At 58.4% G+C, this 138,772-nt stretch overlaps 4 protein-coding genes across 8 annotated transcripts in view; 3 read left to right on the top strand and 1 right to left on the bottom strand.

Moving 5' to 3' along the window:
• Window positions 1-48,068: 48,068 nt before the first annotated feature.
• CRLF2 (cytokine receptor like factor 2) lies at window positions 48,069-68,050 on the bottom strand. Its single transcript, XM_045856089.1, has 8 exons — window positions 67,887-68,050; window positions 59,264-59,366; window positions 57,289-57,449; window positions 56,012-56,145; window positions 53,850-54,012; window positions 52,693-52,798; window positions 51,378-51,462; window positions 48,069-49,320 (listed from the first exon to the last, which is right to left on the bottom strand). The coding sequence occupies exons 1-8, from the start codon at window positions 67,984-67,986 to the stop codon at window positions 49,039-49,041; spliced, it is 1,134 nt and encodes a 377-aa protein (XP_045712045.1). The 5' UTR covers window positions 67,987-68,050; the 3' UTR covers window positions 48,069-49,038.
• A 16,533-nt stretch (window positions 68,051-84,583) lies between these two features.
• On the top strand, window positions 84,584-104,390 carry CSF2RA (colony stimulating factor 2 receptor subunit alpha). 3 transcript variants are annotated; one of them, XM_045856003.1, is made up of 13 exons: window positions 84,584-84,763; window positions 85,056-85,296; window positions 90,725-90,820; window positions 91,178-91,320; window positions 92,341-92,464; window positions 94,687-94,816; window positions 94,915-95,087; window positions 98,144-98,277; window positions 98,754-98,783; window positions 99,722-99,857; window positions 101,752-101,848; window positions 102,691-102,748; window positions 103,593-104,390. In XM_045856003.1, exons 3-13 carry the CDS (start codon window positions 90,751-90,753, stop codon window positions 103,686-103,688), a joined length of 1,191 nt encoding a protein of 396 aa, XP_045711959.1. In that variant the 5' UTR covers window positions 84,584-84,763; window positions 85,056-85,296; window positions 90,725-90,750; the 3' UTR covers window positions 103,689-104,390. The 3 variants fall into 3 exon arrangements, with proteins under 3 accessions (XP_045711959.1, XP_045711960.1, XP_045711961.1); XM_045856004.1 differs by having other exon boundaries at window positions 84,967-85,296; XM_045856005.1 differs by lacking the exons at window positions 84,584-84,763; window positions 85,056-85,296 and adding an exon at window positions 86,772-87,024.
• A 3,237-nt stretch (window positions 104,391-107,627) lies between these two features.
• Window positions 107,628-130,374, top strand: LOC123830102 (granulocyte-macrophage colony-stimulating factor receptor subunit alpha-like). Of its 3 annotated transcripts, XM_045856113.1 has the most exons (13): window positions 107,628-107,879; window positions 109,910-110,190; window positions 111,207-111,302; window positions 112,993-113,135; window positions 118,802-118,928; window positions 119,064-119,193; window positions 119,713-119,897; window positions 123,685-123,818; window positions 125,544-125,567; window positions 126,969-127,104; window positions 128,293-128,398; window positions 129,705-129,786; window positions 130,124-130,374. In XM_045856113.1, the coding sequence occupies exons 3-13, from the start codon at window positions 111,227-111,229 to the stop codon at window positions 130,262-130,264; spliced, it is 1,284 nt and encodes a 427-aa protein (XP_045712069.1). In that variant the 5' UTR covers window positions 107,628-107,879; window positions 109,910-110,190; window positions 111,207-111,226; the 3' UTR covers window positions 130,265-130,374. The 3 variants fall into 3 exon arrangements, with proteins under 3 accessions (XP_045712069.1, XP_045712068.1, XP_045712070.1); XM_045856112.1 differs by lacking the exon at window positions 109,910-110,190; XM_045856114.1 differs by lacking the exons at window positions 109,910-110,190; window positions 111,207-111,302.
• Window positions 130,375-137,524: 7,150 nt separating this feature from the next.
• Window positions 137,525-138,772, top strand: part of IL3RA (interleukin 3 receptor subunit alpha) — a 19,674-nt gene continuing 18,426 nt past the window's right edge. The window contains exon 1 of the mRNA XM_045855982.1: window positions 137,525-137,658. The gene's annotated coding sequence lies outside the window, so the exon portion shown is untranslated. The remainder of the gene's footprint in view (window positions 137,659-138,772) is intronic.

Below are 138,772 nucleotides of genomic sequence, written 5' to 3'. Positions count from 1 at the left end.
CACTTTATTTTATTTTATTTCATTTCACTTCATTTTTATTATTTTATTTTTCATTACTTCATTTCACTTTATTTCATTTTTATTTTATTTTTATTACCTTATTTTACTTCATTTTATTTTTAATTATTTTATTTTTATTACTTTATTTTATTTTCTTTTAAAATTTTATTTCATTTTATTTTTATTATTTTTTATAACTTTATTTTATTTTATTTTTTAATTTCATTTTATTTTTATTACTTTATTTTTTATTACTTTATTTTATTTTATTTTTTAAATTTTATTTCACCTTATTTTTTTACTGTTTTAGTTTTTTTATTATTTTACTTTATTTTTTATTTTTTACTATTTTTTCCATGTCCCGGGCGGGCTCAAGGAGGCCACGGTGGCCTCTCGGAAAGTGTGGCCAGCTTCATCCACGGGGACTTGGAGGTTCAGTTCCTTCACCCCCGCCCCCAGCACCATTGCTGTGGCCTGCGCCCTTCAGCTCTGAAAGCAGGGCGGCAGGAGGGTCCTCCCTGCGAAATTGTGCTGCCATTCCGAGCGAGGGGCCGCCGCAGCGGGCAGCCGGCCGGCTGGGTCCACCACACGCACCCTCAGCGCAAACCCGTGGTGGGTGCGCGCGGGTTCGACTCCGCCGCGCCGCGCGCACGCACTTGCAGCCTCGTCAGGCAGCGCGGCGAGGTGCGGGCCTGAGCGCAGACAGAACGCCGCCGGGCCTCGTTTTGGCTCAATTAAGGGTCAGAGATGCAGGGGATTTTGCCTGGTTGGGGCGGGGGGTGCCCTTCCTCTAAGTGGACCAAAGGGACAAAGACACACAGGGCAGAAGGGCCGACCTCCCGATCCCCGGAGGTTGGGGCACCGCGTGGCTGCGCCCGGATAATCAGAAGGACGTTTGCAGGACGTTTGGCAAAAGCATCGCGTCTCTGGGCTGTCTTCTCCTCCCCTTCGGCTGCTGCTGTAGGCCAGCGGCCTCTGGCACACGCTCTGAGGCTGAAAGGGGACCAGCCCCCCGCCCCATCCCCAGGAAAAAAAAAAACAACACAAAAACCCTTGCGAGAGTCAGCATTTCTGCCACCAAATGCCCTTTGCCGAAAACGCTGATGTCTTGAAGTGTTTATACGCAAGGGCTAAGTGTGGGTTCCTGTTCGCCCGGCCCTGTGTGGTCTCTGGACTGAGCCCATAAAAATCCCGCCTCCCTGGGCGGGAGGCGGTGCGTTCCCTCTCCAAATCCCATGGCCGTCTTTCTCCGTGGGAGGGGAAGTATGCCACCCCGCCCCAAGTGCTCCCAACCCTGCCCCGAAATACTGGCCTGCGTGTGCGAGGAACTTAACCAGTGTCTTCTTTTTCCCTTTTCTTTTCTTTTTTCTTTTCTTTTCTTTTTCTTTTCTTTCTTTTCTTTTTTCTTTTCTTTTCTCTTCTCCTTTCTTCTCTTTTCTTTTTTCTTCTCTTTCTTTTCTTTTGCTTTTCCTTTCCTTTTCTTTTTTCTTTTCTTTTCATTTCTCTTTTCTTTCTTTTCCTTTCCTTTTCTCTTCTCTTCTTTTCTTTTCTCTTTCCCCTCCCTCCCTCCCTCCCTCCCTCCCTTCCTTCCTTTTTTCTTTCTCTTTCTCCTCCCTCCCTCCCTTCCTTCCTTTTTCTCTCTGTTCCTCTGTTTCTCTCTCTTTCCTTCCTTCTTCCTTCCCTTCTTCCTTCCTTCCTTCCTTCCTTGTCAATACGAGCATGAATGACTGCTTCACACTGCTCTCTCCTTCTATTAGATTCTGTGTCTCTTTACTGCAGACAGCCAGCATCTCAGCTGCTGCTTCCTCACCGGGGAGAAGGCAGCCCCTCCCATCGGGCACCACGCATGTGCTCGGAGTTCCCCTGCCGTTGCGGTTCAGGTGCCAGCGGCAACCTGAAGGGCGGTGTGGCCCACAGATGGACATCAGCACACAGACAAGGGCCAAGCACAGGAGGAAGAGCTCAGCCTTATTCTGAAGGGCTGATCAATGGCAGCCAGGAGGGAGAAAATGAGTGGGGCTCTGTAGGGTGGACAGGAGTTTGTTTGGCTCCCGTGAGAGGGAGGATGTGTCAAGAGAGAGCTGCACTGGTTGGCGGATGGCTGGAAGTGTGTGCGTGAGGGCCTTTCATGGGCTGAGGAGCTCAGGCTGCTGGCCAGAGGCCAGGTCCTGGGCAACGAGGAAGAGATTTTGGAAAGTCAGAAGCAAAAAGATTCATTTTCATTTGTGCTAGCCAAGGGGGTGTGCGCCGGAAGCTGGAGCTCCACCGATGAGGGTCGTGGGTTCCATGAGGCTGGAGTATGCATGTGTCCGCCGACATGCTGTATAACCTGAGGCTTAAATTTCAAATTCTTTATAATAGTCTAATCACAGGGGTTTTTATTGATTAATTAGAGAGAGAGAGTGAGAGAGAGAAGGAGAGATTGAACCACTTTTCTATGCATCCATTGGTTGATTCTTGTATGTGCCCTGACCAGGAATCGAACCCACCACCTTGGCACATCAGAACGATGCTCTAACCCACCGAACCACGCAGCTGGAGCCATATGGCTCGTCTTTCAGAACAGGGCCGCTGCGAACCTGTGGCCAGTCAGTTCCTGATGGGCAAATCGCAACGACGGTGGAACGCTCTTTTTTTGCACTGACTTCCTGGACAAAATGTAACAATAAGCAAAAATGAAATAACGGAGTGAGACCGCGGCCCGCTGTGGAGAAGGCCGCTGCAGCTTGGAGAAGCATTTTGGACGGGGTGCGGGGCATCGGTGCGTGGCCGCGCCGGCCACCCAGGGGTCCCCGCAGAGGAAGGCCAGCCTGCCCCGTGAAGGCGGCTGCGCTCTCGCCAGCGCGCTAGGTGGTTTCGCGAACCATCATGAAGTCATTTCCTCTCCTCCGCGCCTCTCCCGCCAAGGAAACTATGGCTTCATCCACAGGCGCTGTTCCAAGACGTTTACCTTCCTGGCGGAGGGCTTGTAAATGTTTTTATTTAATTGCCCTAAAGTGGGAGAGGTCTGTAAACGTGCGTTGGGAAAGATTCCGCGGAGTCGTGGGGCGGCCCGCGAGGGCGAGAGAGTGCAGGGTCTCTTGCTCCTGGCAGCTGAGGTCAGCCACCGCGCGGAGGGCTCCCCCACCCCCCCCCGCGCTCACGTTGGGGGCGTGGCTGCCGGCTCTAGGTGCCGGTGGGGGTTGTGCAGATGCCTCTCAGAACCCCCCCTATCTCGTGACACGGTTGGTTCTCCTAGTCCTCGAGTCCCTGGGTCAAGTCACAGACTTTGTCGTCAGCAGCCGGACGGAGGTCGCGTGAGCAAACTGCGTCGTGTGCATCCGAACTGCACAGGGAGACGCTCCGATGTGAACACGGATGGGGTGGCAATCCGCGCGCGTAGTGGGTTAGCACCTTCATCACCTCGCACACCGTGGCTGGATTCCCCGTTCACATCCAGGATGCGCACAGAACGTTCCTCGCAACAACGACAGGAGAATCATAAACAAACCAAGAAAACAAACTGACCTGGCTGGTGTGGCCCAGTGGATTGAGCTCGGGCTGCAAACCAAAGGGTGGCAGGTTTGATTCCCAGTCAGGGCACATGCCTGGGTTGCAGGCCAGGTCCCCAGTAGGGGGCGCTCCAGAGGCAACCACACACTGATATTTCTCTCCTTCTCTTTCTCCCTCCCTTCCCCTCTCTCTAAAAATAAGCAAATAAAATCTAAAAAGGAAAGAAAGAAAGAAAACGAACAAACTTGTAGATCTAGAAAACACAGCGTAGGTTCCCATATAGAAGTGGGGTTGGGGGCTGGGTGAGAATATTGAGGGGATTAAAAAGTACAAATTGCCAGTGATAAAACCAGTCGCGGGGAGGTAAAGCACAGCACTGGGAATAGAGTCAATAATCCCGTAATAACTAAGTACGGGCCAGGTGAGCCCTGGGCTTATGGGGGATCACTTTGTAAGGTGTAGAAATGTGTAACTGCTACGCCGTGCAGCTGAAACCAATATAATATTTTTATTGAATTTATTGGGGCGACATGCGTTCGCAAAACCATTGAAAGTAATATGATATCGAGTGTCGACTGTGATTTAAAAATGAAAATGAAAATGAAAAAAAATAAATAAAATAAAAGCCCTGGCTGGTAGGTAGCGCAGTGGGTTAGCATGTCGTCCCCATATGCCAAGGTTGAGGGTTCGATCCCCAGTCAGGGCACGGACAAGAATGAACCCATGATGCATCGGCCAGTGGAGGAACAAACTAATGTTTCTCTTTCTGTTTCTCCCATCCATCAATAAAAAAAAAGGCTTTAAAGAATAAACAAAATGGCCCTGGCTGGCGTAGCTCAGTGGATTGAGCGCGGGCTGCGAACCGAAGTGTCACAGGTTCAATTCCCAGTCAGGGCACATGCCTGGGTTGCAGGCCATGACTCCCAGCAACCTCACATGGATGTTTCTCTCTGTCTATCTCCTTCCCTTCCCTCCCTAAAAAATAAATAAATAAAATCTTTAAAAAATTTATCCAATTGTCTTATAAAAAAAAAGAATAAACAAAATGGAAAACATAATAATGAGGGTTCAATGTGGATTTTCATGGACACTTCCCCAAGGAGGACACACAGAGGGCCCAGAGACATCTGAAAGGATACTGAGCATCGCCAGCCACCAGAGAGACGCCAGTGAAAAACACAGTGAGGGACCACCTCACACCGGTCAGAACGGCCATCATCGACACGTCATCCACAAACAACAAGGGCTGGCGAGGACGTGGAGAAAGGGGGACCCTCGTGCACCGTCGGGGGCATTGCAGATGTCAGCAGCCCCTGGAGAAAGCAGTCCGGAGCTCAGCGTTAATTAAAACATCACAAATAGAGCTGCCCGATGCTCGGTGATTTCTTCATGTCTCTGATTTCTTCAGCACGCTGAGTCTCCGGCCTTCCTTCAGAAGTTGGGCTGAATGCATTTTATTCCTCCTGCGTGCAGGGGTCCCCCGGGGGGGGGCTATGTTCACGTCCTGTGAAAGCAAACCCCGGGAGGGCTGGGCGGCCGCGGGCTGGCTGAGTCGCGGCATCACCGGAACCGGCACCACGCTTACGGAGCAGGGTCCTCGGTTGCTGGTGGGGACCCTGAGGACATCTTTCTGCCCGTCGTAAATATTATGTCCCTGTAGACCCCTGCAGGCCACCGCCCCCCTGAACCCCCACTGCGCCGTGGGCTCCATGGGAAAGCAAGGCCACCCTGCCTCCAGCTGCCTGTGTCCCCACACCCTTGGGCCGCCTGCCCCCATCCTGGCTGGGATTCCTCTGAGTCAACCACACTGCCCAGCGGCGATTTTCAGGGGGAGACCTCAGTGGCCACAGAACCACAGAACCACTCAGTGGCCTCAGTGGGCTGTGGGTGGGCGGAGCGTGAGCCCGGTGCTTGGGCGTCAGGGAAACTGAGTCTGCCGGAGCAAGGCCGGTTTGGCCACACGCCCCCTGGAGTCTCCGGGACCGGCTGCTCCCCGAGCCTGCAGCCTGACGCTCGCCTGAGGGATCCGCGAGCTCCCCGCGGGCCCCAAATCTGGACAGACACCTCACCCTCTCGCTGCGACGCATGTGGCGGGGTTGGTGCCTCGGGCAGCCGCTGGTACATAGCGGCTGCGGCTCCCAAGCCCTGGCCGGCGGAGTAAGCCAGCCCCGCGTGTGCTGACATTCCGCACTCCGAGCAGATGTAACGGCCTGTTACCGCCGAGCAGGAGGAAGGCCCTACGAAAGCCGTCTCCGAGTGTGTTTGGGGCCCCCCCGCCCCCGTAAGAAAAGGGGTCGGTGGCGCGGGGCCATCTGGTCCTGATTACCGTGCTGCCTCTCCGAGCTCGGGGCTCCGCCAGAGCGCCTGCGTTTTATGATTCTGACATCCCAGCACCACGGAGCAGTCGGAGGGCTCCGAACCAAGAGGACAAGACAGGAGGGGCCGGCTTCCAAATCTCTGTGGTGCGGTTCGGTGCTGCGCACCTGGGCGCAGGTCCTCTTGTGGGGGGAGGGGCAAAGAGAGGCGGGACTGTGAGTGAACAGGGAGTCTGGCCAGGGCGACCTGGACCGTCCGGCGGGTCAGGGAATGAGGCCGAAGGGGAACCCCAAAAAGGGTGCGTCAGGCTTAGTTTTGGGGATCCAGGGAGCAGGACCGTGTAGGTGCTGCCTCCGTGAGTCTGCTCCCTGCCTGACGCCCAACCCATCCAGGACAATGCAGCCCGAGGGTTTTTTTTCTCCTGGGGGTGGGGGGGGGGAAGGGGGGTTGCACACTCACACGCAGAAGTAAATACAAAGGCAGCCCAGTCCCCCATCACTATGTCAGGATCGGTGACTGTACTTGTCTTTGTCCTGATTTAGCAAAATACGGATGCCAGAGACACCGGTCGAGGACCACCGGGGGGCGTGGCGGATGCTGAAGCCAGGACGCAGGTGCCCCCCACCACCCCTTTTGCCGACAGGCAGCCCCTCGTGGCCGCCACGGCCCAAATCTGTCAGTGACGGCGGGTCTCCTGGTCCACAGAAAAGGCCCCCACCAGCGCCCCTGTGAGAAAACCCCACTTAGTTCTGTTTCGTTCTCTCTCTGTATTTAAACAGCTACCGTTTTTATTTTTTTAATATTGTTTAAAGATTTTATTTATTTATTTTTAGAGAGAAGGGAAGGGAGGGAGAAAGAGAAGAAGAGAAATATCACTGTGTGGTTGCCTCTTGTGCGCCCCCTACTGGGGACCTGGCCTGCAACCCAGGCATGTGCCCTGACTGGGAATCGAACCGGTGACCCTTTGCTTTGCAAGCCCAGAGGTCAATCCACTGAGCCATACCAGCCAGGGCTGAATAGCTATTATTTTTAATCCTCACCTGAGAATCAGCTTATTGATTTCAGAGAGAGAGGAAGAGAGAAAGAGAGAGAGAGAGAAACACGAACCAGTTCCATGCACTCACAACTGTGAACCTACATTTGCCACATGCTGCGTGTGTATTTATATGTGTGTGCATTTATAATATATACAATAAATATACATTTAATACATGTCACAATCTCCCATAGTGTATACATCTCATGTAAATGTTACTTTACCTATTATTATATTATATATTTTCCTCTACATCTATAAGTAATACATATAATAATCTCCTACGTATATATGTGTAATGCAATTTTATTACATATATAATGGTGTGTACATATTATTTTATAAATGTGCATATTGAATAACTATAATATCCTTCTGATATCCTGGATGGTCCTCACTAACACATTCACAAGGGCCAAACGGTGGAAGCAACCTAAGTGCGCACGGATGGAAAAATGGATACACAGAATTGGGTGCTGGCACGCAGTGGAATAGTACGCAGCCAGGAACAGGAGCGAGGCTCTGACTCAGGCTGCAGCGTGGACGGACCTTGAACACAGGAGGCTCCCAGAGAGACGCCAGACACCCACGGTCCCGTGGTGTGGATTCCGTGTGTGGGAAGCGTCCAGAGCAGGCCCCTCCACAGGGACAGAGGTCAGTGCTTCTCAGGGGCTGGGGGAGGGGGAAGGAAGTGACCGTTCAACGAAAATCGTGTATAAATAGTGCTGGCCGTTGCCATGCATATCAAATGCGCCGCATGTCACAGAACCGTGCGCTTTTGCATGGCTCATCGTGTGCCAAACGTAGAAAATAAAAGTCGGACCCATGCGTGGGAGCCCACGGAGCAGGATGGGAGAAACCCAAAGCTCAGCCCACGCACGTCGGTTAGGGAAGCGTGGATTCCCCCGAATGGGTAGGGGCGCAAGGGTCCTTCTTTGCCCTCCGCCTCCCCTCCGCCATCGCTGTCCTCCCGCTGGGAGACCAGGGCGCGACGCTCAGCACCACAAAACATCCCTCCCACTAACCACCTCCCGTGGAGACGCCTGCCCCCCGACCCCCGTGGGCCTGCTCCCTGCAAATCTCTCCGCCGGCCGGTGCGTGGGGCACAGCGTCCTTACTGAACTCGGCGCGCTGCCGGCTGCGCGAGGCGAACGCAGCTTCACACTCGTGGTCCCTTGAACCAGGTCCCTTCTCTGCCTGGGGGTGGTGGTGGCGGGGGTGGGGGAGGGGGGGCAGTCCCCAGGGGGCCTCTGTCCCCTCAGATGTTTCGGGCTCCCGGCGGGACCCGCGATGACAGGGGCGGCGCCTGGTGGGAACACTCCGTCTTCCCCTTTTCTTTCCGGCGACGCGGGGCCTGTGAGGCGGCGCTGGCGCGGAGGAAATCGACGCTTTGAAGGCGCTGGCTCTCCCAGAAAAGAGTCTGGGAGACGCGATTCCCCATTGAAGTGAGAGTCCCTTTGAACAGCGCCCTCGGCGCGCGTGGGGTGTCGCGGAGCTCCGAGATCAAATGCGGGGCGCCGGGAAGGCCTCGGCTCCCAGGAGGAAGTCCCCGGCGGCAGACACCGCACGGAGCTCAGGCCCCGCCCTCCCCGAGCGCGCGGAGGGCGCCTTTGATGCGAGAGGTGTCTGCGCCTGAACTTGCGGCCTGGGGACCGGGGACCCGGGCTTTTGCGTCAGGGGCTGAGCTCAGTGGAAGTCTGTGTCCGGCTCTCTCTCGTCGCCACGGCTGCGGGTCCTCCTCCCCGCAGACCTGCGGGGTGCCTGTGGATTCTGAAAAACGGGGTCTCTTTTCTCTGGGGCTGTGCTGTCATAGGAATTACGCTCAGCGACAGGGACGTGCAAGTGGCTACGTTTCGGCCTGACAGCATCCTGGACAGAAGACACAGTGAGCCCTGGAGGGTGTGGCTCGGTGGATTGAGCACCGGCCTGCAAAGCAAAGGGTCGCAGGTTCGATGCCCAGTCAGGGCACATGTCTGGATTGCGGGTCAGGTCCCCAGTAGGGGGCGCACAAGAGGCAACTACACATGGATGTTTTCTCTCCCTGTTCCTTTCTCCCTCCCTGCCCCTCTCTCTAAAAATAAATAAATACAATCTTTAAGAAAATAAAGCAAACAGACTGATGTAAGTCATTCTGGACGCTCCATCCAGCTTTCTGGATCTGTTAGGTTTTATCTGGAGGCAGGGGTGTCGGGAGAGACTGTTGTTAATATTAAGTAAATACACGCGCAACGTTTCAGCTGCCAAATGGCTGGCGGCGGACTGGCTTTCTTTGGTAGGAACGTATCCCGTGTTGGGTCGGGGTTATTGCTGGTGGTGTTTCAGGTCCCTCAGAGGAAGCTGCGTGACTTGTGTCAGCTGCGTGGCGTGGGTCAGCGACCTGGGTCCCAGCGTGCGGCAGGGCACGACGCCACTTCGCCAACCACGTGTCTGTTCCTCTTGAAGAGCCTGGCGCGGAGACGGAGCTCCACGCTCAGCCTGCAGACCTCGCTCGCGTCCACCAGGGGGCGCCGAAATGGGCAGCCAACCGTGGCCGCTGAGGGTGCACAGGCCACCGGGGGGAGGGGACACAGGACAGGGTCTGTGTGCACGAACACCTGTTCTCCCGGTGTGTCTGCCCCCCGGGACGAACGCGCACAGCACGCCCCCCCGCAAAGCGCACGAATGAGGCCATGAGATGAGAAATCCCAGGGCAGGTTGGATTTCTTCCTAGGAGCCTCAAATTGGAGCTCTCGACATAAATCCTGCGCGGAAAAAGTCGTCCCAGAAATAAACGTCAAACGCATGCAGGTGGCCTCCACAGACAAAGCAGCTATACACGAGCGTTCTGGGCGATGTGGGGAAGATACAGTGTAGCCGCTCTGGAAAATAATATGGCGGCTCATTGACAAATCATCCACAGAATTACCATATGGTGTGGCATTCCCGATTCCGAGTCGATACCCCAAAGAATCGAAAGCAGGGTCTTGTCAAGATGCCCGTGTTCACTGCGGCATTATCCACCACAGCCACGAGGGGGAAGCAGCCCCAGCGCCCATCAGTGGAGCGAATGGAGTAGGAGGGTGTGATCCGGCGACACAGTGGAGTATTACGCAGCCATGAAAAGGGACGCAGCTCCCACACCAGCTGCAATGTGGACGGACTTTGGGGACATGAGGCTGAGTGAAATAAGCCAGTCACGAAAGGACAAGTACTGTGTGATTCCATGCGTAGGAGTGACTGAAAGTGATTATAAGTAAACTTATAAAAACAGAAAGTAGCGAGTAGGATCGAGGGCCTGGGAGACAGGGGGGTGGGAACTGTGTATTTCCTGGGGGCAGAGCTTCCGTTGAAGGTGACGAGCAAGTTCTGGGGAGGACCGTGGGGAGGGTCCCACAGCCCATGTGTGCATGTGCTTAACGCCACGACACAAGAAGCTTAAGAATGGGTAAGATGGCGAATGTCATGGCGTCGGGTTTTTTTTTTTTCAGGCAGAATTTGTGAAAGTGTCAAAAGTCTGATGCACGTGAAGGGTGTCTCAGAGGTCGTGACCCTTGGCCACCTCCGGGTGCCTGAACGCCGAGTCACAGTGAGAGACACGGCGATGAGGTGGGGCTTTGTCTGCTGGAGACTTTGTGGGGGGCAGCACCTGGCTCCCCCCACAAAGTTGAGTGCCTGTTCTCTGGTTTACACACTTTTTTGGTTGTTGTTGTTGTCTGCCCCCTGCCCTGGAATGTGAGTTTGAAGAGGGCAGAGTCCGGAGTCTCATTTCTGTGCCTGGGGAGCGCTGCAGACTCGGAAGGCGCCCGGTAAGTGTGTGTTGGAGGCACGCAGGGAGGGAAGTCTGTGTGGGTGGGCGGAGGGACGGAGGGATGGATGGGTGGATGGATGGTCGACAGATGCACAGACCGATGGACGGATGGGCAAATGGGCAGGTAGACAACTCAGTTCCTTGGCTTCTCCAGCTCCTGGAAGTTGCCTGCATCTCCTGACCTCTGGCCCCACCTGCATCTTGCAAGCCTGCCTCTCAGGGCCTCCTTTCTGCAGCCCTGCCCTGAGCCCCGTCACCCCCTCCCCTCCCCTCCCTCCAGATCTCACGCCCTCCCCCTACCACGCCCTCCATCGTCACGTTCAGGTCCCCCCCAGCTGACCAGGACCCTCCTCCCAACTCAAGAGCCTCCGGGTGAGCCCCTCTGCGACGCCCCGTTTGCCAGGCCAGGTGAGGGATTCGGTGGCTCTGGGGATTATGGTGTGGCTGTGTCTGGGGCCACGGGGTGCCTTGCAGGGTCCAGGTTCTTCTAATTCAAGCTTCTGAACGTGCGGTCCAGCAGGAGGGCACAGGGAGACCAATGGGGTCATTGTAGCCTTAGCCTACTGGGCTCTGTCTCACTGCTGCGGACCTACTGTGCGTCCCCCCAAAAGATTCCCGTGTCAAAACCCTGTCCCCCAAGGTGATGCTATCCAGAGGTGGGCCTTTGGAGTGGAGTTAGGGTTACGTGAGGTCACGAGAGTGGGGTCCCCATGGGGGATTCGTGTCCTTGTAAAACAAGACACGCCCACCTTCTCCCACGTGAGGGAGGACTCAGCGAGAAGGTGGCCGTCTCCCAGCCGGGAAGAGACACCTCCCAAGACCGTGCCTGAGTCTGACCTCGGACTTGCAGCGTCCGGAACTGTGACAAATACGTGCCTGCCGCCTCAGTCCCCAGCCCGGGGTGTGGGTTAGGTGACCGCAGCCCAAGCTCAGGAAGATGCCCTGTTGGCCCAAGAAAAACCAGCCACCGTTCCTCGAAGACGCCGGGGGAGTGAGTGAAGCTGGGGTCTGGCCAGCTCCGTTCCCGCCTCACCGTCCTCGACCCCCTTCCACATGTCAGGGTATGTGTTCAGAAGGTCATGAGCCCCCACCCCCATGGGATGGAACTCCGAGAGAGAGGACGGGGGTGACTCACGGGACACCGTCGGGTTCCTAATAAACAGCCTGTGTGCCTGCTCGCCGGTGCGGGCCTGCGGGACGCTGTCCCCTGATGCTCTGTCACCGGCGGGTTGGGACGATGGCCCCGTGCCCCGGACCACTCAGCATCGCCGCCGGGACACGCTGCTCTGCCAGCCTGGCGAGGGGACACGTCCTGCAGCGTGTCTTGGCTTTGCCGGCTGTGAGCTCCCCGGTCCCTTTGGGTTTCTGCAAAGGGAGAGCACTTTCCTAAGGCCGATCAATGCACAGGCCGGCGGGCCGTCCCCGCAGGGGCCGGGGGCCGAGGGGGGCCTCCGCGTCTGTCACAGGCTCGGTGAAGACAGCTTCTCCCCTCCCCCGGCCGGGCTAACAAGCCAGGAAGCCCAGCGTGACAAGGGCATGCTCCTGCACGGGAGGCCGCAGATTTCTTGTCTCTTGCGGGTGCGTCAAGACAAGACAAATTGACCTTCGTGTTGAAATGTCCCCTCCCGGTGGGTGCTCAGCCGGCATTTCCAACCTGGAGGACTTCTGTTTTTTTTTTGTTTGTTTGTTTTGTTTTTTTGTGGGTTGTTTTTTTTTTTTTAAGATGCCCCTGCCGTGGGAGACAAGGGCTTGCTTCCGTCGGAACGTGTAGACCTGGCTCCTCATTACTGTGCACTCTGGCTCATCTCACGGAGACAGGGCAGAAGGCGACTCGGTCCGGCGGCGCGGGGGTGGGGAACGGGGGGCCGGCGCCCCGTGGTGGGGAGCTTTGCCCGTGTCCTGCCTCCAACGCTGAGCTGGCCCTGCTGGCCAAGGCGGCGGGGGGGTGCGGGGATGCGAGGGGGGGTGTCCTCAGCGCTGGAGACCCGCACCCCAGCAGCTCGGGGAGCCGGGGCGGAGCGTCCCCCCCCCCCCCCCCCCCCCCCCCCCGCACACGCAGGCTGAGTCGGGCGGGCGGGCGGGCCCGGAGAAAGGCGCCTGCGACATCATTTTGTCACCCGCGCGGCGCGGAGGAGGCGCAGAGGGGCGTGCGCCTTCCTCGCAGCAGCCCTCGTAAGGGAAGGCGCGCGCGCGAATGGCAGCCTGTCATCCTCATCAGGCGCGAGGCGGCCGAGGCGCAGGCGGCTTCTTGAATGCTACCCGACCGTCAATTAAAATACAGGGAGGCTGACACGCGCCGAGAGCCGCATGATCAAAGGCGAAAATGCCCATACAGCGCCTGACATAAAAACAGTGTGTTTGGCGGCAGACTGACACAGTGTAACAGGTCAGATAATTATGAGGAAATCTATGATATATCTGTTGCGATTGCTTATCGTGTCCCCATTATCACAGCCATCAAAGACGGCGGCCGGGTCCCGTCTGCCGCATCCGCGCGCCGGTGACACCCGCGTGCGGATGATACAGATGGCTTCTCCCGAGCGACTGAATTAATTTGACATTAAATAGGTGCTACGCTTACCGGCTTGTTTAAATATATATTTTTTAATTGCACTGGGAATAGCTGAGAAGCGAGCGGGGGTCTCGTTAGCGATGCGGCTCCCCTCCTCCCCACCCCACCCCCACCCCCGCCTCCCCTTCCCACGGCAGGGCGCCCGCGCGGCGGCGTGCGCACCCTCTCCCGCGCACGGGGAGCTGTTTTATGCTGTGCATAGCAATTGCACACGGGCACCCACGCGCGTCGGGCTCTCGTCTGACGCTTTGCATGCTAATTACTCTGCGGGGAGACACCGTGCCCCGCCCTCCCCCGCCGACCCCAGCCCCCAGCGCGGGGGCACGCGTGTTAATTATGACGGGGAAGGCCACCTCCCGTCGCGCGCATTGATGTGTTTATTAGAGCTGAAGAAGGGATGCATGAGGGGCGCAGGCGTGTGGGTGGGTGGCTCGAGCTGCGGCGGCGGCGGCGGCGGCAGCGACGGGCGCGGGAACGCTGGCCCGGCCTCCGTGTTCCCTGCGCGGCTCGCCTGCTAATTGCTTCGGCGGCTTCTGCGTCCTGCGTGCCGGCTGCTCCCCGCAAAAAAAAAAAAAAAAAAAAAAAAGGCAACCAATGACAGCTTTTTACAGGAAACCCTAATAGATTTCAATTTATCGCATCGAGATGATTGCAATAATTACAGGAAACGAGGCGCATCGGCACCACCCTTCATCGCCGTCTGGGTCTCGTGCGCTCGCAGGGGCGCCGCGCCGCGCCGGGCGCGCGATGAGTGAGGGCTCCGTGTTCCAGGCGGGTGTGTGTGCAGGGTGGGGCCCCGCGTGTGGGCCTGAGTGTGTGTGTGTGTGTCTGCGTCTGCGTGTGCGTGAGCGCATCTGTGATTCCTGCTGAAAGGCGGCCAACCGCGCCCACCGGAGAAGGTTCGAATCAAAGCCAGAAATCAGGAATTTCTACCGCCCTCGGCCTGCTCATTTTTCTTTCTTGGGCTTCCCCTGCCCCAGCCCCGTGCGCGCCCCCCCGAGTGCCTTTCCGCCCACGACACGTCTTGCCCACACACACAGGCATCACACGTGCCTCCTTCGCTGGGCGGAGTGAGCATGGCGTCCTCCTTGTATTTCCATGTTAATGGGCTCCCCATTATCTCGGTGGCAGAGAGGGAGATGCTGCCTTCCTTCACCCCCTTAATCAGGCAGCTGCTGGCCGGGCCCCAGGGACAGGAAGGGCCGGGCTGGCTGCGATGCCCAGACAGGCGGCCTGACCTTCTTTGTCGCTCTGTGCCGCGCAGAATGTCGCATGTAGGCTGCCTCTGAAGTTCACGGCCGATTCGGATGTAGATGGGAGGTTTAGGCAGGCGAGTGCTTTCTGCTGCATTTGGTTTGGGGCAGCGAGACCAAACTGTTTTTTTAAAGATTTTATTTATTGATTTTTACAGAGGGAAGGGAGGGAGTTAGAGGGAGAGACAGAGAAACATCCATGTGCAGTTGCTGGGGGCCGTGGCCTGCAACCCAGGCATGTGCCCTGACTGGGAATCGAACCTGCGACACTTTGGTTCACAGCCTGCGCTCCATCCACTGAGCTACGCCAGCCAGGGCTTACACTTGCTTTTTGAAACTCCGGAGGGCACATGGGAAATGCATTCCCAGAGTTCCCGAGCGGGTGCCCAGGCAGAAGGGCAGGAGGCAACACCGTGCTCCGTGAATGAGCATTTGAATTCAACGCCTTCCAAGGTTGAGAGCTTCTGCCATCTGTAGCTTGTCAGAATGCTCGTACTTCCTTTGAAATCATAATTTTTTTTTCTTTCATTTCTTGGGCTCATAAGAATTTCACAGCTGTGAGCTTGAGGTAGCTGCCCACGGCTGGGTAGAGCATGACACTTACTGACCTGTGGAGCAAGAAAATTCTCTGAAAGGCGAGGAGTCTGCCCCACCACTCAGGGTTTTGTGTGTGTGTGGGGGGGGGGGTGGACACATTGTAAACAGTAAAATAGCAACTATTTCAGGTTTTCTGGGCCGTACCGTGTCTGAAGGAGGTACGCAACCCTGCCATCATTGCACAAAAGCCAGCAGAGATGATGCATAAGTGCATGAACATACCCGTGTCCCAATAAAACTTTATTCTAACAACAAGTCAGGGGCCAGGTTCAGCCCCAAAGGGCAGATGGCAGGTTACTGATTTTAGTGACTGAAGAGGAGGGAGTAAATGCAGTCATTCATTGGGTTGCCTGTTTCAGGGGCACTTGGCTGGTTCACATCTCATCCCAAATTTGTTTTGGGGAGGCACCCAGCTCCGCCAAAATAGGGCGCGGGCTTTCTGTTTGCTCGTGTCTTCATTAGCCAATGGGAACAAGCACTGTCATAATAAATTCACAAGTGAAACCGAAACCCGGAATTCTTCCTCTGCATCTTCTCAATACAGCACGCCAGCATGGCTCTGTGCACGGCTGGGAGGAAGATACAAGGCAAAACTTATTGGCCTTTTTTTTTTACTTCAATCAAAAGAAAGGGAAAAAATTAGCTTATTGGTTGTCTTGACTTGCAGTGAACCTTGAAGATGGAATGCCAGCGTCTTCTCGTATACTATGTTTCCCTGTGTACAATGCACACTTTTTTGCCCACATTTTGGAGGAAAAAATAAGGAGGCACATGATACATGGGTAGTACTAATTTCATATCTACATAAATGTTTTTTTCCTTCTTTTATTCATGCTTGTGCATTAAAAGTGTCTCTCTAGAAAGCAATAATGACCTCCATGTGCAAAATAATATGCTGGAATATCATTATCCCTTTCCTTCCTACATATAAATAAGAAATTGAATTAAACAATGAAAATGAAAGATTTTTTTTTCCTGAATGTTCGGGCCAAAAAACGTGGGTGAGCATTACACACGGCAAAATACGACATATTCTTCTTTCTCAGAGGATGTTCTTGCGTGAACCAGCAAGTGCTGTTGGTACGCGGCCCCGTGTGGCATCCTGCGGGGGGGGCGGTTCCTGTGAGTACTGGCAGGTCCTTCCTGTGCTGGTGTGAGGTGCTGATGAGCATGTGCTATTCCAGCCCAGCCACGGAAGGGCCGGCCTGCGGCGTGTGCCCACTCAGTGGCCTCCGTCAGTGGTGGCACCGTGGGGCATGCTGGTCTCCTGCCCACGCTGCCCTTGGGTGCCGCTCCACGGGCCCCCAGGGAGCCCTCACGTGGTTGAGACCCTGGAAGTGTTTTACCCGGAGAAGTTTCCCCAATGTCCACTCTGCAGGGGCTCCTGTCTGCAGTGGCCAGTCTGGGGACCAGCAGGCCTGCTGGGGCTGGACATCCCTGGGGACGGGCCTCACGGTCCCAGCAAGTGGCACCATTTCCCACCTGGGTGCTGGGAGGTGGGCTGGTGGAGCCGGTGGCTTTTTCTGGCTGCTGGCGGAAAGGGAAGTTGGGGGACTGGAGGGATCAGATGTCTGTGCACCCTGCATGGGTTGAACAGGGAGGAAGGACCCCAGGACAAGGGGGTGCATGACCTCGGGCAGTGGGGAGAGGCTCCCACTGAAAGCTGGCAAGGATGTGGGACTTCAGTTCTCCAAACACGGGCACTGGACTCTGGCAACAGATGAGCAAGCCTGGGAGAAGGTCTCTGGAGACCAAGGCTGAGGCCGCAAGCCACCCCGGACTCCTGACCGGCCGGACCTCTGAGTCCCCTGACCCCTGGACACAGACAGGGCAAGACAGTGTCTGCACAGAGCCCAGGGTGGCACGGCTGCTCATGGACACTCCAAGGAAACGGCCTCAGCTCTGGCTCTGGAATCGTAAAATTGAGCGTGCCCCTCCGTGAACTGCCCTAACTGGCTAATTACAGGGGCCCGGATTAGCAGGCCATAAAAGTAACAGGGCCCCATCTCTCCCTCTGTGGACTCAATCACTTGCTTGTCCCCATAAACTACATGTATATGGATTATTCCCATTAAAATGTTTCTCTGTGTTTACATAATGAAAGGTTGTAGAACTGCAGGGAAAACACCTCCAGGCCTTAGGACTGGCTTAAAATGAAGGGCATGCTATTGATTATAACCAGTGCTCCCCTCGTTTACAAGGGTTAAACTGCACCTAACAAAGAGCCATAAGTTCCACACTCCACCATGCTTGTGCCGATACCTTTTTCAAGGTCACACGGGCTTGGTGGGAAGAAAGAGGAATTAAACGGTGGCTGGTCTCGTTTTCATCCATGTGGTCCCTGCACGTGTGGAAATTGCACTGCGTCTGTTTCTTTATTAGCGAAGTGGGGGGAAGGCAGGACCGGCAGGCAAAGACGGAAGGGACTGCATCCGCCCACGCACCTGAAATACTCAGAAGGTGCCAACGCTTGCAAGATGCCCACGCAGGTCCGTTATTGCAACCTGATTTCACCACACTGTCTTAGACACGTTGCTCTCTCGGGGGGCTCAGGTGGGCGCCTGTCTGCACGGTGACGTTCTAGTCGTCCAACCACCTTTCTCTGTCTACCTTTGGCCTCTGTTCTAAAACAAAACGTGTGTCTACAGTTTGCCATCTCTGAGCTCCGCTCTTGTGCATCATGACAGGCACGTCACCATTTAATTAGCAGCAGTTTCTATTTTGTCTGAGTTTGGGGGACGGGGGGAGCTGCCAGGGTCATAAATTCACGGAGTGGCTTCAACTCATAGAGTTTTAGAGTCGACACAATGTGTCATCTACACGTTGAGATGGGAAACGGCTCTTGCAGGACTAATGTGTGTGTCTGATTGCACAAGAATATGCCATCGATTTAACAACAAACGTAATCTCAAATGCTACAGCCAGAGTGATGGTGGATTTAGGAGGCATGAGAGTTTTCAATGCCTGCAGGAGACGGTCGTGCACGGGGAAGCTGGGATTTAACCGGAGCAGGCAAGCACATAAATCCCAAGGAGCTGTGTTTTTTTTTTCCCATGTTGCCCTTTATCTGGCCATGAATGTGCAGCACAGAAATTCTCACCTCTCTTTTCCTAAGGGAGAAATAGGGGAAGACATGAGGTGGGCAGAAAGCAGAGGAGGTCGGGGTGCTTTTAGGGTCCCCTGGTGGGTCCAGGGGCCCCGCCAGCGCTTGTGTGGTTCATTCTGTTGAGAGAGAAGCAGAGACAAGACCCAGAACTTTCTTGGAGCTGGTCTGCTTCACCTCAACTTCTGTGAGTCTAACCTGAAAGAGTTGAGAGAACATGCTCAGTGTCAATGATATCTCAGTAAAGATGATTTTACAGTGAGTCCTCGGACACATACATATTCTCTGTCTCTGTCTCTGTCTCTCTCTCTCTCTCTCTCTGTCTCTGTCTCTGTCTCTCTCTCTCTCTCTTCCATTCTCTTATCAGTGCATCCATGTGCTTTTTGGAAAGGAGGAAGCCTACCCAGAAAGCTGCTACAATTCTTTGGAAACTGGAAATCTAGAAGTGGAGGGTCAGAGCTCCATCCAGCTCTGCCTGGGGCTCCTGGCATGTCCTGGGCCTGTCCCCAACCCTGTCCGCATCCCACCCTCCATGCCTGTGGAAGGAGAACCCAGCTGGTCTGCAGGTGTGCTCAGGGGTCGCCGGCTCCAGCGACAGTGCGGGGAGAATGTGTGTCTGCTTTCCGCTCAGGGGACTCGGAACATGTGTCTGCCTAATGAATGCTCAGCGGTCCGTGGCCGTGCATAAATGCCCGTGTTCTCCTGCACACTTGTGTGTCTGCCCATCACAGCGTGGCGCCCACCACAGGTGTCAGTGCCGACGTGCTGACGGACAGGTGTGTGCTCAGGTGCACACGGACTCCGGGTAGATGCAGGACGGGTGTGCACAGATGACAGAGGTGTGGGCGTAAGTGTAGCTGTACACACATGGACTTGTAGGTGCAGACACAGAGGTACAGACATAGATGGCAAATATAACTACAGAGAAAAGATAAAGATGGAGACATAGAAACAGGCCTAGAAAGGCAGAGATGATATATAGAGATTATACAGACACAGATGATTAGAGATAATACAGACACATGATTAGAGATTGTACAGACACAAATGGTTTAGAGGCAGACAGAGAGATAGATGACATAGACATATGCCCATAGATAATAAATAGATAATAGACATATAGGTGATCTATAGGTATGATATAAGCATCAATACAGGTATAGACACATAGATTGAAACATGGTAGATATAGACATGCATGTCACATGGATTTGATAAGCACACGGCACAGATCAATGGACACCAACGTGTACATGATACAGACAGACGCACAGGTGCAGAGGAGGTAGAGGTGACACAGATGTGGGAACAGACAGGTCGACAGATGACACAGGTAGGCAGCTCACAGAGCTATAGAGACACAGGGGACACACGTGTAGAGATACAGAGACACAGACGCACATGACAGTCATGCACACACGTGCAGAAGGCCCCGTGTTTGTGGACCAGAGGAGGGGTTCCCACCCAGCCGAGACCAGAAGAGTGCAGACAGCCCTACGGATGCCGGACCGGGCGGACACAGGCCCTTGCAAAGGAGGGAGCAGCTGGCCAGAGAGCCCGTGGAGGGTCGCTCAGCACCCCAGCGACCGGGGACCTGAACAGGACCCACGGGGACATTGAGAGCACGCTGGGCCGTACGCTGGGGGCCCAGGAGTGAGTCTGAGGAAGGGACCCTGCCCACTGGGCTGCCCTCAGGTAACCCACCTGCACAGACACGGAACCTGTTCCATCTTTGCATTTAATCTACATCCACGTAAACCTCCTGGGAACCCACGCCCGGCTGCCCCGGGGAAGGGCCGCTGTTCTGAAAACCACTGGTTCCCACCAAGACTCAGCGAGTGTGCTGCAGGCCAGGATGCGTCCACCCAGTCCAGGGGTCCCAGGGCTGTGCTCCCTCCACAGGCTCCAGGGTGGGGGGGCCTTCTCACGTCTTCCAGCTCTGGGGGGGCTCCAGGCGTCCCCCGGGCTGGTGGCCGCGTCCCTCCCACCTCTGCCTCCGTCTCCACGTGGCTTCTCCTCCGGGTCTGCATCTCCTCTTGTGTCCCTTCTCAGGACACTGACATGGACGCAGGGCCACCCTGACCCGGGACGACCCTCCTCTCAGATCCTCCACTCACCCCACCTGCAAAGACTCCTGTTCTGGGATTCTAGGAATTCGGACTTCCACATAGGAATTTAGGGGAGATGCAGCTCAGCCTGTGACAAACCCTTCGCCGGGGGGGACCCCAGGGGTGGACGGCCAATGAAGACCTTCCCAGCAGGCGGTCTCCAAGTGGCAAGCCGGACTCCTGTGCACATCCCTGCCTCTCCCAGTGGACCCCCGGACCCCCGTGAGAGCTAAGACTCCCCGGGAACTCCTTCCCGGCCCACAGAGCTGAGATCCCGTGAGAAGAGACACAGGATCTGTACCTGCTGACCCTTGGATTTCTGTTCCGTTCCCGCTCACGTTTGCAGGAGAATGAACTGGAGGCCCCAGAGGTTGCCCCGGGGAAGAGAGGGCCATCTGGGCCCCTGACGCCCACGCAGAGTTTCAGACAAATCCCTCGCTGGACGGCATTCTGCACCATCCCCCGCACGCCCCTTGCCTGGGTCTCTCCAAATGAAGTTGTCCCTCACATTCGCTCTTGCAGTTGCTTTGCACATGCAACCTTGAACTTGTGGAACGAATGAGTCACTTTGCATGGGTAGCCCTGAGTCTGACAATGCGGCAGCTCAGAATAAACGGGAGCTGTTTCCAAGCAGTGCCCCGCCGCCCCCCCGCCAAGAAGCCCCCAGAAAAGGCATCATTTTATTTAATCTACAGCCACGTAAACCTCCGGGGGACCCAGGCCTGGCTGGCGCGAGGGTCCCAGGCTGGGACTCCGAGAGCCTTTGGGGTCTGACCGCGCAGCTCTGGGAGGCAAGGACGTGACTGATGGATCTCGGCCACGCCCTGCGTCTCGAGGCGCAGAGACTGCCCGTTTCCCTTCTGCGAGCCCGCTCAAGGCCACACCCCTTGACGCCGGGGCCTGCACCCTCCGCAGGCTGGCGTCCCCGGGTGAGCCCCAGCCGTGTGCCCGGCGGGGAAGAAAGCACAGCAACCAGTCCCCTGTCCCGTGACCGTGCTGGCCCCGCAGGTGGGCGGTATCATTCCCTCTTCACCAAGGAGGACAGCCAGGGCTGTGGGGGCTGGGTGGGAGCTTGGCTGGGTCCCCTAGCTGGTGGTCGGGTGGTTGGGGGGGGGGGGCGGCACTGGGCTAGTTGGCCGGTGGCAGGTGTGACTGGTGCAGGTGATGCCTCGGCACGGCGCGGTCCAGGGTCCCCAGGCTTCTGAGGTTCCCAGGGGCAACCCTGAGCGGCCGGGTCATGGGCACCGGGAGGAGGAAATGCAAGGTCACCTGTCTGGCTTGGCGTCTCGTGGGCTGGAGTACTGTTCTGTGCACCAGAAGGTTTTGGGTTGCATCCTCCACCAGGGCGCCTGCCTAGGTCGTGGGTTCGATTCCCAGTTGCAGCGGGTGGGGGAGGTAACTGATTGATGTTTCTCTGTCCCCTTTCTCTCTATTCCCCCACCCCATTCCTCTCTGTCTCAAATCAATAAAGAAGCCACTCCTTGGCTGAGGATTAATCAACAACACTCACGTGTCACGGAGTAGCCACGCGGGGGGATCCCACGCCACCAGCAGCACCCTCAGGACCAGACCACAGCTGGTCCTCAGAGGAGATGCCTCCATCTTGCATCCCGTGCATGGGGTTGACAGCCTGCCCCCACCCCTGTGTGGGTGTCTGTGGGTGTCCCACGTGCATTCAAGGGCTCGGTTTAGAAAACAGAAATCTCAGTTTCTGGGTGTGGGAGACAAACTCGGCCCACGGGTGTCCGTGGAGGCAACGCCCACTGAAATATTCCCAGTGGGTCGCCCGCAAGGGCAGGCCAGGGGCTCCCCCGGGGGCGCAGCGGGTAGTGGGTGGCCCCCAGTGGGGATGCCCAGCTCGGGCAGGCGGATGTGCCCCACGACGGCATCCGCAGCAGCGACCCCAACAAAAGGGGCGTCTGGGTGCATCACGAGCCTCCCCAGGGGGTGCAGGGAAACGCACCCGGGTGCGTGTGTGCGTGTGTGCGCCGGCGACGACCAGCTGTTTTCTTCCCCCCTAACAAGAGGGAGGGTCGCTGCGAAAACTTCAATTAAGCCTTTAAAAAGGCCACCTGCCCGCCGGTGACTGGGGCGTCGTGTAAACAAACCCACGATCTTATCTGTGGTATTGTGTTACAAATTAAAATTAGATGAAGCCACCTACAAGCTACCTTTGGCTGCATTTTGCGTCTGTGTCTGTGTGTGTGGGGGCAGGGGGTGGGGGTGGGGGGGACGCGCCGTGCGCTGGGGCGCGCGCGCGCGCGCGGGCGGGGTGCATGTGATGAGCTCTCATTATGTCGGCCTGCGCATTACTTACCGCACCCGGCATAATCAAAGCCTGGGGGTACGTATTAATTATCCCTTTGAATAGTGATGAAATTTTAAAAAGCTCTGCTTTAGGCTGCCATCAGCAGCAGATGAAACAAAGACCCCGCACAGCTTGTGCGAGGGGGCGCCCATGTGTTCCTGCATCTGTTCGGGATATTTCAATTTGAGGCTCAGCAAGCTGGGGGCCGGGATGGGACCGGCTGTGGGAGAGGGGGGGGGACGGGGAGACGTGGAGACGGAGTGAAGTTGCGCGAGAACACACAACTCCCCTTGCGGGGTCCGCGAGCCGGGCTGCGGGGGCTGCGGGGGCTGTGGGGGCGGGGGTCCCCCTGGGGAAAGGCGCGGTGGCGTTCTGGACGCAGGACGCGCGCCGGCGACCAGCAGGGGGCGCAGCGCGAGGAGTGCCCCTGCGACACCCACGCCCCAAAGGGTATCCCTCCGCGTGCACCCCTCCCTGTGGCATCCCCCGCCCCCTCCCTGCTGCTTTTTGGGGGTGACTCTCTGAATTGGCGCGGGCTGGCTCAGCAGGAGAACGGGAATGCCATTTGGGGCGGGGAGTGGGGGAGCAAAAAAAGAAGGGTCCCCGTGCCTGGGATGGGTTGGCTGGCGAGGTGGGGGGGGTGCTTTTGGAAGGTGCGGGGAGGTGTTTTACAAAACTTGGTCCCAGGATGACGGTTGGGGCGATGCAGGCAGGCGCTGTGAAATCAGAACCGAAGGCCTAACCGGGAAGTTCAGTGGGTTAGAGCGTCGTGTCGTGCACCACAAGTTTGTGGGTTCGATTCCCGGTCAGGGACATGCCTGGGTTGCAGGTTCGATCCCCAGTCGAGGTGCATACAAGTGGCAACTGGTCCATCAATGCTTCTCTCTCATACCAATGTTTCTCTGCCCCCTCCCCCCAGCTCTCTCTAAAAATCAATAAATATATCCGAGGGTGAGGATTTAAAAAAAGGCAGAAGCGAAGCGCCTCCCTGTTTTGCATGAACCCTGGACACTCACAGATGACCCACTTTCTTTGAATGCCCTCTTTAAATAAGCGGGGGTGTCATGGGACACCCACAACCCGTCCCTTCCAGGGGTCTCCTAGAGATAAACACGGCACCCAAAGCCAGTCCCTGACACGACGGCGGCGTCCCCAAGCGGGTGACTGAAATACGACTTCAGGCCACGCACCTCATGACCACGGATGGGGTCATCACACAACCCCGAAAGGGGGTAAAAATCCAGAGCCAGCCCTGGCTGGCGTAGCTCAGTGGATGGAGCGCGGGCTGCGAACCAAAGTGTCGCAGGTTCGATTCCCAGTCAGGGCACATGCCTGGGTTGCAGGCCACGGCCCCCAGCAACCGCACATGGATGTTTCTCTCTCTCTCTCTCTCTTTCTCCCTCCCTTGCCTCTCATGGCTAGGTGGTGGGCTTAGTTCCGGCTTTACTGGGTGTTTGAGGCATCCGTACCGACCACCTGTTGTTGCTCTTGTCCTCCGAGCACCTCGGCCGCATCCCGCCGGCTGCCTTGGACCTGCCAGCCTGCCGTGGGTGTGAGTTCCACCTTCCCGGCTCAGCCGTAACCTCTGCCCGGGCGGTGACCATGTCCCAGTTGGCTCACGGAGCGGTCCTTCATCTCGCTCTGGGCTGGCGCCACCCACAGGGACGTCTCAGCATTATATGAATCTCGGTCTGTGGACAGGGGAGCCCGGCTGTGTGTTCTTCCGTGCACAGTGGACAGGAGACTCTCTCAGGTGCCCGCAGGTGAGGCACCAGGGACCGGTGGTGGACAGGTGACTCTCTCAGGTGTCCACAGGTAAGTACTCAGTGAGGCACCAGGGACAGGTGGTGGACAGGTGACTCTCTCAGGTGTCCACAGGTAAGTACTCAGTGAGGCACCAGGGACAGGTGGTGGACAGGTGACTCTCTCAGGTGCCCGCAGGTAAGTACTCAGTGAGGCACCATGGACAGGTGATGGACTGGACAGGACAGGTGACTCTCTCAGGTGTCCTGCAGGTGAGGCACCAGGGACAGGTGATGGACAGGTGACTCTCTCAGGTGTCCGCAGGTAAGTACTCAGTGAGGCACCAGGGACAGGTGGTGGACAGGTGACTCTCTCAGGTGCCCGCAGGTAAGTACTCAATGAGGCACCAGGGACAGGTGATGGACAGGTGACTGTCTCAGGTGTCCGCAGGTAAGTACTCAGTGAGGCACCAGGGACAGGTGGTGGACTGGACAGGACAGGTGAGTCTCTCAGGTGTCCTGCAGGTGAGGCACCAGGGACAGGTGATGGACAGGTGACTGTCTCAGGTGTCCACAGGTAAGTACTCAGTGAGGCACCAGGGACAGGTGGAACAGGGCTGTGCAAACAGATGCTGACCAAGGGGGACAGCTGAGTCCCACCTTGCCCCGGGACACCTGCGATAGACAGCAATTGTTCCAGGTAAGAATGCGGTGCAGGGGAAGGTCACCGTAATGCTGCCCACTGCCACCCACCCTCAGGGACTCAGGGCTCTCTGTCTACAAGGGTGACCCCAGAGGTGACCGCCGCCGCCGGGATCCCAGAGACAACGCAGCCCGCTCAAGCTAACCCCTGTCCCCTCAGCTGATGGAACGCCATCTCGCAGGACAACCCGGAACGGACCCAAGGGACCCCCGGGTCCCACCGCGGAGCCCACTCTGCACACGTGGGGAGCTTCCTGCATAGGAAAGTTTGCCCCTGGAAGTGAGACATTCAAAACGGGGGGCCCCCATGTTGGAGCACGGGGGGGGGGGCTTTGGTGTTCACTCAACGCAACCCTTCGCAGAAGCAACCGGGCAGCACTCTGGCCGCATCCCTGCCCGAATGGCCACGTCACCGCGTTCTCGCCGAGGGACCCCAAGACACAAAGACCTCCATTCTGCAAGATGGCGTCCCTGTGGGAGCCAGGACCCGCCCCGTCCCCCCAGCCCCCCGGATGCGGCTCTCGGCCCCTGCCCACGTTTGAACAGCCGCCCCGAGTCGCTCTGATGATGCCTTGAAGTGACCGGATTTATTTTTATACGCTGCCTTGATTTCCGTCTTTTCCATTTTCCTTCCCCGGCTCCGCGGGGTTGGGTTTTTCAGCCTGCAGCGAATTTTCACAGCCGAGTTCGGAGCGCCCTAAAAATAGGGCGCTCCCGCCAAAGTGCTGACACCGAGGATGTCCCCGAGGACTGCGCGCTCCGTGGAGCTATAATTAAAAGGACAGGCAGGTTCTCCGCCTTTGACTAACCTAAATAGCTATCAGGTTAGCTTAAAGTTTCTCCGCGCTCCGGGAGGCTGGGGGGGCTCGAGGCACTGGTTCCGTGCGCGCGCGCGCGCGGCGACCGGAACAGATCACCCCATTCCGACGACAGGTGACGAACGCGGCGGTGTCGGCAGCAGCGACGCCGATAAAATGTTCCCTCGAAGTGCGCTCCCGCCGGTCCAGGCACGGGGTTCGCGCCCCCGACAACCCGCGACCCTGTGCAGAGACGCAGCTGCGTCGCTCTTCCCCCGACTCCCCCCCACCCCCACCCCCACCCGCCCCAGGCTGGCCGCCTCGTTAGGGGCTGGGGGCGCGCGAGCTCTTAATCTCTAAATTGGATATTAGGTGGTAAAAACAAACACTGCCCCTCCTCCGTCTCTTTCCTACGCCTCTCTCAGCTAGTTCACGTTTCTGTCTGTTCCGGACGCAATCTGCGGCGCTGGCTTCTTGAGCGCGTCAGCACTGGCAGCATCTGGGATGGTTTTTCTTTTTCCTTCTTTTTTTTTTGCGTAATAACATTTTCTTCTCGGATTTCGTGGGATGCCTTGATAAAAGGTCTCCCGTTTTATAGGTTTGCTTTTATGACTTCCCTACGCGGCTGTCCTCAGTGGAATCCAAGTTCTTTTCTTTTCTTTTCTTTTTTTTTTTGCTTTGCTTTGCTTTTCCTTTCCCTCCTTTCCTTTCCTCTGCTTCTTCCTTTTCTTTCTTCCTCCCTCCCTCCCTCCCTCCCTTCCTTCCTTCTTTCCTTCCTTCCTCCCTTCTTTCTTTCTTTCTTTCTTTCTTTCTTTCTTTCTTTCTTTCTTTCTTTCTCTTTCTCCTTCCTGCCTTCCTTCCCTCCCTCCCTCCCTTCCTTCCTTTCTTTCTCTCTTTCTCTCTCTCTTTCCTTCCTTTTTTTCCTTCCTTCCTCCTCCCTCCATCCCTCCCTCCTTCCTTCCTTCCTTCTTTCTCTCCCCTTCCTTCCTTCCTTCCTTCCTTCCTTCCTCCCTTCCTTCCTTCCTTCTTTCCTTCCTCCCTCCTTCCCTCCCTCCTTCCTCCCTCCCTCCCTTCCTTCCTCCCTTCCTTCCTTCCTTCCTTCCTTCTTTCCTTCCTTCCTTCTTCTGCTTCTTCTTGCTTCTCTCTCAACTCCATTTCCCAGCACCCTGTCAGGAAAAAAGTGGTTTCCCAGCTGGTAAACCAGGTGTGGCTCGGTTGCTTGCTTCGTTCGGGTACCTACACCCAGAAGAAGATCTCTGGGGAATACTTGCTTCTGAGTATGCAGAGTAGGTGGACCCCAGATGGGGTGACGAGGGGGACCCCTGCGTGGAGCTACCTGGGAACGGTGGCATCAGCCCCCCAGCAGGTGACAAACAGGAGTGATGATAGCCTACATGAATGGCCAGCATCTGCAGGGACAAAACTGTCCATCCTCATCCTCACGACGAGATAATGACCGTCCACGTGAAGTTGGAGGGTGTGCATCTCTTCTCATACCTTTTCCTGGGTTTCAGAGGGGAGCCCCCCCTTCCCCTCTGAGGGGAATACAACTGGACGGCACCCCCGCAGAAGCTCAGCCCCGTGTCCCCCAAACTTCTCCATCGGTCCTCGTCCGGAACTGCGCCCCGCGGTGCTGCCCCTGAGCCCATCCTCCCGGCTCCTCGTGTAGCCGGATCGTGACCGTGGAAATTTGAGATGCTCCGCTGGGTTCCCAGCGCGCGCTGCTTTGGCACCCAGAGTCCCAGACGTTTGGGGACTTGGCGCTGCGACAGGTGTTGCGGCTTGGCGGGGAGTGGGGGGAGACGCCTTCAGTTCCCTTGCGGTGAAGAGACAGAAAGAAGGCTGGCATTGGGGCTCAGAGCTCAGGCCGGACACCTTGAACTTGCCTGGCAGGTCCCAGCCGGGCGGCGGGAGGAAGTTTGTGTGTTCGTCTGACGCCCTCTGCTGGGGACGCGAGGGCGTCTCTCGTCTCTCTCGTGACCCGGAGCCCGTGAAGGGGACGGCGGAGGAGGCCCACGGCGGCGCGGTGACGTCTGGGCACAGCCTGGCGGAGTGGACGCACCCAGGCTCCCGCCAACCCCGACGCCCGGGACCCGCGGAGGGCGCGGAGAGGAGGCGTGGGAGCTGCCGGTTGCGGGCGGTGCTGTGGGACTTCTTTCCATCCCTAAAGGCGCCAACGGACAGAGGAAGGTGTGCGTGTGTGGGCAGGGGGTGGGCTCGGGGGGTGCCTCCAGCGTGACGCCGCCGAGCCCCGAACCCGCTCGCCGCGGAGCGCTCACCCCCATTTTCCTGACTCTCCACACGCGGCGGGCGGGCGTCACGCCGCCTCCCTGGGCGGGGAAGACCGGAGCGAGCGAGCAGTCCACACGACACACAGTCGCCCTCGCTCACCTTTCACAGGTGAGAAGTGTCGCCGGGCACCTCCAGGCGAGGACAGAAGTGGCTCCTCCGGAGGCCCCGGCGTCGGGGGGGGGGGCGCTCTGTTTCCGAGTCTTGCCCAGCTGCTGCGCGCGCGCCCCTGCCCTCGGCGCCTGGTCCCCCTTCCCGCCCGACGCGAGCTCATCCTTCCGCGACGCCTGCTCCGCATCCTCACGTCCGCCCCTGGGACTCTGCTCCGCCCGCCTCCCTGTTAGGGACACTCCTGGGGCGACCCTCGGCTTCCTCCTGGGCCCTGCCCCACCTCGGGGTCCTTGACCTCACGACCTCGGCCAAGTCCCTTGTCCATCGGTAAGGTCAGCAGCACGGTGCTGCTTGGAAGCTGGTTGCTAAGAAATGCAACATTCGCCCCTGGCCGCAGAGCTCAGTTGGCTGGAGCCTCGACCTGTAAACTGAAGGGCCACGGGTTCGATCCTGGGCCAGGGCGTAGGCCTAGCTTGTGGGTTCGATTCCCAGTGGGAGGTAACCAATCGATGTTTGTGCCTCTCTCTCTCTCTCACTTCCCCCCTTCCTCTCTCTCTACAACCAATACAATTTATCCTCGGGTGAGGATTAAAATATAAAGAAACACAAGATTTTAGCCCTGGCTGGTGTAGCTCAGTGGATGGAGCGCAGGCTGCGAACCAAAGTGTCGCAGGTTCAATTCCCGGTCAGGGCACATGCCTGGGTTGCAGGCCACGGCCCCCAGCAACCGCACATGGATGTTCCTCTCTCTCTCTCTCTCCTGCCCTTCCCTCTCTAAAAATAAATAAATAAAATCTTTTTTAAAAAAGAAAGAAACACAAGATTTAAAGGAACGGTTGACCCTTTCCCTATCTTGCCTGAGAGATGCGGCAGGAAGTGTGCACTGCAAGCCCTACCTACCGTGGTCACCTAGGGCCAGTCCGAATGACGTGTGGAGGATGGAAAGGTGTCCCCCAGGGGCCTGGCGGCTGCACGCCCCCCTCTGCCCCGAGGAGCAAGGATCCGCCTGCCAAGTGTGTTCTGTGCTTCCTCAGTCCCCTGCACACGTCACCTCTTTGTCATTGCAAAGCCGCCGAAGGCCCCACCTCTCCGTTTTGTCCTTGACCGAGAATGTCCTCTGTCCCTGGTGTTGCCTCACGGCCTTGGAAATGTCCCTGCTGCCGCGGATCCCGTGGGCACACGGGTGCACGTGGGATCTTCTCCTGCGGATCTGCCTCTGCTAATGCTATCGTTAGCTCCGACAGAACGTAGAGGGAGTGTTTGGGAATTCCGGGAATGACGACGTGGGATCTCTGGGGCCATTATTCTGTCTCCACACAGGGATTTGCACGTGGGATCTCTGGGGCCATTATTCTGTCTCCACACAGGGATTTGCACGTGGGATCTCTGGGGCCATTATTCTGTCTCCACACAGGGATTTGCACGTGGGATCTCTGGGGCCATTATTCTGTCTCCACACAGGGATTTGCACGTGGGATCTCTGGGGCCATTATTCTGTCTCCACATAAGGATTAGGACATGGGATCTTTGGGGATGCACCTAAGAAGAGTCTCAACCAAGCGGCCGGAACAGGACACACCTGAGGGCACTGTCAAGGTCAGAAGAGGGTGACGATGGTCTGACAGGCTGAGCTGGTGCAGGGTCCCAGCTCCTCCCGGCTCCAAGGTCCCACTGCAGCCAGAAGTGTCTCCAGAATGTTCCAAGCTCTCTTGTTTGCCCTCATCAGCTGCCCCAGGCCTGCCACACTCTTCCAAGTTCGAGGCGTGAACTTCCCAAGAGGCCGGCGTGCCCAGGACGAGGCCAGCCTGCATGGGCCTGTGCATTGTCACCAACACGCTCTAGGACCTTCATGGGAGCTGCATCTTGCCAGGTGGAGGGGCAGGGGCCGCCCACAGGAGGCCCCGGCCACCCTCCCGCACCCCATAGGCTTTGCTCAGGGGACGGACGAGACCCACAGAGCACCTCCCCTGACCTGAGAGCTCCCCCACGCACGTGAGGTTGATGCTGGTGTGGCCAGGGCTGTGATGTTGTTGTGTGTGGTGGGGGGGGGCGGGGGGGAGCCTCTTTCCGCAGCAGGCGTACCCCAAGTCCTGTGGGGAGAGGCAGGGATGGTGAGACGGCAGGAAATCTCACCGGAATGCCAACCCGAATAACCTAACCGGGGAAAACAGGGAACGTTACTCCGCTGTGAGCACGGCGCCCCCCCGACCCCGTCCTCAGCCCCTGGGTGGGGCTCCTGCGAAAGGCCAGGCCGCGGTTGCTGACTTGGTCGATTTTATGGGGTTTCCGTCGGGTTTCTGTTCTGCGTGGGGGGTGGGCAGGTACATGCTCTGGTTTCATTTCCTTTTCTTCTGTGCGTTTGCAATGAAAACTCCAGAGTTTGCAAAAGCACGACGGAAAGGAACCGCACACAGCCCGTGCTGGAAACGGCTCTGGAGGAACGGCGTTTGTTTTTTTTTTGTTTTGTTTTTTTTCTGTGATATATCAAGTGTAAGTGATATCAACATGCAAGCAGAGCCGCAGGGCCCCCCGTCTTCCCTGCCAATGTGGGGGTGTCCCGAGTCCGGCACACAGGGCCGGCACACGCCAGAGGGCCCGCATGGCTGGGTGCTGGTTTTTCCTCCTGTGGTCTGACGGGCACTGATTTCGTCTGGACCGCTGGAAAGAAAGAGAAAATCGCCATTCGAGTCTCATGTTCTATAGCATGTGCTGGGCTTTGCATTTTAAAAGGCAATACAAATATCAGGTGTATCATGCAGGTCCACGGCTGGGCAGCGTCCCTGCCTCCGTACAGGACAAGGTGGTGTGTGCGTGGCACACCTGTACGCAGAAATGCACCCTCAGGCGGAGACTACCCCACTCCAGGTGGGGGCGGGCAGGACTCCTCTGCGGGCGGGGCACAAAAGCAGGTTGGGCTCAGCCGTTGACGACCTGCTCACAGGGAGGTACGGACCTGGCCCTGGTCAGGGGCACTTTGCAGGGAGGGACACTGGTTCTGTCATTTGGGGGTCTTTTTGGGGAGAGATAAATAGAAAGATAAATGGATGGATGGATGGATGGATGGATGGTTGGATAGATTAATGGGTGGATGGATGCATGGATAGGTAAATGGATGGTGGACAGATGGATGGGTAAGTAGATGAATACATGAGTGGATGCAGGCATGGGTGGGTGGATGGATGGGTGGATGGGTGGATGGATGGATGGATGGATGGGTGGGTGGATGGGTGGATGGATGGATACATGAATAGATGAATGGATAGATACATGAATGGATGGACGAATGCTGGATGGATGGATGGGTGGGTGGATGGATGGGTGGGTGGGTGGATGGATGGATGGATGGGTGGGTGGATGGGTGGATGGGTGGGTGGATGGATGGGTGGATGGATGGGTGGATGGATGGATGGATGGGTGGATGGATGGATGGATGGGTGGATGGATGGGTGGATGGATGGATGGATGGGTGGATGGGTGGATGGATGGGTGGATGGATGGATGGGTGGATGGGTGGATGGATGGATGGATGGGTGGATGGATGGGTGGATGGGTGGGTGGAGGGATGGGTGGGTGGATGGATGGATGGGTGGATGGGTGGATGGGTGGATGGATGGATGGATGGGTGGATGGATGGATGGATGGGTGGGTGGATGGATGGATGGATGGATGGATGGATGGGTGGATGGATGGATGGATGGATGGGTGGGTGGATGGGTGGATGGATGGGTGGATGGATGGATACATGAATAGAAGAATGGATAGATACATGAATGGTTGGATGGATGCTGGATGGATGGATGCATGGATGCACAGATGGATAGACTAATGGATAGACGAATAAATCAATGATGGGTAGATGGATGGGTGGATGGACGGATGGATGGTACAGACGGTAAAAACATAACAGATATATAATAGGTGAAGACATATATAGATGAAAAGTTTCACATGCGTACGTATGTCGATATATTATCTTAGGGCTCTTCCAACAAACAGAACCAATGAGAGATACTGAATCAGACAGACGTAAAACGTGATTTATTATAAAGACCGGCTCACCTAATCATGGAGGCTGAGGGGTCTCGTGGTCCGCCGCTCGACCCTGGGGAACACAGGAGGGCGAGTTCTAGTGCGGGTCCCAAGGCCTGAGACCCGGGAGCCGATGGCGCACGTCCGAGTTCAAGGCCAGGAGGAGAGCAGTGCCCCAGCTCAGACAGTGACTCAGATTCATCCAATGCTCCCTCCCGCCACCTTGGAACTCCAGTAAGGCCTTCCACGGACTACCCAAGGCCCCCCGCAGTGGGAGGGCGGTCTGCTGGACGCAGTGCACCCACTCAAATGCTGCTGTCGCCCACGTGCACCCTCCCAGGCAGGCCCAGAACCCCTGCTTCGTCAGGCGTGGGGCCGCCCCTTCCCCAGGTCACGGTGACACACAGAATTCACCAACACACACGTTCATACGTGTCTGTGCACTAAGCTTTCTAGTGTGGGTCTAGGGCCCTCTGGAGCATTCTCCCCCACACGCCCACCCTCTCCTTCTCCCTAGCGCCCCCCGGATTTAACCAGCAAACAGGTGGCCTGCCCACCTGCACTGCCTCCTTATGTCCACGGCGCTGACTGTCTTTGTAACTGTGGTGTCTGTTGGGAGGGCTGCCGACGCGCCCCACGGTGACAGCTGTGTCTTTGTTCTGTGCGCAGGGCACTGCCAAATACGTGACGGAGGACGCTGGCCGGATGCATGAGCCAGGCCTTCCATGCCCCGGGCGCCCCTTGGAAGGTGGCGGCCCCACTCTCGGGCGCCCTGCACCCCAGGCCGTAAACATTCCGTGCCCGCCTGGCTTTGCTTGGGGGCCTCGGTGATGGATGGACCCATCCCGCCCCTTCCCTCTTCCACCTATTAACCGGCATGTGCGCCTAATGGGACCCAGAGCCCGGCTGCATGGCGCGGACTGCTCCGGGCCGCCGGCATCTGCGTGCCCAGCCGGGCCTGATGAGGTGCTAATCGGTTGCAGTAGACACACAGCCCCCCCCAACCCGCCACCACGGTGGGGTAATATACGGCCCTTGTCGACGGCACTTTCATGTGCGGCTCCGGAGGAATGCCCGTGGCGTCCCCCCCGTGCCTGCCCCCCACACCCCTCCCCGCCTCCACCCCCTGCGCGGGGCCGCAGCCTTGGAAGGCCCGGGGCTGGTTTCCGGAACATCGTGCCCATCCGCACGGCCCACGCGCCCTGCCCGGCCGACGGAGGCCGCCTGGTCGTGCTAATGTTATCGTCCGCCAGGTGCTGGGTTTCTCCTCCTTTCTAACCCCCCAGGTCTGGGCGTGGAGACAGGCTATGTATGGAATCTCTCCACCGGGCCCGGGTGCTATTGTGTCACCGTCCCACACGGGACTTTCTCATCGTCCCAAACGGATGCGCGGTCCCCACGTAACACTGGGCCCCCGGCCCCTTGCCCACCGGGGGCTCCCTCCACCCACCCACCCCCATCTCTGTGAGTCTCTGTCCATCCCTCCTACGAGGGGGATGCCCCCGTGTTTGTCCTCCTGGCTCGGGCTTCTCTGGCTCAGCATCCTGTCCTCAAAATCCACCTCAAAGGCCCCCGGCGCACATGAGGGATGACCAACCCGTGCCCTGGGCAGCCCTGACAAATGGTCACAACTGGGTGGCTGACACGGGAATTTGTGATGCTCTCACGGTCCTGCAGACCAGGGATCTGAGGTCACCCAGGGGTCCCAGGGCCGGGCTCCCTCCACAGACTCCAGGGAGGGGCCTTCCTGCCTCTTCCAGCTCCAGGGGCTCCAGGCGTCCCCGGGCTGGTGGCCGCATCCCTCCCATCTCCACGTGGCTTCTCTTCCTTGTCTGTGTCTCCTGTCCCTTCTCAGGACACTGTCACTGGACACAGGGCCACCCGGACCCAGGACGACCACCTCCTCTGAGACCCTCCACTGAGTCTCACCTGAGGAGGCCCTGCTTTGCCAGACCAGGTCCAGTTGCAAGGATCCCGGTGGGCACAGATTTTGAGGGGACACTATGGGACCCACTTCACTCCCCGGGAAGCTCTATTAGCACCACGATGTGCCCACGACTCCCCACGACCCGGATCCCCCGATGCCCTGGTGCCTGGTGCCGATCGGAAGTGGAGAGACAGGACACTATTGATCTGTCCTCCACACATGACCCCCCCGGGGTCTGGGAAATGGCTCTGATTGGATTAGAAAGGCGTCCGCTGCACCCCGGAGACTTCGGGGCTGACGAGAAGTCTCACGGCTTCGGAAGACCTTGTCACTGTGACACTTGTTACTTGTCACTTGTTCGTGGGGGTCAGATCCGCAGGACGACAGCCTGGATCTACATGGCTGTGGGATGGCGTCCGGCTTGGGGACTGGATGGTGGGCGGTTCCACAGCCTTATTGTCCCCTCCTTTCCTGCTGAGCGCTGCACTGTCTCAGCAGGGGAAGCAGGAGGCATGGTGTGACCCCTCCCTGACCCCACCACCCCCTAGAAGGACCCCTCGGGCCGCCTCAGTGCTGACCCAGCCCAGAGACACCGCCTGCCCTCACGGCCACACGGAAGCCATCTGCTTTCGACGTAGCTGTAGCGTCCAAACCTTGTCTTTGCCGCACGTCCCATTCTGCGGGAGAAAATAAAATATGAGTTCCTCGGAGCGGGGGATGTCTCAGCACCCGTCCTTTGAAAAGGCGAAACGCAGCCACATTTTGTCAGGGGCCATGCGGTGCTTTGCGCAGAGCGGACGCCTCGGCCTGGGCGCGTGAGATTTTCTCCAAAAGCAGCCATTGTGTCGGCTGCTCTTGAGGGCGATTCTCCCAGGTTCCAGAACCTCGTTGGACCAGGAGGAAAGGGCACCGAGTTCGAATTCAAACGTTCAGGGTGATCGTGTGGCAATCCCTCCGTTTTTCTGAGCCCTTTCGATATTGAATATTCATGAGTTGGTTTTTTTTTTTGAAATTTCGGAATGTCACACAGATTTGGGATGTGCCCACTTTGGGGATGGACTTCACATGCTGCAGGAGGTCCCGAGAACGGGTGTGTCCTGAAGGGTGAATCAGACTTTACAGAGCTCCATGTGTCCAGAGGAAAACCCACGTCTCGGCTGATCCTCGGGGCTGAAGATGACCAGTTAGCTCCAAGACACACAACCGCTGAGTAGGGAGTCATTTTCATCCCAGGGCTGAGTCCCTCCACTCTTTGCCCTTCACCTTGGACTCACCCACACACGGTTCAAAGGCCATTGTCATTGGCTGTCGGGACACCCTGACCCAGGACGACCTCCCCCCAGATCCCTCCCTTCATGCCGTCTGCAAAGTCTGGTTTCCCGAGGAAGTCTGGTGCCCAGACTCTGGGTGGATGTATCTTCTGGGGCCACCATGTCTCCCACGACACTGACTTTGCTCTCCTGCGGCAGGGGGCCCTCCTGTGCTCCTCAGAACGTCCCCACCCTTTGGGGACAGATACCAACAAAGGCTCGGTCCAGGCAGGGATTGTGGCTTATACGCTGCTTCAAGTGTGGACGCGCCTGGTCCCACTCAGAGACCCCTGCAGACCCCCAGGCACCACAGCTGGTGACAACAGAGATGCACGTGGTCTGTGTGGGGGAAGGGTGCTACAGGTAGAGACCCAGAGCTTCCCGGACACCCACCTGGTCCCAATAGCCTATGACTGAGGGCAGGTGCCTGACAGACACACCTTGCCGAGATTTCTATTAGAACCCCAGAAATGCCCCCCCCATCCAGTTTTAAGCATCACCAGCCAATTCGAGACACTAGAAGTTTGTCCTTGGGGACCATTCGGGTCCAGGGCAGCCCAGATAACGAAGTAATAATTAAAACACAATAGCACAACGCAGCACTGCTGTCCTCAGGGGAGTGGGTTAAGCCTGCCGGGATGGCTGTTCGAGGCCAGCGCTGGCTGGGCGTTTCATCAAAGGTCACAATCTAAAAGTGCAAAGACGTTTCGTGGAAGCTATGAACCACGCAGCCTCGTGATGGCAAGGCGATTTTGCAGAGAAGACGACACAAAACTGTTACTAAAATTAGCAAGAGACACGGGGAACCCACACCCGTTACGGCAGGTACAGCGAGGGGGAGGGGTGTCGGGTTTCATTCATCGGCAAAGGTGTGGGCTGTCGGGCGTGGTGTCCGCCCGGCCTGTGCTGAGGAGGTGTGGCCACCACTAGACGGACGTGCGGCCGTGGTTTCTGTGCCATGGGCGCTGTGCCGTGGGGGTGTGAATGCTGAGTCATGGGATGCGAATGCTGAGTCACGATATTCCCTGCGCTGCCCTTTCCATCCTGTGACTGTTCCGTGATTGCCGGTCTGGGCTTCTCAGCCCCTTTTACCTGTCTCCCTCCCTCTTCACCTAAGGGACCATCACTCTGTTCTCTGTGTCTGTTCACACGTTGCAGCTTTATTTACAACAGCCAAGCTATTTCAACGGCCCAGTGCCCGAAGAGATGCGTCAGCAGGCAATCGGATAGAGAAGATGCAGTACACACACATCCCGGTGGAATATTACTCGGCCATGAAAAAGGAGGAGCCCGTCGCATTGGCAACGACATAGATGGAGCTACAGGGTCTTACACTCAGTGCAATGAGTCTGAGCGAGATAAACAGCGTGTGGTTTCACTGACTGGGGGCATCTAAACCAACACAGCAGCAACAGTACTCGTTTGACAGGATTTTTCACACTTTTTTCCTTCTTCGTGAGATGACGTCCCATGACCATGTCACCCTTCCCGGAAAATGCGTAACGCCTTCTGTGAGTTGGAGTGCCCTGTCCCCGTGACGACCCCGCTCATCCCTTCTGCGGGCCTTTACATCGGGTCCGAGGCCGGCCACCAACCCCGCGTTTGCAGGGCCCAAGGGTGGGAAGGGAGCCGGGGACCCGGCCGCGCTTTCCCCACACGGCCGCTCTTGCCTTTGAGCGCACTGCGGCCCCAATAGGAGGGGAGGTTTGGGCTGTGGGAACGCAGCAAGGGTAGACGCATGCGCGTCTGGGGCCTGTCCAATGGCCCGCCCTTGACCTTGGAGCGTCTCCTCCTGCCGGCAGCTGCCGGTGGGGGCGCTGTCTGCCCCCACTGGGGACGCCCGGGCTGAGCAGAGCCCCCGCCTTGCCTGCGACCGACCGACGGCGACCCGGGTGGCAGAGCTGAGGAGGGGTCCCCCCAGCCCCGTCCGAACTGTTTGCTGGGGCAGACGCCCCCTAAGAGGATGGCTCTTGTGCCGTGTCCCCACGCTGGCAGGCAGTAGCCACGTCACAGTGAAACTGGGGGCGACCCCGTCTGGCAGAAGAAAAGAGCCGTGGGGGCACTGGGGAGGCGTGGGCCACCCCAGGACCCCCCCGCGTGGTTTGGGGTCCCAGGCAGGGGCACCCCACTCTGAGCTGCCGTGAGCCTCTGGTCATGGATGTCCCCAGAAGGAGGCGATTTGGAGAAGCCGGGGAGATGCTGCCACCTAGTGGTCACTGGGAGCATGGCCGAGGGCACCCGTGGGCGGGAGAAGACATTGTCCCTGTGTGTCCTGAGCTGCGGAGTTAAAAACTAAAGGTGGTTCCGTTTTCAAAATAAGGGTAGGAACCCTGGCTGGCGTAGGTCAGTGGATTGAGCGCGGGCTGCGAACCAAAGAGTCGCAGGTTCGATTCCCAGTCAGGGCACATGCCTGGGTTGCAGGCCACGACCCCCAGCAACCGCACATGGATGTCTCTCTCTCTCTCTCTCTCTCTCTCTCCCTTCCCTCTCTAAAAATAAATAAATAAAATCTTAAAAAAAAATCTGGTCCTGGCTGGGTGGCTCAGTGGGTTGGAGCATCATCCCCATTCGCCAAGGTTGCCGGTTCGATCCCCGCTCAGGGCGCAGACAAAAATCAGTGGATGCGAGCATCCGTAAGCAGAACAACAAATCGACGTGTGTCTGTCTCCCTCCCTCCCTCTGTGTTGAAAATCAGTAAAAACACACCCTCGGGTCATGATGTGAAGAAACAGAGAGGACGGTCCCTTTCATGGGTGGGCCCCGGCATCAAAACATGGGATGTGTGGTTTCCGTGCCAGGCAGCAGGTCGGGATGGACGGGTCCACAGAGGCCGCTCGCCTGGGCAGGTGAGGAGGACGAGGGGCAGGTGCCCCCCGGGGCGGGCCCATGCAGGTGCGTTCAACTGGTGTCACTCCTTGTTTTCCGGGATGCACATGATTGCCAGTACTGGTGGAGCCCCAAAAGCACAGAGCAGGGGCGTGGCATTCAGGAGGGGGTGCCCCTCGTCCCAGAAGGCACGGGGGCCCCACAGGCAGGAAAGAGCGAGGGAGCGGGGATGGGGCCGGGAGTCTGGAGCTGAGCCGTGGGCTGGCTCCTGAGTTACCACACTGTCTTTAGTCATCTCACAAGTGCAAGTTCATGCCCTGGGGGACAACACCTGTCTGTCTCGCCCCCACCCCCACCCCCTGCCCACAGCACTGGGAATTTCCAGAAATTACTCTCTGGTTGTAGGAGTTGGTTTGTGTTTTTAGATTCCTCTGACAAGCGGAATCATCTGGTGTTTGCCTTTCTCCTTCTGACTGAGTTCACCGAGTATCATACCCTCTAGGTCCATCCATGAAGGGGGGGCCCAAAATGCCTCAGAATTTCTTGGTAACACATTGTGTATTTATTCTCTCATGTGTAAACTTCAGTCCCTTTTGGAGGACTCTCTATCAGATTCAATGCCCCTATGGAGACATTTTTTCCACTGCTCAAAACAGTTTTTGTTTGAACTTGTCCATGTTGATGCCCTTTAGTGCTTCTCTGGGTTTTTTTTTTTTCATTTCTACTACATCAGCAAAATGTTTTCCTTTAAGGGATTTTTTCATCTGGGGAAAGAAAAAACAGTCACTTGGGGTGAGATCAGAGTGAGATCGGAGTGAGAATAAGGAGGACGGGGCACAGGGGTCATGCCATTTGGGGTCAAAAACTGCTGAACCCTCAGCATGGTGTGGGCAGGCACACTCATAAATTTCCCATCATGAAATGGGGAAGCACCTTGAAAGAGCCTTGAAAGGAAATTCAGTGAAGCCGAACACCGCATCTCACAACAACACCAGCTGGCACACTGATACAGATGGGTTCCTAGAACACTCCCCCAGCGGGGGAAGCCTGTCTTCCAAGGGGACCATCCTCCAGAACGTAATTCCAGGTGCTTTGGGGTCCCCTTTCATTATGTATGTATCATGTATTATGGACTTATATAATGTATGTGTATTTCTATACATGTGTTCAGGTACGCAGAATAAAAGGTGTTTCTCAACCTTCCTAGGCTCCCTACCTGGGTCTGAGAATTTAAGTGACAGACTTGGAACAGCACGCAGATGGAGTTGCTGTGACTTCTCCACCACAGAGGGACCACTGGAGAAACAGTCAGACCTGAGTGTGTCTGTGTCTGGTTTGAGGAAAGGCAGACGGTCGAGGAAGAACATGCTTCTACGAATGTTGTCCATCTGTCTGTCTTTCCTTCTTTCCCCTCCGTTCCCCTTCTGTCTGTTCTTCTAAGGGCCATGGGAATCCTTCCTGAAATCATTGACCTGATGACCCCCATTCCCCTGCATGGATGATATATAAACTCTCACCTCTGTACTTTGGGGGCATTCATATTTCCCCCCCCCGTGATTCCCTTTAATATGAAAAACAACATTAAACTGTACTAACTGCATGGCCCTGTTATCCTACGTATCTGCCTGTTGTCAGCTCACACCTCAGACCCAGCTCTGGGACCCCCGAGGGTGGGGGGACTGCCCTGGGTGTCCCCCCTCCGCCTCACGCTGACCCAGACGGCGAATCTCCATAAACCAAAAAAGACGCATCCAAGTAAGACCTCTGCTCTGGAAATGACAAAATGGTCCTCAAAACCAATGAGCTGCCATTAACCAGAAAAAAACTCACACATTTTGCCTATTTAAAAATACACACCGAAAGCTGTACAATAAAGAAGAAACCTCCATGGAAAAGCTGTTTCTTTTTTTAAAATTTAATTTATTTATTTTTAGAGAGGGAAGGGAGGGAGGGAGAAAGAGAGAGAGAGAGAGAGAGAGAGAGAAACCTCCATGTGCGGTTGCTGGGGGCCGTGGCCTGCAACCCAGGCATGTGCCCTGACTGGGAATCGAACCTGCGACACTTTGGTTCGCAGCCCGTGCTCAATCCACTGAGCTATGCCAGCCAGGGAAAAGCTGTTTTTTTAATGATTTTTGAATGGATGTGAGAGAGTCATTTGTCATTGAATTGAAAATTGCCTGAGCAAATGCATGCTATCTTAGAAAAGCCATCACATTTCTAGGCTATGACATGCAGCTAAAACATTGATTACAAAAGCAAAAAAAGGCTGAGATAGCTCCATGAGCTCCATAGTGTCCCCTGAAAGTTAGGGGTGCGGGACGGGGGAGGGGGGGAAGCAGCAGCTGAGGAAAGAGTACACACAGCCGAGACTGCAATGTGGTTCCCCACGAAACCCCGAGAGACACCGGTGAAGTTCTGGTGAAACCGGCGGAGAGGAACCGATCGCCTCGCCGGATGTCAGCAACGTCCCCGCGAGAAGAAATGGAAACACAGGTGTGGGCAAGACGGCCGAAGGGACCGAAAACCGATAGTGACGGAGCCACGCAATTCAGAGCAAGCGGAAGGCGTGACTAAGACCCTTTATCTGGCCACAGCCGAACACACAATCCGTACTCAGACACCGCCTGTTTCTACGCACCAGCCAAAAAATAAAAAATGAAAATTAGGAAAAAAAAAACCAACCCACATGAAAGTGACGATCCTATTTGGGACAGCAGGCCGCGAGGGCCCACAAAACAAAGTCCCAGGCAAAGACAAGACGTGAAAACTGGCAAACCCTTCCTGAGCGCGAAGAACAGAACAGCAAGAGAGTGTGTTGGGGGCGGGGGGGGGGGGTGCTCCCCGGGTGAAGGAAGGTGGGTTCTCGCCGACTCCCTGCAGAACTCGCTCCTCCAGGGCCAGTCGCAAGGTCGGCTGCAGCCCGGGGGCCTCCGACCTGCCCCGTGCGCGCGCGCGCGCCCGCGCGCGGAGACGCAGACGCGCTAAGAATAGCGCCCAAGAGGAAGCGGAGCGGGAGGCGGGGTCGGGAGGAGCCGAGAAAACCTAGAGGCCCGGCGGGTGGCGGAGCAGACGCCGCTGAAGTGAGACTTGGGGACGGACCCCCGTGCAGCAACCCCTGTGTGACAGAAGGGGGCGCCGCGCACCCTCGGGACGCGGCTGTCCCGTTCCCCGCGCTGCTGCCCGCAAGGCCCCTCCTGCGGGCTCCAGGGTTTCGGAAGTGCCTTTCGGGCTTCCTGGGTGAATTCGGCTTTAGGGACCTCGCTCTGTGTCTGGGCCAGGGCGCGGTGGCTTGTCTGATTTTTTCTTTTTTAATGCAGGGGATGCGATCATGCTATGGTTGGTGGGATTGGGGGACAGTGTGAGACCAGTGGAGAAGACCAGTGCCACAGAGGTGGGGTGGTTAAAGGCACGGGCCTGTGGGTGCTGCTGTGGCTCCCTCCATTGCTCAGAAGCCAAACGCCACCCTCAGGCCCCCTCGGGTGCCTGCACAGATCGGTTTTCAAAGGGAAACTGTCAAATATTCAGGGCCAGACCCCTCCGCGTAAACGTGGTTCACGCACGTCCCCCCACAAAGGGTTGGCTTCTGTGCCTTGCCCTCTCTGAGAGTCTGATGGCCCTGCGCGGCCCCTGACCCCCCCCCTCCTCTCCACCCCCAGAACCCACTCTTGATGCAGAGATTATGTTCAACGGAACAGGTTTGCGCAGAGCCTCCTTGCAGTTTCCCTCCTCTGCGCCCGAGCGAGCGGCAGCCTCCAGGAAGTGAGGCTCCATGAACGCGTTCCTCCCCCTGCCCCCCGCCCCCACCCGGGGCAGCTGCACTCCCAGACCTCACAGGGAGGAGAGGGGTCGCCCCCCAGTCCCTTCTCCGGGCGGGGGCGGAGGTCACGACCCCCACGGGGGTGGGGAGGCCACCCCTCTGCGCGCAGGAGGAACACGGTATCACACGCACTCATCTCCTGCGCCTTCTCAGAAACCCGCTTATCTTTCCTAAAGGTCATCCTTTTTCCTGCCGAGTGGACTTCCCCTGGAAGCCCCACATTCAAATCGCCCCGATCAGCGGCTCTGGAGGAACACGCCAGCCCTAAAGTGTGCCTCTGGGGCGGGCAGATTATGTCGAGCCAAAGGCCACTGGAGAACAAGGGAGGTGGTGTCCTTTGGTGGGGGGGCCTCACAGGCACTGGGAAAAGTGCATCCGGGGCCGGTGGTCCCTTCAGTCCGAGTCCCACGCCCTAGTGGGGTCCTGGTCACCCTCCCCACGCTAACAAACCCCTGTTTTCTTCCTGTCCGCCTGTCTCTGGCCGACATCACGCACGGGACCCCACAAACAGAGCCTCCCATGTGTGAGGAAAAATGTTTCCCTGTCTACACTCATCACCAGATTCTGTGTGTGTGCAAATCAACACTTCTGTGGGGGCGCTGAAAATATGTGTATGAATACTTTGTAAAAACATGTTTCAATTTAGGTTTAGAGAGAGGGGAAGGGAGGGAGAAAGAGAGGGAGAGAAACATCAGTGTGTGGTTGTCTCTCACGTGCCCCCTACTGGGGAATTGCCCCCCCCAACCCAGGCAGGTGCCCTGACTGGGAATTGAACCGGAGACCTTTTGATTTGCAGGCCGGCACTCAGTCCGCTGAGCCACACTAGCTATGGCTGTTAATACTTTTCTAAAGTTTTTGTTTTTAATTTATTCATTTTAGAGAAGGAAAGAAAGGGGGGAGAGAGAGAGACATCGATTTGTTGTTCCACCTATGGATGCATTCATTGGCTGTCTCGTGGATGTGCCCTGACCGGGGATCGAACCCACAACCTTGGCACATGGAGACGACGCTCTAACCCACTGAGCTACCCGGCCAGGACCTGTCTTCTAAGTCCTTGTGAGCTGAGCTAATAAATCAAATGAGCAGACACGTAACCAGGAGAACATCAAAGTTTTACCCCGTGTGCGTGGAGAAAGTTTTATCTGGAGGCCCCTCATGCTGAAGCAGGTGCCTGCCTCTGTGGGAGTCTCTGGGGCAGGCACAGAGGGGGTCGAAGGTTATCTCGGAGTCTTGCTTCTTACTAAGCACGGTCACATCAGTATCTCGAAAAAGGCCCCTTCGGGGTCTCAGGCCTTTGCTTCCGTCCCTGCGGTTCTTTCTGCTGTTGTGAGTTGGTGTTTGGTTTACTGAGTGCACAGGCCTTTTGCACAGGACCTCAGAGGGCGGAGGACACTTTCTTCCTCCCCTGAAGGCCAGAGCTCACTGTGGATCCCCCCAAGCCTGACGTGGGGGCAGAGACTCCGGCAGAGGTGTGGTTCCCCGGACACGAGATTCCAGGGTGCTGCCCAGACAGTTCCTAGGATGTTTTTTCATTGCTTTCATAGAGACAGGAAGGGACAGACAGACAGACAGACAAGGGAAGGCAGAGAGAGACACAGACAGACATCGCTCAGTTGCCTCGTGCCTGCGCCCCGGCCGGGCATCAAACCCACAACCGTGTGGTGCACCGGACGATGCTCCAACCAACTCACACACCTGTCCAGACACCCAACAGGTGTTTCAGGAAGAAACTAAAACAGGGGCTTTATCTCAGCAAATGCCACTCCGTAACACTGAAGAGATTTTAACGATGGGCAAACGTAGACCCCCGTCCGGGTGCTGACGAACACACTGTGTCCAGGGCCCAGATGGCAAGGCCCCGCCCACGGCAGAGAGAGACCCGATACCGATGGCCAGTCGGCGACCCACAAAAGAAACGTCCGTGGAATGGACCCTCGGGGACAGCCCTGAGGTCGCCCCTTGGGGCCTCCTTGTCCTGCTCAGACAGGCACGGATATACGCCGCCCCGTTTCACAAAAGCAGAACTTTTTGCGGGAACAATGAAGGCTCCTTCCGGTCAACTGCCTTTCAGATGAGACGGCCTCAGTGTGTTTCTGCCAGCCCCCTAGAAGCACAAGAGGGGGACAGAGAGATTCGAGGCATGACGAGAGTCTCCATTCTGCCGACACCGTACATATGCCCGTGGATGGGGATTCCTACCTGTCGCCTTCCGGAGAGCAACGCAGGCCCTCGGAAACCCGACTGCAGCCACAGGTAAGCAGACCCTGAGCTGAGCAGGTGGCTCAGCCGTGGGGTTCCTTACCTGTGCACACCTGCAGTGGAACACCCAGAATATGTCTCCTTGGCATCTGTAGATTAGGGATCATTTGTTACGCAACGTAGCGAAGCGATACAAGGCCCAACCCACTGTTGGCACAGGAAAATGTCCGGATGGAGTAAACACTGCCTCCTAAACACATAATTATTTATAATTTCTGCGCGACAAAAGAAGGGGAAAATATTTATGGGCTTGGCGTAGAGGAAGATTGTCTGAACAAGATGGCAGAAGTTGGATCTGTGTAGCAAAGAACATGAAAAATTCAGGTAGAGCTCTGGCTGGCGTGGCTCAGTGGATTGGGCTCCGGCCTATGAACCAAAGGGTCGCCAGTTCGATTCCCAGTCAGGGCACCTGCCTGGGTTGCGAGCCAGGTCCCCAGTAGGGGGTGCTCGAGAGGCAACCACACATTGCTGTTTCTCTCCCCCCTTTCTCCTTCCCTTCCCTTCTGTGTAAAAACAAATAAATACAATTCTTTAAAAAAAAATCTGGGTAGAAAATTCTCCCCGGCTTTGGGGAATTCAGATATGGAAAAACCCCTGCAGAAGGGAAATGAGTTCGTAAAAACCGATTCTGCTCCCCATCGGATGGGGGACAGCCGTCCACGAAGGTGCAAACTCAACGCCGTTTCTGTTTTACGCCTGAAGGAATCCAGACCTCCTAGGGCCGCCCGGACTCCTACGAGGCCGGGGGGGTGGGGCGGTGGGGGGGAGCCCCAGATAGCCATTGGCCCTGGTTGTGTGAGAAGCTGGCCCAATTTACGACCCCCTTCCTCTGCAGCCGGGTTGCAGATGCCACGGCGTGCACGCACGTGGTGCAGAAATTAAAACTCGCTTCCCTCCTGCCGCCATCTCGTATTTCCAGCCTGTGCGGGGGCGGGGCGGGGGGGGGCAGGGGTGGGCAGACCACCCAGACGCGAAATCTGGGTGGTTGGCTCAGGAGCGCTGAAAATCCCCCCTTGTACAGAGTTTTTTGTTGTTGTTTTTTGGTTTTTGGTTTTTTTTAACCGCACCAGCCACGGAGAAGGAAAGCGAGGCGCACAAGAAGTGCAGGCTGGGTAAACAGCGGGAGAGGAAGTCGCTGGCTCCCTCGTTCATAAAATTCAAGTATCCGGGAGAATACAGGCATGAGATGGGGGGGAGGGGAGGGGCCGGGGGTTTAGGCTGCAGAGACGGTGCGTGTGCTGCACTCGATTCTGCGTGTGACAAGAGCATGCCGAGACCAGTTCTGACTGCAGACCGGTTGTCTCTCGACCCGGGAAGCCCCGCACGCCGCCCGTGAGCGGTGTGTGTTGGCAGGCGTGGAAAGGCTCCTTGTGTGTGTGTGTGTGTGTGTGTGTGTGTGTGTGTGGTCTTGAAGTGTGCAACAGAGGGGATTGTTCTTCATTGGAAAAAAAAAATGGGGGACACAGTGTGAGCAGGCCCATTGACAAACACGCAGACACTTTTACGACGTCTTTTTCCAGAATAACCAGAGGCACCGCGGCAGGGCCTGGCCAATGTTTCTTCTCCTTTTCTTTCCTTTTTTTCTTTTTTCCTTCCCTACGAAAAAACCGAAGGGGTTGTCCTGTGGGAGCTAAGCGTCCACAGAGGGCATCACCCTCCCTGCCGGCCCCCCACCCCACTGTCTCCTGGGTGATGGGGTTCGATGCTTTGTGCTTCCCGGGCACGTGGGGACTTTTCGTGAAAGGGAGCACCCATGTGTCTTGAGGGGTTTGTGGGTGCATGTGGGTGTGGCTCAGTTCTGGACTTTCTCAGTGCGGGAGTCACTCTGTGGGGACTCCGGGGTTACGGTGACGAGTGCCTTCCCTGAGGAGGGTGGTGAGCTGTTCGTTGTTGGGGGAGAAAGGAAGGACCCCAGAGGACCAGTGCAGGGTTGGGGGTGGAAGAGGGGTGTCACTGGAATGTGAGGGTTTGGGGGGCTACTGGGACACATGACCCCAAACTGGGAGCTTAAAACAGTCAAGATTCATGCTGTCTCCATCCTGGAGACCAGGCGTCTGAGGTCAGGATGCCCCAGGGCCCCGCTCCCTCCACAGGCTCCAGGGAGGGTCCTTCCTGCCTCTTCCAGCTCCTGGGGCTGGTGACTGTGTCCCTCCCGTCTCCGCCTCTGTCTCCACGTGGCTTCTCCTCCGGGTCTGCGTCTCCTCTTCTGTCCCTTCTCAGGACACTGTCACTGGACGCAGGGCCACCCTGACCCAGGACACCCTCCTGTGAGACCCTTAGCTTCACGCCCTTGGCCATGGAAGGTAATTTGCAGGTTGTGGGGCTCAGATGCGGACACATCTGAGGACCCTTTCTGAGGTCACCAGTGTGCCCCCCGCAGCCATGGCAGGGGAAAAAAAAAACAACTCAGGGACAAACCTCAGCCACGGTAGCAGGACAGAGTGAGGGTCACCCGTCTCCAGAAGCCATTGAGGCCTTAAGTTAAGCATTTATCCTCACAACCAAAAACAGGCCTTAGCTCCACCCTAAGCCTCGCAGCAGCGGACCTCACACGGGGGCGCAATTGCGTGCGCATCAGGCCCAGCGGCGGCGGGCTCGGGCGTCCAGGGCTCCCCTAGACTGGGGTCGGGACTGCAGGAGAGCAGGCAGCCAGCGCATCCCGGGCCTGTCAGGTCAAGGTCCCCCGAAGCGTTTCATTACTAAGCTTGCTCGATGGTGCTGCGTCACTTAAAAGAACCAAGACCAAAACGAAACAGGAAGAGGCTCGGAGAAAGTTTCCAGAGGGGAGGGGCCGGGAGGGGCGGTGAGGGCGAAACAGGCGAAGGACTGAGAAGTATAAAGTCGTCGTTACAGACCGGCCTCAGGGTGGAAAGTCCAGCACAGGGAATAATAGTAATATTGGAATAACTCTGCGTGGGTAGCCACGTGGGTGCTGGAGCTATCGGGGGCATCCCTGTGTAGGTGACCTGAATGTCTCATCAGAAGTATACTGTATCCGGGAAACGGACAGAAAATAATGTTGGCTATCCATGGGAACTGAAAAAAAAAAATTAAAAAAGAAAACCTAAGACTGAACAGAACAACGCCATTCGTAAAGAACGCACGGAGGGGCGCTGCGCACGCTGCGTCATGGGCGCGTTGGCGCACGCGCGCGGTGCTCACCTAGAAACAAGGTTTGCGTCCAGCCAGGGCAGCCGGGAAGGGGCGGCGCACGCTCAGTCCCCTCGGTGGGGGTCTCAGTTCCCACCTTCAGACCCGCGGACCACACACCGACGCAGACTTGGAGCGCGTCCTGCACTTGGAAGTCTGCGGAAGGAGCGCCCGTCTCCTCCCCGCACCAGGAGGGCGTGACTCCAGCCTGCGCACGCTGCCTCCGAATCGCACATGCTCCGTGCGAAAGACAGGAGAAAATGAGGGGCTTTTTTTCTCTGGAGAACGGCCGTAGAAGGGGTTTTGCTCAGCCTTAAAAAAGGGGTGAGCTGCTCAGTGGGTGGCCGGGGATGCGCCTCAGCTTTCGCACTAGGAAACGGTGTTCTCCCGGGTGTCCTTCGCAAGACAGGCTTTGGGGGGCGTGTAGTGAAAAGACGCTTTATTATTTTTTTTTCTTCCTCGTTGTATTTCCCCAAGAACACACACAGAGTCCCAGGGTGCGACCGAGGTTTATTGCAGCCTTGTGCGCACGGAGAGGAGGAAGCGCCGCGCCGCCCGCTGAGCAAACCCAAATCTGAAAGATCTAGAAACTTCCTGTGCCTTCGTCACAAAGCCCGGGACGAGATAACAGCGCGAACGCTCTCCTCTATCTCGTTCCATCGAGCACCGCCGTGCGTCCTGCGATAGTTCTCATGACAACCCTGTTCTTGTGTCCCTTGATGTCAGGGGCACGCTCAAAACCTGCGAGGCCCACTCAATCTGGGGGTGGGGGTGGGGATGCTGCTGGCGACTCTGCCGTCTCCCCCCACGTCACCCGCGTGGAGTCTGCAGGGGGAGCAAAGTCTCCAGAAGGACATGCCCCAGCTCTTGCCCAGGGGGGGCGCTTCCCTTGCAGAGCAAGAGCCGCAGTGGCTGGCTGCCAGGGATGAACCAGGGTGCCTTCCATGCCCATGGCTTCTGGTGGCTTGGCTGGGTCCAGGTTCCAGGGAACCGGAGACCCAGGAAATTGCTCCCAAGTGTTAGTGCAGAAAAGGGGGGGGGCGTGGAGGGTGTCTGGGAAGGAAGGGGGTGTCAGGACTGCCTGGGCCTCGACCGTACCCTGTCCAGGTGGCTTAGCAGATGGGAGCGTCCTCCTGTACATGGAAAAGTTGCCAGTTCGATCCCCGGTCAGGGTGCGTACAGAAGGCAACCAATCGATGTCTCTGTCTCTCTGTCTCTGTTTACCCCCATTCCGCTCTCTCCCTCTAAAATCCATGGAACATGCCGTCAGGTGAGGATCGGGGTGGGGGTAGGGGGTCAGCCCGGAAGACATGGGAGCCGAAACCACAGTCCAGACCCAACCCGTCCTCCGGCACCTGCGGTGCATCCGCCTTCAGCCCTGGGACAGCGAAGTCAGTGGTCCGGGGCGTCTGTCCCCTTCACGGGGGAGAGACCCCCTCGGTGTTCCTGTGTCCACGCGCCCCTGCCACCGGCTTTGCGTCTGCAGCCGCGTCACGATGTCACGACGTCACAACGTCACATACGCGTTGTCATTGACCACGAACGTGAAGCCCCCCAGAGAGACCAGGTCCTTGCCCGGGGCTGGCGGGCAGGGCAGCGGGTCGGGGTCCCCCGTGGCTTCTTTCCGCACCGCCTGCAGGTGCGACGGGCCTGTCGTCGAGGCCACGGGCGTCTCAGCCTTGGCCGCGGGCAGCTGGACCACCAGCGGCCCCTCCAGGAGAGACTCCTGCTCCCTGTCTTCCCCTGTCTTATTCAAGACGGCGATGTTCTGGGTGTCCTTGATCCATTCCTGCACAGGGGACACGGCATGGGGAGTCACACGCAGGGAACCCCGGGCCAGCGAGCTCCCCTGGGGGTGCAGGTGGGGGAGCCAAGGGCCTCGGGCCCAGCGCCCCCACCGGTGCCCACAGCAGCTCCGGGGGCCCCTTCCGTGGGGACGCCACCCCCACACAGCACAGGAGCTGTCGCGGCTGCAGCTGCGCGAGGCCAGCCTAGGTCCAGAACCAGCGGCTTTAGCACAGAGATGCAAACACGAGGAGAGAGGGCCACGCCGCCCCCACGGGGGCAGGGAGATTATCGTGAGCCGAAAGCAACCTCAGCCAACAGCACCCACAGCAGGGGCTCCTCCCACCCCGTTGGGGCGTCAAAGCAACGCGTGGATTTCCCCGTTTGTCAACGGGACTTGCGCTTGGAAAGGGTCTCCCCCTGTCCCTTCCGAGTTCAGCCGAACCCACACAGGCCTTGCTGCTGTAACGAAACTTACTGAGCTCGCATCTGCCTCCCGCGCCGGCCGCGCACAAGCCCCGCCCCCTCTCCTTGGACTAGCCCTGCCCCCTCTCCTTGGTCTGGCCCCTCCCTCCCCTTTGGTTGGCCCCGCCCCTCTCCTTGGTCTGGCCCCGCCCCTCCCCTTTGGTTGGCCCCGTCCCTCTCCTTGGTCCGGCCCCGCCCCCTCTCCTTGGTCTGGCCCCGCCCTGCTCCTTGGTTTGGCCCCGCCCCTCCCCTTTGGTTGGTCCCGTCCCTCTCCTTGGTCCGGCCCCGTCCCTCTCCTTGGTCCGGCCCCGCCCCCTCTCCTTGGTCCGGCCCCGCCCCCTCTCCTTGGTCCGGCCCCGACCCCTCTCCTTGGTCCAATCTCTTCTCCGCGCTCCACCACCCTGCACTGAAAGGGCATCAGCCGCACAAGGACCCCCTCTTTGGGGTTTTCCCTTCTTTCCTGCGACCCCCTCCCTGCCTCGTGTGCCTCTGAAATGAACCTCTTCTCTGGCTCCTGTGTCTTTCTCATCTGTCTTTCGTCCGTTTCGCGCACCGCCCTCCCGCACAGGACCTAAGACGGGAGAGCAAAGGATTTCTCTCCCCCGGTTTTATTTTTTTTTTTCTTCCTCCTCCACAGCGAGGTAGCTTTGAGATCCCCTTTGCTCCTTCCTGTAGGAAGCTGAACGGTGCACACCTCTTCTCAAAACAGGTGTATGTGCCCCCAAGTCCTGACCTTCCGAATTGTGAAGGTGATTTTGTTTGGAAATAGGGTCTCGGTAGGTGGGGTTACTGCACAGTCTGAGAGGAGGGCGTCCCGGGTCAGGGGGGCCCTGCGTGCAATGACCGTGTCCTGAGAAGGGACAGAAGGGGAGACGCAGACCCGGAGGAGAAGCCTCGTGGAGATGGAGGCAGAGACGGGAGGGACGCGGCCACCAGCCCGGGGACGCCTGGAGCCCCAGGAGCTGGGAGAGGTGGGAAGGCCCCTCCCTGGAGCCTGTGGAGGGAGCCGGGTCCCGGGACCCTTGGATGACCTCAGACAACTGGTCTCCAGGACGGGGGAGGGTGCATTTGTGCTGTTCCGAGCCCCCTGGCGTGTGGCCTCCCCGGGGAACCGAGAACACCCTTATCACACCGTGCTATAAAACCCACCCTCGGACCTCGGGCCTCTGGTGAGCTCCTTGGGGTGGGAGTGGCCCCTGCCCCCTACGTCTCCACCAGCTGGCCCTCGGCCCCCCCAAGGTGTGTCCTCGGCAGTGACCATGGCCGTGAGTGCTGGAAAGCAGGCGTGGGTGGCCCGTGTTCAGCGTGCAGGGGAAGAGACAGGGCTTCTTGGCGTGAGCGGAGCCGGTCAGGCAGGGCGCAGCTCTCGGGGGCCGATTTCTGGAGAACCCACGTTTAGGGGTCCTCGGGGGCTCGGCCTCCCCGGTGGAAGGATGAAGCCCACCGAGCCGCCCGTTTGAGAGCCGCAGCGGCTCGCGGGCCCCGGACGAGGGGGCCGGCAAGTGCGCCGCTGTTCAGCCAGCTGCTCCGGGGCGGCGCGCGCGCGTGACACAGCCCTCCAGGGCTGCGCGCGCACGGCGTGACGGCGACGCTTACCTGGAAGTTTCCCTGGTGCGACTCGAAGAGGCCGGGGAAGGTGACCTTGGGGTCGGGCACGCGGGGGACCAGCAGCCTCTTCACTCTGCAAGGCACACGGAGACTGCGCTCACCCAGGGGACTCGGCGCCCAGAGGGAACTGTGACCCCCCCCACCCTCTGCCGCCACCCTGATGCCACGGGCACCCTGCCCTAGCCGCCCAGGGGAAGCCCCCCAGGGGTGTCCGGTGAAGGTCACAGAGCACCTCTTGGGACCCTAAGGATTGCTTGGTATTCCTTTCTCATGGACGTTTTTGGCTGGATTTTGCCCGCGTCCTGAAATCCATAGGGTGGAAGCCGTGACCCACAATGCTTGGGGCTGCTTTGGGCTGCTTTGGGCGTCAAGCCCTTTACAGGGTCACGAAGGACCCGCTGATGTCACACAGGGCAGGCCGGAGGCACTCCGCCTCGGGTGTTTTCAGGTGACGGCACCCCTCCAGAGGGGCTCTCCGCCCTGCCCCCTCCCCCCCCCCCCCCGGAACTTGACCTCAACGCAGCAAGTTCCCCTTTTGCAAAAGAAGCTTCCTCCGGTCGGGGGCCCGCCTGCTCCCTTTCCAGGAAACGGGGAGGGAGCGGCCCCACAGGCCGTGATTCTGAGATAATTCTGCACGGGCGGCCTCCGTCTGCGACACGCTTGCTTCATGCGTGTCTCCCCCCCGGCCCCTGGGCAGGGAGCCTGGTACCGTGTCCACACTCGTGTCCCTCTGCCCCACCGGTCACGCCGTGTTGACATGCTGTGTGGCTCCCTCCCCCGCAGACTAATTTGCCTTTGGGGGCTTGTAGCTCTGCTCCGTGACGCCCTCTTGCATGTGAAAGCAGCACCGTGACAAAGAAACACACGCCTTCCCCGTACGAATCTGCCTGTGGTCAGTGTAGTTTGCACACTCTTGGGTACAGCACCTGAGAGGTGGCAATGTACTGGCCGCTGATTTAATGGGGCTGGGGGGTTCGGGGCCAGAGAGGAATCCCGGGCATGTGGGCGTCCGTGGAGGAAAGATCACGTGAAGACGTAGGAAGGAGACGGCCGTCCACACGCTAAGGACACAGGCCCCAGGAGGAGCCGGTCCTGCCCACAGCTGGACGGTCAGACAGTCCATATCACGCCCCCCACCCGTTGCTATGGAAACCTTCTCCTAAGAAACCAAGATGGCGCCCCGCACCCTGGGCATCAGCACCTGGAAGGTGCTCATAACTAACACCTGCACGCAGGTAAGTTTACACACAGGTAGGAACCCTCCACCCACGAGTCTGACTCGAGTGGCCAGAGCGGTTCTTACCTGTGCAGCTTCCACACAGACAGGGGCAGGAGGACCACGATCAGGGCGGCCACCGTGCCGCAGACGAGAACAAACTTGGAGGAGAACGGGGTCTTCTGGCACGCATCTAAAGCAGAAACAGGGTGGGCGCCGTGAGTTCATCGCAGGAGGCTCTGACCGAGCTCCAGCGCCCACGTCCACTTTGTTTTCTGTGCACGTGTCAGCGTGTCAGGGTCAGGAGCTGCTGGTTTCGCTTGGCGGCGTCCTGGAAGGAAAGAAGGAGTCTCCGGACAGACTTACACCAGGCACGGAGTGCGGGGTCATCACAGCACCCTGCTGCACCGGCCTCGCCAGGCCGTTTGCAGGTGCGCAGGCTCACTTCTGCGTGACACCTGTGAGTCTCCCATCCTTCCATCTGCCCACCCATCTATCCACTGTCCATCCATCATCTATCATCCATCCATCCATCCACCCATCCATCCGTCCATCCATCCACCCATCCATCATCCATCCACTGTCCATCCACCATCCATCCATCCATCCATCCACCCATCCATCCATCCATCCATCCATCCATCCACCCATCCATCCATCCATCCATCCATCCTCCATCCACCTTCCATCCACCATCCATCCATCCCTCCATCCATCCATTATCCACCCATCCATCTACCCACTATTTATCTATGTATTCATCCATCAATCATCTTCCTACCTGTCACCAATCCATCTATCTACCTTTCCATTAATCATCTATTATCAATTTATATATTATCATATACCATCTACCTACCCATCCATCCATCCATCCATCCATGCATCACCTATCTATCTGTATCATCTACCTATGACTCTTTCAGCTACCTATCATCTACGTACCTATTTCCATTACCCATCCATTTACCTGTAGATGTATCCACCTGTGCATGCATACCTATGTCCACAGAACAGCGTTCATAACTAACCCTTATTATTTACCATTGCCAAGTCACTAGAAGCAAACACTAAAAATGGGCCCCGACGAAAAGTCCAGCTGGAGAGACAGACAAGCAGAGGTGTGGCCTTCACACCGGTCTCTGGACAAGGAGGGAGGTCCTCGGGGTTTCCAGGTGCCTGGCGCCCCGCCCCACCCCCGCCCGCCAGGCCAGGGGGCCGCGTGGCTGCGTCACCAGCCTCACCTCGCGGCTCGCCCCTCTGCCGGTGGGCCACCTCTGACCAGTCGCTGGGGTAGGTGTCCGGGCCGTAGCTGGACTCCTTGGTGGTCACTCGGGCCCGGAAGCTGTAGCACCTGTCGGCATCCAAGGCTCGGATCGTCACGTTGCAGGTGTCTTCCTCCGTGGACTGCAGGGAGGAGAAAGGGACAGGTGCATCGGCGACATCACCTGCAGGGGACTCCGCTGCCCTCCGGCGGGCCCCTGAGCATCTTGGGTGAGCGTGTCTTTCCGCCCAGATCTGAACCCTCGAACCAACAGCAGGAGACCACGTCTGTCAACACATCTGTGCTTCCCTCCGATGGAAGAAAAAAATAACAACCACACAATCCTGTACAGCAAAGGCTGCTTCAGGTGTCTGTGCAGAGAGGTGCTCCGTGGAGGCGATGCATCCTTTTTAAAAAAGGAAACGTTGGTTTCTGAATAGAAAGGGAGCCCGTGCTACTTTGGAGGTTTTAGAAAATACATGTACACCCGGCAACAGAAGAAACTTAATGTGCTAACATGTAACCACCGTGAACCAATGTGTGTCATTCTTTTCCTGCAACTGACGGAATACAATGTTTTACCATTGTTCTTCACATCGCTGCTGATCAGTAAATGTTCTGTTTAAAAAGAGTTTATTTATTTGTGTTTAGAGAGGGGAAGGGAGGGAGAAAGGGAGGAAGAGAAACATCAGTGTGTGGCTGTCTCTCTTGCACCCCCTACTGGGGACCTGGCCCGCCACCCAGGCTTGCGCCCTGACTGGGAATGGAACCTGCGACCAGTTGGTTCACAGGCTGGTGCTCCGTCCACTGAGCCACACCAGCCAGGGCAGCAAATATTCTTTAAAGCATCCATTCATGGCTCTTTAATTTTTTACTATATAAATGTATCATTATTTGGTTTTCTTTTTAATCCTCAACCAAGGATATGTCTATTGCTTTTAGAGAGACAGACAGAGAGAGAGAGACAGAGAAACATCGATGGGAGAGAAACATCAATTGCTCAGGTGCCTCCTGTATGTGCCCCAACCAGACATCTAACCTGCAACCCAGGTGTGTGCCCTGACTGGGGGTCGACCCGGCATCCTTTTAGTATAGAGGATGACGCTTCAGCCGGCTGAGCACCCCGGCCAGGGACCATTGTTTGCGGGCTGTTCATCTACTGCATGACATACAGGTGGATGTTTTATATTGATTTTAGATAATGCCCCAAATCTTTTATATTTATTTTAGAGAACATCCCAAGAGACATGTGGTGCATAAAACCACCACGACAGTTTGAATTATTTCCTTACGATCGATTTCTAAAACGGGATCAGAAGTGGGACCGTGGCTACGCTCCCCAAGTGCACGGCTGCCGCACGTCGTTGAATGTCTCCTGTGTCACCGCGGGCATGCCCACCGTGGCTGTCACTTGCACTGAACTTGCCTTCCTTTTAGGAGAAGTGGTTCTGCTCTCGCGCGTCCAGCCACAGAAGGCGAGGTTTCCCCTTTTCTGACGGGCTCCCTTCTGCCTCGGTTCAATGTCACTACCATTCGGTGGCGCTTGTCTGTCATGTGGACTGTCACTGCTGTGCTTGATTGCACTGCATCTGCATGGTAGGGTGTCTCCCACGGTGGGGGGGTTGGTGCCTCCCCCTCACACTCTACCCAGCCATCACCTCGCTCTCGAGTGTTACCAAAACTCCTACCCCCTTTTTCTGCACGCCGCTTGGGCCCACTGTAAAGCTGCCGACCCCGCTGGTACTGCACACCCCCACCACACGGAATACATGCCCGTGGGTGAGGTGGATACCTTTGCCCTTGGGAATGCCCTTCGCGGAGACACCAAGGACAGGGCTCAAGCGTCCCGTTGGCAAAATAATGCAGTTGTTTGCGGGGCCAGAGGTCAGTGTGTGCAAGAGCGAGAGAGCCCTGGCGGGGTGGCCCTCAGGTGGTTGGTTGGGGCCTCATCCCGGGCACCAAAAGGTTGTGGGTTCGATCCCTGGTCAGGAGGCAGATCAGATGGAAGCAGCAACCGATGGATGTTTCTCTCTCTCTCTCTCTCTCTCTCTCTCTCTCTGTGTCTCTCTCTCTCTTTTTAGAGGTAGCACCTTAGGGATATCTCATCACCCCGGGGCCCCGAGAAGGTGCCACCCCACTCACCTGCCACTCTTCGTCAAAGACGCTCTTGTGCTGAACCTCGTACCGCAGGCCTCGGTACGGCAGATTGGGACACGTCACGGTGATGGCCTCCTCCCGCCAGTGGAACTGGAGGTCTCTCGGGGAGCTGGGCTTCACTACAGGGGTGGGGGAGACAGCACAGGGGCCGTCACCATGGCGACGGTGGAACCTCCCCCACGTTTGTACGACGGCCGCGGTGAGATTGCCTCCACCCCCTGTCTTCTGCCTTGAATCCCCTGGGTGGTCTGCGGGCCCCTTGCCTGGGTGGCATTTGTAACAGAGCCCGTAACCTGCGCTCCAAGGGCTGACCAGGAGCCGTGTCCTGATGCAGCTTCGTGAAGTTGCACAGAAAATTTTGTGTTTCTGTTATGGGATGAATCATGGCCCCCCCCACAAAAAAAACACAAAATATGTTGATGCCCCCACCGCTAGGACCTCCAAAGACAGCATCGTTTGGAAATAGGATCCTTATCGATGTCGCTATTTAACGTAAGACGGGGCTGTCGTGCCGTGAGGGTGGCCGGGAAAGCAACATGGCCGGGGTCCTTGTGGGAGGACGAGGAGGCTCAGCCGTGCCTGGACAGGGTGTGCCCACACACAGGCCGAGATCGGGGTGGCCCAGCTACGAGCCAAAGAACACCAGGGATTTCCGGAACCGTGTGAGGCTCCCCCTGGGGCACGGGACCAGTTCTCACCCAGAGCGTCTGGGAGGAAACTGCATGGCCAGCACCTGAACAACGAGGCCACAGGTGTCTCCTTGAAGACCCCCCAGTCTGGGGGGGGTTCCACAGCTGCCTTAGGAAGCTCATGCCGTGTCTCTGGGTGCTTTTGTCACGAGGGGCCCCATAGGCCACATCCAACTCTGAGAGGCACCCTGGACACCCACCCCTAATTAACAAATAAAAATAAAAACCTATCTCACAGAAGTATAGAATAAAGCATATGTGTGTGGATAGAGGGTTTCTGCATGTGTGCCATATTCTCTCATCCAAGATAAACAACCCACCTCCAAGGAGAGAAGGAAAAGGAATGGGGTGTGGGGTGTGCATTGGGGGTGTATGTCTCAGCTCGTTTTTTGGGGGGGGAAAAGCACCAAAGCCACGTCATTGGCTCACTGTCTCCAGTCACGGCCTTCGCGGAGTCTCCCCTCAGGGGTGCACGCATCTGAGACTCTCGTGCATGTTGAGGATGGAACTTTCCGGAAGGCTGGCGTCTCGGGTGTCGGGGTAGGAGCCGCCCTCTGCCCTCTGGGCACTCACAGTAAGAACTGATCCATATGTTCCTGGACAGGACAGTGTGGGTCCCGTTCCCGATGGAGAAGTCCATCACCGAGTCTCCTTTGGCCCTGAGGACGCACCCCACGGGGAGGCCATGCTGAAGCAGGTAGCTGGGACACTGGCTGTAATTGTCACCGTGGAACCTGGGGTGACGAGAGAGAGAGAGAGAGAGAGAGAGAGAGAGAGAGAGAGAGAGAGAACGCCAGGCTGTAGGTTGTCTCTGACAGAAGCCTCTTAGCCTGTCTACCGGCCGTGGGCTCAGATGGGGGACCTTCCGGATCCTCATCGACGATCCTCCCGGACAGCGGCCAATCAGAAAGCGTTCCCTCGCCCAAGTGTTTAAGCCCGTGGAGCAGTTGGATGACGACAGTCCAAACGTACGTTCACGTACCGACCCCAGGGACCTGGGAGCAGAATCTCATGTGGAGACAGGGTGTTTGCAGGTGGGGTGAGGGGAGGATCTGAGAGGAGGGCGTCCTGGGTGGGGGCGGCCCTGCGTCCAGTGACCGTGTCCTGAGAAGGGACAGAAGAGGAGACGCAGACCCGGAGGAGAAGCCACGTGGAGATGGAGGCGGAGACGGGAGGGACACAGCCACCAGCCTGGGGACGCCTGGAGCCCCCCCAGGAGCTGGAAGAGGTGGGAAGGCCCCCCCACCCTGGAGCCTGTGGAGGGAGCACAGCCCTGGGACCCCTGGGTGGTCTCAGACGCCTGGTCTCCAGGACGGGGGAGGGTGAACGTCTGTGATTTGAAGAACCTCGCCTTGGGAGAGTTCCTTCTGTCTGCCCCAGTAGAGTCCGACCTCCAGAGCATCGAGCCCTCTGGCACGAAAGGCACTTTCCAGCCCTGGCTGGTGTAGCTCAGTGGATTGAGCGCGGGCTGTGCATCAAAGGGTCGTAGGTTCGATTCCCAGCCAGGGTACATGCCTGGGTTGCAGGCCATAATGCCCAGCAACTGCACATGGATGTTTCTCTCTCTTTCTCTATCTCCCTGCCTTGCCTCTCTAAAAATAAATAAATAATTAATAAAAAAAAGAAAAAAAAACAGAAAAAAGTTAATTAAAAAAAAAAAAGAAAGGCACTTTCCAATGGTTGCACCAAGACGGGGCGTGACCTTGAACTTCCTTGCACTGTTAGAAGTGGCCTAGTCCTCAGCCCAAGGACACCTAACGCTTCGACCTAGAGACCCCAAACCCCAGCAGGGTCTAGACCGAAACGTACCCCCTTCATGAGTGAGAAAACGAAAAACTCACGCTTGGAAACCACATGTGACCCCTCTCTGTGACCTCTCTGGAAAAGCCAGCCTTTCACTTTTTTACATTTTTTTTAATCCTGTGAGTTTCATTTTCCGAATCAATTCATCTTGAAAAATTTCCCTGTTTTGCACCCCTTCGCCCTAATCTCCCGGACCATCAAGTGGCGAGGACCAACCACACGGCCCACACCGAGGTCTGTGGAACTGAGCTGAACTCATCTGGGGGAAAACCGTTCCTGTAATGTGTACACAGAGGTCTTCCTGTGTGGTGGGCAAGGCTCAATCAACTGCTAATAGAAACAGGTGGTTTTAAAAGGTGGCCCCTGATACCCTGATACCCAGAAATGGGACCCTGAGATGCTCTTCGCTAGGGCGGCAGAGCTGGTAGCCTTTCCAGGCAGGGGAACTCCCGGAAAATGTGGCTGCTATGACATTGAAGGTGACCCCCCAATGGACAGAGTGTGCTGCGAACCCTGGGGCGAGAATCTAGGTAGTTTCGAGTGTGACTCAGTCATCACCTGGTTGGGTTTGCGGCACCGTGGTGGTGGAGGGAATGAGAAAACACATATTTGCACTCAGACCTTCTGCTTATTCAGAGCTTTCTCAGGTGGCCCTCCCTGCGGCCGATCTCTCAAGAGAAGAGGTCTTTTTGCACAGGGCACTGCTGGTTATTATTAGTTTTTTTCCCCCCCAGAGAGCACTCACCTGTAGCGGAAAGTGAAATTCGTCCCCGTGGGTTCGCTGGCATTCCATGTCACCTGCACGGTTTCAAAGTTGAAGTTGATGATGTGAAGTGGCAATGCTTCCCCTGGGGGCACAAAAAAAAATTGGGGAGAGCTTCAGGAGACGTGGGGAGCAGTTTGGGCTTGTCCAGGGACGCCCTCAGCCCCGTCATACAGATCACACGGCGCTTGGAAAGGAGCGATGAGACCAAGGTTTTCCACACCCGAGCCGGTCGCTAATTTATGTGAGTGACGAGCTGGAGGGTGTGAGGGTATAAAGGCTGGTCAGGTCAATGACCCTGAGAGACAACCATCCGCAGCAGGACCAGAGCTGTCTGTCTGTCTGTCCGCTCCCATTTTCCAGGCCAGCAGTTACTGTCCACAGCAGACAGCAAGTCCGAACGGTGTGTCCAAAGGCTCTGTCCTTGGTGGGAGCCAAGGGGGACACTGGATGCTGTCCCCTGTGTACCCAAGTCACTGTTTCCCTCAGAACACCACAGGTGACAACTCGAAGAGAAGCTCAAGGACATGGGGGTCTGTCAGTGTTTGCAAAGGGACTTTGGCTTCAGTGGGTTTGACGCCGGTAAAGCTCTGATGAGTGAGTCTGAACACGGTGGGACGGTGCATTTTTAGGATTGAGCAAAGGTGTGAGGAGGTGGTGGACAAGGAGAGGTGGGTTGTTACCTGCCAGAGAAGGGAGTTGCCAATTTTGAAAGATGAGAGGCTACGATCTACCCTGTGGTATTAGATTACAAGGGAAAATATAAACCTGGCTGGTGTAGCTCAGTGGATTGAGCGTGGGCTGCGAATCAAAGCATCGCAGGTTCGATTCCCAGTCAGGGCACATGCCTGGGTTGCAGGCCACGACCCCCAGCAACTTCACACATGGATGTTTCTCTCTCTCTTTCTCCCTCCCTTCCCTCTCTAAAAATAAATAAATAAATCTTTTTTAAAAAAGGGAAAATATAAACATAAATGATAGATAGATAGAATATTGATATGTAGAAGATTTATAGAGACAATGGGTGGATAGATAATGGACAATTGATATATGTATGCATGGATGAATATGATACATGGATGGAAAGATGGATGGATAAAGACACCTATAGATGATAGCAGACAGATAATCAATGGCCAGATGGATGATGGATGGATGGGTGGTTCAATGGATATAGTGCATGGATGAATAGAAGCATGAATGGTAAATGGATGGATAAAGAGACAGATACAGATAGACAGAGAGATAGATAGACAGATACATATAGAAAGGTAGACCCTGGCTGGTGTGGCTCAGTGGATTGAACGCCAGCCTGAGAACCAAAGGGTTGCCAGTTCGATTCCCAGTCAGGATACACGCCTGGGTTGCTGTCCAGGCCCCCAGTAGGGGGCGTGTGAGAGGCAAGCACACATGGATGTTTCTCTCCCTCTCTTTCTCCCTCCCTTCCCCTCTGTCTAAAAATAAAGAAACAAAATCTTGTCTTGAAGGGGCTGGTTTCCCGGGCTGGCGGCTGCAGGTGGTGGGGCGGGCGTCCGGATTTCCCTGTGGTCTGGCCCTGGGCTATTGCCAGTGTCCGTGTCTCGACTCCCTGCGTGTTACCAATCGTACTACAACGTCTCTGCTCCCCGATGAGCCCTGTCGGAGTTCCTTTCATATTTCAGCCGGTTTCCTGCGGTCCCTCACCACGTCCAGGCCTGTGCTGAGCGTGTAGAAAAGTGTTCAGCATGGGGAAGGAAAGGGAAGTTGAACTTTGTGGGAGACCTCGCGATGGGACTGTGGGTCTCATGCGGCGTCGGAAAATGTCAACGGTACAAGGAGGGAGGTGGACATTTGTGGGCTCTGGAGGCATCCCTGCCACGTGCCCACGTGCACAGGGCGGGCAATTGTAGTGCCACGCCGAGGGACCACCCAGCAGGTCCTCTCCGGGTCGATCCACAGCTTCCCAAAATGGACAGAGACCAGGGTGGGCATCCCCGACCTCCCGAAGAGGAAGCTGTGCGTCTGTCCTACGCCAAGGAGGACGTCTCTACCCCCGTCCCCTGCCTGCCTGGAAAATTCCTCCTTGATAACGCCAGACGCCCCCGGGGTTCCAGCTGAGAAGGAAGCGAGTTCTTGTGGTTCCACACCGCGCCCACACGGTGTGACTCAGCCCTCGGGGTCAGAAGGTAAGCCACAGCAGCGTGGAAAGGGACAAAGGTCTGTGTTCTCGGTCGGCTCAGTCCCCAGCCCCAACCGATGGGATTTGTCCACAGTGGCAAGGCCGGGGCTTGGGTGGGGTTGGGACCCTCCCCACGGGCGTGCGGCAGGAATTCTCGGACGGGGACTGACAGGAACGTGTGAATGGCTTTGCACCGTCTCCACAATATGATGCCCCGGGGCCACCGACGAGTGGTTTCTCCCCCTAGTTGCACCTTAAAGCAGGTTCAAGGTTAGCCAGTGGTTTCCGAGGGCTCCGGCGCCTCCACGGAAACAGAGAAAGCCTTGACTCATTGGCTTTGTGTGGGCAGCTTGGTGGTCGTCAGCAACACCACAAAGGGCAGCGTGCAGGTGAACGTGTTTTGACGGATGAGTGTTTCCGGTGTCTGGAGCTGCATCCCCAGAAGGAGAGCAAGTCACACACAGAGAGAAAGGCGGACACCACAGGGTTTCTCCTATATGCGGCATCTACAGGACACGGGAAACGAACCAGCCACACCAACAAAGTCCTAGATTCGGAGAACAGACAGACAGGGGCCGCGTGGGATGAGGACTTGGGGGGGACGAGTTAAGAATGTGAAGAGATTGTGTACAAATGGGCCGTTACGGGATAGCCCAAGGGATGGAAAATCCAGCCCAGGGGATATACTCGGTAACGTTGTGATAACTGTGCAGGGCGCCTGCTGGGTGCCGCACACGCCAAGGAGATGACTTTGAAAGCTGCACAAGTATCTAATCACCACGCTGGACCCCCTGAGACGGACACAAGACCGAAATGCCAACCGCCCTTGAAACAATAAATAGCAGGACTGAAGTCCCCCTTCTTATGGCCCCCCCCGACTCTGTGGTCCCTTCCTCCACCTCGTTGAAGTACACGGAAGTCCTTTCCACAGTGAGGACGCTTTTCCCCACGCGGAAGACCTAGCAGTATCTTTCTCGGGGACCCAGTCTCTGACGTGCAAACAGGAAGGGGTGTGGGGAGCCCTGTCTCCTACTTTCTATGAGAGGGTGAGGGAAGCTGTGAAACTGCATCCCCCCCTAAATATAGAGACTTGTTTTTCTCTTGCATAAACGATTAGGAGCCACCGATGGCCATTCTGGGTGGGTTTAGCAGGGGCTGCTTGGGACCCCTGGTGCGGGGACGCCCCTGGCGAGGGGGACCCATCACTGTCTATCTCCAGGACACGGGAGAACATCTAGACTGGTACAACGGCAGCCTCTTCAGTGCACGGCCCGGGAGGCACAGAGCCGTCTGGTTTTACGCGTATTCGGCGATGCAAGGCTTCTCCTGTCTCTCCCCCCTTCGTGGGAGAAGCTGCTCAGTGGGGGGCAGGCGCCGTGTTTGGCTGCATCTCCCCAACAGCGGCAGAAAGTGCCCCATCTCTGCGGGAATTACCCCGTGTCCTGACCCATCGGGCGAGCTGTGGTGAGCATCCTGGCAGCCCCACTTCCCGTGAAAGATGTCACCTTAGTCTTGTCACGCCCCAGTCCTGTCTCCCCAGGTCTGCCTCTCTGGAAGCATGGGCCGCTCTTACTGGTCACCGTGGACGCGTTTGGAAACGGTAAGAGGTTGGAAGAGGCAGAGGTGTATGTGTCAAACTGGAGGAGAGACCTAGCAACCAGCTAGCCCTGGGGACCAAAGGGGTTTGTATCTGGACGGGGATAACGGGGCAGAGAGACAGACAGAAAGACAGAGAGACGGAGACACAGACAGGCAGAGACAGACCAGCAAAGAGAGATCTTTGTTTGGGGTCCTCGTTTCTACCGTGCGTCGACGCTGCCTTCCTATGGGACACCCCCACTTTCCCGGAGGCCAGCGTGAGAGTCAACCCCCCGGAATGCTGAAGGAGCGGTGATACTGTCTGAAAGAAAAGGAACTTAAAACACAAACGCTGCAAGACGGCCCGTCCCGGAGGCGCCTACCAGAGACAGACTCACGGAGACTGACCGCAGACAGCGGGAGCCGGGGACTGGGGAGGGGGAGGGGCGTGAGAATCAGCCGGGGACAGAGCTTCTGTCTGGGGCGAGGGGAACGTTCTGGAAATGACAGTCGGGGACGGTTGCACAACCGTACGCCTGGATGTGCTTCGTGCGGCTGAGGTAGCCGTGCACCCCAAAATAGTCACGATGACACATTTAACGTCGTGGGTATGATATCATCGGGGGTTCCTAAAAAAATAAGAAGGAGCCACTTCATTCGGCTTTTTTTAAAAAAAAAAAAGTTTGTTTACAATCGACTTTGTGGTACGTCGTCAAGGAATTGTTCTCGGCGAGACGGCGGGGACGTGAGCATCGGCAAACGTCTGGGAGGGCTCCTTACTGCCTCGTGTCCCTGGGTGGCCGGCAGGCGCTCCCAGGCGAGGACACGTGGGGGAAAGGCTGACGGTCGTCTGTCTGCAGGAACAATGAGGTCTGAGCGCACGGTGGGCTGTGACTCAGCCGTGAGCAGGAGCGAGGCTCTGACTCAGGCGGCGGCGTGGAGGCAGCCTGAACATGGGAGGCTCCGTGAGAGACGCCCACGGTCCCGTGGTGTGGATTCCACGTGTGTGGGATACACCCAGAGCGGGCCCGTCCCCAGGCACCGAGAGGGGGTCCGCGGTTGTCGGGGGCTGGCCGTGGAGGGGAGGAGGTCAGGAAATCGCTGGGGACATGGGTGAGCGGCGACCTCGCGAGGCTGCTGTGGCCCTGACAGCTGCACCCCACAGACCCCAGCCCCTGGGGAGACCCTGGGACTTGTTCTTCCTTTTCTTCGCACCAACACACAAAGGTGGCAGGGCGTGTGCAGGTGAACACAGGTGCACACTGCGGGTCATCGTTGAAATAGCAACGATTTTGCTCTGCAGTGACAGCCCGCCTCCCTGTTAAAGCACACCTGCCGGAGAGAAGGTGGTCGGTCGGTGGTCGGGAGAATTTGGTTTTAGGACCTTGGGGGCAGCAGGGGACTTCGCATCCAATACTGTTGCATGTTTTGGAAAGTACCTGTCAGGTGAGATCAAAGCAGTGGGTCCTTCCTTCTTTCCTTCCTTCCCTCCTTCTTTCTACCCATTCATTTCCTTCCTTCCTTCCTTCCTTCCTTCCTTCCTTCTTTCTACCCATTCATTTCCTTCCTTCTTTCCTTCCTTCCTTCCTTCCTTCCTTCCTTCCTTCCCTCCTTCTTTCTACCCATTCATTTCATTCCTTCCTTCCATCCTTCCTTCCTTCGACTTCCTTCCTTCCCTCCTTCTCGCTACCCTTCCATTCCATTTCCTTCTTTCCTCCATTCTTCACTTCCCTCCTTCCTTCTCTCCCTCCCTCCTTCCTTCCTCCCTCTCTTTCTTTTTGTCCTTCATTGTGGATTTAATCTGCCGCTGAAAGGTTAAGAACGGCAACAAGACCGCAAGCCGACTGCAATGCCCACTACACGGTGTGGCCGCCCCCCAGCCCACCCTCACCCAGCCCTGCTCTGGACTTCAGCTCGGCCACCCACCACGTGAGGCCCTCCTGGGGTCACTGGGGTCCGGCTCGGGCACCCACCGTCCACACTGTCCTTGTTCTGAGCTTCAGCATGTGTCTCCCACCCGGGAACGCCGCTGAGGTTGGCTGCCTGTCCGCAGCGCGCAGTGTGGCTTCCCGGCAATCCCCTGACGCTCACTGAGAAGCCTGATCGAAACGTGGTGGCCGATGACAACTGAGGGGATCTCTGGGGCCCCTCCCCCGCCGCTGCTATCTCCCGAGCATCTCCAGAGCTGCTCCCGCCACCCAATGCACAGTCATCGAACCCCGTCTGAAAACTCAGAAGACCCCCGCAGGGTCCTCGATGCATACGGCTCATTCTAAGCAGGTACGGTAAGGAGGGTGTGAGTGTTCTGGGGGCTTGGACCCCAGGTCGGGGGGCTTAAACCACAGACGTTCATCATCCCCCCTCCTGGAGACCAGGCATCTGAGGTCCAGGTGTCTCAAGTCCATGTTCCCTGCACAGGCTCCAGGGAGGGTCCTTTCCCCCCCTTCCAGTGGCCGCGTCCCTCCCGTTTCTGCCTCCTTCTCCACGTGGCTTCTCCTCTGGGCCTGCGTCTCCTCCTCTGTCCCTTCTCAGGACACTGTCACTGCACGCAGGGCCACCCTGACCCGGGACGCCCTCCTCTCAGATCCTTCGCTGATACGACCTATAAAGGCCCCGTGTCCCTACGGGTCCCGCTCACCGGCACCGGGAACCCAGCATGTGTTTCCGACGACCACCCCGGAACCCACAAGAGGAGCGTCCGTGAGTGACCAGGGTGTTGAGGGGAAAAGGTCCGGAGAAGCCCGGTGCGTGCGGTCAGTGGGCCTGGAGCAGCTGCAGGCGGCCGGCCAGGTGCCACCGCCGCCCCACACGCAGGTAGGTGGCCGCCTGGCCGCTCCCCATCTGCCGGCCAGCCTCACCTTCCCTTCCGCAGCTCGGTGGAAACATCGTGGCCGTGAGACACACCTGGGAGGGTCCCCTCGCCCTCCCTGCCCCCCATACCTGCCGCCCTAGCCCCCTGTCCTGGTGCATGTGGGCTTGGCACGCAGACACAGAGGCACCCGCAGGTGATGATGGGGGGTCTGCAGACGGGACTGGCCCTTCCTGTTCCATGGGTGGGTGCACTGTCGCCTCTCCTCTGTCTCTCTGCCCCCGTGACTCTCCGGGGCCCCCAGTTCTGCCCGGACCCCACGCCTCACCGCCTGTCATCACCTTTGTCTCCATCCCCCCCACCCTTGCCCAAGAAGCGGGACTTCAGCTCGTGCAAGTGCTGAGCATTGGGACAGGCCGTGGGCGGACCAGGGATGAGAGGCGCCATTGGTTTGTGCAGTTGGGGGTGGGCGTTTGCCCCGACGAGGAGCCACAGACCTCCGCGTGGTCCCGGCGTCCCCTTTTTCTGAGGGTGTTGCCAGCCGCCACAGGCCACTGACCCGTCAGAGACACAAGCTGTCTCCGATGGAAATCCTCTCTGAGGCCGGACGGAGCCCTGGCACCTGAAACGCCGGGCGCGGCCTCGGCGGGGCTCCCTGTGCACCTGTGGGACCTCAGCCCTGTCCTGGAGGGGCCCTGGGCCGTGGCTGGTGGTCCAGCACCCCCCTCCCCCATGAGTGACGGGCAGCCTGGGCTCACCCTGGGTTCGGGGTGTGCACCCGCGGCACCCTGCCCCCTCCACAAGAGCACATCTGGAACGCCACATCAGGGCAGGAGCGGCTCTGTCCTGGCGGCGCAGCAAAGCGAGGAAGCCAGAAGACCCTCCACCCGCCCAGGCAGACTCACGCTTCCTGAGAAGTGCCGCGCCTGGGCACCGGCCCCGCCCAGAATCCAGGACACCGGCTTCTGCGCTGGGATGGGCTTCCCTGGGTCAGGATCCCCAAGGTGCCCGAGCTGCGGGTGCCTCATTCAAGCTCCACGCCCGAGGGGGGGGGCAAGCAGGGGGAGGGGGGTGGTTCGGGGGACGCATGAGGCACACCACAGCTGAAGTCCTTGCGGACGCAGCACCGGCCGGCTTGGAAGGAACGTCGGAACACCGACAGGTGTCCAGAGCCGAGACGCCGAGAGTTTAGGCAGTGGCTGTGCTGGGGGGGGGGCCACCTCTGGGTGCCCTCGCTGTCCACCCAAGTCACGACTCTGGGATTTCAGCAAAACGGGTCGCTGGGGAGGGTGCTCCCAGGCCAGAGGCAAAAAAAAAACAAAAACGGTGTGACATCCCACTGGAAGCAGGGAGCCCAGCCTCAGGTCTCAGGGGGCGCGAGGGGGCCGTGCAGCCACCGTCCCCACTGGTCAGTGGCAGTTCTGACCCGGCCACTCAAACCCAAGCCACCAGCTCCCGCCCTGGTACCTCCCTCCACGCTTTTCCTATATCCTTTTCCCACAGCTTCTAACAGGAGCCCACAAGAATGTTCTGGAAAACCTCCCAGGGAGCCATGTCCCGGGGACAGACATCTCGGGGGGTCTTCGTGTCATGCCCAGAAAGCACAGCCCGGGGACTGAAGGGTGACCACGAAGCCGGTGGACACCAGTGTCCAAGGACCCGGCGTGGACTGTGTCTCCTTTCTGACCTGAGTTCGCCCCGGGCAGGTACACACGCACCCACACAAAAGCATCGTGCTCTTTGGAGGTACCGAGAGCAGCAAAGTCACCCCAGTGTTCAACTCCGCACACACGTCTGTGTTATCATCATCATCATCATCATCATCATCATCATCATTATCGATAGTATCATTCGTTCCACTCACAGCTCATCCTGAAACCAGTCGACAACACACCCTTTCCCCCCCTACCCCGAGCTAGAGTCTCAGAAACCTGGGCGACCTCGTAACTTGGACGCAGAAAAGAGAGAGGTTGCCAGAGAGGACCCCTCCTCCCCGCCCCCTCGAAACGGTCATCAACCTGAAGTCTGTTGTGGCCCCACCAGGGGCCACGGAGCCTCACCTGTGGCCGTGTCCCCCGCAGCGAAGGAGAAGTAGAAGTCTCCCAGCAGGAAGACGGCCGTAGCGGCGGCGGCCGCCCAGGGCCCCGGGGCGGCACCCATACCCGGCACGGTCGGCGGGGGGGTGGGGGAAGGTCGTCAGCAGGCTGTCCCCGGCCGCCTCTGATTTTTGGTTCCGCACTCACTCCCCCCGCCGAGGTCACCGCGCTTTTAAAAGGCAGAAGCGGCCCCGCGGGGAAGTGACGAGAGGAAGTACACTCATGCTCGATTGAGACCGATGACTCTTATCTAAAAAAAAAAAAATAAAATAAAAAAGGAAGAAGAGGGAGATAAGGTTTGCGCCTCAGGCTGCCGGCTCCCAGGTGGTGGGAGGCTCTGCGTTCAGGGCTCCGGCTTCACCGGGTGTCCTGAGCGGGGGCTGGGTGCCGTGGCAGGACGGGCCCCGGGGGGTCCTGCAGGTCCCTAGGTCCCCGAGGTGTCCAGGCGGCAAAGGTGGGCTGGGCATCGGGCCAGTCGGACCCCCATGTGCTCCGAACCATGCAACAGCCGTGTCCCGCCGAGGGGTGCAGGCTGGGGACCCTCGGACTCCACACGCAGAATCCCTTCCTCAGACGTAATTCTCGGGGGGATGAGAGGGCCCACAGGTATGTGCACGGCCAGCACAGGTGCTCAGACACCGCCCGGACCCTGCCAACACCAGCATCGCTAATAACGGTGCCTGTGACGCTAGGTTGGAGCTAGGCAGCCTGCTCACACAGGCCTCCTGCCAGAATGTGACAAAGTGGGACGAGGAATAATAATAATAATAATAATAATAATACCTGCCACAAGTCACATCTGGGTCCCCCACACTGGCCCTCCAGCCTGCCCTGGTCCATGCGCCCCCAGAATCCACAGGGAGGATCCAGGAGGGACCCCCACCCCGATCTCAGCACCTCTGGTCACACCGAGACACTTGACTCTGTCACCCAATCTGACACTTGAATGTCACGTTTCCATGGGCCCCAAGGGTTTGGACGCGCACGTCTCTGGGGACAGGATTCTGCCACCGCACGGGCGGCGGGAGGTGGACAGCCCAGCGTGACCGGTGGTAAGGAAAGCACGTAGAGACCCAGAGTGTGATGTGGGTGGGGGCTGAGAGATGCACAGTCCCCCGTGGGAACGTCGGGGGCTCCGTCTGGGTCCTGTGCGCGCCTGGGGCTGGTGACGCTGTGTCGTGGGGCGTCCTGGGCACTGGGTGGGGTAGGGGGCGTTCAGAAGGGTCCCCGGTCCCCCTCCACCAGACACCAGCAGCACCCCAAGCGTCTCCAGATTTGCTGAAACCCTCACTGGGTACGGGAGCGACACCCCTGCTTCCTCGCCCGTCCGCCCGGCAAAGCTGAGAAGCTCCCCCTGTTTTTTTCGGGGGGCCCTCCCCCTTCCTCCAGCAGGGACGGCTCCTTTCAGGGTCTGGAGCCGGAAGGGAGAACAGGCCGGTGGGTCCCGGAGAGGACTGCGCACTGAGGGGTGTGAATGCATCCCCAGCAGGTGCCCTTGTGGGGGCTCTCCCGGGGGGCTTAGGAGGGGTCGTTGGGGGACCCACGCCTTCCGGAACCCCCAGTCCGCGCCAACTGTGGGCTAACAGACCCCGCGTTTCACTGCGGGGACCCAAAAGTGCAGAGCAAACTCGGCGTCCTGGGAGAGCCCCCCCTGGCTGCAGCAGGGTGGTTTTCGAGAACAGTCACTATTTCTGTTCTGACATCCTCTCCCCCCCCGCCCCCGCCCCCGCCCCCCCCATCCACGGGGGCAAAATTGGGGAAATGATGCTCTGTATCGGCCCCAGGCCCCTCCTGCCCCGGGCTCTGTCACGGCCACGCACGCGGCATGCATGTCACAGGCCACCGGCGTGTCTCACGGGCATGACACAGAGCCACCCCCCCCCCCGTGCCGCCCCGTGCACGCCCCTCATCATTGCCGCCACCGCGTGGAGCCGCAGGCCGGGGTTTCGCAACACGGCCCGTGAGTCACCCGGGCAGGGGACACGGAGATCGCGAGCCGCGGGCTGGATGCCGTGCGGGCAGAGTCACCTCTGCTCCGAGTCCTCCGGCGGCCCGTGGGTGATGCACCCTGTGACGTGGCCGATGGGTGCACGGGTTCGAGTCCCCCCACATCCTCGTGGCTGCCCCTCCTCGTCTCTCGGGGTGCTGAGGGTGGACAGGGGTCAGGGGCTGCGTGTGCTGCTGGCCGGGGCTGGGGACTGGAGTGGGCAGGAAGGTTCTAGACGGTTCCTTCGTGCACCTGGCCAGGCCACCGGGCTGAAGAGCCGCCCGAGAGCTTGACTGGCACCTTGGGCAAGGGGAAAGTGATTCCATGGAATGTTCTAGAGGGCTGTCTCAAACGCCTGTGACTTCCACCCCCCTGCACCCGCCCACACCCTTGAGCCAGCCGGTACCCAGGAAGAGAGACTCAACTTCAGCTGCCCTGGGGAGTGGCTGTCCACCACTCACCCTCATGTGTCTTTTTTATTTCAATCCCATTTTTTTTTCATTTTTTAAAAATATTTTTTAAGATTTTATTTATTTATTTATTTAAGAGAGGGAAGGGAGAGAGAGAGAGAGAGAGAGAGAGAGAAACATCCATGTGCGGCTGCTGGGGGCCGTGGCCTGCAACCCAGGCATGTGCCCTGACTGGGAATCGAACCTGCGATGCTTTGGTTCGCAGCCCGTGCTCCATCCACTGAGCTACGCCAGCCAGGATTTTTTTTTTCATTTTTAAGGATAGTTGACATCTGATAGCGTAGGAAAGGGTCTTCTTTAAGAAGAAGGAGGGGCGAAAAAAAGATGAGCCATGATGGGTAACTAAACGGCACTAAATACCTATCTATCAACAATCGCATCTGAAAAACACAACAAGTAAGAACCGGCAAGCAGGATGGACACAGACAGACAGACGCAGAGACCGGACTGATGGTCGCCAGAGGAGAGGGGGGGTGGGAGGCCGAGGGGAAAAGGGGGAAGGAGTGGGAAGCACAGACCGGCAATCACAGAGCAGGCACAGGCTGCAGCGCCCACCACAGGCGATATCGTCAGTCACGTTGCGGTAACCGTGGATGGCGTCGGGCCGAGAAGGGATTTACTGGGACGATCCGTTAGTCCTGTGCTGTCCGGTCCCTGGGGTGCACACCTGAGTTCACCCGGTCTTCCTGTCTCCACAACTCCAGTCTCTTTTTTGGAAGTTCTGTGTTCTTTCCAGAAACGCCCCGTGATTCTTGTCCTCACTGCAGACTCGAGGTGTTCACAACGAATACGCCGTTCCAGGTGGCCCGGCCTCCACCCCGTGCGTGTCACGCTCCTCGGGCCGCCTCGAGCCCGTCAGCGTGGTGACGCGATCTCTCACCTCTGCTCTCGCTGCTCCTGCTTCTCCGTCTGCCACCATGCGCAGGCTCAGGGGCTGCTGGGCGCCGACAGAAACCCTCTGTGCCCGGTGCAGGGGACACCTGGAGGCCACGAACACAGCCCAGCCGTGTTTCCACAGCGCAGAACACCGTGCAAAGTATTTACTCCCCCGTTTCACGGGTTTTGGGGGGCCTTTGAAGATGCACAGAGGGGCCGAGTCCTGCGTGGAATTTGCGGGGTGCAGAGACGGCTGGCTCTGGGGGTGGGTGAGTGGGCCGTGGGTGCATTTCCCCAGGACAAGGGTGCCTTGTCCACTTGGAATGATGCAAGCCGGCACAGGCACCAGCGTGGAGTGTGGGCTGTGCGGACATCAGGAACCAGACGCCACGGTCTCCTTGAGCCTCACCAAGGTCTTCTTCGTCTCGTGTTTGCCGTACGGAGCCGCTGCAGAATGAGGTTCCTTAAAGGAACAAGTGACTCCTAGAAGTCACAGTTCAGTCCTCCAGGTCATTCCCTTCCTTCCTTCTGTCTCGCCACACTCATGCCAACCTTGCTTCTCGCGGAGGGACCAAGGGGGAGTTGAGCTGGGGGCCAGCGTCCAGGGCGCATACGTGAAAGTGAGACCAGCTCTCTTAGAACAGTCACAGAGCGTGACAAAGAAGAGGTGTGCTCCGGTGCGGCGAGAGAGAGAGTCTCATCGGTGAAATCACGAGGTAGACGCCAGTGATGCGAACGTCTGAGTAAGTGCACAGGTAGGGCGATGATGCCCCCACCAGCGCCGTGGTCGTCTGCATGGTAGACCACCCGGGAGCTGGCCCATGTCTGACACACGGATAGGGTGTGACCCCAACACCTGTCAGAAGGCGAGAGTGGGTGAATGGATAAATATATGGATGGATGGGTGGGTGGATGGATGGGTGGGTGGGTGGGTGGATGGATGGATGATGGATGGATGGGTGGGTGGTGGATGGATTGATGGGTGGGTGGGTGGATGGGTGGATGGATGGATGGGTGGTTGGATGGATGGATGGGTGGGTGGATGGATAGGTGGGTGGGTGGATGGATGGATGGGTGGGTGGGTGGATGGGTGGATGGGTGGGTGGGTGGATGGATGGATGGTTGGATGGATGGATGGATTGATGGGTGGGTGGGTGGATGGGTGGGTGGATGGATGGGTAGGTGGATGGGTGGGTGGATGGATGGATGGGTAGGTGGATGGGTGGGTGGGTGGATGGATGGATGGATGGGTGCATGGATGAATGAATGGATGGGTAGGTGGATGGATGGATGGATGATGGATGGGTAGGTGGGTGGATGGATGATGGGTGGGTGGATGGGTAGGTGGATGGGTGGGTGGATGGATGGATGATGGATGATGGATGATGGATGGATGAATGGATGGGTGGGTGGTGGATGGATGGATGGTTCGGTGGGTAGAACCACGAAAGAACTATACATTCTTGCTTTCGGAAGATCCCTGAAAAATAGTATTGTGTGTTAAATTCCACCTCCCTCTTCAGAAAAAAAAAAGATATTGAAACACGAACCCTGATAATGCCGATGACTACGACCAAATTTTGAACTAAGTTTGCTGCAGATGACGAAGGCACCATGACATCCTTGGAGGGGCCCTCATCCGACCTGACTGCTGTCCTCACAGAAGGGGGAACCTGGACCCTCCGACGGGCAAGCGCAGAGGAAACGTGAACACGAGGCCAGCTCTTTGAGAGTAACGACAGAGTGGGACGAGGAACAAGTGTGCTCCTGTGTGGCGGGGGCCCGTGGGCAGACACGGGAGGAAGGCATCCGCCCACAAGCTAAGCAGCCGCTGAGGGTCCCGGTGCCAGGAGAGAGGAAACACAGAAGAGGTTCGCCCTCAAGAGGAACAGGTGGACTTTGAACTCGGGCCCCCAGAACTAGAAGACAACCAATCTCTATGTCTTTTATTTTTTAAAGATTTTATTTATAGAGAGGGAAGGGAGGGAGAAAGAAAGAGAGAGAGAGAAACATCCATGTGCGGTTGCTGGGGGCCGTGGCCTGCAACCCAGGCATGTGCCCTGACTGGGAATCGAACCTGCGACACTGTGGTTCACAGCCCGCGCTCCATCCACTGAGCTACGCCAGCCAGGGCTCCAATCTCTATGTCTCTAAGCTGCTCAATCTGGACTGCGTCGTTGTGCCGTCCCAGGAAAACTGTAGCGGCGTGGTCCTGCGTCTCATACAAACCAGCGAGCACTCAGTGGACAGCCAGCCCCTCCGGTCAGGAGGCAGCTGCCGTGCCTGGGAAGCCCACCGCATCTCCTCTCCCAGGCCTGACCTCTGACCAGACAGAAAACCCACCTTCGAGTGACCCTTTTCCAGATCGGCGAAAAAGGCAAACACATCCCCGTTTTCTGGGGTCACTGTGGACCCTTCTCTCCTGTGCTCCAGACTCCTGAGCCGCCTGCTGTCCGTCTCGTCAAGACGCCCTCGGATTCAAGAAGACGGCCACCGTCCCAAAAACCACGTTCAGGCAGCAGAACAGAAAGTGAGTAAATCGACAAATGAGGTGGGGGGTGGCGGTCGGAAGGCGGCTGGAACGCAGAGTGGTAGTACAGGTGTGTGGCCCCAGGAACAGGGTGAGCCCCTTCGTGGACAGACGGCTCGAAGGAAAGGAAGACGAAACAGGAGAAACGGGACTAGCAGTTTCTCCCCCACCCTCTCCGGTTCCGTGCCCAGGGCTCGCGCGAATGCAAGGGACAGAAGGGGGCTGAGCAGTAACAACAAACACGGAGTTCCTGTGTCCGGCACGGCGCCCCCCGGGAAGAAACTCCGTGGTGAGCCACAGAACGGGGTGGTTAGGATCTGGGGTCAGTAGAGCCAACCGAGGAGGTGACACGGGGTGGGGGGTGAGGGAGGTGAAACCCAGTTCTTTCTGGAAAGATAAGCGAGTGTTCGGGGCACAGGGGAGACAAAGAAGGTGCAATGATCTTTGTCTACCCAGGTCTGAGGAGTGAGGCTCCCGTCCCCTCCAGGGCCTGGAGCGCCCTGGGGGACGGGTCGGGGGTGGCTTTGGTTGCGTTTTGAGCTCTGGGAGGAGCCCCCCCCCGGTCCCCCCCCCCGTTACAGAGGAATTTATCGCTGACCTATTTCCCAGAACTTGCTGTTTTGGGACAGATAAGGGAAGCTGCGAAAACGGTGCTTTTTTTGTTTTTTTTGCAGCGATTGAGTCTTTTTTTTTTCTTTTGTTTTCTTTTTCTTTTTTTTTTTTTCCTGGCAGCTATTGAGTCTCAAAGGTAGCCGGCTTAAAATGCATTTGATACCTAGGCTGCAGGTTGGATCTTTAATAGGGGGCATACGGGAGAGATGTTTGTCTCACACACATTGATCTTTCTGTGTGTGTGTGTGTGTGTGTGTGTGTGTCTTTCTCACTGTAAAAATCAACACAAGCAAAAAAGGAGCGAGGCTCTAACCCAGGCTCCCGTGTGAGGATGGACCGTGCACGCAGCACGACCCACGAGGACAAATCCTGCGTGACGTTCCTTTATCTGAATCGCGCAGCACCCGAAAGCAGAGTCCGCGTTGCCAAGGAGGGTCTGGCGGAGGGAGCAAACCGGAGAGCAAGGTCTCCTGGGGCCCGGGACTTGTTCGGGACCAAGGGGAGTGTGGGCGGCGGAGAGCTGCCTGGGGAACGGGCTCTGCCCGGCCGTGGGTCATCGCACCCTTTGAGGGGGCGAGCGCTCGGGGGAGCCGGTTTCACTTCGGTAATTTTGTAAAGGTCGCGGCACGCCCTGGGGCTGTCACGCCCCCTCACAGACGTGCTCCTCTGTCCCGAGGAAGCAGCTGGGAAACGGCCACGGGGACAACGCAGGACACAGGTCAAGGGCGGCCGCGTCGTGGGCTCCAGGAGCCTGGCCCCTCTCGGGTGTCATCGGGCCACCTCGTGGTCCCCACGTGGCCGCGCGTGGGGGCGTCCTGGGCCAGCGCGGCTTGGGCTTCCCAAGCTCTGCGTCGCCGCACACCGTCACCCTCCCCAGGAACGTCACGGAAAAGCGCACGGTGCGCACGGTGGCCCCGCGCCCGGGCCCTCCCCGCCGCCTGACACTCCCGCCCTCGGCCCGGCCACACGAACGAGGAACTGAGAGGGTCGTGGGCACAGCCGGCCACGGTCACATTCCCTGAGCTGTGTGGGGGTGGGGGTGGGGGTGGGGGGGTGCAGCAGCGGCCTTTCCAAACGCCGCGGGCACTTTCTCCGCAGGGAAGCTCAGGGAGTTCCCGCCGGACCCCTGACCCCTGCCGGTGGAGTTTCCCCCTGTGCGGGACCTCCGGCTCGGGGATTCCGAGGTCGTGCCTGCCAGCGAGCCCGCGTTGATGATACATTGTGAATACATCCACCACTTCCAATGCAGCATTAACGTGATGCTGCTGAGGATACATTGTTGCGTTAGCGGGACTGAGCGCCGGGGGAGGGGGGGGGGAGTCTGCAATCAGGTCGCCGTGGGTGCGGGGACACGCGCGATGACAGGGCTGCACCCGGATCCCACACAGCAGTTTCCCTGCCCGGGGACCCTCCGTCTCCCCGATGCGCCCCTGCCGCCCGCCCTGTGACTTTCGGCAGCCACGGATTTGCCTGTTTTCTGCGCAGTTTCTGCGCCTTTTCCAGAGTGTCCTAGAGCTGGCGAGCACCCTCCGTGTACCCTCGTCAGACGGGCTTGTTTCTCTCGCTCACACACGCATCGAAGTTTCCTCCGTGTCTGTTTACAGCTTCATAGTTTTTTGTTTGTTTTCTTTTTTTTTTGCTTTTGTTTTTGTTTTTTGTCTTTGTTTTTTTTTTTGTTTTTTGGTTTTTTTTTTGCACTGGTTGTTATTCTTGTCTCTGCGGGGACAGGACCGGCTATCTGTGTTTGAACTCGGTTCCTGCATCCTCATTTTCAGAGATGTTACCGCAATGATCCCAAGGCAGTCCCGGCATTCAGTGGGCCAGAGTCAGGCTGCCAGGGACGGCTGTGGCTGGTGTGGCTGGCTCGGAGCAGCGTCCTGTGCACCGAAAGCTTACAGGTTTGATCCCCCACTGGGGCGTCTTTCAAGCTTGTGGGTTCCAGGCCCGTTCTGGGCACATCGGGGAGGCAACTGATTGATGGTTCTCTCCCACATCGATGTTTCATTCTGCGTCTCTCTTCCTTCTTCTCTCTCTAAAATCGGTAAGCATATTGATTACTTTTTTCTTAAAAAAAGATCACAGGACAGACGGTGAAACATATTTTCTTTTTAAAACAAGATTTTATTTGCTTATTTATTTTTTAGACAGAGGGGAAGGGAGGGAGAAAGAGAGACAGAAACATTCATGTGTGGTTGCCTCTCACGTGGCCCCCACTGGGGACCTGGCCCGCAACCCAGGCATGTGCCCTGACTGGGAATCGAACCGGCAACCCTTTGGTTTGCAGCCCGCACTCAATCCACTGAGCTACGCCAGCCACGGCATATTACTATTTTTTTAAGGTGCAGATAAAGTGGTGTGTGATACTCTGCTTCCGTGCTCTGTGCTGAAACAGCGTGGAATTTCATCGACCCGAGGCAGGAGGACCAAGTGCCGCAGAATGGCCTGCAGATGGACACGGTGGCGATGGGGTGAGCCGCCCGTGAGGACAGTGCAGCTCAGCGGCCACGCTGGGCACAAGGAACAGAGGGAGTCTGTGAGTGCGGTGGGTGCCAAGGCCCCCCCCACCTCCGACGCAATCCCACAGGCGGACAGGGGCTGTGTTCGAACATTCTCCGGCCAGTGTCCATCTTTCCCTTGACCAAACCGGACTGCTGTCTTTCTGCCTCTATCACATGCCTTTGGGATGTCAGATTTCCTTTGCTGGGACCCTCGGAGCTCAGACACCACACCCAGGGGGAGACCGCACGCGCCCTCACTGTTACTGTTACCGTGTGTTCGCTGTGGCCTGTTAACAATCCCGCACCCACCTGGGTGGGAGAAGTGTGTGTCCATCATTGCACCTTTTATCCAATCCCAGGGGCTGCCCTGCTGTGCCGTGTCCCGCCTCCCCTCATCGACCACCCTGGCACTTTAGGGAACCCCCCTTACGCCCCCTCTTCTGACTGCAGTGTGCACAAGAAGGTGCAAAACGGCCGTTTTCCGGAGCATTTTCTCACCCCCTTCCCGTTTGGCTTCTGGGCGATGCCCGTCAGGGTGGCTCCGACGAACTGGTAAAAAAAAATTCTGACGGTTGGGTGGTTTCTGGGGTTGCCGGTATCAAAGAAGGGGAAGCTAAAACGTACCCTGAAAACAGCCCTGGCTGGCGTGGCTCCGTGCGCGCCCGTGTCGCTCTCCTGGCCGAGGACAGTCCCAAGTTCTGTGACCTCACCACGCTGAGTAAGCGCGAGCCCCTGTCCCCCTCCCCGCGGGAGAGACCCTGGCCGGTGTGTCGGAGGGAGCTGCTGACCCCTAGTGGCCAAAAGTTCCATCCGCAGGCGCGCGGAGGAAGCGGTGTGTACACCTGGCTGGTCGGTTCTAAGCCCCGCCCAGCAGGACCCGGGGGACCCTCAGGGACTCACAGATGCTCTGTGGCCAAATGTCCCACCTACTCTGGCCCCGCTTGAGTTTCATCGTGTCTCGGCCCCCCACGCCAAAGTTAACATTTGAACGCTTAGTCTTCTCAATAGGATGTTGTCTGGACACAGGGTCTTTGCAGACGGGATGAGGGAAGGATCTGAGAGGAGGGTCGTCCTGGGTCAGGGTGGCCCTGCGTCCAGCGACAGTGTCCTGAGAAGGGACAGAAGAGGAGACGCAGACCCGGAGGAGAAGCCACGAGGAGATGGAGGCAGAGACAGGAGGGACGTGCCCCCCCCCAGCCCGGGGACGCCTGGGGCCCCAGGAGCTGGAAGAGGGGGGAAGGCCCCCCGACCCTGCAGCCTGTGGAGGGAGCTCGGCCCTGGGACCCCTGGGTGACCCTAGGCGCCTGGTCTCCAGGACGGGGGAGGGTGGATTTAGGTTGTGTGAAGTCCCTGCTGGGTTGTCATGTGCTACAGATGCCCCCCCCCGGGGGGGGGGGGGTGCCCCTGCATCATTCCCCAGTGGCCGTATTCAGGATGTGGCCCAAAAACCAGCAAGTATGAAATCCCCCCGGACACTCCCGAAATGACCCGGCTCAGACATCAGCTCTGCCCATCGGGGACACCCAGGGCGAGTGACCGGCGGGTGGCCATGGTCCCCGGAGGACGGGACTGCTGGGCCTGACGCAGCCATTGCCCTCAGAGCCCGCTGTCCAGGGAAGTAAGACAATACACCCACCCCTGTCCTTCCAGCAAAGAGAGAGTGCGGACAGGGTGAGAATGAGCGAGGTGCTGGGAGCATCTGAGCTGTCCCACGTTTGGGGTGAGGCATGGGGGCGGGGCGGTGCCCAAATTTCCTCTGCGGCCAGGAAACCGGAGGCTGCACCCTGGTGGACGGCTCCGCGCCCCAGGGACACTGGATGACCGACTTCGCCACGAGCGAGCTGTTCCCCTAATGAATCACCGCGTGAACCATCTGGCTTCCAAATAAGGTCTCCTGCCATGCATGGTCGGAGGGGCTCAGAGGGGGCAGCATTTGTGGGCGGCAGGGGGTGGGGACGCACACAGTTTGACGCGCGTGGGGACACTGGGGCACAGAGGGGCTCCACCTACCTGCGGGCTCAGCCTGTCCTCTGCCCCGGGGGGGGGGGGGCCCGGAGCGCCCCGCGGGGCGGGTCCCACGTGGGATCTGTGGCTCGGGCTCCTCCCGCTTGCTGTGGTCCGCGCACCGAACTTTTGGCCGCTAGGGGTCAGTAGCGCGCTCCCAAACGGCGGTGCGGAGTCCAACCCGGGGAAACAGAAACGTGGAGCGCTTCCCTGTGGGCAGTTTGGCGGGAAACGGGGCGCGGAATCTGGAGCCGAGTCGCGGTCACAGGCACAGGCGCGTGTCGCCGCCGAGCCCCTTACAGACTTTTAACGTGCGTGGTTTACGGACGTGGGCACGTGCCCTGAAAGTCCCCACTCAGCCAAGCAGCTGCTCCTGCCTGTTCGATGGAAGGGACCCCCCCCGCCCCCCCGCAGCGCACTCGGCAGTGAAGAGGGGTCATCTCCCCTTTCCCGGTGAAGGGACAGAGGGTCAGAGTGGACGTCCCGCTTGCTGAGATCACCACGTCGCTCTTCGGGGGTGTGGGGGGTGGGGTAAGACCTAGCCTTTAAGCCCTGGCTGGCGTAGCTCAGTGGATTGACCTCGGGCTGCGAACCGAAGCATCGCAGGTTCGATTCCCAGCCAGGGCACATGCCTGGGTTGCAGGCCACGGCCTCTAGCAACCGCACATGGATGTTTCTCTCTCTCTCTCTCTCTCTTCCTCCCTTCCCTCTCTAAAAATAAATCAATAAAATATTTTGTTTTAAAAAGACCTACCCTTTGCAACAGCATGGATGGAGCTGGAAAGCATTATGCTAAGCGAAATAAGCCAGGCAGTGAAAGACAAATACCATAGGATCTCACCTTTAACAGGAACCTAAACAACAAAACAAAGCAACGAGAAAAATATAGTCAAAGACACTGCAATGGAGGACGGGCTGACAGTGACCAGAGGGGAGAGGGGAGGGAATTTCAGGGGAGACTGGAAAGGGTTTACAGGAACAGGTATAAAGGACACGTGGACAAAAACTAAAGGGGGTGGAAATGGGAGGGAGGTGGGGAGGCATGGGTGGGTGGGCTGGGATGGGAGTAAAGGACAGAAAACTGTACTTGAACAAGGATTAAAATTAAATTAAAAAAAACCAAAGCGTCGCAGGTTCGATTCCCAGTCAGGGCACATGCCTGGGTTGCAGGCCATGACCCCCAGTAACTACACATGGATGTTCCTCTCTCTCTCTCTCTCTCTCTCTCCCTCCCTTCCCTCTCTAAAAATAAATAAATAAAATCTTAAAAAAAAAAGACGTAAGCAGACAGGGGGCCAAGACAAGCCTCACCCCTCACTCCTCACCTTTCTCCCTGGTCGCCAACCCCCACTCCGCTTCCTTCCCAGGTGCCTTGCCCGTGAGGCAGCGGCCTCGCTGCGGTTCACAGAGGCAGAAGAAATAGAAGTCCTCAGGTTTCCGAGCTGGGATTCCCACAGCCACGACCCTCCTCACACCCCTGGTACGCTCAAGTGTGGCGGGGAGAGGTGGGTGTTGAAGGGGGGCCCACAGCAGCTCCTGCACCCACCCCATACCCACTCCACCATGACGACACCTGTGTTCCTCACCTTGCTCTGCCCGCCGCTCCCCCGTCAGAGCTGTCCCCCCAAACCCGCCCCACCCTCAGTCACCAGCAGGGTGCCCCTGCAAGCTGCAGCTCATGGGCCCCTGGTCTCTGCCCTGTGGACACCCCAGTGCCCTGGTCCACATTGTAGGGAGCAGCTCCCGGATAAAGGGCTGGGTGCAACTGTTCTCCTGTGGGCTTGGGGCAGGGGGGCACAGGCAATGTTGTCCCATGCAGCCAGAGCGGGGGGTGGCGGGGGGGGGCCTGTCCCTGCAGGAATGCACAGTGCACAGTCCGCCCTTCCGGTCCGTGATGAAGCCTGTTAAGTGCCAACACCCCTGCCCCTGGCGAAACGGGTTTTTTAAAGACAGAAGTGGAGTCGTGGTTGCTCGGAAAGTCAAATCTACAGGCGTCTCGTGTTTCCAGCGGTGGCACGGCTCATGCTCCTTCCCTCTCTCTCTCTCTCTCTCTCTCTCTCTCTCTCACTCTCATCCAGCCACCCTGCTGCTGCTAGCAGCTGTCCCCACTGCGGGGGAGGGGAAGGGCAGGGCCTGGGGACAGGCGCCTCCCAGGCCATGCAGACAGCGAAGGAAAGAGGGAAGTCTTGGAGACACTCAGGAATTCCCAGCTGGGTCCCAGCCAGCAGGGACTTCTCGCTTTCTTGGAAAAGAGTTTCTGCGTTTTGGGGAAATGCCACTGGGAAGGCCTGAGGGTCATTTGCCTCTCCTGGGGGCACAGGGGCGGTGGTTCCTGGCCACTCCGGTGGGTCCCCAACCTTTCCTCAGTGGCACGGGGGTGGGGGATGTTTTCTGGACGGAATCATTCCGACCAAACCCCACAGAGCCGCTGTGGGGGGTGGAGGGAGATGGGGGGGGGAACTTCACCTTTGCAAGGAAGCCAGAACTCAAAGGCATAGTTAGGGATCTCCAATGGCTGACACTTCCCAAGTAATTTCTCAGGAATAGTGGACGAAAGGTTAATCTCTCCATGATGACACGCAATCACTTCTGGGTTTTTTTTTAAGGTTTTATTTATTTTTTAGAGAGGGAAGGGAGGGAGAAAGAGAGAGAGAGAAACATCCATGTGCAGTTGCTGGGGGCCGTGGCTTGCAACCCAAGCATGTGCCCTGACTGGGAATCGAACCTGCGACGCTGTGGTTCGCAGCCCGTGCTCCATCCACTGAGCCACGCCAGCCAGGGCTACACAATCACTTCTTATTCTATTGTCGCTTTTCAATGGGTTTCCCTAAAACCATGCTCCCACAGGCCGGTTATTTCTCTGTATGCACCTCAGTCACACCCTGCCCTCTGCCCGATTCCTGGCTTTTATTCCCCCCCAGCCCCCCCCCCCGCCTCATAGATACATTGTAGAGCTGGTTCTGCACCCTGCTGGGGAGGGCTCTCATTTCTGGCAACAGTTGCATCGTATACAGAGTATGCATGGCAACACATTGTTCCTGTTCCGCGGACTGTGGGCTTCCAACTGTTCCTAGTTTTTGCTTCTTTGTTTGCTTGTTTTGATAACACAGCGAGTAGCAGACAAGGTCTCTAAGCACAGAGCCTCGCGGGGTAGGTCAGGGGCAGCTTGGGAGGGATTACCATGCTGACCTGGCTGCCCAGTTTGCCCCTGGAGACGGTGCGCCCCCTACAGACCATCTGTCAGGGAATAGATGACGTGTCTGTCCACGGGAGGTCCACGCTACCTTTCGCAGCTTTTCAGACGGTTGTTTTTACTCTCAGAATGTGCAGACTCTTGTATTCTGTGTGTGTGCATGTGTGTGTGCATGTGTGTGTGTGTGTGTCTGTGTGCATATACGAGGTCTGTTCAGCAGGTACGCAGCCATGTACTGTGAAAAAACAGAGACATTCACTGAAGAAGGTACAAGATATACAAGAAACATTGTCCACGGGACAAGGACGCCTCCGTCCCCTTCCAAGGAGGCACCCGGGGACCTCACACAGGTCTCCCAACCGCCATCAACTGCCTCGCCGTATTTTCCTGAATCTCATCCATGGTCTGAAATCTCTTCCCTTTCAAAGGTGATTTTAGTTTTGGGAAAAGCCAGAAGTCTCAGGGCATCAGATCTGGGCTGGAGGGCGTTTGATTCGCCTGGGTGATTGGCTGTTTCGCCGAAAAACTCTGCACGAGACGTGATGCGTGAGTTGGCTCACTGTCGTGATGAAGCTGCCAGTCACCAGTTGCCCACAGCTACGGCCTTCTGAGTCATCTGAGTAGTTTCTGTGAAGGAATGGTCAAGGTTAATGCAACATGGGGTGCAGATTCATCGCTTTACTCGCTCAGTCGTTTTGAATGTGACAACCACACAGTACACATGCTCACCCAACTGTGTCTACCACCCCCACGGACCAGTACAGTGAAGTCACTATTGTTCACACAGGCGCATTCCAGTCAAGCTCTCCTTGGCTGCCGGGTTACACGGATGTCATGCAAACGGCTCTCATTATATTAACAATGGCTGGGCTTTTTTTTGGACGGACCCAGGACGCCTATGTGTAAAATATCTGTATTTTTCTCTCTGTGCATTTCAAGTGTGTCCTCCGGGCCAGGCAAAGCAGCTGCCTTTGCACGCAGGCGCACATGATCTGCCTCTGGCAGGAGACTGGGGGCTCCCGGCGAACCCGGCGTGGTTCTCCAAGGCCAGTGTCTCAGTGATGACGTTTCTCAGCCACTTCTGGCTTGCTCCTCTGATCAGATCGGAAGACACTCGTGGCTGTCTCCAGGAGCCACGGCAGCACGGATCGTCCTCGGGGGTGCTGTGGACAGAGAGACGTCACGCAGCACCCTGGAACACTTCCGACGGAATTCAGAGAGGGCCCCTCCTCCAGGCAGCCTGCAGGCTTCCGCCGCGAGCCGAGCTGTCCCCTGGGTCTTCGGCCTGCTAGTGCCCCCCCGGCAGGTTTTGTTTGGACTGGCCAGCCACCAGGGCCCTGCGAGCCAAGTCCCTAAAGTGTCTTCTTCTCCCTCTACTCGCACCCACGCTCCACCGGCTCTGCGTCTCGGGGGAAGTCTGACAAACGCGGACTTTGGGCCCACATTGTGGTTCTGGAAGTCGGGCCACAGGGTGGGGTGGGGGGATTCAGCAAGGACGAGCTTTGGTAGTTAGTTTATTTGTGCTTCGAATTGTCCATCAGGTTTTCACGATGCCCATCATCACTGGGATTACCAGCAGCATCGACACCATCGTCACCATCATCATGGCCACCGTCATCATTGTCACCATCATCACCACCACCATCATCATCACCACCATCATCATCACCATCATCATCATCATCATGGTCACCATCACCATTGTCACCATCATCACCATCACCACTACCATCATCATCATCATCACCATCACCACCACCACCATCATCATCATCATCACTACCATCATCATCACCACTATCATCATCACTACCATCATCACTATCATCATCATCATCATCATCATCATGGCCACCATCATCATCATCATCACCATCACCACCATCATCATCACCATCACCACTACCATCATCATCACCATCACCATCATCACCACCATCACCACCATCACCACCATCACCATCATCATCATCACCACCACCATCACCACCACCACCATCACCACCATCACCATGACCACCACCATCATCACCAGATTGCGTCCCTCTCCCTACCCTCTGTGCTGGCTCCTACTTCTCCTCCAACCCAATACCCAGCTCTTGGTCACAATCTCATCCTGGCCATTCTGCCTGCCCCTGCCCACTCACGGCGGTCTCCCCCCATCCGGCTGTCCTTCCACCCCTCGGCATGAAGAGACAGCTCACGATGAGGGCCTGCGGCAGCCACGCCGACGCAGTCATCCGACCCGATGACGAGCCAGGCCAGAGCTGGCTCATGTCAAGCCGCGGCCGCGGGCAGCGTGATCCATGAGCTCAGCCTCTGGGCACACCTGCCCACTCACGAAAAGCCGCTCGTCCCAGCCTGGGGCTGCCCGTGACCGCCCACTTCTCCTTTAACGCCGGGCGGAAGTCAGCACATCCTGTGTGGCGACATCCACTTCTGTGCTTGCGTCCCCTCCACCCCTGGGTCTTCTTCTGCTCAGCCTCCCCGTGAGTGCGAGCTTCCAAGCTCCTTCTTTCCCGCTCCGGTAGGTGCCCACACCGGGGGCGCTGAGGAACGACCCAATGACGTGAACCGGACAACGGAACCGGCCCGAGTCCCAGAGTTCCCGGGCAGGGAGGCGCTCCTGAAGACAAGGAGACCCAATGCGGTGTCCACTCTGAGCCCCCTTGTGAGTCTGTGAGCTTCTTGGGAATGTCCATGTCTCTCGATGCTCCGAGGTTTTGATGATGACATGGGCCCCGCTGAAAAATGAGAAGTGAACCAGAGTGCCCACGCAAGGCAGGGCTAGCCGGAGGCGGGGGGCGGGTGTCGGTCACTCTTTGGAAGACGACCTTCCGTCCGTGGCCCCTGAGAAGACGCATCTCTCCCCAGGCCAGGCAGCCCGATGCACGCATGCCGTTCGCCCACCTTTCCTCTTTGCGGTCGCTAGAGAGCTAATAACGCCAGCCTCCGTTTCGCAGACACCTCCGCGGTGCCCACAGCCACCCGCGTACGAAACAGAAATGAGGAAGAGCAGCGAGGAAGGGGCAGGTCATGGAATGAACACGCATGAAAGTCCTGAGTGTTGAGCTCACATTTCCTGGGTGCCATCAGTGCGGGCGACTCTGGGGCGCGGACCAGAGGCTCGGAGGTGGGTGCGCCGGGAGACGGAGCACAACGACGTATAAGGCAGCTTCATGGAAGACAGCCCGGCGTCCTAGGGTAAGCCGGCGCCACCTTCTGTGGGCATTGAGTGTGTTGTCACTGCCGTGTGTTTTTCTGGTTTTGTGGCTGCTGGTGGCGGGTCATGCTCCAGGTCCGTGGGGAGCTCAGGGTGCGGCATGGGCGGTCGTCGGATGAAGGGCACCTCTCTAAGAAGCACAGCCAACGAGCCTGATACGCACGCAGATGCTGCGTTTTAAGGTGTCCGTTCGCCGCAGGAATTTGGCAGCATGGACTGGCAGCTTCCCGATTTCCCCGGGGGTCGGAGGGTGGGGGGGGGGGACTGGGACTGCCCCCCAAAGGCTTGGAAAAATTTGGAAGTAGCGGCATCTACGTCATCCGCAGGGCAAACAGGGGTCTTCACGTGTCAGGAGATCGTTGGCTGGCGGCCACGTTATGTCCAAGTTCCGGCAGCCGACCTGAGCTGCTGGCCAGGCAGAGCTGGGCCTGCCATGGAGGGGGGCAAGGGGGTTTGCGCTGCGTGTGACCCCAGGGCATCGTCCATGCTGTAGGCAACGAGGAGCCCAAGCTCCTCCGGGCGTCCTGCTGATGGCAGCACTTGCCTCTGCGCTCTGGCTCGGGGTCAAGGGACACGCCACGGGCAGAGGTGAAGGGCAGAGGCCGCTCCTGCCAGCTGACATCTCTCGAAAGCTGAAATCTGGGTCAAGGAGAAGGGGAACGGCAGGGTGACGGCCGAGAGGGCGGAAAGTGGGTCAGGAGTCCCTGACAGACGCCCAAATACGGTCTGAGTTTCCGTTCATCCGAAACGCCCTAATGTGCCCGCGCGAGGCCACGGGGACCCAAGGCGGGCGCTTGCCAGGGGCTGGGGGGAGGGGGCCGGGGGTGGCGGGTCTCCTTTTGGGGGACGAAACAGCCCTGGAATCACACAGAGGCCACGGCGGCCCCCCTGGGCGGCCATCCCCCGTGTCTCAGCTGGGCACGTGGGAAGGGAACGGGCTATGGGCCATGTGGATTTTGCCACGTGGTTTTACGACAATGCAGCAACGTGACAAGAAATCAGTGAGATGTCCCTGCACTCCAGGTTTTGGGGACGTGTGGGGTGGGGAGGGCAGGGTGCGCCTCCCCAAAGCGGCACGAGGGACAGACCAGGGAATCGTGAGACGGACGCTGGGGGTCGGGGCGGGGGGAGACCCCTGGGGCTCCGAATGCCGCTGGAGCGAGAGGATGGTCCACACTCTCTCTCTCCCGGCCCCCCGCCACAGGCCCGTGTCCTCCCTCCCCGCGTGTGTCAAAGCGAAACCCTGGCCTAGATTTCTCGGGACGGTTTCCGTGTCTTGAGGTTTTTCTTCTAAGTGGTGTTTGGAGAACTTTACAGGGTTTCCCAACCGTGCGTGGTGACTGGGCGTTGGGCGCGGAAGCAGCGGATAGGGAACCTGAGGTTCGGGGCGGCACGATCCGGGCGTCGCTTCCGTCCGTCGGTCCGTCCAGCGACTTCTCCCCTCCTGGGCGGGGGGGCATCGCTGTGGGGGCTCCGAGGTGGCGTCTCTTCCCCTCCGGTGGTCACGCATGCACGCACCCACCCGTGGGCACCTGCGACCACGCTGACGCAGGGCTGACAGTGGGGGGCTCCGACAAGGAGAGACGAGACCAGACACACCGCCCACAGCCACGGAGGCCGGACGCATCCCCGCCCGTGTCCCCTCTTCGCCCGTTTCTGTCCCCGCCGAGCACCGCTCAGCTGCGAGGGGCGGGGCCTTGCGACAGGGGGTGAGTGCACCGGTGTGGGCAGCAGCCAGGGGGCGCTAGAGAGGGGGCTGCCACGGCCGTGGTGGTCACGAGGAGGCCGAGGAGGGACCCTCCCCTGCAGCCCCTGACCCAGGGCAGAGAGCTCCCCCCCCCCTCGCATACCTGCAGGGCGGCTGGGGTGGGCAGGGCCAGCCTCCAGGTGGAGGAAGAGGGGGGTGGGGGGGGGGGGGGGTGCTGCCCCGCCTCACCACGCGGGGGACTTGCCTGGGAGACACAGACGTGAAATCTGGGGCTGCCATCTCCCCCTTGGCAGAAAGGGGGGCTCCCTGTGCCCGGGCTCGGGCAGGTGGGGAGGGGTGGGGCAGAGGCTGGGCCAGCGAGGACCCCAGGTGCCCCCTGGCCCAAGTGGGCAGTGGGCGGGGCTGCTCTGGGCCACAGCCACGAGTGGGGGGCGGGGGGAAAGGCCAGAGGGAGCAAGGCCTTTAGGGTCTCGATGAGCCGGCAGACGCTTCCGGGGACCTGGAAGGTAGGGACGCAGGCTGGGGTCAGCGGCAGACAGGGGACCTTTAAACCTTTAACCAAACGTGCAAAGTCCAAGCTTGGTGTAGCCAGGGAGTCCCAGAGAGACGGTTTTTGGTGCGGGGAAATGGGTGGCCTGGGACTGCGGCACGGTGGCCCGGGTGGGACGGGGTGAGACCCGGGGTGTGCACAGGTGTCTGTGTTGTTGGAGAAGGACCGTGGGCCCGGGGAAGTCCCCCCGGGTGACACAGACACCCAGGGCGGTCAGCTGGGAGGGGAACCCGGGCAGAGCGGGGCTGACCGGCGTGCACAGTGGCCTTCAGCCGGGCGGTGGGTCTTGCAGGTGGACCACGGGGGGACCTTGAGGAGCCCTGCGGGAGCCCTGCGGGGGGGGGGGCTGCAGCCAGACGCCGGGCACAGGGGGAGGCAGGGCTGTGTCCTCAGCCGGGGCCTCGGCTGCGTGTGGGGCTGAGCAGAAAGGGAGGAAGAGCTTCTGTGGACGCAAGAAGGAGTGACAAGGACAAGTGGGGACCAGGGGCCGCTGTGGTGGCCGGGGCCCCGGAAGGACACGCTGGACAGGACTGGACAGGAGGGGGATTGATCACAGAAATGCCTGCAAGGGAGGGGAGACAGGGAGGGAGGGTGGAAGGGTGGAGAGAAGAAAGAGAGGAGGGAGGAAGGAAGGAAGGAAGGAAGGAAGGAAGGAAGGAAGGAAGGAAGGAAGGAACGGAGACAGGGAGGGAGGGAGGAAGGAAAAAGAGAAGAAAGGAGGAAGGAGGGAGGAATGCAGGAAGAGAGGAAGGAAGGAAGGAAGGAAGGAAGGAAGGAAGGGAGGGAGGAAGGGAAGAAGGAAATTAGCGGTCATTTGTTGCCGCAGACCCTAGAAAGCTAACTTACGAAGAAAACGAGTGCACCGTTTAGGCGGGTCGAGTCCAAGAACCAAAAGACTCCGCAGAAAACACGGACCGTGAACCCAAAAAGAGAGACGAACCTCAAAGTAAAAGACAGGGCAGCACAGGGCTGACGTCCTCGGGGCCACAGGGCCGTGAGGGCTGAGCCCCCGAGTCCCTGAGCGGGGGACCAGGAGGGAAACCCTGGGGGGGGGCGGGGTGTGCCGGCACGGAGGGAGCAGCTGCGGGCACGGGTCCCGCCCACCGAGATCTCCGCGGGGGGCACGAGAAGCAGGTGAGGGACCCGCCGACGCCAGCCAGGCCCCGGGGACGGAGCAGAGCACTTTGCTTTCAAACTCCAGCTTTTCGTTCATTTGCAGTAGACTGGTGTTTAAAGCTTTTTGGTTTTTTTTTTAAATTTGTGGTTATTGCAATATTACTGATTATGTTCCCCTTGCTGGACTTCACTAAGATCCCCGTGGCTATTGTGTAACGACAGTCCATGGCCTGTGGGTCCTTTCGCCCTTCCCACCCCTCCCCCCACCCTGGCCACCGTCGTTGAGTTGGCTTCGTCCCTTAGATCCCGGATGTCCGGGACATCACACAGCATCTGTGCTATGTGCCCGGCCTGTTTCGTCACGGACAGGCGGAGCGGGAGGCGGAGAGAGCCCCTGGGTGCCCTTGCCCCTTCCGCCACACGTCTCCTGGGCAGTGCTGTCATCGTTGGGGAGCCCATAGGGACACGCCGTATTGAGTCCAGTCCACAGCGGACATCAGGAGTCGCGCTCGCTGTCACACACGCTCGGGGTGTGGACAGATGTAGGAGGACGTGCGTGCCCCACGGTGCGGTCCCACCGAGGGGTTTCGCTGCCCTACGGTCCTCTGCGCTCCCCGATTCATCCTGCCACCGATCGGTCACCGTGTCCAGGCCCTGGCCTTTTCCAGAGTGTCCCGGAGTGAGGACCGCACAGTCTGTAGCCTGTTCAGACTGGCTCTTCACCCAGCGGCGGGCATGGACGCTTTCTCCACGAAGTCACCAGTTCTCTCTCTCTCTGTGTGTCTCCCCCTCTCTCTCTCTCCCTGCCCTTCCTCTGTCTCTGAAATCCATAAACGTATCTTCGGGTGAGGATTAATAAAGACAGGGAAGCACACCTCACTCATCAAAGTGCAGGGATTTCTTCCAAAGGCACCTTCCGTCGACGGGGCCTGGGGACCTGGCCTCGGGGCCCACCTGCACCCGCCCCCAGGCAGCCGGGCAGATCCAACCCCGGCGTGAGAAGGTCCCGGGGCCCCTAAGCCCCGCCCTCGCCGTGCGGGCTGCACTGTCTGGGAGGGCACCGCGTCGGGAACTTGAAAGCAGAACCCTGTGGGGAGGTAGGTGGGTGGGTTCCGGCTCCGCAGGAGGAGGGGAATTTAGAGAAATGAAACCTTAGGGCAGAGAAGGAGGGGGTGACGATGCTGGGCTCCGCCCCTGCGCTTGGGCGCAGAGAGAATGGCGTGTCCTGGAGCCAGGTACGGCAGGTGCGGTGGAGTCACCGCCAGCCTCCTGGCCACACCTGGACAGTCCGTCTTCTCCATGCTTGGGGGCGGCGCATGCATGTGTGTGGACGTGTGTCCTGGGGACTTGGTCTGGCCGCTGTGTGGGGCTGGGCGATGTCCCCCCCACCCCCAAGGTGTCCACGTCCTAACGGCCACACCTGTGGCTACCTGGCCTTACACGGTGGGTGCCGACGCATGCGCCAGGGAGAAGCCAGGAACACAAAACCCCCCGTCTGAAACCCGATGCCAGGGAAGTCGCAAAAGGAGAGGCTGGTGATTAACCAAGTTCGTGGAGGGGAAACTTGGCCAGCACAGGCCTCGTGAGCTGCTGCGAAATGGGGCGCTCCCCCGTGGGAGGGTGAGCAGGCACCCCGGCATGACGAAGGTGGGAGGGGGGGCGGTCGCAGGTGGAACGGGGGGCTCCCAGGTGCGGAAGTGAACTCCCAGGCCTGATGCGGGGCTGGGACAATAGCCCGGCAGGACACAGGGCAGGAGGTGACTTCCGTCCGAAGGAACCTCAATGACAGCCACACACGGTCTCTTGGGGGGTGGGGGCGGTGGCAGAAAGCACCCTGCCTTCTGGCCTGTCCACCCAGGCGGCCACCGTGTCACGGGAGGTGACCACTTTGCGAGGGGGCGGGGGGAGGAGGAAGTTCAGGATGCTCTACTATGATCAAGTCAAGTTCAACGCACTAACGCCGCTGGGTGCGCCTGCCAAGAATCCCCGTGACGGCGGGCTCTCGCTGCGCGTGTGACTCCCTGTCTCTGTCCAGCGTTGCCGGGTCCCGCGGGCGGCCCCATGGGTCCCCTGGCCACAGCCGTCCTGGTCGCCGTGCTCTTCGACCCGGTGCTCCTGCTCGCCCAGCACGGTAAGTGCGTGGGCATGCTCCACTGCTGTCCGTCCCCCTCACTCCGGTGCTGGGTGTCCGGGGACACGCCCCAACGTGTGGGTGCCCGATTTCACCCTCCGCCTGACGTGTATGGTCGACCTGGGGTGGGACTGCCCTCCCCCCACGGCGCTCGGCTGATGAGGAAAGGGAGGCTCAGACGGTCAGTGGCCCCGAGGTCTGACGGCGGGGGCGGGGGGGAAGAGGGGGCCGGCGAGCCCCAGCCCCAGCCTCCACGCCCCCCTCCCCGCCCGTGAGATGTGGGACGGGCAGGGCCGCGGGGCATCAGACTCGAGGAGAGAGTGGTTTCAGAGTCTGGCGCGCCCACGGGTCTTGCAGGCCGGCCCACGGAGGAGACCACGCCCGGCATCAACGTGCAGTTCGACCTGAGCAGCAGGACCTTGACGTGGGACTGCACGCAGAATGTCACGGCCACCGCGTGTGGCATGACCACACAGGCCAAGGGGATGGTGAGGCTGAAGGTAAGAGGGGCAGGGGCCTGCCGCACCGGGCGTCCTACGCGCCAAATCACACCGGGTCAGCCACGGCCGGGAATGACAGATGCACTTTCTGGGAGACACCAGGGCTCCTTCAACAGGTCTGATGCTAAGAGCCTGGTAGCAGGAGCTGCTCTGCCCGCAGCAAATGAACCTCAGCTGCGAGCTTCCTAGAGGACGGACCTGGCAGGCAGGGCAGCACCCTGGGGACCCTTAGCCACCCAAGGACGGGGAGGTGGGGCTGGCTGGCAAGACAGGGGGTCCGGAGCCAGCAGCACTACATCCCACATGGGGCCTGGAATATGCTCCCAGAATTTCCAGGGGTGCGTTCCAGGGAGCGGGCATCTCCGACCGCGGTCAGGGCGGGGAGACCCACGGTCCCTTTGGGGACTTGCAGCTCTTTAGAGAAACAGGCCGCCCACCCTCATGAAACACCAGCCTTTCGTTGGGTGGGTCCACCGAAGGTCACGCAGGGTGAGCCCCGAGACACAAACGGCATTGACCCTGAGCGGTGAGCGGAAAGAAAGCAGGAGGCTCTCTTGGATACGGTGTAGGCAGGGAGCCCGGGCAAGGCTGTGGCCTATGCAATACGACAAGAAAACGCAAAGGCATCAGAGAGGGCGCATGGGGCTGCCTGACATTTCAGGTGATGCGGGAGGTCCCTGTTCGTACTGGGGGCACCCTCAGCACCCCCCGGGACCCTGTTAGAGACGCAGAATCTCAGGCCACACCTGGGACTTGCTGAACTAGAATCAGCGTGTTCACGAGGTGGCTGCTGACGTGGGCGCTGTTGTGACCTTCTGAACACAGCTCTGAGGCAGGAAGTTGAGGCCCCACCGGCCAGGTGGCTTGTGGATGTCCACCCAGAGAAGGCATAATGGGGGGGGTGGGAGGTTCACGCAGGGAGAAAGACAATGTCACAGAACTGAGGTCGGAGCGGGCAGGGTCGTGAGGAGAGGAGAGGAGCCTGCTTCCTCATGCGCTGGCTGGCCGCAATCGTTTTAGCCCCAGAAGACAACTTGCCAGTGCTCGTTTCAAGGCCATATTCTGCACGAGGGCGCCATGTTCACCGTGACGGTCAAGGTCGGCCAGAGGGAGATGACAGAAAAGCTGCTCTACGCGCACCCAGGTAGGCACGGCGTCACCTGAGACCCTTCTGTGCCACACTAGCACCAAAGTGGACGCCTCTGTTTCCAGCTTTCTGGAGACCTGACTGGAACATAAGGCGTTGCACGTATTTACAGGGTTACAGTGTGGTGCTTTGGTAGCTGCGTGCATGGCGAAGTGATTTCCATAGTCACACCGGCGTCTCCCATGGTGGCCCTTTTCTTTCTGGGGTTGATTGATATTTTAGCTGCCTTTCCCTTTTCGTGGCTGAGTAATATTCCGTTATACACACCTACCCCATTGTTCTATTCTCACTCAGGCATATGTTTATTGATTTTAGACAGAGAGAAGGGGGTGAGAGAGAAACATCATTTGGTCACCTGCATTATACACCCCAACCGGGGATCAAACCAGCAACCTAGTTGTGTATCCTGCCCAGGAATCGAACCCACAACCTTTTGGCAAGCGGGATAACACCCAACCAAAGCAGCCACCTGGCCAGGCGTCTACCACATTTTCTTTACCCATTTATTCATCCATGGACAATGAGTTTCTCTCCCTTTCTCTCCGGTTCTGAAGAACTCTGCAATAAATATCTCTTTAAGGGCTGGATCCCGTTGTCCAGCGAAATACTCAGAACCGAGATTGCTGAATCATATGGGAGTTGTATTTTTAATATTTTGAGGAAGTGCCTTGTTCCCCACGTGGCTATACTGAGTCGCACTTCCACCCACACAGCAAGAGGGTCGCCGTCCCTCCACATGCTCGCCGACACTCATGACCCCCGGCCTTAGGCCAAGGTCCTTCTCACAGGTGTGAGGTCGAACATCTCACTGTGGTTTTCATTTGCATCTCCCTGATGGTGGGTCATGCTGAGCACCTCCTCCAGGTGTTGGGTTGGCAAAAAAAAAAGTAACTTCAGTTTTTTTCCGTAGAATCAAAGATTCGCTTTGCATTTTCACCGATAACGTTATTGATTGGGATGTTTTGAGTAGGTTGACCATCTCCCGCTATTGGCTTCTAGTGGGGAGAGGCCAGGGGTGGCCTCTTGCAATGCCCAAGACAGGCCCACAGCACAGAATTATTTGAGAAAAATCTCAATAGCACCAAGAAACTTTGCAAACCACTTCCGACACGTTCGGTCAGTCACAGCACCTTCTCCGTGCACGGCACATGTGTTCTTGAACATTTCAGTTGCATTGTTACCTTTCTTGAAAGAATAAAGCATCACAGGCCAAAAACGTGGTATATCTTCCTCCATCTTCAGTGTTGAGATGGCTGCACAAAAATTCACCAATTTGGATTTTTAAAAAAATGCACACTGAGATGATAGCTGTCACAAGACATTCTAACAAGATTCTTTAAAATGAAGTTAAAGACAACTAAATGCTACTTGAACCATCATATGGAAAAACCCAGAACAGACTTTTTGGCCAGCCCTACCTGTCGCCCATCTGTCGGTCTTCTTTGCAAATACGTCTGGCCAGGCCCTTGGCACATTTTGCCGTCCACTTATTCGGGTGTTTTATTAACTGTTTTCTCCTGTCTCGAGTTGTTTAAGTTCCTTATGTACCTTGGGTACGAACCCCTGATCAGATACACCCAGACTCAGACGGAGGCCAGGCCGCTGCTCCCCACAACACTCTGCCACACCTGTGGGGCATGGTCCAGCAAGATAACTGTGAGATAAACATTACTGATCAAAAAGATCAGTGTCTCATGCCCAGACAGCTTGCTGAGCACCCCAAGGCAGGCCGAGTGGGCTCGATCCCAACGCATCATTCCCGGGGCTCACCCCAGCATGGACGTAAACCACTCTGCCCTAAATGTGTGCACCTGATCTACCACAGCACCTGCCTTAGGACAGAGGCCAGGAGAGCTGCCCCGGGGTGAGGCCACCCGGGAGTGGAGGGCGGTCCTCTCCCTGGCGGCACCAGGACTCGGGCAGTGATGGACGAACATGTTCTCCCGTGCCGGAGGTTGCCTTCAGCAGACTGATATTTTGCTGAGCCTGTCCACCTCAGGGTTTATCAGGCCTGTGTCTTGTCTTGCATCTCTGTTTGACTTTGCCGTGAGGCCGATGCTGTCCCTAATCAGTACGGCAGGTCTCCCTCTTTGATGTTTTGGAAGAGTTTAAGGAGAGCTGGAATTGTTGCATCTTTGGTCATTGGGTAGACAGGCCATCTGGTCGACCCCCCTTTTTCCCCTTTGGGTGCAAATCCCTTTGCTTCTGTCTCTCTGCAGGCGGAAACAACACGGCCGCACACAACTTCTCCTGCTTCATCTACGACGCGGACTTCATGAACTGCACGTGGGCCAGGGGCCGCGCAGCCCCCGACGACGTCCAATATTTTCTGTATATCTGGGACCCAAAGTAAGCGTTCCCTTGGCGGACACACCCCTGAGAGACTCGGCAGAGAAAGAGAGACGATAATGTCCTGTTTGCCATCTCACCGCTGGGGGGTCTTGCAGGAGAAGAACCGAGAGACCGTGCCGTCACTACGCCACAGAGGCAGGGACCCACGTGGGATGCCACCTGGACTTTGTCTCTGAGCTACGTCCGGAAATTTACGTCCTGGTGAACGGCTCCAGTGAGAAAGCGGGGATCCAGTTCTTTGATGCCCTTCTGGTGCTGAAGAAAATAGGTAAGGGGCAGCGTCCACCGTGAGGCCGAGGCCCACGTGTCAGAGCCGTTGGCAGTGAAATCTGCCTCTGTTTCTTGAGGTCGATGTAGGCGAAAATTGGCCACAGGCTGGGGGCTCAAAACATTCACAATTTTTCTCGTCCCACCTTGGAGGTCACCCAGGGGTCCCAAGGTCGTGCTCCCTCCATAGGCTCCAGGGAGGGTCCTTCCCACCTATTCCAGCTCCTGGGGTTCCAGGCGTCCCTGGGCTGGTGACCATGTCCCTCCCGTCTCTGCCTCCATATCTCCACGTGGCTTCTCCTCCGGGTCTGCGTCTCCTCTTCTGTCCCTTCTCAGGACACTGTCAGTGGATGCAGGGCCACCCTGACCCAGGACGCCCTCCTCTCATATCTTTTGTTCAGCCTCATCTGGAAAGACCCCGTTTCCGAATAGGTTTATGTGTAATAATAGGACTTGCTCCTCTTAGGACTTGTCAAGTTCAGGCTTCCTCTCGGTTTTGGTCCCTTGGATTGTATGGAACAATGGGCCACAGACTCGGGACACGTTGCAAAGGGTGGGGTCGTCCCATCTGCTTGTATTCTGAAGCGAACACAGGACAGATGCTGGTGCTGGTGGCCCACGGAGGAAGTGAAGGCCCTTCTACGGCCCCTGGGCCCCTAGGTGCACCCTGGACACTCAGGGGTTCTGCCTGCGGTCAACGGCAAAGCCCCCCCCCCACTGCACCCCCAGGACAAGAGAGTGCACAGGAGGTGGGGTATGCAGGCCCCTGCATGGGTGTTCCCTGCCTGCCAGGGGTCACATCCTCTCTGACCTAATTTGGGGGGGGGGGGGTGCAGTGAAATGTCTCCCTGAACGAGAAACACAGCGTCCCAGGAAAAGCGGGCAGACTCTACACCAGGCCCTGCCCCTAGTCCCCAGGGGGCCTCCTGTCTCCCCTCTAGACGTCCCTTCAGAGTTCTCCAGTCCCTGGTCCTTGTCACTCACTGCCGGAGTGGCAGGCGCATTAGACAGTGTCACAGGGAAGGCGGAGGGGCAGGTTTAACAGAGGGAAATCCACTCAGGGCCACTGCTCCTGTTCACGCCCTGGGGTTCGCCACCTACAGCCTCACCTGTGTCGGAGCTGCCTACCGTACACACCTGGCCACCGGGCAGGTGCGCTGGCCAAGCCTGCCTCTCCCTATTCCGTGTAAGGTCAGCAGAAGGGGGGTCCTCACTGCGGAGACCTGTCTCCCTGCACCCTAATCTGGTGGCCAAGAATCCTTGCCTTGTTTTCCCCCGTTTCTGATGTTTTATGCAAGCCAAGACACCCAGATATTAATTGGAAATCGAATGCTGTCATCTTGCGATGTAGAATAAGGAATCTATAGTTGGCCCCGGGTTCCAGAAACTCTTGGACTTTCCGATCATGAGAGGGGTAGAGGTGTGTTTAGTCCGGTTGATGGGGGGAGTTTTACAGAGGCCCCAAGGGCTGGGGCAGGTCAAGGCGGGGGGGGGGAGATCATGCGATTGCAGAGCTGGAACTTTCCACCTTGACCTCCAGGTGGGGTGGGAGGGGCTGCAGAACTCTGTCACCCATTTCGTTAGACTCACTAATGCAATGGAACCTTCATGGAAACCCAGAAGGGCGGGGTTCACGGAGCGCCGGGGTCGGTGAGCTCATGGGGATTCAGGGAGGGGGAAGCCTTGTTTGTTCGGAGCTGAGAAATCCAGGGTTTGAGGGACAGCGTCTGCCGACTCACACGTGACCAGGGCTCCCCGAGGCCGTGGCGCAATCCACGGGGTTTTCCGCCCTAGGCGGGGGCTGCTGCGCTTGGCCACGTGGTACAAACACGGCCTTAAACGGTTCCGGCGACCCACCAGGTGGCTGCGTGGGGAGCTGGCCGATCGCCGGTTAAAATGGAATCCAGACAACTAGCCATAGGCACTCACCCAACCCCTCCCCCGTGCTCACCCAGCCCCCAGACCCACCCCCGGGTCCCCACCCCACCTGGCAACCAGCGGCCTGATCTCTGTGTGAGTCTCTTTCTGTTCTGCTGCCACACTTATCGAGGACACCACGGTGTAAGTGACAGAAACACCCGGCTGGTCGTGGCCGGGTGGTGCAGTGGGTAGGAGCGTCGTCTGGTGCACCAAAAGGTTGCAGGTTCGATTCCCAGTCAGGGTGCCTGGCTAGAATGCATGCTCAGTCCCTGGTCGGGGTGTGTGTGGGAGGCACCGGATGGATGTTTCTCTCTGAGGTCGATGTTCCCTCTGCCTCTGTCCCTCTCTCTGTCCCTTCCTCCATCTCTGAAATGAAAAGTCAATATGTATACATTAAACCATAAAAGCTCTGTGTGAAGAAGGACTCAGATGCAGGGCTGCCGGAGCTGCTGTATCAGGTCCCCGGGCACCGAATGCCCATGTACCACTCACGTGCGCTGCGGGGTCTGTTCCGACGGGTGTGTGTGGCCCTACCCCGGGAAACCGCACCCCCATGTGCACCCTGGGTCTCCCCTGCCCCTGGCTTTGGGTCACCCCACAACCGCCCACGGGCATGGGAGCCTACGGAGGAGCCGCCTCCCTCTCCTTACAAGGAACCCCGTCGCAGGCCACAGGGAATGGGGGGAGTTCTGGGTTGGTGAGTCCAGTTTTCCAGCTCCTTCTTCCCCCAGCACCGTGCCCCAGGGGGGTCTCTTGAGGACCCTCCCACAGGCCTTGCGTGCTCTTGTCGTGTGAAGCGTCCCTTGCGTCTACCCACAGACTCCCTGACCCCACGCTTTGCCTCGCGCGTCTGAAGTTTGCAGCCACCCCGTGAGCCTCTGTCCTGAGCACCCCATGCGCCGCTGGGTCCCTCCCTGGGCCCCCAGAAGCCAACTTCCTGGCCGTAGCGCACGGCAACCAGCCAATCACCTCCCCCACGTGCCAACACTGAGACACGCCCACGCCCCCACGCTGACCTATAGGAGGTGACCCTCCGAGACAGTCTGGCAGGAAGGGTCTCACTGCCATGGTCTCCCACTCTCGGGGGCCCGAAGGACGACTCTGGCTCAGCGGCGCCCCCCTGCGTTCTCCCGCCAGAAGTGCACAGCCCGCCCAGCAACATCACCGTGGGCTGCAACGCGTCCCACTGCCTCATCCGCTGGGAGAGGCCGCGGAGCCACCTGAGCACCTCCGACCGTGAGTTCCAGTACCAGCTGCACATCCAGAGGCAGGTGAGCGAGCGCAGCGGCGCCGTGCACAGAGCTGGACGGTGCGCCCAGGACCCCGTGGGAGGACTGGGGCGGGTGACGCATGGGAGATGCGCGCAGGGGACCCACCGGAGTTCTTGGAGGAGCGTCACCATAGCAACAGCGCCACAAAGACCACCACAGACGGAGGCGTCCACGCAAGTGGGTTCAGAGGTGGACGCAGAGACGAGGGCAGCGGTGGATGCGTGTCCCCCATCTGCACGCAGGGGGGACCCCCTGCTCCCTGTTTCCCTGGATTTTAAGGAGGCCCCCCCGCCCCTTCGGGTCTACAGCAAGGCCTGCGCACGTCCCGCGGGCCAGCCGCGCGCGTCTGCACGCGCTCCCTTCCGGGCAGCCACGCGCCTCCGTGCCGCCCCGCCCTGGGCCTTGGCCGGTGTCTGCCTGTCTGCCCGGCCTTTGCAATGGAGAAAAGGAAACCCTTTGTCTTTCTGTCTTTCCAGAACAAGGAGCGGCGAGATGGCAACGAAATGGTGAGTCACCGGTGTGACAGAAACCCTCGCGCTTCGCCGCTCCATCAGTGACCTGGCCAGACCCACGCACAGGAAAGGCAGACCCGGCCCCCTGGCGGCCAGCGTGGGGCGGGGCTGTCAACCGTGGTTCCCGGGGGGCGGCATGGAGTCACGGGACACGGGGGCCCTTCTGGGCACGCCCCCTCTCGGTGGGGCCCCACCTTCGCGCATGCATCACGTCCCAAGTCTTGGAATGGATCGCACATCCATCCGTTCATGTCCTCTTCCTCCTCCATCTGCGCGGGTCAAGGAGACAATTCCTTCGAATGGTGAAGAGATGGGTTCCTCCCTCACAACGCGCGTGGGCATCCAGTGTCATAGCATGCCTGGGGAGCACTGCCTAAGTCCGCTGCTGCTCCGACCGGGGCATCGTCTGTGCCCTAGCCCACGCGCGAGCTGACCTCCCTGCTGACGAGGTTGCCCACAGGGACGGGGCCGATCTGGGGTTTACTCCGATCATGTTTGCTGCGGGAACCTGCCTGCCTGTAGTCGGGCAATTCCGCAAACCCGGCGGCGGTGGTGGTGACTGGGCGCGCGCGCGGACGAATCCCTCCGCCTAGTGACTCAGCTGAGCGCGCCCCCCCAGCCCCCAGAGTTTGCAGCAGGGGAAGCGGTGCCCAAACTTTGTAAAGCGCGCGATTTTAGACGGTGCCGCCGTCCCACCCCGTGCCGGGACATTTTCCTGCTTTGCTGGCGACATTTTCACTTTGACTGTAGGAGTCTCACGCAGAAAGAGAGTGTGGCTTTCACGTTATCGCCCATTCCGCGCGTTTGCAGTTTGGAAAAACACCCGCACCCTCTCCCTCTCTCCACCTCTGCTGTTCCGTCTCTCTCTCCCCCCGCCCTTGCCCCCGTGCGTCCTCTGGAACGCTTTCTCAGACTCTCTCGTCTCTCCGAAGGTGGAGCTCTCTGGAGATGAGGGAAACAAATACGACTTCCACAGCCCCCAGCCCAGAGCCAGGCACACGGTCCAGATCAGAGCGGCGGACGCCAGGGTGCTTCAGTGGGGCGCTTGGAGCCCCCCAGCGGAGTTCGGTAGGTAACCACTCCCCCCTCCCCCCCAGGCCCGCTGGGGGGGACCGGCACGCCCTGACTAGACCTCAGCGCCAGTCCTGGAGCCTGAGGAATGTCCCTGTGGCCAGCACTTGTGCCCTTTGAACAAACAGGCTCCTTCCAGCCCCCACGCGCTGCCAGGAAATAATCCGTCCTGGTCACGTCCAGCCGGCCCCAGCCTCGGTCTCCGGGCGGGGGGGGGGGGTCAGCGCACGTGGAAATGGGGCGTGTTTCCTCCCACGGAGACGTTCTTGGAACTCGGTGGAACCACCCAGGCCCCTGGCTTCCTGCCGCCAACTTCTACGACTCCTCCAGAATTGAGGGATTTTTGTCCTAACCCCCAAGCTGGTCCTTAGGAAGTCTGCAGTCTCGCGCTGCCTGGAAAGTTTGATACATTGTCGCGTTCTTGCAGGCATTGTTACTCACAGAGGTTATTCTTTTTCTTTTCCTGACGCAAGATGCGTGCCTTTTCCAGCTTCCAGGGTAGCATTTGTATAAAACGTGGGTCGGCAACATGCCGGCACGTGGCAGGGGCAGCTTACAGCAGGTGTGGACTCACTGTGCAGCCTCGGATGTAACAACGGCTTTTGGGGTGTGACTCCCAAAAGCAAGAACAGCAAAGAAAAAAGCTAGGTCAGCTGGCGTGTATAAAAATTAAAAACTTGCCCTGGCTGGCATAGCTCAGTGGAGTGACCTTGAGTGCACTCTGCGAACCAAAGCGTCGCAGGTTCGATTCCCAGTCAGGGCACAAGCCTGGGTTGCACGCCATGGCCCCCAGCAACTGCACATGGATGTTTCTCTCTCTCTCTCTCTTTCTCCCTCCCTTCCCTCTCTAAAAATAAATAAATAAATAATCTTAAAAAAAAGAAAAAATCAAAAACGTGTACATCCGAGGATACTCTCCAAAGCAGTGAAAAGATGACCCACGAAGCAGGAGAAAACATTTGAGAGTCATGGATCCCTTAAGGAGTACGTCCCCAGAATGCAGGAAGTCATCTAAGACGTAGTCAACAAAAGCACAAACAGCCCAATATAAAAATGGGTCAAAAATGGGCGGAAAAAAAAAGAATAGATATTTCTAAGCATGCAGCTGGGAACTGGTTCACACGCATTCAGCGTATCATCTCGAATAAGCCGTTTTTACAAATAATATATAATGTTTGTAAATAAGGCGCCTTTTATGTTCATACTCCCATACCACGAAACAGTCCACTCGCTTTTGAGAATTCTCGTGTTGGTGACTGCTTTTACTGGCTCTTTAAATATGAACCGATTAGCCCAGGCGGAGGGGGGGGGACTCAGGTGGAGAGAGCATTGTCCTGTGCACCACAAGGTTGCAGGTTCGATTCTCGGTCAGGGCACATGTGGGAAGTGAGTGATTGGTGTTTCTCTCTCTCTTTCTCTCTCTCTGTGTCTCTCGTCAATACACACATTGATAGGTGAGGATTAAAAGAAAAATAAGAAATACATAAACACGAGCAGATACAATGTGCTTCGTGATTGAAAGAACGCATCCACTGTAGAAAGTGCCGATTCTAGATGAGAAGCAAAATGTACAGCCCTGAGCTGCCTTTCAGCTCTGCGCCTGGGGATCCCTGTCCGTATTTCTGGGCCCTTTTTCTAAGCCGCTTTCTTGGTGTTTTGGTGGCAGCCTTCTCGGCAGAATTTTATGGTTTTGGGGTCCTCACTCTCACGGGGCCGTGCTGTCTCCTGAGCATCTCCTTGCGACGGTGTCAGGAGTGCACGCTTCTTTGGAGATGACTGTCCCCTCTGGACACATTTCCTTCTATGTCAACAAACCAGGGAAGGAGGTGGCCGAGCATGGCCGAGTCACCCACCCCAGAGGGTCCCTGAGTGTGTCCTTCTCTGTCCGCAGGCTCCGGAGAACAGGCACGCACCCTGGTCCACGTGTACCTGCTGGTGATCCTGGGGACCGTCATCGGCGCCCTGACGCTTGGCTACCTCTTTAAAAGGTAACCAACCCCGGTCGCAGCTGGCCGCCACCCTCGCTGATGGATGGGCACCATCTGGATGCTGGTCCCAAAACCGGCCCGATCCCGTCGCGAAGAGAAAGGCCCCCTTGCAGGGAGAGTCTGGGGCTGTCCTGCGTCTGTGGGTCAGCGGCCGCGTCGCCGGGGGCGGCCGGAGAGAAACAGCCTTTCGGGGAGCCCAGGCGGAAGTCAGCAAGTCCCCTCGTGTCCCGTTGATCCGACCGGGTCTCCACGGCCAGGTGACCCAAGGGGGGCCGTGTTCTGATCCCTGGTGGGCACGCCGGACACACATCCCAGACGCCAGCCACTCTCTGGGCCCGGCCCTTGTGCCAAAACCTGGTCCTTCGCAGAGCAAGGCGGTGCCGGTGACACCGTCATCCTGCTTCAGGCTGCTCAGCACCCCCGTCTGGGTTCACGCACCCCCCCCCCCACAACTCTTAACTGAGCCCTCGGGGTCCAGCACAGCCAGCCCCCTCGCCAGCAGCCCTCCGGGGATCCCAGCCTCTGGCCCACCAGCGCCCCACCCCCAGCCCCCAGCGTCTGAGGGTTAGGCCCGCCCTGGGCGCCGGAGGACTCTTGTCATCTCCATCCCCTCGTCACACTTTTAAAAAAGATTTTATTTATTTGTTTTTAGAGAGGGAAGGGAGGGAGAAAGAGAGAGAGAGAGAAACATCCATGTGCGGTTGCTGGGGGCCGTGGCCTGCCACCCAGGCATGTGCCCTGACTGGGAATCGAACCTGCGATGCTTCGGTTCGCAGCCCGCGCTCCATCCACTGAGCTACGCCAGCCAGGGCCACACTTTTTTTTTTTTTTTGTCACGGCAGGTTCGTTGGGGTGCCGATTCCACAGATCAAGGACAAAGTGAACAAGGAAGATGATGAGGTTGGTACGGGGGGTGGGGTGAGCCTAGGCATGTCCCATCACCTCCCTCTGCTGTGTCCGCCGAACGCCATGTGGCTGGAACCCTGTGTCCGGCTCGGTGGCCTGGGCCTGGGGTCAGGGGTTACGTCTTCTCGGAGAGCTACTGTCCTTTGCTGTGTGGAATGCTCCCTTTTCGGCCCAAATTTTTTGGGGAAAAATAACGGTACGCAGTATACATGGGTATAATGATTACTTACCACGGGTATAAATAATCTCGTGTGTAATGCACTCAGAAATGTGGGTGCACTTCATGCACGCCAAAATATGGTCACTCTGGGGACATGGACAGACAGACAGATGGGTGTCTGCCCTGGTCTCCTGTAGGGTGTGTCCAGGGGAGTGAAGCAGGACAAACAGCTGTCACTCTGGACACCTCGTGCATCCTTGTCCCTGGGGCGGGGACCTCCTCTTGCTCTTGCCGGTGACTCAGTGGTGTCCCGTGGCCGCCCCACAGTGGACTTCCCACAGCGGCCCGAGCCACCTGCTCACCCCACCCTCGGGCTGGACGGGGCTCAATCCCCCATCCCAGCCCCTGGTTTCCCGGGACCCGCACGGCCCTGCTCCCCTCGAGCCTGCAGGCCGAGCCACCTCCCTTGTGCTCCCGCCCGAGCTCCGCCCTGCCCCAGGACCTTTGCACGTGCCCTATGCACCCTCGCGTCTGCCGCGCACCAGCGCTCCGCCCAGGCGGCCTAGTCACGCGGCAGCCACCAGCCAATCAGCCCGGGGTTTCGGTGTGCAGCGCCACCGCCGCTCGCCGGGCCCCCGGGACGACTGACACCCTCCTTGCCTTTCCCGCCGTGCACAGATCATATGGGAGAAGCTCCCCGCGGCCTCGAGGAAAGCGGAAGGCGAGGACGTCCTGACCGTGCAGGAGCTCGGCGAGTCCGCGGTCAGCGTGTGAGCCTCGCACACGGCAGCCGCGAGTCGCTCTGAAACTTTTTTTTTTTACTTATAAATCTTGAGAAAAAAAGAAGAAAAAACCTACCTAGAAACACTTCCAGGGGCTGACCGAGCTGCCTGCACGCCCCTGGGTCCTGCCCACTGAGCCGCCCTAATAAAGCAGTGCCTGGGATCCTGTTTCAACCAATAGGACTGAGAGTTTCCTCATCCAATCAGAGGCTGCACAGCCATAGCTCCCATCGTCATCTTCACCGACCAATCAGAGCGGCTCATGTATGACCAACCAAAACAGGGCCTATTGGACCCATCACACTTCAAGGAGTCCTCATTTGCATGAAAACGGACCAATTGGGGACCGGGGGTGGGGACTTGTGTCTATAAAAGCGAGCTCCCCGGGGCTCTGATAAGCAGATTTCTGCAGCGGTCCTCGGTGCTGGTTCTGTGTCTTGTGGCTGCGCGTTGCATCACTGTTGAGCTGCACGTCCTCTCGCTCTTCTGCAATTTGGGAGTTTCCTGTGGCTGTTGAATGCGTGCGAAACACCGTAGCCTCACACCTCCTACGGGACCCTCTTGTGCTGAGTGCAAGAAGCCAGATGGAGAAAAGACACACTATACCGTCTCACCTAGGAGTGGAACCTAATCAACACAACAAACTAATGAACAGGACGGAACCAGCGACGTGGGAAGGAGGAGCAGACTGACAGTGACCAGGGGGGAGGGGGAAAAGGGGGAGGGGAAAGAAAGGGAAGAGGAAAAAGGAAGGAGGGTGTACGAAGGACTGGGGGGCAACAGGCGGCATTGACCCTGGGTGGGGGTGGGGCGGTGCTGGAGAGAGCGATCAGGTCAAAGGAAGACAACTATAATGGCGCAATACATTTTTTTTTAAAGTGGCTTTTTTTTTTTCTGAAGATGCTTGTCACTGGTGGGATTGTGCAATGGTCTTCCAATGAGGTCTTCTAGCCTCCCTGCCCCCACCGCCCCCCCCCCCCGTCCCAGAAAAGCTAGATCTTAATTTCTAGTAGATCAGGTTTGGGGTCCCGGCTCGCAGGCGCCGCCCTGCTGGCGGGGACGTGTTCGCGCTCCTCCTCCTCCTGTCTCCAGCTGTGGTTTACCGAGGTGGTGACCCTTCCCTGGCCCCTGGGCAGACGCCACAAACTTAGCAACTCCGCAGCACAGACCTGCTGTCTCACCGTGGACAGAGCTTCCCGCCTCCCTCGTGGGAGGGCTGTGGGGTGCCCTGAGGCCAGCGGGAGAGGGAGCACCGTCCCGCCTGCGACGGGCGTGCCCCACGGTTCTCGCTGCCTCTCGACGGGTACTGATCCCTCCGTGCATCTCTTCATCTGTCATCCGTCCGTCCACCATCTGTCTTATCCATTTATCAGCTGTTCGCTCGTCGTCTGTGCAGCCATCCATCTGTACTTTACCCCTCATCCGTCCATTCATCTATTGGTTCCCCATGTATCTCTTCATCCATCACCCATCCATCCGCGATGTCTGTATCTAGTCACCCACCCATCCATCCATCATCCACCATCTGTCTAGTCATCTATCTTACCCATCATCTGTCCCACCTTCCTCTTTTTCTTTCTTCCTCTCTTTCCCCTCCCTGTGGTTCCCCTTTTGTCTTTCTCTCCCTCTCGCCCTCAAAATTTCCACTCTGATGCAAGTGGGGCCAGCTGATCTGTTTGGCCAGAGGGTCTCAGGACCCCTTCCTCCCTGTGACACCCACATAGGGAGCCTCCTGACACGGGGGGGGGGACCCCTCATAGCCAGGGATGCTGCCTTCTGTGGGAAGTGGGTCCAGTCTGCAGGGTGGCGAGGTGTCCCTCCAGAGCCCTGGAAAGGTGTCCTAGGTGGATAGGTGCTTTTGCACACCATGAAACACGCCCATTCTGATCACATGGTCCCGGGAGCTTTTGCACGCCTGTGACCTGTGTGAGACCCTCATGACCATCACACGGGGCTTCCCTGTGGGTGCCCTCCGCTCTGTGAGCCAAGCCCCAGCGGCCGGCTGCTGTCCTCACAGAGGACAGGCGCGGTGTCGGCGTCTCGCGGGGGACACCCCACGGCAGGGGGCCTATTCAGTGGCTCGGTGCGCGTGGTACGTCTTTGAGATTCGTTCCCATGTTGCTATGTGGCGCAAACGGCTCAGACTCACTGGAGACACGTGGTGGTGACTTTTGTAAGGTGAGGAATTCCACTCCTATTCCTAGTTACTGAGAGCTTTTCTTTTTATCACAAATCACGTTGATTTGGGGCAAATGCTTTTTGCATCTGTTGCTAGAAACCCACGCATATCTGTGTTTACTGTGGGAATATGAGCAATTACTCAGGTTGGTGGTGTTGAAATGAATGCAACTAGCATCTGGGAGACAAAACTCACTTTTCTGGGAGAAATAATTTTTTTTTGCCTTTTTAATGTGCAGTGTACATTTTTCCACGAGCGTTTTCACTCAGCATTATGCTGTGTGAGTTTCAGGGCCTCGGCACAGTGGTGAGACAACTGTGTGCTTTGTAAAGCGATCCTCCCGCTATTTCCCACCTGGCCCCACACTGAGTATTCGCGGTCTCACCGATTTTGTCTCCTGTGCTGGACGGGACGTCCCCGTGGCCATTCTGTGACGACGCTGTGTGCTTTCCAGTGCCTTCCCCTTTTCCACACAGCTCCCCACCCCCCCTCCTCTCCGGCAGCCATGAGCCTGCTCTCCAGGTGTGTGAGTCTCTTTCCGTTGCGATACTTTCGTTGTTCAGATTGCACATGATAAGTGAGGTCATATGGCTTCTGTCTTCCTCTGCCCGGCTTCCTTCAGGGACCGTCATGCTCCCTCTGGGTCCCTCCACGCTGTCGCCCGTGGTGAGATCTTGGTCACTCTTTCCCTCTTTCGTCCCCGGCCACCCCCCGTCTTGCCCTGGTCCGATGCAACATTGACCTGCTGTCCATATTGATGGCAGCTACAAAGGAACACTGTGACTATGACCCTCCAGCCCCATCATCCCGTCCGCCTGTCACATTGGGGGTCTCGCGCCCGAACCCCCACAATGTCACTGCACTGGGCTCAAGACATACACCCTTTTCCAGGTCAAAGCAGAGGACCTCCCCCTCCTGGCACACATGGTCCCTAAAAGCCTCCCCTTTACGCTATGTTTGGGCATAAAGAAAATAACCGCAGGATTATAAAGAAAATAACCGCAGGGCATAAAGATAAACCGCAGGAACCCAGCAGCAGCAACAGGACGGGGGGAGAAGTAAGACAGAGACCTGCTCTGTGTCCAGCATGTACCGTGTCCATGGGGGCCCGTGGACAGCCGAGCTGAGAGCCTTTGGCTGGGGCACCGGCAGGTGCCTCTCAGCCCCGGTCATCGACGGCCTGGTCTTTGAGGACCACACAGAGGGAGACTCAGCAGGCCTCAGGGGGACAGGTCCACAGTGCATCATTTCTGCAGGACACTGGGGGAGGGGGTGGGGGCGATCCGCACGCCCACCTGCGATCCAGGTGTGCAGTGTCCTCCCAGCGCACCTGCTGGGATTCTCCATCCTGGCTGGCCCTGAACGCACGGCGGCCACGCAGGAAACGAGAGGCAGCGTCCCTCTCCTAGGAGGACCCCATCCACCAGCAGCTGGCTTGGTGAGGTCGTCACGAGGAAGGGACACGCAGAGGCTGCCTCCCAGCATGGAAGTGGGGGGGGGGGCGGGTGGACACGGGCCGGGGCCAGAAGCACGCCCCACGTCTCGCCAAACCAGATACGGAGGCGTCGCCCCCCCCCCCCCCCCCCCCCGGGCACAGAAGGACAAGACAGACAGCACTGCAGAAAGGGGAACCCGAGGTGAAGATAGAGGAGAGGAGGGCCTTGAGACAGACCGCCGGCGGGCGGGGTCAGGGGACTTCCTGTCCGCCGAGACCGATAAGGCCGCTCAGGCCGCCAGCCGGGGTGCGAGGCAAGGTGGACAGCAGATTGTGTGCCTCTGCCTAAGGGCTGAGCGGGAGGGAACTACTGTTTTTTTTCCCCCCCAAATAAGACAACCAGAGGCAGCCCCTTCGGCTTCTTCTCGCTGCCGCAACCCCGCGGGCCCGTGGGGAACGTGGGTGCAGGCGGCCGTGGCTCAGACGCGGCCAGCGCCAGCCGGGGACAGCAGCCCCTCCGCAGAGCCCCGGGAGCAGGCCGAGCGGGGACCCACGGACTGGACCGGCCAGTGAGTGGACGTCTCGCCACGGGTGGGGCAAGGATGGAGGGGCGCTGGGCCTGGCGGAGAAAAGGCAGCCCTGCTCTGGGGGCCCCCCTCAGGGAAAGCCGGACAGAGAAACGGAGGGTGTGTCGTCAACCTGGCCGGGGCGCCGGGGACGGGGAGGGGGGGGCAGGCAGGTTTCAGCGTCTGCGTCGCTTTATATAACTCGCTCAGCAGGTGTGGCCGGGTGTTCCTGGCCCCACACCTGCACGACACGCACCTGCCCCCTGCGGACCCTCATCTGCCACAAACCAGTTCCTTGGGGTTCCTTTCAAACATCCACGTCGTGACGGGCTGGTCTAGGACATGAGTGTGGCTGTGATTGACCCCCCAGGGCCGGGGGGGGCACGGGTTCCGACTTCCCCGTCCCAGTGAGGCCTTGACTCTGGACGCGAGCAGAACAGGTGGCAGGTGAGAAAACCCAGGCATGGGGGGCCCCAGACATCCAGATGACAGAAACCCTCCGGCGTCAGAATCTGCTCCGTCGTTAGCAGCTGGGCACAGGAGGGGACAGGCCACTGCAGCCTGGGGGGCACGGATGTGGGGGCCCACTGGAAGAGCAGACCCTCATGCCAGAATTAAAAGTAAATCAACAGAACCCCCTTCAATTGGGTGTGAATATTTTCCGTGTGATGCAGGCAGTGGGGTGGCTTTTTGAAGCCTTCGGCACCCACGGTGGGCCCGTGAAATAGGAGCTTCGGATTCGCCTCAACATTGGGCCGGGCGGGAGGACACTGGGAGGGAATGTGGGGGAGTCAGATTTGGGGGGAGCTGATCACGGTGAGACAGAAAGCAGGGGGCCCACCGTCCCGTGCTCCCTGTGGCCAGCGCCCACACGTGGGCAACCTCTCTCGGTGGAAACTGCCCTCGGGTCCAGGGGCAGAGTTTTTGTTCGAGGTGGCCATGGGCTTGGGGCCCAGAGGAACAGGCAAAAATCACAGCCCTTTGTGTGTGTGAGAGAGAGAGAGACAGAGGAGAGAGAGAGAGAGAGAGAGAGAGAGAGAGACAGAGAGACAGAGAGACAGAGAGACAGAGGAGAGAGACAGAGGAGAGAGAGAGAGAGAGAGAGAGGGAGGCCGGCAGGACCTGTCATCGGCTCAAGGGGACAGACTCTGCTAACATCTAAAAGGCAGAATCTGGGGGTCCCCAAGGGGGGCGGAGTCCTCAGCCCACTGTGGCTCCATCTGGACGGAGCCACGCCACCCCCGGGGCTTCCAGCACGGAAATGCAGAGACACCCAGGTTAATTTTTCTGTGACTCAGCCCCGTCGTTCCAGCAGTGAGCTGTCTGTCCTTCCCAGGTGAGGAACAGCAGCAGGTGACACAGACAGACACAGGGACGTCGGGATTCAAGGGGCCACGAGTTCTGAGGGTTGCGGGGGCGGCAGCAAAGCCCCCGAGTGCGGACTGCGGGAGGGTGGTCCCCTGTAAAGAAAGCTGGGCGCTGGGAGCCGTCGTCCCCAGAAGTGGGGCGCAGGGGTGGTGAGGGGTGTCCCCACCTCTGCCTGTTCATGTGTCTCGGGGGGCCCTGCGTGCAGAGCGGCACTTACAGCACGCCCCCCTCCCCCTGGGGGGAGCCCGAGGGCTCGGAGACCAGAGCTCATTCCCTCGCCCGCCACCCACGCAGCCTCCCAAGGGACCCACACGCACCCCAAAACACACACATCTGTGGAACCTGGGCGAGCTTGACCTAAAAGCCCAGAGGAAACCAGCCCCCTTCCTCTCCTCCCGCAGCCCGACCAGAAAGGAGGGTCTGCGTGTCCCCACCTTTGGGAACAGAAACTCCTTTGTAAAGACGTGTCTGAGCTCCGAGCGAGGCTGCTCTGAGACAGATCGTATCATCCTGAAACCGTTATCAACGGCGACAGACAGCCCGCGCTTTCCTCCGGAGGCCTCCTCCCCGCCCCTCCGGGAACAGGGCCTTCTCCCGCGCCCCGCGCCCCCCCAACAACAACAAAGCTCTCACACCCATTTTTCTGTGTTTTACACTCAAACCAGCCTAGGGCGCCCTCCTGTGGCCACGTCCTGCCGTCTCCTTGGTGTGTGCATGCATGAACGCGAGGGGGCGCCCCAGCACGGAAGCTAGCTCTTCTGTCCAACTTTTACTGGTTTAATTTTCGGGCGCCCGGCGCAGAACCGAAGAGGCTGGAGGGAGGAGGTTTTTTCCTCCCACGCATCCGCGCCCTGATTGGCCCTCTCCCGGGTTCCGTCCTGTCCAGAAAGACTTCTGGCTCGCTAGGGAGACACAGAGCAGAATCGGGCTTACCTGTCCGCGCCAGGTGGGGTGATCTACTTGTCTCTTGTCGCAGGAGCTTGGGCCCTGTGTCCCCCAACAGCACAGATTTGATGTCCCCGGGGACCGGTGAACCCCGAGGTGCTGGTGGCCTCCTGGCCAGGCCGGGCCCTTTGTGCCAAGGTGTCCCATCCTCAGCCAGGTCGCCCGCAGCGCCCCCACCTGGTGACCTCTGTGTACCACCAAAGTCGTCCCCAGTGCTTTATATGTAGTCCTCACTAATTCGTGCAGTTACGTTTGGGAACAAATCCATTGAAAGGAATGAAATGATTCCTTCCATCACTGAAGCTGGAAAGATTTTCTCAGCCTCTGCTGTTGAAAGGCACGGGTGTTTCTGACCGCCGCCCGCTGCCTCCTGCCCTGCCCACCCTGCAAACGCCATGCGCAGCCCTTCCCCCAAGACGCTCTGAACCAAGGTCCCCCCAGAGCTCCCTGCAGGTGAGGGCCTCTGGGCTCCCAGTGCACCTGGCCTATCAGTGGCTTCTTCCAGGTGGCTGCCCCACCTCACAAGGCTGCCCTCCCCTCCCCTTCTGCAGCACAGCCCGCCCCCAGCTCCTCCAGGCCACACTGCTCACCACAAGGATACAGATGCCAGCGGCCTGCTTAGGCCATAGTTTCCCCCCCTAGTATAACACCTGGATCTTTGTGAGGACCCAAAAATGACAGACTTGGACTGAGACAGAGGTGCCTCATAGTACAAAGTGGCTGCTGTGGCCCTGCACCCTCATCACATCTCCCTTCTTTTTTCCCCACTGGCGGCCTCCCCGCTCCCACTCTTCAGCCGCCACATACAAGAAGATCAGCTGAAACTCTGGGGTCCTGAGCGCATGGGGGAGAGGAGTGTGTCGCAGCGGTGGCCAGAGATGTGGGGCTAGGGACAGACACACAGGGGCAGGAGCCCAAAGAGCCCTGTAACGACCTGGGGGTGTGCTGAGCAGTGGGGGCCCTGCCTCCCTTGCAGTCTGATCTCTGACCGAGGGTGTTTCTTCTCTGCGCCTGCAGGTCCAGCTGGGGGCGCCGGGATGGCGCTCTTGTTGGGGTTCGCCAGCCTCCTGGTGGTGCCGCTGAGCTCAGCGCGCTGTGCGGACCCCCTCCCGGGTAGGTGCAGGCAAGTTCTCCGCGCACCTGAACGGGGACTACCTGCCGTGACCCGCGATCCCTCCCTGTGCAGATCCCTCCACACAGAGATGCCTTATCCTCCCTCCTGAAGAATCCAGGGACCCCAAACCGCCAACGCAGCGGGGGTGTCAGACCTGCCGCCCGGACTGGGGGGCAGTTAGGAAACACAGTCTCCCGCCCACGTGGGAAAAGGTGTCGACCGAGGCCGCGGAGGGAGACACCCGTCTCCGTACTGACGGAGCGCGCAGCCACGGGGCCGGGCCCCCGGGTTGTAACCGCGCATGCCCAGCGGTGGGCGCGCGGTGGGGGCCGCTGAAGTCAGACGCTTTTCCTCGCAGGAGATGGGCGTCCTGGGACCCCCCAACAGGTGCTCCCTGCACCTGCCCACAGGTGCATCGAGCCATTTGCAAAAGTCGTGTCCATTTCGAAAGGACACAGAGAGAAACTCTGAGAAAAAGAGAGAAGGTGGGGACAGTCTCGTCCCAACTTTTCCACGGGGAGAATCAAACATCATTTTTTTTTTAGTATTTTTTTATTTGATCCTCAATTTTGTCTATGTTTTAATTTTATTTTTCAACTAGAGCCGATGTTCCATATTACGGTGTGTTAGTTTCAGGCAGCACACAGCATAGAGATTACCCACTGATGTACAAAGTACATCTCCCCCACCCCGATATTTCCAGCACCCACCTGGCACCGGCCATAGTCGTGACTGTATTTGCCTTTGAAAACCCTTTTGTGGCCCATGCCCTCCTCCACCTGGGACCCCAGCTCACAGGGGACGAATGCCCGGAAGGGAACCTGCCCACTTAACAGCAGACCTCGGGGGAAGTGGGTGTCGGGGGACAAAAGGTACACAGCTCCCCAATAAAATATGTCCTGGGGGTGGGGCATACAGCTAATACAGCACAGTGACCACGTTGCACTGCATGTTTACAACGTGCTAAGACGGTAGATGTTCAAAGTCCTCATCCTCCGAAAAAAAAAAGGTTCTGCAACTCTGTGAGGCGACAGATGTTACTAGACTCTGGGACCGCTTCTGCACACAGGTGTATACACCCCCCCCCAAAAAAAACACACACACACACATACACACACCCATCGAACCAAGATGTGGTGCATCTGACAGGGATGCAATGTTGCATGACCATGATGTCTCCGTTAAAAGTGTAAAGAGAAGTCTCAGTGTGCATTAATCTATGCATCGCAATGTATAGGCTGGATAAACATAACCTCACCCCCCCCCACACACACACACACAAATACCAAGTGAGCCCAGTAATACCTCACTTCATATCCCCACCAACAATGCACAGCCAGTTCCAACTCCTCCACACGGGGCCCAAGACTGATTTCCCGTTTGTTACAATGGTTGTCATCAGGGCTAGCATCCTGGGGGTAAAGAGGCACCCCACCGAGGTATTCTTTGCCTTCTCTGCTTACAAGTGCTTTTGAGAACCTTCCGCGTGCTTATAACTTGCTGAATTGCTCACTCGAACACGGGCCATGGTGTCTTCTCAGACCGTGGCCTCAATAAAGAAAACACCAACAAAAAAACATAACAATCCATTCCTGGCGCTTTGAAAATGCCCCCCTTCTGCTGTCATTACGTGCCCTGAGGGGTGCCTTACTCTGAAACTGTTTTGTTTTGTTCTGTTTTCATTTGCAGCCGAGGAAAACCAATCTCCGGTTATAAACATGAAGCTGGATCCCCGGAAAAAACTGTTGACCTGGAGTTACCGCACAAACGTCACGGAGCAGGAGTGCCAAATGGACACCCCGCCCAACTCCTCCACCAGGCAGACCCCTGAGGTGAGTTCTCGGCAATCCCGCCTAACTAACGGCTTCGCTCCTCGTAAATCTCGAATCTCCCTGAAATGCTTCCTCGGTCCTGTCCCTGGTCCCAATCCCCCCTAGTGTGACTCTTGTAGAAGAGGAAAGAAACATTTCGTCTGTCTGCTAGGTTCCGTGACAAGGGGCCTGCACATTAAATGCGGGGGGAGAAATGAGAACAAGGATACCTTTTTGCGCCTGTGTTTGATGTTTGCGTAGGGCAGCAAGTTAAACGTGTAAAGGAGTGGATGGACTCGGGAGCTTCTGGACGGGAGGTTTTAACAAAGGGCAGCAAGCCAGCGGGGGAAGAGACAGGTGAGGGGGAGCGGATGGGGGCTCTGGGGCTGATCATCTGGTGGATGGGACCCAAGCAGGACAGCCCCCCCCCACCCCGAGGTCGCTGCGAGTGGGCTGAGGAAGCAGGTCCCATGTGTGGGGCCAGGACTTCCCTTCCGGCCCAGATGTGCTGGATAAAAGTGGTCCAAAAAAAAAAAATAGCCATTGGAGTCTAGTGCTCCTTGGAGTCTCGTGATACATTTTAGAATCTTTTTATGACGCTTCCTCCCCAAAGGGACGCCTTTGGGACTTTTCTTGGAAAGAAGGCAGGTCTGGAAACTTGTTAGAAATGGTGTGGCCCGTGGCCGTCAACAACAAGGGCCGTGGACACCTGTGGGGCCGACAGGCGTCTTTTTATGCGTACACGATTTGGATTTATTGAGGAGTTCTCTCTCTTTCCATCCATTGAAGAATTCCAGGAGCCCCCCTTGAGGCTTCTGTATCTTGTTACAAATCTACAGTTGCCCACCCGGATGGGAAATGTTGGAAACATCCACGTTCCACTGCTGCCCCTGGGGTTGGCAAATGTTACAATGTTGCTGGCTGCTCAGGTCTAAGGTGGCTGGGTGGGTGAACCGTGCTCTTTTTCCTGTCTGCTCCGGAAAGGATACAGTGTAGCAAGTTTTTACCCCGTTGAGGCTGGGTCCAGTGTTGCAAGTAATGTAGACAAGATGGGAAGGCTCTGGGAGGAAGCCCGTAGGCTGTGTGCCAAGACCGTTACATTGTACACAAAGGCCTTGAGCGCCCTCAGAGTTTGGTGTTCAAGGCAGGTGCTGAAACCACCCAAAGTTACTGACTGACGGCTGCACTGCCTTGGCTTGTGGCTTTGTTTTGGTTTTGTTTTTGTTTTTTAAGAGTTTACTTACTTTTTTGTTTTTAGAGGGGAAGGGAGAAAGAAAGAGAGGAAAAGAAACACAAATGTGTGGTTGCCTCTCGCGCGCCCCCTACTGGGGACCTGGCCCGCCACCCAGGCATGTGCCCTGACTGGGAATCGAACTGGTGACCCTTTGGTTTGCAGGCCGGCAGGCAATCCACTGAGCCACAGCAGCCAGGGCTGTTGTCCCCCACCCCCCCACCCCCCACCCCCCCCCACCCCGGATTTGGCACATACACAATATATGTTGATGCCACCGAGGTGTCTGTTGCTTTGGAAGAAATCTGAATGCATATCACCACTCTGGTCACCAGGCCCAGGAGGCAGAGGCACCCGTAGTGAGTGCCCACCCCCTTGGCTGCCCTTTGTCACCATAACCTGTGGGAGGCTTGGAGGGGGGGGGGCTGGTGACAATGTCCAAATCACCCACAGGGCAACACCACATTTTGAATGTCCATGATGCCACCCAGCTGCACACTTCCCGCAGGGGACAATGGCCAACTTTACGCTCTCATCGACCACAGTAAAACCATTAATTTTTCCCCCCTGAAACGTCCAAGCACAGAACAAAATACAAGTACAAAAAATCTCCTGCCGGAGCAGCAGACCGTGTTACCGTAGAATAAGCAGGAAACCAGGGTGTGACGGGTGCGTCGGGCGCGGCCTGATGCAGACACAGCGAAACAGAAACAATGTCCTCTTTGCAACGGTCAGCGGGCCGCAGCCCTTGGCGCGCACGTGACGGTCTCGATCGAAAGGTCAAGTACAACGAGCCCCTTTCCAGACGCCTGGGAACTACGGCTGCAAGCAAAACTCTCACAGAAGCGGGCAGGCAGGAGCCAGTCCCCTTTGCTCAGGGGACTTCCTGCCCCCCCCGAGGGCGCATTCGTGGGGTGCACGACTGTCCGGAGTCCCCCCAGCTTTTAAGGCGATAAACGAGCTTCTCGGGGAGACCACGCCGCTGTCGCCCGGCCCGTTTCCTGGCGGAAATGCAGGAGAAGAAGGCGGTTAGGTCCTTGCCATCCTGGAAACAGGGACAATTTAATGTCCTGCGTCGGAACTGGACGCAGCTCCCGACGCACCGCTGGCGCGGGTTGCGCAACCTTCCCCAGGCACGCGCCCGGCTCTCTCGAACCTTCTGTGAAAACTCTTCCACGTCCAAAACTCAGCAGCGGTTCCCCTCAGCGGCCGCTGTGGGTGGTTCAAGGCCCCCCCCCCCGCCCCCCCCCCCGCAAACGGGCGGATTAGCGCGCAAACCCTACGTTTCCCTGCCCGGCGGTTCTAAGGAATGCTTGGTCACCTGGGGAGCTGCCACTGTTGCTGGGACAGCGGCTGCCTCTGAGCTGTGCCTCCTGTCGCCCCTGCCGTGTTTCAAAATTTTGGTGTGTTTTTTTTTTGTTTGTCTTAGAATTTTCATGCCATTGTTTTTGCTTTGTTTCTTTTTTGTTTTGTTTTTGTTTTTTTTTCTGAACCACATTCTTTCTGCGACAAGGGGTTTCTGTAGAAATAGCAACTGTTTTCTTTCTATCGATAGGAAAAAAAAATGTCCTCTTTGTTTCCAGGGCAGAATCATTTTGTACGTATTCTATTTTGAGTCCGTTCATCGGCTTTGAAAGGGACACACACACCTCTGCCAGAGGCACGGGGGGGGGGGTCTGGTTTTTCGGCGCCCCCCTGGCTGCCTCCAGAACCTTGTTCCAGAAGGTCAGCGGGAGAGCAGCCCCCTGAGTGCAGGCCACGGGGACTCTCTGCGTCCCCAGGACGACGGGTCCCCTGCTGTCCCTGCGCCAAGGGGTCTGATGCGGCCCATTCCAGAACCATCCCCGAGCGCGTATAGAAAAAAATACAATTAGCGACAAAACCTCCTCGCAACCCGGAAAACCCCTCTCCCCAGCTGCAAGGCAAAGAAAACAGACTCAGTTGTTACTTTAGCGGGCGGGGCCTTTGGAAATACACGTACACCACGGAAAGGAGAGCGCGCAGAGGTCGGCCGGGGTGACCCCGGTGGCCACGGAGCCTCGGGCCGTGGAGCGCAGAAGCCCCCTAGTGGTGGCGGTGAGGACAAACACCCTGGCCCACACTGGCAGGCGCGGGGCGCGGGGGCCTGCAAATTGGACCCGCAAGAGACGGGAAAACGGCGGGAAAACGGCGCACAGATTTCACACGGCGTTAAAAATTTGACCCGGAGCGCAGAGGCGTCGTGGAAAGAAGAGGGGCTGTTAGACGAACACCGGACGTACCGTTTGCAACAAGGGGCTGTGTGGGAAGACAAGGGGGGGAGATGTGTTTGGTGTGTCCCCCCCCTCCCGGGGGCAGCGACCTGTGGGAAGGCCGATGGGCAACAGCAGACGAGGGGTCTGCCGCGGGTGCGCGCACGCAGCCCCTTCTCGGGGCTGGGTTTGCGTGTCCTTCCTGGTGGTCGCCAACTGTCCCCGGGAGGCGCTCCGCGGCCGACCTTGTGTCTCAGCCGTGTCCGCTTCTGCGGGATCCAGGGAGGACACCTCCAGGGAGACTGTGTTTCTGCCTCTGCTGGGTGCCCGTTGCCCCCGGCTGAGACGCGTCTCTGCCCCGCTGGGGTAGGGGGGGTGGCATTCTGCCCCCTTGCCCTTTGCCCCAGGGGAGGAGGAGGGGGTCCGGAGCAGATGTCAGCAGCTGACTGTAAGTGGGGGGTGTCCCTGTGGCTGGTGAGGGGTGTCTATGGGTTTTGTTGTTGTTTTTGTCTTTGTTTTTTTGCTCTGCTGGAAGTGGGCACACCACTAAGGAAATTCCTCACTGTTCATCAAGCTCTGCCGGGTGGTTGCAAAAGCGTTTGCTGAGCCCCCTGGCTCTCGGGAGAGGGTGCCATCTGCTTCCTGTTTCCTGCGCCGGGCTCCGCAGGTGGGGGGGGGGGGGGGGTCAGCGTTCCTGTTCTGCACACGGTCCTGCCGCAGTCTCTCTGTGCATTGATTTACCTGTCCCCACGAGACACTCTGTGCGTCACGGGCTTTTGGCCGAGAGAGACAGCCAAGGCGAACAGGGAGGTTGGACCTTTGCTGTAGCTGAGTGGGGACACCCCACCCACTGCTTTCCCCTTCTCGGGGTAGAGCTGCCAGGGTCTTTATGACCCAAGGGGGGGGCTGTACCAGGAGGAGGCAGGTGACAGCCACTACAGGGCTACCTCTCTCTCCGGGACATGGGCAAGGGAGGTGGCTTGGGGCCTCCTGGGGTCGCTGTTCAGAGATGAGCCCGCCCCAGCTGAGTTGCGGGGCCGAGGCAGAGGCTGGGCGTTGGTCCTTACACCGTGTGCACCCAGGTCAACTCGGGCACCTGGTGGGGGTGGGGGGTGGGGCGGTGGGGGGAGAAGGCAGGTGAGCTCCAGACAGCCCGTGCCTCCACAGCGCTGGCTCCGCTGGGGGGTCGTCGAGCGGGGACACTGGGGGAGCGAGCCGAGGTGCTGGGTGGAGCTCCGCCCCGAGGTGCAGCCGCGGTAGGCGGAACACTGCCCACCCGCCCCACCGGATCCCAGTGCGGAAGCCCGGAACCCCAAGGGGGTGTGGCCAGCAGGTGGGGCCTTGCAGGTCAGAGGGGGTGAGGGGGGAAGGCCGTGCCGACCCCTGTCAGGTGCTGTCCCAGGGGCCTGCACATTAAAGGGATAGAGGCTGATGGAGGAGCGAGAACGCATATAATTTTCTGCTCCCCTTTTCATTATTTATATCATAACAAAAATATCTAATATATATTTATATATAAATATGTATGACTTTATGTATATATTTATATATAAGTCACTGATAAATACATGTAATTTTATTGTGTATTATTTTAATAAATGTATTTTATTTATTCATTAAATAAAATTTAATAAATAAGTAAAACAACATTTTTTAAAAATATATTATGTTAAATATATTTTAAAATATTTTATAATATATTATTTTTAAATCTATTTTAAATATAATGCATTATAAATAATACATTTTAAAATAGATTGTAAAATAATAATTATATTTAAAATATATTACCTTAAAATACATTTATATTATGTTATAAATATATTTGTTTAAAATAAATAGCATCTATTGTTTTAAAATAGATTTTAATAAGTATATTTTATTTAGTTAGCTAAATGAATACAATAATATATATTTAAAATATTGTATGTTATTTAATATATATGTTTAAAATATGTTTTTAAAATATATTATTTTATTCATATTGTTTAAAGTAATACATATTTTATTGTCGCATATGTAATAAAAATATATGCGCAATTGTTAATGACATTCAAGTTGCCATCAAAGGCACACGGAGGCCCTCCTACAAAACTCGTGAGGACCCAGAGTCGCGGCGGGTCCCGCCACATCCCCGGGGGGGGGGGGGTCTCCCGGGACGGAAGCAGGTCCGCGGGAGCGCGCGGCGCGGGCGGCACCCCTGCCCCTCACCTTGCCTCTCGCAGCCTGCAGACCACGACGCGTACTCCTGCCACTTCCCCAACGCGGTGCTGCACCGGGGCGCCTTCCTGACCGTGCGCGGGACCGCGGGCGGCGCCGCCTTCCGCTGCGCGCTGCACTTCCAGAACGCAGGTGAGGGCGCCTCGCTGCAGTCCCCGCCGCCTTGTCCAGCAGCGCGCGCGCGCGGCGGTGACCTCCCCGCGGAGGGGCCGCGGATGTCGGGGGACGGGGGGGCGCCCTCGCTGAAGCGTTCCGTTGTCCTCCCAGGCCGGGAAGGGTCCGGGGCCGTGAACTTCTCGTGCGTCATCTACAACGTGCAGCTCCTGAACTGCAGCTGGGCGCCCGGCCCCGCCGCGCCCGCCGACGTCCAGTACCAGCTGCACTGCTGGGCGTGCCGGTGAGCCGCGAGGGCCTGCCCCAGCGTCTGGCACCTCTCCGGGGACCCCGCCCCACCCAAACTCACAAGCTGCAGAAGCCTCTGGCGGGTCCCCTCAACCCCGGGCTCTTGCTGTCAGGGCCTGACGTGTCCACAGAGCAAAGGGACAGAGACAGAACACCAAAGGGAAAAAGGGGTACCACTCAGCTTCCGCTCTGTCCTGCCTGCAAAATGCTCCCTCTTCGGTCCTCGCGGGTCGTGGAAGCAGGCGGCGCGCCCGAGGAGGGAGCTGCGAGGGGGTGTCTCCGCCCCCGCTGTCTGAAAAGGTGGCCTTCCTTCCTGCTTTGGCCAGCAATTTGCAGTGACCTGGCACGTAGATCCCCTTAGGTGTCCATGCGTATTCAGTGACGAAATCCCTTCCCCTTTCTCGTCCCTTTTTCGGGGGTTTTTCTGGGGCTGGGGGCGCGGAGGTAAGGGGTGCTGCGTCTGCAAAAACGACGCCCACTCTGCCGCCCCCCGGATGTGTTTCGGACATTACAGGGAGGAGGAAGAAATCGAATGTCCCCACTACATCCTGGACGGCGCGGGGACGCGCGTGGGCTGCCATTTCGACGCTCTCCCAGAGCCGCGGCTGACGGACTCGTACGTTTTCCTGCTGAACGGAACCAGCCCAGAGACGGAGGTGCAGTTCGTGGACTTCCCGCCGTTCAGAGCCATTCAAATGGGTGAGGCGGTTTCCCCCCACCACCCCCCACCTCCCCACCCCGCGGCGGAGGTATCTTCTGTCTCTGCACGCGGTTGGTGCCAGCACTTTGCCGGGGCGCAGGCCGGCCTCTGCGACATCCTGGGGTCGAGAAAGGGGGCCTGGAAAACACGCTGAGCGGGAGGTGGGGTGCTCACACCTGCGCCGGCGCGGTGGGCATCGGAACAGGTGCATGCATGCGGCTGTCCTGCGTGAAAGAGCTTTCCGATGTGGGTGGCGAAGATGTTCTAGAAACTTCCCAAAACACCGAGTGAGCAAATGCTAAGTCATCGTCTATGGAAAATACAAGGATGGTGGTTCTCCGGCCACAGCATGTCCATCAGTGGGTCCACCTATCAGTCCGTTCTATGTGTGTTCGTGTTGGAAGGCACCCTCCTGGATATACGGCTGCTGCATTCACCTTGAACTTGGGGCCCAGGGCCCAGGGCTCTGTCCTTTAAACCTTCGCAAAGCTTACCAGACACCCATCTTCTTGGAGGCACACCACAGTCGTCCTGTGCTTGGGGAGTGCAGGGGAAGGAGAAAACTTTTCTCTCCCCCCTGAGGTTCTCAGACTGGGGGGTGTGGAAGCGACTCACACATGCTACGTGAAAAACATAGGTTTTAGCCCTGGCTGGCGGAGCTCAGTGGATGGAGCGCGGGCTGCGAACCAAAGCATCGCAGGTTCGATTCCCAGTCAGGGCACATGCCTGGGTTGCAGGCCACGGCCCCCAGCAACCACACACGGATGTCTCTCTCTCTCTCTCTCTCTCTCTCTCTCTCCCCCTCCCTTCCCTCTCTGAAAATAAATGGATAGAATCTTAAAAAAATTATTGAATAAAAAAACATACGTTTTAAATGGAATTTTTACTTTTTACATGCCTGGGACTGCTTTATGGAAATAAAATGAACCCCCCCCCCAAAAAAAAAGCAGTTTGATAAAAGCACTTACCTACCGTTTTAACCGAGAACAAGAAATGGGGGGGGGGGAGTGAGTGGAAAACCACAGTTGGTCTGGGCGTCCGGAAGTGGTCCCTACATGGGGTTTCCGGTGGGACGCAGGGATTATTTTAATAAGGTCCTTTGGGCCGATTTATCTTTTCTCTGCCTTAGGAGAGAGTCTGTTTTTTAAAGTGTTTAAAACATATTTTAGGGACTATGCTATTACAGTTGTCCCATTTTTTTTCTCCCCTTGATTCCCGTCTACCCTGTACCCACCCTCCCACCATCCCTGCCAACCTTAGTTCATGTCCATGGGTCGTACATGTGAGTTCTTTGGCTTCTCCATTTCCCATACTGTTCTTGCCCTCCCCCTGTCTGTTTTGTACCTGCCATTTGTGCTTCTTATTCCCTGTACCTTTCCCCCCATGCTCCCCCCTCCCCCTCCCTCACTGATAACCCTCCATGGGATCTCCATCTCTGTGATTCTGTTCCTGTTCTAGCTGTTTGCTTCGTTTGGTTTTGGGTTTTAGGTTCAGTTGTTGATAGTTGTGAGTGTGTTGTCCTTGCACTGTTCCTATTTCCGATCTTCTTCTTTTTCTTAGATAAACCCCTTTACCACTTCCTATAATAAGGGCCTGGTGATGGTGAACTCCTTGAACTTGACCTTATCTGGGAGGCACTTTATCTGCCCTTCCGCTCTGAATGAGAGCTTTGCTGGATAGAGTCACCTTGGGTGCAGGTCCTCACCTTTCATGACTTGGAATACTTCTCTCCAGCCCCTTCTTGCCTGCAAGGCCTCTTTTGAGAAATCAGCTGACAGTCTGATGGGAACTCCATTGTAGGTGACTGTCCCCTTATCTCTTGCTGCTTCTAGAATTTTCTCCTTCATTTTTACCTTGGCTAATGTAACGATGATGTGCCTTGGTGTGTTCCTCCTTGGGTCCAACTTCTTTGGGCCTCTCTGAGCTTCCTGGACTTCCTGGAAGTCTATTTCCTTTGCCAGATTGGGGAAGTTCTCCTTCATTATGTTTTTCAAATAAGTTTTCAACTTCTTGCTCTTCCTCTTCCCCTTCTGGCACCCCCATGATTTGGACGTTGGAACATTTAAAGGTGTCCCACAGGTTCCTAAGCCTCTCCTCATTTTTTTGAATGTTTGTTTCTTCAATGCTTCCTTCTGGTCCAAACCACTGATTTGAGTCCTGGTTTCCTTCCCATCACTGTTGGTTCCCTGTACATTTCCCTTCAGGTTTTCCTCTATTTTGTGACCGTACTCAAGCATTTCTGTGAGCATCCTGATGACCAGTGCTTTGAACCTGGCGTCTGACAGGTTGGCTACCTCCTCATCATTTCGTTCTACTTTTGGAGCTTTGATCTGTTCTTTCATTTGGGCCGTGTTTCTTCGTCTCGGCATGCTGGTTACGTATAAGGGGCAGAGGCTTAGGTATTCACCAGGGCAGGGCAACCCACATAGCTGCGTTGTGGGGGGCGGGGTCTGAGAGGGAACAATGCCGCTTGCTCCGCTCTCTGCCAGCTTTCAGTCCCTTCCCCCGCTACCCACAAGCAAACTGGGCCCTTCTGGTGCTGATTCCCGGGTGGGTGGGTTTGTGTACATTCTAGGGCCCTGTGGGTCTCCCCAGTGAACTCTCCTGTGAGGCTGGGAGTCTCTCCCACCACCCCAACCCCCACAGTCAGCAGTTTGAGGCTTTATTTCCCCGCGCTGGGGCCCTGGGTTGCGTGGTCTGTCTCGCTCCCCAGTTGTTCCTCCCGGTTTATCCTCACGCGAGTGTGGGACCGCCCGCTCTTCCAGGCACCACCTTGCCCAGTCCGCCAGCTGCTGCCTTGCCATGAATCCTGTCCACCTGGCTGCCTGTCTCTGCCTCTCCTACCAGTCTGGGTGAATGTTTCTTCTTTCACTCCTAGGTTGTTGGGCTTCCATACAGTTTGATTTTCTGGCGGTTCTGGTTGGCTTTTGTTTTTAAATTTGCCACCATCCCTCTTTTGGCTGTGCGAGGAGGCACAGCGTATCTACCTATACTTCCACCTTGGTGGGAAGGTACGCCGATGTATCTTGGTGCCCACTTCCCACCCTTGTGATGGCTGTCAGTCTTGCCCGGAGTCATGGCCTGGGGGTGACCAAGGAGATTTCGGGAGCAGGCAACGTGGCTGGTGTCGAATCTGTGAATACACAAGATTATTGGTGAACTCATAAGCAAGGCACCACCTGCTCCGTGAGTCATTGGGGACCCTCCAAATGTGCGCTTTGGCGAGGGTGTGTCAGAGTTTTATTTGCACGCCTGGCTGAATAAACACATTTTTCTGGAAGCTCTCCTTCTGGCAGAAGCCCCAAGTGCATGGTATTTGTTTGCAGACTGACCATCTGGTGCATGGCTTGGGAGGGGTGGGTGTTCCTTAGCTGGGCACGGGGATGAGCTCGGGATGACAAGAAGTCAGCCCCTTTGGTGGGCCTGACGTAGGCAGTGGCTGAGTGGCCCCCTGAGGTTGTTGGTGAAGAGACGAGAGGAGGAAAAGGAGGAGACGCTCACCTGTTGGCATCTCCAGGTGCTGCTCCAGCCACTGGGAGACACGGAGGCTGTGGCGGGGCGCAGGGGGGGTCTGGCCTGCAGGGGTTCCTCACACCACGAAGGGGACTCCCCGAGGGGCTCAGCTGACCTTATCATCTTGTTCCCCAAGATATCAGTCTTCCCCTTTTACGCAAGAAACGTAAAGCAGGACCAGGGACCCGTCAGACGCGCGCCCCAGGGCGTCTCATCCCCTGGACGTGTGTATCCGTCGTTGACATGCCGTTTGTGGCTTCTGCTTTTTCCTAGAGAAGCTGAACCCCCCCGCCAACCTGACGGTCGACTACAATGGGTCCCACCACATCATCCAGTGGGACAACCCCAAGATGCGATTCGACTTTCCCAGGAACAGCCTGTGCTATGAAGTGGACATCCAAGTGGCGGTGAGGGCCGGGGCCGTGGGCCGGGGCCGTGGGCCGGGGGGGTCCTCCCTTGCTCCCTTCTGGGGTTACATCCTCACTGACGGGATCTCCCGGCCACTCCACTACGTTGTTCTGCTGAGCCCTGCACCCTCTCTGCGCCCTCCAAGTGCCACCTGCTACTTTCTGGTAAAGTCCAGCTACTGCTTTCTCTTCTCCTTCTTGAGCTCCTGGGGCGTGAGCTCCGAAACCACCTGGCGTGGCCCGCGGTGCGGCCGTAGCCGCGCTCTGGTCTACGAGTTCTACCGTCTGGCATTCACGTTGATGTCTGTAATGCACGGAGAGAGAATGCCTCTGTTTGGTGGGAGGCTGAGGCCCCCCGCGGTTCCTCTGTGGGCAGACACCTGGTTGTGCCCAAACCATTTGTCCCAAAGGTTGTTACCTTTCGGCCTGGAGTGCTCTGGGCGGCCTTGTCCACCACCATCCGGCCGCCCACGCGGGGTCCATTCTGGGCTCTCTCTTCTCTTCTGTCCGTGTGTGTGTCTGTCTGGGCCCCGTTTGGATTCCCGTCGCTTTGCGGTGCTCGTGGAGGCCAGGAAGTGTGACGACTTCAAGGGTGAAGATGGTGTGGGTTGCTCAGGGGTCTTGGCCCCTCCACGTGAATTGTGGGGAGTGCAGGTGCCATTGTGCCAAACGAACAAACAAACAAACAAACAAACAAACAAAAACAGCCGTTGTAATTTTGAAAGAGAGGCCACTGCATCTAGGCAGCAACTGGGGAATGTGGTCACCCTAGCCAGACCAAGTCTTCGGACCCCTGAACGCAGGCCGTGTTTCTACGTATTCCAGTTTCCTTGCATCCTGTGTGCCGCGTGTCGTGGTTGTCCACGTAGCACTGTCCTTCTTCTTCTGTCAAATGCACTTGGGAGTCGTTCGCTCGTTTGCACGGTGGTGCGGTTGTGTCCCTGATGAACGGACACTCTTCCCAGAGGTCTGGCTTGTTCTGGGATCGAAGTCTGGGCCCTGGACGTGGCCTGCCCACACCGGTGACCTCATGCATGTCAGGACACTCAGAGGCGACCTCAGCCAGGTAGAAAAATCACAGGTGACTTTAGACGAGAGACCTCAGCAGGTGGCTTCCCACAGGTGAGCCTCCTTGGTTCTGTGGGCACGCACCTGCTCCCAGGTTGCCCCAGGCATCCCCCTGCATCGGCACAGCCCTCTGTGCATTTGGCAGCACACACAACAATGGGGTCCTCAAACGGCTAACGTCAGGGGCTTGTCCACTCACCTTCGTGGGACAAAGGGAAGGGAGGGGGTCCGTTTCTATGGGAGGAAAGCACGTATTTATTTTTTTTATTTTTATTTTTTTAGCAAAGGCAAATGAGAGGCAAGAAAATGGGGCATATGTTTGTTTGTGCAGGGAATGAGTGACCTTTTTTCTGATTTCCTGTGGCCGTCAAACTCCCCAGGAGATGCGATTTGGGGCCGATTCCCTCACTTTCCTCCCCCGGAGGGAACGGACCCCACAGGAGGAGTTCGAGAGTCCTCATTCCCCTGTGTTTCCCGCTGTCAGCCGGATAAGGGCAGCTCCCCCCAAAACCTCTTCCTGCCTCTGCTGAATCTGTAATAGTTTCAGCTACGAAGATGGTTTGTGCCAGTTCTGGGGTTCTGGGGGAGGGGGCTGCGCTGGAACCCAGTATTGCAAACACAGCCCCTCACCATATCTCCCCTCATCTGCTTCCCCAGGGCACCTCGTCCCAGGAAGACCCCGTAAGTATCTGTTTTATTCTGTGTGGTGTCCATGCCGTGGCCATCAGCCCTCACAGTCCAGCCCTCCCTACGCGGGTCCCTCGGCCCGGCTGTGGGGGTCCAGCCAGCCCCTCCGGGCTCACCGGGGTTCGGGTTTGGAGGGAGAAGCTGTATTCTTCCCGCTGCTGGCTCAGGCGGCCCCTCCAGCATTTCCGGTTCGAGTTGTGGCAACGTGAACCGTGTGCACCGCAAACTCACGCCCGCCTGGCACCTCAGGATGGGACCTCATCTGCGCACAGGGTGTTTGCAGGTGGCATCAGTGAAGGGTCTGAGAGGAGGTGGTCCTGGGTCAGGGTGGCCCTGCGTGCAGTGACCGTGTCCTGAGAAGGGACAGAAGAGGAGACGCAGACCCGGAGGAGAAGCCACGTGGAGACGGAGGCAGAGACGGGAAGGACGCGGCGACCAGCCCCAGGAGCTGGAAGAGACGGGAAGGACCCCCCCTGCAGCCTGTGGAGGGAGCACAGCCCCCTACTGGGTGCTCCCTGGCTCACCATATGGGACCCTACGGGTGTCCCCTGCCCTGTGCACCGGACTCAGCACGGTCGGCTGGTGTCACCCAACCATCACACCTGACCCTCCATAGCCCGGGGTGCTCCGTCTCCCACTCCATCTCCCTGGTGTGGCCAGCAGCTGTCTGCGTTCACGGCCGCCCTCGGGCAGCTGCCCAGGGGGCCGTCGTGAGTAGGGCGGGAGGCAGCCCGGGACCCGCTGCGTCTGAACAGAGCTGCTGATAGAAGCCACCGTCTGGGAGCAGACACACGGCGCAGGTGCCAGAGAAACACACTCAGTTCTCGGAGCTGAGAGGAGCAGCCTGCAGCGTGTCCACAGCGTTCAGGGCTCCGCAGACCGCGGTCAGCGTCCACCCGCCCCCTGGCTGGGCTTTGGGGACACATCACCACCTGTGGAAGGCCAGGAACTCCGTCTGTCTGTCCTGCTCGGCCCCGCCCCCCTCCGGGCTGGGCCAGACCTCCGAGGACACTGGGTAGAATCGCTACGAGACATGGAAGCAGTGACTCCGGCTTCTGCTGTGCCGCCGAAACGGTGCCGGCATGGCTCTCATCCCCCTTTCCGTGTAACCGGACCTGCTCCGATGGTGCAGGGGACTGGCCCCAATGTGGACCCAACAGGGGGATGGCTGTGAGACCCAGACACGCAGGGGGCCCCTCACGTCCCTCCCCTTGGGGCCTGCGACAGGGCACACAGCAGGCAGGACAGACGGCCGGGGGCGGGGGCAGGTCTGGGTGGAGCAAGGCCGTCAGGGGTCCTTTGGGGTGTGGCTGACTTGCTCTGGCTCCTGCCCCCTCCCCATTCAGGTTCCTCACCCCTGCTGGTCGCCGCAGACTTGCTTTTCTTATTTGGAAGGTGTCCCAGTGCAGACAGGAGGAGAATGTGTACGTGGTGCCCTACGCAGCCGTGAGAGGCGGGCGCTCCGTCCGCCTGAGAGGGAGGACGCTGACCAGCGCCATGTGGAGCGAGTGGAGCGCCACGGTGCCTTTCGGTGAGAGCCCACCGGGGCTGGGTGCTGCATCCCTCCCCTTTTCTGTCCCGGAGATTGGGCATCTGAGGGCACCCAAGGGTCCCAGGGCCGCTGTGCTCCCTCCACAGGCTCCAGAGAGGGTCCCTCCGGCCTCTTCCAGCTCCGGGGGGCTCCAGGCCTCTCTTGCGGCCTCTCTCTGTACAAACACACCTTCTACAGCCTGCCCTGCACCCCCTCCTATGTTTGTGGGGTCCCCCAACAACGAGGTCCCTCCCAGACTCAGCCACAGGGGCACAAGCCCGTCTTTGTCACTTTGGCATCCGCCGCGCTGGGACCTGTCTCCAAGGCCCCAGCTGCCGGCCGCCCCCAGCTGCAGACGCCAGGCCCAAGGGTCGGCTGCCGGGCTCCCCCTCCCTCAGGCCTCCCTGCTCTGCGGGTGCCGCGGGGTGCCCCGTCCTGCCCTCCCCCTCTGGGGCAGCAGGCGGGGCTGTCCCAAAAGGGGTGGCCTGCAGTGACAGAAGTGCAAAGGGTGCACCGTGGCTCTGGGAGAGCCGTCCCTCGGGATCCGTTCAGGGGCCGACGGGGCATGAGTTCTGTGTAGACACCTGCTGGAGGCAAAAAAAATAGCTGCCCAGACTACTGCCTTTGGCACACCCCATTCAACAACCCCACCCACCCGCCCACCCAAGAGGAGCTGTCCAATCCCCATGGGAGCCTCCTTCCTTCTAGGCAACAGCTGCGTGGGTCAAGAAGCGGTCCAAGCTACACACACACACACACACACACACACACACACAGAGACTGTGTCCCAGCCTTCACATTTCACAGTTACACATTCATTCCTTTGGCTATGTCAAAGCAGTGTTGAAAGTAAACACCCACCGCTGAGAAGGAAAGCATCACGTGGGGTTGTGCCCTCATGGAAAGGTACCCAGTGAGCTCTGTCTGGTCAGCAGGGCGTGGGGAAAACGGGGACTTAGTGAGGCGGGGTGGACGCAGCACGTGAGAAAAGACAGATTTGTCACTACCTGTGTTCCCAGCTCCCTTGGGTCCTGGCGTCTGGAAGTCCTGTCCGCCTGGGTCCAGGCCTGCTTCCCCCGGACCAGAATCTCACCTCAGCGTCTGATCCCGCCGTGGGGAGAGGGGGCTGATGGGCCGCCCCTGAGATCTAGTGCGTTCTGACCGCCTGCTCCTCTCTCTGCCCCGCAGCAGGCCACCCGGAGCCGGAGGTCAGCGGCACCGCCGTGGCCCTGGTGGGGCTGCTGGTGGGGGCGGTGGTTCTACTCGTCTCCATCCTGACATTCCTCTGTACCAGGTGAGCCCCCCTCCTCACCCCCGCCCCCGCCCTGGTGCCCACAACGTGAAACCACGGCGCCCCCTGGAGGAAGGCGCACACACAGAAGGACCCACATGGCGCAGAGTGAGCAGAGCAGGGGGAGTCGCGAGACAGGAAGCCGCCGTGCAGGGCCGACAGCTGGGAGAGGGGAACCGGTAGGGGGCGTCCTCCCACACGCCCCCCGCTGGCCCGCTCCCGGGACCGAGGTCCGAGGACTCTTCCCTCCCCGCATGCTGCAGGGGGCGCAGTTTCGGAAATACGCACTTGTAAACAGCAGTACGAACAGAGCCCCCGGACCGGGGACACCGTGCATCGTGCACCCCGGGGATTCCGTGCGGACCACCCCCCCCGCGTTAGCCTGTGAGACGAGAAGAAGCAGGAAATGATCCGAAAGGTGGGGGCCCGAGCCACCGGCCCCGAGGACCTGCCTCGTACTTGGATGCCTCCGCCCTGTGGGCGTTAACACGGGACAAATGACCTCCGCTCGGGGCAGAAAGCCACCGTGTGTCCCACAGAGCTGCCTGCAAAGGGGACGGGGAAGCAGACACGGTGACGCCTGGACGGAGGAGCCCAGGACTGAGCATGAAACACGCCGTGGAGAGTCAGCGTCCCGATGCCGTGTCCTCTGCGCCCCCCAGCCACGCCCCCCCCGCTGGGGGCGTCCCTGTCCCCTCCCCTTTCTCCTACATAAGTGCCACCCCTTTGTGAGCTCCTGGGGACGCTAGGCGGGCTCCGGCCTGAGTCAGTGCTCCCGCGGAGCCGTTGCCATGGATCTCAGGAAAGGCTGCCTCCAGTCACCGCGAAAAGCCTCCCACTCAGGGGTGGACACATTACTTTGCACGTGGAGGAAAGCTGTGACGGAGGCCAGGATTTTTCACGAAGACGTGACCCCAGGAGTCTCTGCACAGAATGATGCGTCTTCCGTGTCCCCAAGACGGTTCTGAGCTCCCAGCGCTAGACAGGGACCGTCCCCCAGCCCACCCCCGCCCCGCGCACCCCAGAACCGCGTCCACACCAGGGTCCTGCCCGATGCTCTGAGCCCCCTGCAAAGCCGGGACAGGGCTCAGCCTGTCCTTGCTCGCGGCAGCCACCAGGGGGCGGCAGGCAGTTCCTGCGGCCCCCAGCGGGGGTCGCTGTCCCAGGGGGGTGGCCCGGGGTTGTGAGGAGTCCACTTGCTGGGGCGATGAGGCCCCAGGACACCCGGCCAGTGTGTGCAGTCGGGGTTGTCCACCCCGCGCCCGGCTGCCTGCACGGGAGGCCGCCACGCGCCCTGTTTCCTCGGCAGGTGGCCCCTGAGGCGGACGCTCTTCCCACCGGTGCCACAGGTGAAGCCGGAGCTGGTGGGCAGCCTTGCGCCCTCGCCCAAGGTAAGCGCGCCCTTCCGCCGCGGTGGGCATGCACGGAACCCCCCTCTGTCCCTGCGGATGGGCCTGCCCTGGGCGTATCCCACACACACGGAATCCACGCCGCGGGACCGTGAGGGTCTGGCGTCTCTCACGGGGGAGCCTCCTGTGCTCCAGGCCCGCCCACGCTGCAGCCCGAGTCACAGCCTCGCTCCTGTTCCTGGCTGCGTAATATTCCACCGCCTGTGGTGCGCGCTGCTGGGCCCTGGGGCTTCTGGGAAGGCTGGTCCTTCCCCCGTTTCGTGACGGGCGACCCAGGGACGCCAGCTGGTGGCCTCTGCTGTGCTGTGTCCTCTCTTAGATCCTCTGGGCCGGGGGCCACCGGCCGCCGAGCTTCCCGGAACCCGAGGACATTGTGGCTGTGGAGGAAATGCTGCCCTGTGTGAGCGGACCGGCAGCACCCGCAACCCGCGGGCCCAGCCCCGCCCCGCCCCAGCTCTGAAGACACCAGTTCCGAACTTCTTCCTCTCCATGTGCAGAACTTCTGACTCGAGTCCAAAGCGCCCCCCCCGCCCCGCCCCTGGGATCCCGGCCACGTCGTGGCCTTTTCTACCTGCTTGCCCGCACCCCGCCCAACCCCTGGGTCCTGCGCGCCCCCGACCCCCCTGCGGGAGGTGGCCCGGCCCAGGGCTCTGAAGCACCTGGCAGGTGAATCGGCTCCCATTTGGAAACGGAGACACCCCTGGTCACCCGCCCCCCCCCACTACGGCGAAGCTCCAAGCGATAGGCTATGCAGACCGTGGGCACGCCTGAGGGGCCGTTTCAGAGCAGTTTTCCCCGGGGGGGGGTGAGAAACACCGGTTGCAGCTCGGCCACCCGTGGGCGGGACCGGGGGGGGGGGCAGAGGGCGGTGGGCGGGGCGAGAGGCGGAGGGCGGGGCTAGGATGGAGAGAGCTCCTTGGAGCTCCGCGCTCTGTCACTCAGACGCATCTCGGCCCCCCGAGGAGCCCTGTTGCTGCTGTTCGGGTGGAAGGCGCAGCCCTTTCTGACGCGAAAGCTTCAGCGCAGGTTTGGGGGTGGAGGGGCTGCTGTCCCCCAGCTGCGTGGGCGCCACGCTGTCCGCTGGCTGTCCGCCTATGTGGCTAGGTGCTGCATGCGCCACAGGGAACGTGAAATAAAGCCAAGAGCGTGTGTCACGGGACTGGCAGGTGCGAACTGTGTGCGCTGGTTTCCGAAAGCTCGCCGCCGTGCTGGACGCTGTCATCCGCGGGTTTCTCACAGCTGGTGCCTCCCAGACGGCCCAGCACGCGGCCCAGGGATGGACAGCCCCGTGCCCGCCGAGGTCGGCTCCGCACGGTTGCAGAAATGCGTCCGTGTGTGTGGACAGACCGGTGTGGACAGCACAGTGCAGCGGCCCCGGGGGCGGGAAAGGGGGTGTCGTCGTGTGTTTGCCTGTAGGGACCCACTCACAGCGTCGCTGCTGCACGATGGGAACGTATGTAGTGTGGCAGGAGAGGTGAGGTGGCGTGTGCGTGTGTGTGCATGTATGTGGACACATGCAGGTGTTAATGGAGGGGCATGGATGTGTCAGTGACAGGGTGCATGTGTGCATGGCATGTGATCATGTGTGTGCATGGGTGTTTATAGACACACATGCATGAGAATGTGACACCAGGAGGCCCAGTGGGCTCATCCTCCAACTGCAGGAAGTTTTTAGTCTTCCGTGTTTATATGTGTGACTGTTTAAAAAGCCAGTTTCAGCCCTGGCTGGCGTAGCTCAGTGGATGGAGCGCTGAGGGCTGCGAACCAAAATGTCACAGGTTCGATTCCCAGTCAGGGCACATGCCTGGGTTGCAGGCCACGGCCCCCAACAACCGCACATGGATGTTTCTCTCTCTCTCTTTCTCCCTCCCTTCCCCATCTAAAAAAGATAAATAAATAAAAATTTTTAAAAAGCTGGTTTCTACAGGGAAATGAGCTCATGCACACGACAGAAAAATCAGGCGTGCCTGGGGTGCACACACGGGCCGCTCCCCGGGGCCACATGGGGGGACCCCGGGCTGTGAAGGAGGTTTTCTCATGAGAGCGCTTCTGCCCTGGAGAGAGGCGGCAGCACCCGCCGTCCACACAGAGAAACTGGTGGTGCGCGTTTATTACCACCAGTGACACGTGGCAAACTCACAGTGGGGACCAGCCACCAGCACCGTCTCAGTCCACCACATGCTCATCACCCAAAACAGACCCTCTCCCCATGAGTGCTCGCCCCATTCCCTCTCCCAGCCCCTGACGACCACTGATCCCCGCTCTGTCCCTGCGGACGGGCCTGCTCTGGACGTTTCCCACACACGGAATCCACACTGCGGGACCGTGGGTGTCTGGCGTCTCTCACGGAGCCTCCCGTGTTCCAGGTCCATCCACGCTGCAGCCCGAGTCAGAGCCTGGCTCCTGTTCCTGGCTGCATAATATTCCACGGTGTCGTGGCTGGTCCCCATTCTGTGCATCCATTTAGGTGTGTTCCCTCTCTTTCTCTCTCTCTCTCTCTCTCTCTCTCCCCCATCTCTCTCTGTCTGTCTCTGAGACACCTTTGACGATGAGCAAAGTCATGGGGGAAAAGGGTGTCAAACAGCCCCCCGAGGTGGCAGATCTCAGGCACCCCCAGTTCTCTGAACAAATGACAGGCAACGGTCCTCCTCCATTTCCTGATGTCTTGTGGTTTGCGTTTTCGGTCAGGGCTGAATTTATCAGGGTGGCGTCGGTAGCTAACGCTACCTGGCGCAGAACTCAGGGGCACAGCCTCACTGATTTTGGGACAGTCCTACCTGCTGCCGCTCCCGACACCCACACGCTGCACGTACACGTGGAAGGGGCTTCACCCACCCAAAGAAGAAGGAGCCCCGGCTGGCGTAGCTCAGTGGATGGAGCGCAGGCTGCGAACCAAAGCATTGCAGGTTCGATTCCCAGTCAGGGCACATGCCTGGGTTGCAGGCCATGGCCCCCAGCAACCGCACATGGATGTTTCTCTCTCTCTCTCTCTCTTTCTCCCTCCCTTCCCTCTCTGAAAATAAGTAAATAAAATCTTAAAAAAAAAAAAAAAAGAGGACCGTGTTCCCACCCGGCCACCCTGGGGGGGCCACTCGACCCGACCGCCCTCGGCGACAAAGCAACCGGCATTTCACAAGAGACCGCGGCCACTGATCAGCAAGATTTTTACTGTCAGCCGCGGACGCTCTTGGGTGGGGCCGAGCCGAGATAAAGGGCGGCCCCCATCTTTCGAAACGCTTTCCGAGCAGCGCGCAAGGTGTGTTTTCTGGGAAGGGGATGCCCTTATCGCGGGCGCCGGCTGGGGTTGGGTTCGAGGACGGGCCCGTGTCGCAATCCCCGTGCACAACCACCGTGGCCGCCGCCGCCAGTGACCACCGGGTGGGGCGCCCGCCGCCAGAGGGCGCTCCAGGTGCCGCAGGTTCGGTGGCGGAAACGCGTGGGCCAGGAAGGTGAGTGTCTCCTGGAAACAGGCGTGACGGCTTTGTGCGTGAGTACAACCCCCGTGGGGGTCTCTGATCGGCGGGCGTGGGTTTCAACTCCACATCGGAGGAGCCTGGGTAGTCGGTCGCAGGCTGCGTGGGTGGCTGGCAGGCTCGGAAACGGACGGGCGCACCTGTGCGACTTGGGTTGGGGACCCGCGCTGGGCTCCTGGAGGCTGGACGGGGGGCGGGGGGACCAGGGCTCAGTGCGGAGCGTGGGGGGAAGAAAAACGAAAAATGTGGTTATTACATGAGGGTCCAGGAGCAGCTGAAATAACGGACCACAATCCAGACACTTCGAATGATGTAAATTCATGCTCCCATGTCCTGCACACCAGGCGTCTGAGGTCACCCAGGGGTCCCAGGGCCCCCTCCCTCCACAGGCTCCAGGGAGGGTCCCTCCCCACTCTTCCAGCTCCAGGGCCTCCAGGTATCCCCGGGCTGGTGGCCGCGTCCCTCCCGTTTCTGCCTCCATCTCCACGTGGCTTCTCCTCCGGGTCTGCGTCTCCCCTTGTGTCCCTTCTCAGAACACGGTCACTGGACGCAGGGCCACCCTGACCCAGGACGCCCTCCTCTCAGAGCCTTTGCCAAGTGCCATCTGCAAAGACCCTGTGTCCACAAGGCCCCATTCCCAGGCATTCAGGGAAGTGAATTTGGGGGCCGCCGCTGTCCTGCACAGGCACTGAAAGTGGCAGGAAGGGCCCACGTCTCCCCAACAATTGCTGGTGAAGAGCTAACACATGGTTTTACAGCCTGGGAAGGCTCTGGGTGGGCCGGTCTGCTGGGTGCCCGCAGAGAGCAGAGGGCACCTGTCAATCACGATGACGAGCAGGTTCCAGGGCTGTCAGCCACACTGAGGAGCCAGTCCCAGGGCCCCTGTCAATCACATTGATGGACGCCCCCCAGAGCCAGTGCCTGGGAGTGTTTGACCCAGCAGCACCCTCCTCCTGAGGTCGGGGGCGGGCAGAGTGGTGCAGTGTCTGATTTGGGGTCTGGGGAAGTTCTCCAGGGAAGCCACTGTCTTGAGGACCCCCGCTGGAGGAGAGAGGCCATGGAGGTCCCACCTTTCTGACCCAAGGGGCAGGGCAGCCGCTACCTGGCCCTGGAGACCCCAGGGGACCCCAGGGACAGGCATGGTGGAGTCTCCACTCCAACAGCCTGCAGGCATCTCAGACATTGTCACGCCCACGCCGTGTTTTTCTTTTCTTTCTTTTTTTTTTTAGATTTTATTAATTTATTTTTACAGAGGGGAGGGAGAGAGAGAGAGAAACATCCATGTGCAGTTGCTGGGGGTCATGGCCTGCAACCCAGGCATGTACCCTGACTGGGAATCGAACCTGCGACACTTTGGTTCGCAGCCCGCGCTCACTCCACTGAGCTACGCCAGCCAGGGCTATGTTTTTCGATGACCATAATACAGCACACGGACCTGCTCTAAAACCCGTGTCTGTGAGGCCCGCGCTGACCCACGGCGGTTCGGCGACCACGACTTTGCTGACGGGGGGACGGGGGGAGGTCACGACTCGTCCCCACCACTCCTCGGATGGGTTCCCACAGGACACGCAACGCACACTCGCCGAGGGAGAACGGCGTGGGGACGGGCGGCGAGCGTCTCTCGGGCTCCCTGGTGGCCGCCCGCACGGGGGCTCTGGACCTGGTCCCGGGTTCGAGCACCCAGCCGGTGGGCGGCACGGGGCCTGTTCCAGGGCCTCGCCGTCTAGGCTCCTCGCCGTGCCCGGGGCTCCTCGGGGCTGCCCGGCTGCTTGAGCAGGAAGGCTTCCCCGGCCCTGCCCTGCCGGCTGAGCCCCCGAGAGGGCCGGTCTGCGCCGCCCGCTGGGGTCTGTCGTCGCGGGTGCAGCTTGCGGAGCCCTGTGGTGGCTCCCCCGGCCCAGGTGGCTGCCCCGGGCAGGCCCACCCCCTTTTCCCAGTTCCCACTTTCTGTTCCTCTGTCCCCCGGGTGCACTGCCCTGCCCCGCCGGAGCAGCATGTTTCGCTCCCAGCCTGGGCTCCCTGACCCCCTCCTCCCCGGCCGTCCACTCCCGCCGCCTTCCATTCTCCGGTGTGCGGTCACCTCCGCGTGTCTGGGGGACGGCGCGGGTCGCTGGGCAGCGGGCGGGCGGGAAGTGGTGTGGGCGAGAGTCAGGTGTGCTGAGGGGAAGGGGCAGCCTCCCGGGTCCCGCAGGAGGAGGTTGACACCAGGGGTGCCCCCACCACCCGGAGCTGAGGTGGGGCCCCACCCGCCCGTGCCTGGGTCCCCGGAGCAGGCACAGCCAGGACTTGGAACTCACAGCCTCCTCGGGCTTGGGGTGTCCCCAGGGCCGCCCCGTGGGGACTGGCCCTGCTCATCCCAGAGCTGCAGGCCCAGGGCCCCAGGGTCCGCACTGCCAGCACTGGGCGAAGTTTCTCCCTGGGGTGCCGGCCTCCCCGTGGGGGGCGCAGGGCCCAGGGGCCTCTCCTCCAGCCGGACAGCCGCTCACGATGCAAACATGGATGTGTGTGCTCCCTGGGGTCTGTGTTTTGGCCTTTTGGAGGGAGAAAAGAAAGAGAAAAGACAGAAAGGAGGGGAGGAAGGCAGGAGAAAATAAGAAGGTCAAAAGACAAAAGACAAAAAAAAAAAAACCAGAAAGAAACAAAGAGAAAGGAGAAGGCAGGGTAACTGAGACTCAGCCAATAAAACTACAGAAAATAATGAGAAACACACAAACAGAAGAGATAAACAAAACACAATGAGAGACAGAGAGAGAGGAGTGGAAAGAGACACAGAGAAACGGAAGAAGAAACAAAGGAAGAAGAAAGGGAGAGAACAAGAAGGAACAGAAGATGCGCAGAGAAAGGAGGAAGGAGAGAAAAGGGAAAGATGGAAAGAAAAAAAAGAAAAGAAAAAGAGAGAAACAGAAAAACACAGAAAGGAAGAAAAACAGAACATGCAAGGAAGCAAAGACACAGACACAGGGGAAAACAGAAAAAGACCCCCCCCGCAACAAGGAAGGGAGAACAAGGGGGCAGACTGGAGCCCCCCACCCCACGGTGGCTATGTGGGCAGGGGTCCGGCTCAGGGGACGGCCCTCAGGTCTCGGCAGCCCTGTGAACCCCCTCCCTGTCTCACCCACACTGACCCCCCACCATGCACCCCAACTCCCCGCCATATGCTGTGGGTCCGGCACACTGTGAGGGGTCACGCACTCCTGCACCCCGAGTTTCAGAATTGCCTGAATGCTCACCAAAGTGGGCATGAACCCCACTCCTCCATGGAGGGGGTGAGGGGCAGGGGTCCTGGTCCCACCCTTTCGGGGAGGGTGGTTTTTGTCCCAACCTGGGGCTGCGCAGCCACCCAGACCCAAGACCCATGCACGGGGTGCCCTGGGGCAGCCACAGCCCATCCCCATAACCTGGGGGCTCCGACCCACAGGGACTCCCCCTTCCCCCGTCCTGGAGACCCAGCATCTGGGGTCCAGGAGTCCCCGGGGCCCCTCTCACATCCGCCTCTTCCAGACCCTGTGAGGAGGTCTCTGTCTCCCCAGGCCGCAGCACCTGGAGACCCCGTGTTCCCGCGGGGGGGCGCACACCCCAACGTCAGGAGGGCGGCGGCAGCCCTGTCTGCAGAATCATTCCCGTCCTGAGGTTCCAGGCACATGCAGATGGAGAAGGGACACCCTTCAACCTGGGAGCCGGCATCTTGGGACAGGGCTTCCCAGGAAGGGGGGGGATGGAAGAGGGGGAGGGGGTTGAGCCGGGCAGCGAGGGCACGAGGGAGGACCTGGAGGGACACAGGTCCACAGGGGTTTTCCTGAGCGGAGGCGACAGCAGCCAGAAAGGAAAAGCCGGCGCAACCCTGCGGGTGTTGGATGCAACCCAAGAAACTGCTTGGGCAGCAACAGAACAGGGACACTCGGGGTCATCGCCGCATCCACCTCCCCCCCTCCCCCAGCCCCGACCTGAGGGCACACGCAGCCCCCCCCCTCTATCAGCACCGGCAGGAAATTGCTCAAGGCCATTGGTACCCGGGGGGACCGGCCCTGGCCTCCGGGTGCCGGCAAAGAGGAACCTTCGATAACAGAAACACACGGTTCTTGTCATTCTGCCGAACCCCAGATTCAGAGAAAGAGAGAGAGACTCAGGCTTCCTGGACTTGATCCCCACCCCCACCCCCACCCCCACCCCCACCCCATGGGGCGGCCCCGCCCGCGTGGCTATAAAAAGCTGAATCGGGGGAAACACACTTACTTTGGTTTCTCGTCAGTTCCTGCGGCACAGACGGCAGCAGGATGCCAGAGGGAAGGGCGTGAAGAGGGCCCCCCCCCGCCCCAGCCAGCAGGCCACCGGCCGGCCGAGAGCGGGCCTCTCCCACGCGGGGCTTGGCTCTGCATCACCCCAGGTAAGGTGGGGAGCGACGTAGGCTGGGGTGCCAGGGCGCGGGCCCGGAGCTTGGACGGGTGTCCTGGGAGCGCCCCGATGCGCGTGAACTAGGTCCGGCCGCGGGGAGGTGGCGTCCGCGCCCCGTGGTCCCACTCCGCGGGTCCTGGAGCACCGGTGATGGGATGCTCACTCCACACCCCCCCCCCCACAGCGCGCTGGGCGGCTCCTGGTCTCCAGGGGGTCGCAGACGCCTGGATTTGTGCTGCCTCACGCACACCCACCCTAGGGTGCCTTTGCAGGCTCGCACGCCCCAAGCATGTAGATCCTTACAGCGCGGGGTCGTGACCACCTCTCAGCCGGCGACCTGCGGGTCAGGTACTGACCGGTGAATGAGCGGACAGAGACTCATCCACGGGGCCGGCCGGCGGCCAAGACCCGCCCCCCCTCCCCTCCATACTCACAGCCTTCCCCGCTGCCGCTGGCACGGAGATGGGCTGAGGTTCCCTCCCTCCAGGCAGGCGGGGTGGTGGGAGTGCGGCGGCGGGGGGTCGAGTCCTGGCCCTCTAATCTCGCCCCTTCTCTGTGCCCGCCGCAGCCTCGTGCGCGCGCTCCACGCTCGCCATTGGGGAACCACAAGCGAGGACAGTTTACTGACTGCCGCGTGGTTCTTGGAAGTCGGTCCCGTGCGGCGGGAAAGGGAAGGGGCGGGCGGGAGAGGGGGCTTACGCCGAAGGGTTCTCCGCCCAGCCGGGCGGAAGCCAGGCACCGGGTCCCACCGGATGCCCAGCGAACCGGCAGCCACTGGCCGGTCTCCAAGAACCAGAGGCACGTCCCGCGGTTCAAATGCTGGCCTTCCTTTTGTCCTGAGACGGGCTGCTTTGGCCTTGGATAAACAGAACCTTTTTTTTTTTAAGACTTTATTTATTTATTTTTTTAGAGAGGAAAGGGAGGGAGAAAGAGAGAGAGAGAGAAACTTCAGTGTGCGGTTGCTGGGGGCCGTGGCCTGCAACCCAGGCATGTACCCTGACTGGGAATCGAACCTGCGACGCTTCGGTTCGCAGCCCGCGCTCCATCCACTGAGCTGCGCCAGCCACGGCTGACAAACAGGACCTTAAATGTCACATATTTAAGCG

The sequence above is a fragment of the Phyllostomus hastatus genome, unplaced genomic scaffold, assembly GCF_019186645.2.
Source record: "Phyllostomus hastatus isolate PE091 unplaced genomic scaffold, TTU_PhHast_1.1 phas_scaffold_12, whole genome shotgun sequence".
Classification (NCBI taxonomy): domain Eukaryota; kingdom Metazoa; phylum Chordata; class Mammalia; order Chiroptera; family Phyllostomidae; genus Phyllostomus; species Phyllostomus hastatus.
Note: the sequence above shows the minus strand (reverse complement) of the source record. Positions and strands in the feature narration are given on the sequence as shown.

Excerpts from the sequence above, each read along its gene's own strand:
- CSF2RA (XM_045856003.1), top strand. The coding sequence starts at position 90,751 with ATGGGTCCCCTGGCCACAGCCGTCCTGGTCGCCGTGCTCTTCGACCCG. Across the intron at positions 95,088-98,143 it reads TCTGGTGCTGAAGAAAATAG|AAGTGCACAGCCCGCCCAGC; the intron begins GTAAGGGGCAGC and ends TTCTCCCGCCAG. Across the intron at positions 101,849-102,690 it reads CTTGGCTACCTCTTTAAAAG|GTTCGTTGGGGTGCCGATTC; the intron begins GTAACCAACCCC and ends TTGTCACGGCAG.
- CRLF2 (XM_045856089.1), bottom strand. The coding sequence starts at position 67,986 with ATGGGTGCCGCCCCGGGGCCCTGGGCGGCCGCCGCCGCTACGGCCGTC. Across the intron at positions 56,146-57,288 it reads CATATGGATCAGTTCTTACT|TGAAGCCCAGCTCCCCGAGA; the intron begins GTGAGTGCCCAG and ends CCACCCCTGTAG. Across the intron at positions 54,013-56,011 it reads TCTTTGACGAAGAGTGGCAG|TCCACGGAGGAAGACACCTG; the intron begins GTGAGTGGGGTG and ends TCCTCCCTGCAG.
- LOC123830102 (XM_045856112.1), top strand. The coding sequence starts at position 111,227 with ATGGCGCTCTTGTTGGGGTTCGCCAGCCTCCTGGTGGTGCCGCTGAGC. Across the intron at positions 118,929-119,063 it reads GCTGCACTTCCAGAACGCAG|GCCGGGAAGGGTCCGGGGCC; the intron begins GTGAGGGCGCCT and ends TTGTCCTCCCAG. Across the intron at positions 119,194-119,712 it reads CTGCACTGCTGGGCGTGCCG|GGAGGAGGAAGAAATCGAAT; the intron begins GTGAGCCGCGAG and ends CGGACATTACAG.